This window comes from Leopardus geoffroyi, chromosome X (genome assembly GCF_018350155.1).
Source record: "Leopardus geoffroyi isolate Oge1 chromosome X, O.geoffroyi_Oge1_pat1.0, whole genome shotgun sequence".
NCBI classification, from domain to species: Eukaryota; Metazoa; Chordata; class Mammalia; order Carnivora; family Felidae; genus Leopardus; species Leopardus geoffroyi.
Genome location: NC_059343.1, coordinates 98,416,024 through 98,558,209, shown reverse-complemented (window position 1 = coordinate 98,558,209; position 142,186 = coordinate 98,416,024). Strand labels below are relative to the sequence as shown.

At 49.5% G+C, this 142,186-nt stretch overlaps 1 protein-coding gene and 1 long non-coding RNA gene across 4 annotated transcripts; one reads left to right on the top strand and one right to left on the bottom strand.

Annotated features, from left to right (window-relative positions):
* Window positions 1–22,106: 22,106 nt before the first annotated feature.
* LOC123595005 lies at window positions 22,107–27,108 on the bottom strand. Its single transcript, XR_006710977.1, has 2 exons — window positions 27,015–27,108; window positions 22,107–22,303 (listed from the first exon to the last, which is right to left on the bottom strand). It is a non-coding gene; the product is annotated as an uncharacterized LOC123595005 (long non-coding RNA).
* A 38,040-nt stretch (window positions 27,109–65,148) lies between these two features.
* KIAA1210 (KIAA1210 ortholog) lies at window positions 65,149–129,808 on the top strand. 3 transcript variants are annotated; one of them, XM_045471291.1, is made up of 12 exons: window positions 65,149–65,245; window positions 93,363–93,433; window positions 99,214–99,379; window positions 101,556–101,673; window positions 101,991–102,128; window positions 107,115–107,267; window positions 117,015–117,123; window positions 119,048–122,764; window positions 123,776–123,834; window positions 123,883–123,927; window positions 126,001–126,088; window positions 127,169–129,808. In XM_045471291.1, exons 2-12 carry the CDS (start codon window positions 93,373–93,375, stop codon window positions 127,225–127,227), a joined length of 4,713 nt encoding a protein of 1,570 aa, XP_045327247.1. In that variant the 5' UTR covers window positions 65,149–65,245; window positions 93,363–93,372; the 3' UTR covers window positions 127,228–129,808. The 3 variants fall into 3 exon arrangements, with proteins under 3 accessions (XP_045327247.1, XP_045327246.1, XP_045327245.1); XM_045471289.1 differs by lacking the exon at window positions 65,149–65,245 and adding an exon at window positions 92,747–93,058; XM_045471290.1 differs by lacking the exon at window positions 126,001–126,088 and having other exon boundaries at window positions 65,154–65,245.
* The last annotated feature ends 12,378 nt before the right edge of the window (window positions 129,809–142,186 follow it).

The following is a 142,186-nucleotide window of genomic DNA, read 5'->3' as shown; positions in this document are numbered from 1 at the left end:
CTTTTTTAAGTTCAGTTTAAAATTTTAATTCTAGTATAGTTAACATAGAGTTAACATATTAGTTTCAAGTATACACTTAGAGTGATTCAGGAGTTCTGTACATTACTCAGTGTTCAATGATCTCACCCATCCCCCCTCTCCCCCCACCTCCCCTCAGTATGTTCTCTATAGTTAAGAGTCTGTTCCTCGGTTTGCCTCTCCCTCTTTTTTTTTTTTCCTTTGCTCATTTGTCTTGTGTCTTAAATTCCACATGAGTGAAATCATATGGTATTTGTCTTTCTCTGACTGACTTATTTTGCTTAGCATTATACTCTCTACCTCCATCCATGTTGTTGCAAATGGCAAGACTTCATTCTTTTTTATGGCTGGGTAATATTCTATTTATATATATACACACATATACATATATCTGTATATATATTATATTCTATATATCTATCTATATTATATTCTCTCTCTATGTCTATATATCATATAGATAATATAATGATATATATTATAGTCTATGTATCTATATTATATTCTATATAAATGTCTATATATATCATTATATATGTGTCTATATATATCATATATATATATATATATATATATATATATATATATATATATATAACATGTCTTCCTTATCCATTTATCTGTTGATGGATACTTGGGCTGCTTCCATGATTTGGCTATTGTAAATAATGCTCCAATAAATACAGGAGGGCATGTATCCCTTTGAGTTCGTGTTTTTGTGTTTTGGGGGTAAATGCCCAGTAGTGCGATTAATGGATTGTAGGGTAGGTCTGTTTCTAACTTTTTAATTTAATTTTATTTTGTTTTTTAATTTTTTTTTTAATGTTTACTTTCTTGAGAGAGAGAGACCGAGCATGAGCAGAAGAAGGGCAGAGAGAGAGGGAGACACCGAATCTGAAGCAGGCTCCAGGCTCTGAACAGAGCCCGACGCGGGGCTCGAACTCACAGACTGCGCAATCATGACCTGAGCTGAAGTCGGACGCTTAACCGACTGGGCCACCCAGGTGCCCCTTTATTTTTTTTATTTTATCTAAAGTTTATTTACTTTGAGAGAGAGTGCGTGTTTGCACGCGCACATGGGGGACGGGCAGAGAGACAGAGGGAGAGAGAGAACCCCAGGAAGGTTCCGCACTGTCAGCACAGAGCCCGATGCGGGGCTCGAATTTATGAACTGTGAGCCAAAATCAAGAGGAACTTTTTGAGGAACTTCCATACTGTTTTCCACCGTGGCTGCACCAGTTTGCATTCCCATGAGGTACTCAGATTAAAAATTATTCCTGCGTGTGTCATGTGGGTGGGCGTCATCCAGTCCATTCAGGACGTGAATAGAACAAAAAGCAGAGGAAGGGAGGCTTCGCCACCTTCCTGCTAGCTTGCTTGAGCTGGGACATTGGTCTCTTCCTGCCCTCGCACTGGGATTTACACCATCGGTTCTCTGGGTTCTCGGGCCTTCGGGCTCAGCCTGGAGTTACACTTGTGGCTGTCCTGGGTTTCCAGCTTGCAGACGGCAGACTGTGGGACTTCAGCCTCCATTAATTGTGTGAGCCGATTCCTATAATGAATCGCCTTTTATGTATTTCTCCTACTGGTTCTGTGTCCCTGGAGACTCCTGACTAATACATTTATACTAATAAACCCAGCAATGTATGAGACTACTCGTCTCCCTGCGCCCTCCTCACCTAAACTAGGTATGATTGTCCAAGTTTTTGCGTTAAGTATGTTCCGTGCAATATTTGCATACTTGTAGCAAAAAACCATCCAGGGGCTCCTGGCTGGCTCAGTCGGTAGAGCGTGCGACTCTTGATCTCGGGGTCGTGAGTTTGAGCCCCACGTTGGGTGTAGAGATTACTTAAAAATAAAATATTAAAAAATAAAAGCATTCATTTTTTTCCCCCTGAAATTCACATTCAGCTGGGTGTCCTGTATCTTTTATGGTAACTCTTCCTGCAGTGGGTATCCAAATCCTTTTTTTTTTTTTTTCAAGATTTCAAAAAAAATTTTTAAGTAATCTCTGCACCCGACATGGGGCTCAAACTTACAACCCTGAGCTCTACCAACTGAGCCAGCCGGGCGCCCCCAAACCTTCTTTCGTGAGGCAATCCTTCGCTGTGAATCTGGAAGGCTAGGTCTCACCTCCCGCCATGAGACCCAAGGGAAGCTCATTGCCTCTTCTCACGCCCCAGGCAGTTAGGGCACCACTAGGGGACCCAGGGTCTCACCAAAGACTTTAAATCTTGAGAGATTCATGCAGAAAGTGGCGGTTTTTGGATTCATTGGTGGCACCTGCATCTAGCCGAGGCCCCAGCAGCCGATATCAGATCAGTGGGGTCCAGAGGCTGGAGTGATTTGTGATGGCAGTATCCAGAAGCAGTAGAAATCGCCTTTGCCAGTAGTGATACACCAACCAAGCCAGTCCTATGGCATGACCTTAACTCGGGCCTCCTTTTCTTCCTACCCATTTTCCCAGGCCGGCTCATCTGCCTCCCTGTTGATTCTGCGAAATTCTCAATAATCTGCCACGGTCAGTTTCTGTTGCTTGTAATCAAGAACATTGGCTGTTAGGAATACAAGACCAGGTACACGAGAGAAGAAGGTGAAATCGTCCTAAGGTAGTTCCAAAAAAATTTTTGTAGCCCTAAAAACGGTTCTTATTACTTTTGGCACGATATTCTCCCCGGGCGCCTGGCTGGTTCGGCCAGTAGAGCACGTGACTCTTGGTCTCTGGCGTCGTGAGTTTAAGCCCCACGGTGGCCACGGAGCTTAGCTAAAAAATAAAATAAAGTGTTGTCGCAAATAAAATGTATGTATATGAGGAAGCTAGTCTCCCAACCCAATGATGGTTGCGTGAAGGACAGATTTGGAATTTCCCAAAATAAGCCCTAGATGGTGCTGTGAGGTAACATATTCTTGGTTGTGGCACGTGACCGACTAACTAGGTTTAAGACTATCAGTAATATCACCACCAATGGCACCACTAGGAATAGCTAGTGGTTTTTTAAGAAACGTATTTTAAGTTTATTTATTTATTTTGAGAGAGAGAAAGAGAGAGAGAGAGGCAAGGAGGGGCAGAGAGAGAGGGAGAGAGAATCCCAGGCAGGCTCCACACCATCAGCACAGAGCCCGATGCGGGGCTCGAACTCCTGAACCCGTGAGGTCACGACCGGAGCCGACATCGAGAGTCGGACGCTCAGCTAATGTTAATCGAGTGCCTAATATGTTCCAGAAACTCTTCTGGTTTGCAGCATGAACTCATTCCTGACAACCACTAAGGCAGGTACTTTCATTACCCAGATTTTGGAGAAGAGGAAACTAAAGCATGTTCAGGTTAGATAACTTGTCTACAATCCGGAAATTAGCGATGAAAATCAGATTTGAACTCCGGAAGTCTGGCCCCAGAGCCTGTAGTCTTCTATGCTCCTCTACCTCTCATAATCATGCAATTTACCGATCGCCTGCTCCGAGTCAGATTCTGAGCCATTCTGCATCATGAGATTATTACCGCCACTTCACAGGTGAGGGGACTGAGGCTCAGAGAGGGGAAGTAACTAGTTCATGTTCCACAGACAGAGGCAAATCCCAGAGCATTTGTGAACGCACTTCCCTCACGTTAACGATAGAAGTAAGTTAAACAGAAAGAATATTTGTCGCCCGAGGGAGTCATTCCACTTTGGAGAGAGGGAAAAATAAGCTTTAAAAGGGGTCGGCATGGCAAACGATTCCTTTGCATTTCAGCTTTTAGACGAGTGTGGCCAAAATATTCTCCCTCTTATTTAGCCCTCCCTCTACGGGCTAAAGACAGCACGAAAGCTAATGGCTCAGTTTGGAACCTGGTTCGTGTGGGCTCTCGCGTTATTCTAAGGATGGGGGGCTCGAACTCACAAACCGTGAGATCATGACCTGAGCAAAAGTCGGACGCTTCACCGACTGAGCCACCCAGGCGCCCCCCAAAACCACGGCGTTTAAAACAGTGTGATAGTTCCAGCAACAAGATAAAACCTAGAGAAATGGGCTTTTTGGACTGAGATTCTCAGAAATACCCATGCTGCCTCTTGGCCCCTCTTGGCATCGGTAGGGTCAGTCCTACCCGGGGAGCTGGACCCTGGGAGTTTGGGGACAACTTGCTCAGCCATAGGGTTCTTACCCATGGGCTTGATTTTGCCCTGGGTAGTTGGGCAAAACTCCGTGCGGAGTTGTTTTCTTTTTGTGAATCGTTGAATCTTATTTAATACTGACTTTTTCTATGACAGAGGATCAGAACAGCACAGAACCTACAATAGCTGAAGGATATCGAGAAACAGGAAAGCTAGAAAGTGGGGTAAAACTGGTCACCACCGAGGCACGGAGCTCTGTGCATGGAGCTGTCTGCATCCGCGCAGCTGGGCCTGGCCTGTACCCCTCGGGGCCTGAAGCTTTCCGGGGCTCCCAGGAGGCGGCGTGGGAGAAAGATGTCCTGAGTTTAAGTGGCCTGATATCCTTGTCACAGGGAAGCCCTGTCACCTGGAAGCCAAAGGGCTGGCGTGCCCTTGTTTACTGTGTAAGCAAGAGTAGAAGCACGTCTCATGTATGGCAGAACCTTGTACAAGACAAATCCTGGTTTCGAGAAACAGAAGGGTCGTATAGTAGTGGCTCAAGAAGAGACAAGTCAGTGGGATGGAATAGACAGCCCAGAAAATAAACAAAATAAAAACATGTGTGGATGCACAGATGTATACACACATATACAGGAATTCATAAGGTAAAGGAAAGGTCACACATCAATGGGAAAGGGAAGGATTATTGAATAAACGTGGTAGAACCATTGGCAATTTGGGAAAAATAACCCCATCATACACTGAGCTAAATTCTGCGTGTGTAACAGATAAATGTTTGATTTTTTTTCATGTTTTTATTTATTTTTGAGACAGACACAGAGCACGAGCAGGGGAGGGGCAGAGAGAGAGAGAGGGACACGCAGAATCCGAAGCAGACTCCAAGCTGTCAGCACGGAGCCTGATGTGGGGCTCGAACTCACGAACTGTGAGATCGTGACCTGAGCTGAAGTCGGTCGCTTAACCGACCGAGTCACCCAGGCGCCCCAGGTAAATGTTTAATTTTTTTAATGGTTATTTATTTTTTGAGAGAAAGAGACACACACAGAGCACGAGCAGAGGAGGGGCAGAGAGAGGGAGAGAGAGAGAGAGATAGAGAGAGAGAGACGGAGGGAGGAAGGGAGACACAGAATCGGAAGCAGGCTCCAGGCTCCGAGCCGTCAGCACAGAGCCCCACGCGGGGCTTGAACTCATGAACGGAGAGATCATGACCTGAGCCGAAGTGGAACGCTGAACCAGCTGAGCCACCCAGGTGCCCCTAAAAGATACATTTTTAAAAGGAGAAAATGAGATTATCCATCTGATTCCTGGATGGGGAAGTGAGTTCTGGGCAGACATGTGATAGAAGAGATCATAAAGGAAGAAAGTGGTGTGCTTACATAAAACAGAAGCCTTCTGGACATTAAGAAACAACATAAACAGGGGCGCCTGGGTGGCGCAGTCGGTTAAGCATCCGACTTCAGCCAGGTCACGATCTCGCGGTCCGTGAGTTCGAGCCCCGCGTCGGGCTCTGGGCTGATGGCTCAGAGCCTGGAGCCTGTTTCCGATTCTGTGTCTCCCTCTCTCTCTGCCCCTCCCCCGTTCATGCTCTGTCTCTCTCTGTCCCAAAAATAAATAAACGTTGAAAAAAAAAAAAAATTAAAAAAAAAAGAAACAACATAAACAAAATTAAGGGCAAAAAACTCCCCCCTGAAAATTCTTACAATAAATATTGAAAACAATTGATAAAGAGATGATGTACTTCAATAGGCAAGACACTGGGACCCCTGGCAGCCTCAGTCGGAAGAGCGTGCGACTCTCGATCTTGGGGTCATGAGTTCGAGCCCCATGTTGGGTGTAGGGATTACTTAAATAAATACACTTTACAAAAATTGAAAACATAGGAAAAGACACTAAAAGAGCAAAAGACAAATGGGCAAAGAACTGAACAGATGAATCGCATGCAAAGAAATACAAATGTGTAATGAAATATTAACAAACTTTGACATCGCTTGAAATTTCAAACTGACAGCACGTTTCACCTACCCAGTCAGCAAAGATGTTTTAAACATCATAAGCCCCAACATTATAAAGCACTCTTAGGTACTGATGAGCAAAACGAATTGGTCTGGCCTTGTTGGATGTTAATTTGGCCCAGATGCTTCAAGAGCCGTCTTTTGTCCCGGAAATTCCATGTCTAGGAATTTATTTTAAGGAACGAGTAATACAGATAGGGATTTTTGTACAAACACATTCATTTCAGCCCTGTGATTAACCTGAGGAGAACCGTTAGGGGGATGGTTAAATAAACCGTGGGACAGCCATACAATAGAATATTGTGTAGCTATCAAAAATAATGTTTCTCAAGGACTTTTAATGATATAGGGAAATGTACAGTAATGAACCCGATAATCCAGATGAAATGGACAAATTCCCAGAAAGACACAAATTACCAAATTGACTCAAGAAGAAACCAGAAAAGTTGAGCAGGCCTATACTAAATAAAGAGGTTTGTGTTTTAAATGTTTATTTATTTATTTTGAGAGAGAGAGAGAGAGCAGGGGAGGGCAGAGAGAGAGGGGAGAGAGAATCCCAAGCCAGCCTGACGTGGGGCTTGAACTCACGAACCGCGAGATCATGACCTGAGCAGAAACCAAGAGTCCGACGCTTAACTGACCGAGCCACCCAGCTCCCCCCCCCCCCCACCACCAAATAAAGAGATTCAATCAATAATCAAAACCCTCCCCTTGTCACCCCCGGGAGGCCACTCCCACTCCCGGTCTGTATCTTTCATAAAGAAAAGTCAATTTTTAAAAAAATTTTTTTTTTAACGTTTATTTATTTTTGAGACAGAGAGAGACACAGCATGAACGGGGGAGGGTCAGAGAGAGAGGGAGACACAGAATCGGAAGCAGGCTCCAGGCTCTGAGCCATCAGCCCAGAGCCCGACGTGGGGCTCGAACTCGCGGACCGCGAGATCGTGACCTGAGCTGAAGTCGGACGCTCAACCGACTGAGCCACCCAGGCGCCCCAAGAAAAGTCAATTTTTGATGAAACAAGAACTATAAGTAGTTTGAGGTTCAGGTTCTGGACCAAGGCAACACTGGAGCTAAATAACATTTCTCTTTACCTCCTTCTTTATATGCTTTTGCATCATCACAAGGCCACTGTTTTCTCTTTCCAGCGGCCCCCTGGTACCATCCCTTTCCCCTCGAACAAGATTTTCCCTAAGGCGAAGAGCAAGGAAATGAATTAATAGTCGTAGTTGGCTGATACTGTGCTTTTCCTAGGAATATTTGCGCTTTGATAGAGGCCAAAGCCTTAGCAGACAGAATGAATCCTGGAGGGGCTTGAATTCAAGGCACCTTCTCACCTCCTCTGGCCAGCCTTCTCTCTGACTACCCCCCATGCAACCTGAGTCAGCCTTCTGACTACCCCCCATCTTCCAGCGCAAATGGATATACTGGCTGTATCCCCGGCCCCTGCTCCGAGAACCTTATATATGCTTTTCTCAGGATTTCCATTTGGAATCCTTCTTGCCTACCTACCTAGCCAACTCTCACCACATCCTTTGGGACCCCCTAAACCCCACATCCCTCCCCGAATTCTTCTTTCACGTGTTGAATAATTCAACAGTCATTTCTTGGGCACTTACTCTCTTCCTGGCACCCTTTCAGCTACAGGAGATACGTCCAGGGTGACTAAATCACACACGGGCCTGGCCTCATGGAACTCAGTATACTGTTTGTACACTAAGTACAAGTAACAAGTAAACAAATACACGTCTGATTACAAAGTGTGGTATACGCATTGAAGGAAAAGAACATAGTGAGAGAGAGTGAGAGAGAATAACGAAGTCAGAGGAAGCAGCTTCCTTGCACAGCCCAGCTGACCCTGACCTCTCCCGAACTCAAGCCTCTAAAGCTTTATTGTGTGAACCCCTTAGATGCTCACTCTCATATATATTTAGCCTCCTTTAAAAAAAATTTTTTTGGGGGGGCGCCTGGGTGTCTTGGTCGGTTAAGCGTCCGACTTCGGCTCGGGTCATGATCTCGCGGTCTGTGAGTTCGAGCCCCGCGTCGGGCTCTGGGCTGACAGCTCGGAGCCTGGAGCCTGTTTCGGATTCTGTGTCTCCCTCTCTCTGCCCCTCCCCCGTTCATGCTCTGTCTCTCTCTGTCTCAAAAATAAATAAACGTTAAAAAAAAATTAAAAAAAAAAATTTTTTTAAATTTATTTTAGAGAGAGAGGCAGAGGGAGACAGAGAGAATCTCTCAGTGTGGAGCTTGATGTGGGGCTCAATCCCCTGACCCTGGGATCACAGCCTGAGCTGAAATGAAGAGTCGGTTGCTCAACCGACGGAGCCACCCAGGCTCCCCTGTATTTGGCATCCTTTATACGCCAGGCCCTGTGCGATGATGATACTAAGTACCACTGAGCGAGCAATTATTATATGCTAAGTCCTGTGCCGTGCACTTTATATATATCCTCGCATTTAATCCCTAAAATGATTCTTAAAATGCCAGAAGTCCGAAGGTCAGTCATTCCGTTCATGACAAAGCTGGGTCTCAACCTCAAGCTGTCTGGTTCCTGAGCTGAGTCACTTAACCACAACAGTCTACTGGGCTCCGTAAGATGTGGTGTGTGTGTTTGGGGAGGGGGCTTGGTTGAAGAGATGGGCCTAGCTGGGCAGTCTCTCTGCGACACCCTAGTCCTCTCCTTGGTGCACATGGGAAAGGGAAAGGAATCTAATCTGCTAGGAGTGGGGCAGCGGGACGCGTGGGCAGTGGGGTTCGCGAGATGCCGCGACAGTATTTGAGCTGTATCTTTGCTGAATTTGGAATTTGCGTGTGGAGAAGGGGAAGAGAATGAGAAGCCTCGAGAACAGTCTGTCCAAAGGCATGGGGATGGAAAGAACATAATGTGTTTGAGGAATGAGCAGTCTGCTCTTGACCCTGTTTGGGGCCAGGGCCAGGGCGGGAGACTGGGGAGGCCGGGTGGTGTGGACTTGTCCTCTTCCTTCCATTTTTGGAAATACATGTTCTCTTTTCCCAGGGAAGGTGCCCATTTCTTCACTTGGCAAGGCCGAGTTCATTTCACAATGCAAAGCCTGGCCTTGAGGAGGCATGGAGATTGGAGGTCACATGCCACCCCTCCGCTTTCCAGAAAGTGAACCATGTTAGTTGTAGAAAGTACGAGAAAGGCTGTTAAAAGCGCATTTGACCTCTTACAAGAACAGAGACGAGCTATGGTTCTCTTTGTTCCGGGGTAGTATGAAAATGGGAAATTTGTCCCCAAGCTAAAAGATGAAAAGACCACTGGCAAAGCATCTCTGATCTTCTTCGGCTCTTGCAAATCCTTGTAGTGACTTTAGCCAGATGCCAGGGCACGTGCATCGCCCACAGTTCCCGGATGAGTGCTGGGCACAGACAAGGTGCCTCAGTTTCCCCGTATGTAGGACAGGCGTAGTGATAGCCCCTACCTGGTAGAATTTATCAGGAGGATAAAATAAGCTTTTGGATGAAGTTCTCAGCCCGGATCCCCTCCCCGCAGCACTGTAAGCCCCTCCCCCGTTTATGTTAATCTGATTGTTGAGGTCTGTTGATTGCAGGTGGACTTTTTGTTTTGTTTCGTTTTGTTTGTTTTGTTTTGTTTTGTTTTGTTTTGTTTTTGTAACAGTAAGCCGGGAAAAGAGGTATCTGGTGGTGGCAAAGGAGTCTTTCTGTTTCCAAAACTCCTAAACAGAGATAATTTATAAGGTCCATCCTCCTGGGGTTATTTTAACCATTATGAATTTTAAGAAAAGCTCCTAACCCGTCACCAAAATAACCCCCATTTCCCTTGGCTTGCTTCTTGACCCAGGGCAAACATAAATACCCTGCAAATCCCTGGCTTCTTTCTCCGTGGAAATCAGCCTACATAAACTTGAAACTGAACCAGCCACACCTTCTTGCTTCCTGCCCCCCTTTTTCTTGGCCGCTGGAAGCCTCCCCCGCTGATTCTCAATCCCAGGCTCAGCATTAACCCCCTCCGGGCTGCTCTGAGTTGGCATGCCTCGTTAGCTCTGGTTCTGTAAACCATAAAATGGCCAGGCTGGAAAGACCCTTAGATAACAAGCCGTCATGCTCCTTTCCCTCATTTTACAAAGGAAATGTACCAGAAAGGGGGGAGGGGTGTGATTTTTGCCAAGGCCTTTTGCCAAGGCCACACATCGAATTTGTGGCAGAGCATCGGTTCTTCCAGGGGCTTGGGGCAGACCCCAGTTCGCCCCGGGTATAAATTAAAATCAAGTCTTGAGAGTGGCCAGGCGTGACCAGGAACTATCCCACGGAGGCGTTTCAGGGCCCTCGGGCTGACTCAGCAGCAGAGCTAGCCTGGGACAGGAGTGAAGGTGGATTTTGGCCGGTGTTCATCACACCTTTCCCTCCTCACGGGGGTATTTTGGCGCCCAGTAAGCACTGCTCTGGACAGCGATTATGCAGCCAGGGGTGGGGGGAGCTAGCCCGGTAAGCCAGCTTGTTCTTCTTGTGCCTCGTATGGCGGGCACTCAGCAGCCGTTTGTTGAACTGAATTTCTTACAGTTCTAAGAAATATTCAGTGCAGTGTAAATGAGGATGTGCGCCGGAGGGTGCATTGCAAACCGCCTCAAGCAGCACATTCAAAATGGGGAGGTGAATCAGACGCCAGCCACGTGTTGAGGGAAGACACGTTCGTGCCTAGAATCCCAGGGAAAGGGATGTGCAGACTTCATTCCTTTTATATTTATGTATTTTGAGACAGGGGTGGGGAGGGGCAGGGAGAGAGGGAGACAGAATCCCAAGCAGGCTCTGTGCTGTCAGCGCGCAGCCCGACTCGGGGCTTGATCTCACGAACTGTGAGATCATGACCTGGGCTGAAATCAAGGAGTCGGACGCTTAACCGACTGAGCCCCCCAGGTGCCCCGAGCACGGTTCATTCTTATGTCAAGATTTCTCTGCGGTACTTCCGGAGCCGAGGGAAGCTGAGGTTACCTGAAACGTAAGCACTGATCATTTTCATGGGGTTTGTTGGGCTTTTGGTTTCGTTTTGGTGGGTTTTGCTTAGGCCTTTTTTTTCCTTTTGAAGCCAGTAGCCTCGTCATCAGAGAAAACGGCCCTCCAGCAAAGGACAATTTAGACCACGTAAACACAGTGGCTGAGTATTAATACAGTAATATCAACTCTTAGGAGCAACAGGTGAACGAGATTAAGAGGTACAGGCTTCCAATTATAATATAAGTAAGTCATGAATAGGGCGCCTGGATGGCTCGGTCGGTGAAGCGCCCGACTTCAGCTCCGGTCACGATCTCATGGTCCGTGAGTTCGAGCCCCGTGTCGGGCTCTGTGCTGACAGCTCAGAGCCTGGAGGCTGCTCTGGATTCTGGGTCTCCCTCTCTGTCTGCCCCTCCCCTGCTCGCGCTCTGTCTCTTTCTCTGAAACGTAAATAAACATTAAAAAAATTTTAAAAATATTGTGACAATGTGGTTTGGTGACAGATGGTGACCACACTTACCGTGGTGAGCACCGAGTGATGTACAGAACTGTCGGATCACTGTGTTGCACACCTGAAACGAATATAACGTTGTACGTTCACTATACTTCCGTAAGAAATTTTTTTTTCAACGTTTTTATTTATTTTTGGGACAGAGAGAGACAGAGCATGAACGGGGGAGGGGCAGAGAGAGAGGGAGACACAGAATCGGAAACAGGCTCCAGGCCCTGAGCCGTCAGCCCAGAGCCCGACGCGGGGCTCGAACTCACGGACCGCGAGATCGTGACCTGGCTGAAGTCGGACGCTTAACCGACTGCGCCACCCAGGCGCCCCCCGTAAGAAATTTTTGAAAATTGCGACCTGTCAGTGAACATGCAGCTACCTCTCAGTGTGTATACACATTTGTGGGTTTCCTATGAGACACGGAGGCAGAAACCCGCTCTACCGTTTTCTTAAATAACAGATCTAATTTATTGAGATATAATTCACATATCATAGAGTTCATTCCTTTGAAGTGTGTAATTCAGTGGCTTTCAGCACATTCACAGTTATTCGACTATCGGCACTGTCGCGTTCTGGAACATTCCGTCACGCCCGAAGGAGACCCTGTACGCCGTAGCAGCCACCCTCCATTTCCTCCTTCCCTGCCCGCCCACCCCCCACTCCCGCCCCGGCGACTACTAACCTGATTCCCATCTCTATGGATTTGACTGTTTTGGACATTTCATACAAATGGAATTGGACAGTATGTGGCCTCTCTGATTTCCATCTCGTGTCCCAGTAACGAGCCCTTTGTATTAGCCTCTGAACACTTTTGTCTACCTCGTTTTCTAGACAACAAGCACAAGCGACAGTGCCACTCGGGTCATCATGACAGGGGAGTTAGGGATGTACCCAGAGTAATGAAGACCTGGGAAGTTGTTATGGAAGGTCATCTCTCTTCCCACCACGGAGACCTGGGATGGTGGAATCCCAGGGCTGACCCCACAGCCTGCGCTTACCAGGCAGACAAGTTCCCTAATCGCAAGTTGAGCTCTAAAGCCACATTCTGCTTCTCCCTCTCTCCTTTTAGGCCGATTTTTAAAAAAGACTCTGGTTTTGAGAGACAGAGCAAGAGAGAGAGAGAGCGTGTGTGAGCACGATCGGGGGAGGGTCGGAGGGAGAGAGGGAGAGAATCCCAAGCGGGTTCCGAACCGTCAGCACAGAGCCCGAGGCGGGGCTCGATCCCACACACTGTGCGATCGTGACCCGAGCCGAAATCAAGAGTTGGATGCTTCCCTCACTGAGCCACCCAGGCGCCCCAAGGCAGACTTTTTGTGGTCGCAAACATCGGAGGATCCGAAAACCAGGGACCTGGCCCAGTGCCATCGGCCGTATCTTAGCATTCCCTAAGGATACGCAACCTTTCCAGTTGTGTTCCCTGCCTGTACAGCCCGCAGAATCAAGTGACCTACTTCAGTGGGATATTTTGCTTCCCTTTGCTGTCCCCAGGACACAGCTGGCACGTACCCTTAGTTCCCCCTCCAAATGGAGCCCCGCTTCCTTGTTCTCTTAGAGGCGGCGCTATAGCCCCCTGGCGAGAAGCCCCATGGCCACCTGGGATTCATCCTTTATTTTCTGCACCCACCAAGGCACCAGGTCTCAGAACCTGTCACCTTGCCTCAGTCCTTACTGGACTCTCTGCCTCTAGTCCTGTCTCTTTCCACATCAGCCTCCACGCTGCTCCTGTATGAATTCTAGGAACTATGACTTTTAGCGTGTCATGGTCAAGCCCACAAACTCTCAAAGCCCCTCCCCCCCCCCCTTCCCGGCCACCATTTCCCACCCCAGGGGTCAACTGGGAAGCTCAACCCCATGGATTCAGTATCAGCTTCCACACGTAGGTAAGGCTCTCTGGTCTCTCTCCCTGCTTCCTCCCTGCTCCCACTTCTTTTTTTTTTTTTTTTTTAATTTTTTTTTTAACGTTTATTTATTTTTGAGACAGAGAGAGACAGAGCATGAACGGGGGAGGGGCAGAGAGAGAGAGGGAGACACAGAATCGGAAACAGGCTCCAGGCTCTGAGCTGTCAGCACAGAGCCCGACGCGGGGCTCGAACTCACGGACCGCGAGATCATGACCTGAGCCGAAGTCGGACGCCCCACCGACTGAGCCACCCAGGCGCCCCCCTGCTCCCGCTTCTTAGAGCCCATGAACCTGTCAGTACCTTCCACCATACAGACACCTACACACGCCCCACCCCCACCCCCTACACTCACCCCCCCTCCTCACTTCCACACTCGCACACACACACAACAAGCCCTTCACACACCCCCCCACACACGCTCACTCCCCCCCCCCACGGTGAGCCCAAGTTTTATGTAGTTTCTTTTTTTTAAGGTTAAAAAAAAATTTCTTTTTAAAGGTAATCTCTACCCCCAACATGGGACTCGAACTCACAACCCCAAGATTAAGAGTCGCACGCTCCACTGACTGAGCCAGCCAGGCGCCCCTGGAGCTTCTTTTACAAAAAAGTACAACCAACCCACTTTTGAGTACCCGTTGTATGCGGGTGCCGTACCCCCATCATCTCATCTACTCCTTACAACGAACCTATGGTAGCAAAGACTTATCTTTATACCACAGGGGAAGAAACTGGGCCTCGGAGAGGTCAAGGAAATTGATCAAGCACCAGAGTTGGCATCAGAACCTCGATCTACTGACTCCAGTGACATTTAATCGCCAGGTTCCTAAAGACAGGCACTACTGAGGTCACACTTCTCCCGGCATTCAAGGCTTTCCCTAAACCCGTCCCATGAACCCCCAACGCACCCCCATCTGCTCTAGCCATTTATTTCGGGTGGGTAGTCTCGGGTCTCCAACTAACAAAGGAGTCCCCTAAGGGCAGTGACAAAGGCTTTACTCATCTTGGGGTGGCTCACAGGGCCTAGCGCAGGGTGCAAGGTATTAGTTCTTGTGGAATAGAATCGACTTGTTTGAAGCGGAATCCAAGCACTAGCAAGTTGTGTAGACGGGTGCTTTGCAAAGACTCGTTCCGTGATCTCTGATTCCGAGTGAGGAGCCAGCACCTCTGTGTTTGGGGCAACAAACTGGAAACATTGAAAAGAAAAACCAATTAAAACTTGGAGAGGAGGTAATAAAGCATGAAACTAGGTGGCAGAGGAAGGGCAGAGAAGACACAGTGCTTGCCTCCGGTGAGAGAGCCTGAGGGGGGACAGACTGGGAAGGAGGCTTTTCCCTGAATGCCTTTTGGTACCTTTTGAGCTCTGCACCATGGAAATACCCTGACAATTTCAAAAGTAAATGAAAAAGAAAACTTTTTTTTTTTTTTTTTTTAAAGAAAACACTGCAGAGGCGCCTGGGTGGCTCAGTCGGTTAAACATCTGACTCTTGATTTCGGCTCAGGTCACGGTTTCACGGGTCGTGAGATCGAGCCCCGCGTCAGCCTCTGCCCTGACAACGCAGGGCCTGCTTGGGATTCTCTCTCTCCCCTTCTCTCTCTGTGCCTCTCCCTGCTTGTGCTCTCTCTCTCTCTCTCAAGATAAATGAATAAACTTAAAAAAAAAAAAAAAAAAAAACACTGCACCGCTGAGTGACATACAGGACGGTCTGATTTTCAGCTCTTGTCCTGAGAGGTTTCATTTTTTTTTTTTTTTACTGTTTATTTGTGAGTGAGAGAGAGAGAGAGAGAGTGCAAGCAAGGGAGGAGCGGAAAGAGACAGAGACACAGAATCCGAAGCAGGCTCCAGGCTCCGAGCTGTCAGCCCAGAGCCCGATGCAGGGATCGAACTCACGAATCGCGAGATCATGACCTGAGCCGAAGTCAGACGCTTAACCGACTGAGCCACCCAGGCGCCCCGTGAGGGGTTTCATTTTACTGGACTCTGCAAACCGGAGCTCACTGTGCCTCATCTGGCTCCAGGGTCTGAGGCCAGTACCCTAGGGTGCAATGTGTCCCCGGCATTGCTTAGCATCACACTATCCCACTGCTTCCCCTGATTTGAACACCGTCTCTGGTTATCCCTCCGAGCCACTGGAGCACGGAAGTCAGCATGTGGTAGAAATACACACACATGGGCAGGAATCTGATGCAACACTCAGTGAATCCACAGGTAACTTCCAGGCCCAGGAGCTAGAGCTACGTGGGTACAACTATTTATATTTGTGCCAGAGCAGAAGCCTCGTGTTTGGGACGGCGGCTACTGAATGATCCGGGTATGTGGCAAAGGGAAGAGACCAAGGCAGGTGAGGCTCTCCATATCACTCAGCCAGTCCTTGGAATGTTCCCGACAGAAGGCTCACTGGGCCGACGGAGGAGGTGGAGCGGGAGAGCCAAGTCAACTGTCGTGTTCCTCTTGCCTGATGCAACAATCCAAGGATGATCTTGGCGGAGAAAGCCTGACATAAATCAGCGACTATAGAGTGAGTGACATCATAAAACGAGGCAAGATGCCTTTTGATCTCATTTCACTTAGCATGATGCCCTCAAGGTTCATGCTACTATGTCCTAGCGTAGTGCAGGATTTCCTTCCTTCTGAAGTCCGAATAATATTCCATTGTATGTGCACACCTCGTTTTCCTTATCCATTGACCCATCGCCGGTCACGTGGGTTGCTTCCCCGTTTTAACTCTTGTGAATAATCCTGCCGTGAACACTGGTGTGCAAATAACTCTTCAAGACCCTGCTTTCGATTCTTTTGGGTATGTACACCAGAGGTGGAAATGCTGGATCCTATGGTAGTTCTTTTTTTTCTTTATGTTTATTTATCTTTGAAAGAGAGAGACAGACAGAGTGCGAGAGGGGGAGGGGCAGAGAGAGAGAAGGAGACACAGAATCCGAAGCAGGCTCCAGGCTCCGAGCTGTCAGCACAGAGCCCGACGCGGGGCTCGAACTCACAAACGGTGAGATCACGACCTGAGCCAAAATCGGACACCTAATGGACCGAGCCACCCAGGTGTCCCGCCCCTTGCCCCTTGCCCCTTTCTGAATGGGTTTGTTGTTGTTGACTTTTAGGAGTTCTCTATATATTCTGGATAATAATCTTTTCAGATACATGATTTGCAAATATTTTCTCCCATTTTTGGTGTTTGCCGTTTTATTCTGCTGATCATGTCCTTTGATGCACGATATTTAAAAATTTTCATGAAACCCAATTTGTCTATTTTTTCTTGTTGTTCCTTGTGTCTTTGGTGTCATATCTGAGAAGTCATTGCCAAATCCAATGTCATAAAGCTTTTGTCCTATGCTTTCTTCTAAGAATTTTATTTTAGATCCTTGATCTGTTTTGAATTCGTTTTCGTATATGCTGTTAGGTAAGGGTCCACCTTCATTCTTTTGTGGGTGGATATCCAGTTTCCCAGCACCATTCGTTGAAAAGCCTGTTCTTTCCCCCATTGAATAGTTTTGGCACCCTTGCCAAAAATAATTTTCCCTTCTATGTAAGGGTTCATTTCTGCACTCTATTCTATTCCATTGGGCTCTATGTCCGTCTTAATGCCAGCACCACACTGTTTTAATTACTATAGCTTTGTAATAAGCTTTGAAATCAAAAAGTGTATCTTCCAGTTTTGTTTTTCTTTTCCAAGATTGTTTTGGCTCTTTGGGGTCCCTTAAGATTCTGCTTACCGTCTTTTGCCATTGGATATAACAACAAGAAATCTTGGCCACTCAAGATGGAGGGGATGCTTTGGGGGGACAGAGACAAAGGAGGCTTTCTGCCATCTGAAGGGAAAGAAGGACACAGAGGTTGCGACTTTCTCTAATCCAGAAGTTCTTAGGATGGGGTACAAGGAATACTCCTCAGGGGGTTGCAAACACACCAAAACTGAGGGCATAACTGTAGGCCCATCCCAAGGGCATTTCCCCCCTGGGAATAAAGTCCACAACTATTTTATCAATTTCTCAAAAGACTGTGGGACCCATTGATGGTTAGGAACCACTGCCTTTGACTGCTTTCTCTTCTGGTGTCCCTCTCCTCTTCCTGTACCTGGCCCCCTTGGGAGACCAGATCTGAGCTCCAGCCATACTTGGGGAGTATGGGAGTGGAGGGGTGGGGAAATCTGGTTAAAACGTGGGGTTCTCCATGTACCCCTCCAATTCCTTACACTTTTAGCCCCACCTCACTGGGAAAACTGCAGCAGGGGGTGTGAGGGTCGGGGCTTGTGGGGCTCAAGCTCAGACAGGAGGTGAGGGCAGCGAGGGCAGCGTGCTCCTTGAGGCTGGAGCAAAGAAACAGTAAATGCTAGGAGAAAATCGTGGCCCTTACTGGTGCTGCCCCAGGGAAGAAAGGAACGAAGGTGCTCTCTTTGGTCCTTTGGCTTTGACCTTCTGGGCTACCTGCACCCTGGAGAACTGTGCCCAGATGAGCATGGACATCGGGCTGGAAAGACCATCCCAGGGTGGAGGCCCAGGCCTGGCCAGTTGAGAAACATCAAGAGTTCCTTCATTCCCATGTGCCTAATGGGAGCCGCCATCGTCCCGAGGGCCTTCACACCAGGCTCCCACAAGCCCACCAAGCCAGGAGGTGGGCCTTAGGCAAACAATAGAATAGGTAATAGAAACAATTTCAATGGAAACTCCAGTGTAAGGCTTTCTCTTTCTCATGCCCCCTTCTCCCAATCAAAATCCTCTTGCAGACCAACCAGTCTCAACATCCCTCTCTGTGGGTGGAAAAGACTTAGACACCTAAATGTATCTTCTCCCAGGTGCTTCGTCCCAGAGAACGTGGAGCTTTAGGTCAGCGAAAACCCTCACATTCTGCATGTGCATGGGAGAGACTTAGGGTCAGGGAGTCCTTTTTTCCTGGTGCCCCTTAAATCAGGTTTTCATTTCCGTTTTAGTCCCCAGAGTGGTGGGTCTCACGTGAGGGCTGCACTTGCTTTCCCCAAATCTGGTTAAACATATGGGTGCCTGAGACAAAATCAGCAAGGGTGAAGAAGAACTCGGTAACATCGCCGACCAACTAGATCTAACGGACATTTCTAGAACACTCCGCCCACTCCAACAAAATACACATCCCCCTCCTCCACCAAGTGTACAAAGAACATTCCAAAAGGGGCCATATCCTGGGCTACAAAACGAACCTCAGTACATTTAAAAGCATTCAGGGGCACCTGGGTGGCTCGGTCAGTTGAGCCTCGTGACTCTTGATTTTGGCTCAGGTCATGATCCCAGGGTCACGGGGTCAAGACCCGCATCGGGCTCTGCACTAAGCATGGAGCCTGCTTAAGATTCTTTATCCCTCTGCCCCTTCCCCCTGCTCATGCTCTCTTTCTTTCTCTCTGAAATAAAAATAAAATAAATAAAATTTAAAAGCGTTGAAATCATATGGCGTACGTTCTCTGCCTACAATGGAATCAAGCTAGAAGTCAATAACAGAAAGTTAAGAGAAAGCATCTAAATAGTTGGAAACTCAACAACAGATTTGTAAGTAATCCATGGGTCAAAGAGGAAGATTCAAGGGAAATGAGAAAATATTTCGAACTCAATGAAAATGAAAGTACAACGTATCAAAATGCATGGGGTGCAGCTAAAGCAGTGCCGAGAGGGAAACTGATAGCACTAAACTGCTTATATAAGAGAAGAAGAAAGGTCTCAAATCAATCATCTAATTTTCTACCTCAAGAAATTACAAAAAGAACAAAATAAACCTAAGGCAGACAGAAACAAGGAAATAATAAGAGCAGAAATCAATGCAATTGAAAACAGAATAAAAAAAGAAAAAGAAAAAAGCAATAAAATCAAAAGCAGTTTCCTTGAAAAGACAAGTGAAAATGATGGACGTCTAGCAAGACTGACAAAGAAAGAGAAAGACACAAATTACTAATATCAAGAATGAAACTGGGGATATCAGCACAGACACGGTGGATATCAAAGGAATAGTAAGGGAACACTTCTAACAGCTCTGCACATAAATTTGACAATTCAGTTGAAATGTTCCAGCTCCTTGAAAATCACAAGCTTCTAAAGCTCACTCAAGAAGAACTAGATAATCCAAATAGTTCCATAATTATTAAAGAGATTAAATAAGTAATTCAGAACATTCTTCAAGAAAGCTCAGACCCAGCTGGCTTTGTTGGTGTATTCAACCAAACATTCAAAAAAAAAAAATGATAACACCATTTTTTTTTTTAATTTTTTTTCAACGTTTATTTATTTTTGGGACAGAGAGAGACAGAGCACGAACGGGGGAGGGGCAGAGAGAGAGGGAGACACAGAATCGGAAACAGGCTCCAGGCTCTGAGCCCTCAGCCCAGAGCCTGACGTGGGGCTCGAACTCCCGGACCGCGAGATCGTGACCTGGCTGAAGTCGGACGCTTAACCGACTGCGCCACCCAGGCGCCCCGATAACACCAATTTTTGTCTTTAAAAAAATAAAGGGGGAAGAAGTACTTCTCTACTTATTTTATGAGACCAACATTAGCCGGATACCAAAACCAGACAAAGATGGTCCAAAAATCAATCAATCAAACCACAGGCCATACCCCCATGAATATAGGTTCAAAAATCCTCAACGATGTATTGGAAAATAGAATTCAGTAACATATAAAGAATAATATACCACAACCAAGTGGGGTTATCCAATAATTTGATGTCAGGAAGATTCTATATTTGAAAAATCCATCAATGTAATCCACCATATTAACAGTTTAAAGAAGAAAATATAGATGCCTGGGCCTCAGGTTGAGGCCAAGCGAATCAGCGTCTCTGGGAACAGAAGTAGGAAACCTGAATTTGAACATCCTTCCCTGCTCCCCAGGGTTTCTGGGGATGTTTCAAGATCTACAACCCTTCAGGATAAAGATTGCCTTTCTTAGCTTGGCATGCAAGGCTCTTCATTAGCAGGTCCCTGCTTACCACTCTGCCCTCATTGTTTCTCTCTTCCTTTTTTTGTTTAAAAATTTTTTTTAACATTTATTTATTTTTGAGAGGCAGAGAGTCAGAGCATGAGTGGGCGAGGGGCAGAGAGAGGGAAACACAGAATCCGAGGCAGACTCCAGGCTCCGAGCTGTCAGCACAGAGTCTGACGCGGAGCTGGAACCCATGAACCTTGAGAATCGTGACCTGGGCCGAAGTCGGCTGCTTAACCGACTGAGCCACCCAGGCACCCCTCTTTCTTGCCTTTTAAAGCTGGGGAAACAGTCAACAACGTAGGGTTACCACCATCTTCCAAACACAGACCGTGCAACCCCATCCACCTGTTCCAGAGCCCTCTCTGGCCTTAGCCTAGCCCAGCCTAGCCCAGCCTAGCCTTTGGCTTGCAGATTCTCTTTTTTCACGACTTAGCTGAAATATCACCTTCTCTGGGACCCCATCCCTGACCTCCCAGGCTGGTCCCGGTGCCCTTCTTGGGGATCCCACAGTCTCCTTGGGCTTTCCTCTCTGAGACCCCTGGCCAAACTGCCCTGGGATTGTCTGTTACTTGTCTACCTTACCCGTGTCTTTCACGCACGGCCGACACAGAGTAAATAGGTGCCCAGCACTTAGCACTTAGCGGCAAGGCAAGTGTCCCTCAAACAACTGTAGGGCAAAGGGCACCAAGCAATGGACACCTCTGGAAATTCTTCCAAGGCCAAGTGGCTAGTGACAGACACCTGGAACCCCTCCTCCATAGCAGAAGGCCGAGTGGGATTTTGTTCTGAGCCTCATTCCCCCAGCTGCGCCTTACTTTTGCGTGGTCCTTTCATCCGTGCGGAGGCAGCAGTAGGCCAAGGGCAAGACCCCGGATGACGGTCTACTATCTATTTTAAGTGAGGGGGGAGGTGAGGCTAAAGGGATGACAGGTGTAAGCCATTTAGCGAAACTGCAGGCTTAGAACAGTGATTCTCAACGGGAGGATTTTACCGCCCAGGGACCTCTGCCAAAGTCTGGAGACAATTTTGATCATTTCATGGGGGTGCGGGGAGGTGTGCTACTGGCCGCTCGTGGGTAGAGGGCAGGGATACTGGTAAACATCTTCTAGTGCACAGGAGAGTCTCCCTCTGCCCCCAGGTATCTAGCCCCAATGTCAATAATTTGAAGTTGAGAAAGCCTGGATCAGAGACACGTGAGACAGGTGGCTCAGAACTGCCCCGGATGTGGAAGAGATCTTGTCTGCCAAAATGGCCTGAATGACCGGTATGGACTCATGTGCCTTGGCCCCATGAATGAATCGGATAGCCCTGAAGGTATGCAATGGGTAGCCGGTCTCACAGTTTTGGAATGATTAGCAGGTAAAGGCCCTCTACCATAGTCCCATTCACAGACTGTTTCCAAATAAGTGACTTTCAAGTAAGACAGCAACCCCAAATAGTGCCTAACGGGACGACACTAAGTATTTTTTAAAAATAATTTTCTTTTCTTTTTCTTTTTAATTTTGTGAAAGTACTCTTCACACCCATCGCGGGGCTCGAACTCACGACTCCGAGATCAAGAGTCACCCGCTCTACCGGCTGAGCCTGCTAGGTACCTACTCCCCCTTGATTTTTATGAATGAATAGATCAGGTAATCAGCATGCAAATGATGCTGCTTCTGAGCTAGATGAAGCCATTTTTATTCAGATGCTTAATTTCCATAGCTGACTCCTTTTTTTTATAGTTACGACAAGGGTAAACTTCAGCCGCCTCTCCTCCTCGTGTAGAGTGGATTATGGTTCTTGCAATTAATGAGATTTTGCTCCGCTGTTCAGACGTCCAGCCAAGGTTCCATTTTCATGTTAAGTGAAGACTTTGAAACTGAGACCAAATCGTGTAGGAAAAAAGTATATGTGTGTAAGATACATTTATATCTCCATTCATGTAATTCCAACTAGCACACGCACCACACTCGATATTTTCCAGCAGTGGGGGAACCATGGCCAGCTCAAGAAGAGGGTGTTAGAAAGTTCTTCTAGGATCTGGGCTCACGTTCTGTGATTTGGGGAGGGTTTCAGGAAGGCGGGGCTTGCTCTAGATTGGATACTATTAGGAAGCAAGGCCACTTCTATGATGGGAGATTCCAATAAATCTTATCTCGAAGGAAGGCAGACCCGAGCGAGGCTAAAATTGTACTCGGTAAAGCAGCAGCAGCCACGCAGGAAGCCAAGAGAGGGGGGTGTTTGGTCATTTCTGTGGTTTAGACAACGTTCGTGTTTTGTCCGGGCTCGGACATGATTAAGGAGCGGTCTTGTTTTTGCCTTGGTCCATTACTGTCACAGAGTGGCCTTGTCTGATGTTGCTGTTTGTGAAATTGTTTATGTTCAACAGGAGAACACCAAGGCCTAGCTGTGCGCGCAGGGCCAGTGGCTCGCCACGCCAAAGCCATCCTGGCAGGGGATGCTTTTCTCTTTCTCAATATATTCTATTGTATTCTATTATATATATTCTATGAATATGTTATAGACACATACATGTATGTTTATCCGTATTCCCATACCAGACTCAACTACTATTAACCTAGTGTTCTTTGCCCCAGTCATTTCATCAGTGCCCTGGCTTTCATTTGTTGGTTTTCATTTTCTTTTTCACGTCTATTTATTTTTGAGACAGAGAGAGCATGAGCAGGGGAGGGGCAGAGAGAGAGAGGGGGACAGAGGATCCAAAGCGGGCTCCATGCTGACAGCAGTGAACCCAGGGTGGGGCTTGAACTCATAAACTGCGAGATCATGACCTGAGCTGAAGTTGGACCCTCAACTGACTGAGCCACCCAGGCGTCCCACGTTTATTGGTTTTCTTTTTCTTTTTTTTTTTTTTTAATTTTTTTTTTCAACGTTTATTTATTTTTGGGACAGAGAGAGACAGAGCATGAACGGGGGAGGGGCAGAGAGAGAGGGAGACACAGAATCGGAAACAGGCTCCAGGCTCTGAGCCATCAGCCCAGAGCCCGACGCGGGGCTCGAACTCACGGACCGCGAGATCGTGACCTGGCTGAAGTCGGACGCTTAACCGACTGCGCCACCCAGGCGCCCCTGGTTTTCTTTGCATAAAGACCTTCAGCCTACGATTTGGTTACTTTAGAAAACACGGATCTCCCCCCGCCGGAACATGCACAAAGTTAGTACATTCACGAGCATCCTTCTTAGCTCTGCCCTCAACCCACGGTCCTTCTCCCTTCCGACCTGCCCACCTATCTGTATCTCCACGTGCGTTAGAAGATTTTCCTACTGGAGAACCACCTTGAGAACGCCACAGTCTGGGTTCTTTCCCGGGGCAGGGGTGGGGCGTGGATTGCATTTTGGCAGCTGAGGGGACCTAGCTGGTCCCTACCCCACACAGTACAAAGGAGGCCGTAAACGAAAAGAAGGACGGAAGTTGTGGCTTAGCAAATGAGGGGAGGGGCAGGCATCCTGAAATTATACCATTCAGATTTTGGGCCACCTCGGTTTCTGGTTGAGGATTGGGGGATGTCCAGGTTGATGGAGCAGGAGGCACGAAGCCGAACTTGTGACCGCGTAGGGGGCCCCAGCATCCCCTGGCTCATTAGCTGATCGCCATCTTACAGTCTGAAAAGGGGAGCTCTGTGTGAGCATATGCTGGTTTACTGTCGAGGATGGAGGGAGTGTCCGGAGAACAGTCCCGTGGACATTTCCTCTGGAAAGCCTTCCCTGACCCCTCCATTGGATGAGGTCGTCCCTATTATGGTCTCTTTCAAAGCAGTCCTTTGGGGCCAGACAAGACTTTGGCTCCTAACCTGGTTATACCATGCTTCTTGGTTTCTCTGAAGCTGTTTCTATACCTTTGTTTTAATTTTTTTTTTTGTTTTAGAGAGTGGAGAGGGGCAAAAGGAAAGAGAGAGAGAGAGAGCATCTAAAGCAGGCTCCATGCTCAGCTCAGAGCCCGACGCGGAGCTTGAACCCATGACCCTGGAATCATGACCTGAGCTGAAATCAAGAGTCGGTTGCTCAACTGTTTCTACACCTTTAAAGAGGTGCTAAAAATAGTGTCCTCTTTGTGAGATTTGTTGTGAAAGTGAGAGAAAATGGCACAGTTGTTGGCACTTAGTGGATGCCTAAAACGTGGTAGTTCCCATCATCATCCCCATCATCCCCATCATCATCATCATCAATCTGCTTGCTCTGCTGTGCTCAATTGAGCACTCAGCAATGAATAAGAAGGGTGAGGAATGTACCATGACAAGATGAGTCGTCCACAAAGGCCACTAAAAGAAGTCTTCTCTCCCTCCTTACCTAAATCCTCTGTTCCCTTCTTCCCTTAGCCAAGAGCTGGCGTGGTCTCCCCTCATTGAAAATCTACTCTTAGCTAAGATTGAGGTTGTAACAGGGAGTCTGGTTTAAGCAGAAGGAATAAATCCCTAAGGGTGAAATAAGTACCAATCAGTGGATAAGAAAGAACTGGATGGGGAAGATTCACCGCAGTGCCCTCCGAATCCCAGCCTACTCTACACACGCGAAAAAAATGAGTTTTGGTCAGAAAGAGTTATTAAAGTAACATGGTCCTAGTAGGACACGGTCATTGCCACTGACAAGCTGCCAGTGGGAGTTCCAAGCTTTCCGGCTAAGATGTCCCTGATCTTTGCTCCTAAGGCTTTCGTTAAAAAGTTACTATTCTGGGGGCGCCTGGGTGGCGCAGTCGGTTAAGCGTCCGACTTCAGCCAGGTCACGATCTCGCGGTCCGTGAGTTCGAGCCCCGCGTCGGGCTCTGGGCTGACGGCTCAGAGCCTGGAGCTTGTTTCCGATTCTGTGTCTCCCTCTCTCTCTGCCCCTCCCCCGTTCATGCTCTGTCTCTCTCTGTCCCAAAAATAAATAAACGTTGAAAAAAAAAAAAAAGCTACTATTCTGTAAACAAATTCATAAATGCAGGCTGGTGTTTCAAGGACTTTTAAGGGGACCCCTTCTGTAATCTCACCTTGTAATTCGCCCAATTTGTACTTTTGATTAAAAAAAAAAAAAAAGCCCTTAGGGGCACCCAGCTGTCTCGGTTGGTTGAGCCTCCAACTCTTGATTTCGGCTCAGGTCATGATCTCATGGTCCAGTTAATGAGTTTGAACCCTGAGTCAGCTTCTTTGCTGACAGCGCGGAGCCTGCTTGGGATTCTCTCTCCCTCTTTCTCTGTCCCTCCTGTGCGTGCACGTACATGTGCGTGATCTCTCTCTCTCTCTCTCTCTCTCTCCAAATAAATAAGGGGTGCCTGGGTGGCTCAGTCGTTTAAGCGTCCGACTTCGGCTCAGGTCACGATCTCGCAGTCCGTGCGTTCGAGCCCCGTGTCGGGCTCTGTGCTGACAGCTCGGAGCCTGGAGCCTGCTTCCGATTCTGTGTCTCCCTCTCTCTCTTCCCCTCCACCACTCATGCTCCGTCTCTAAACGTTAAGAAAATTAAAAAAAAAAATAAACATTAAGAAATTAAAAAAATAAATAAAATAAACATTAAAAACAATAAAAAACGATACAAAATTTAAAAACAATAAAAAAAAAAGCCCTTATGGATTCCTTTCACCTCTCTGTCCTCCTTCTGCCCCCTCTATTTAACACAGCCTAAGTCCCCCCAGCTCAGAATGTCACCACAGCCTCATGCCTTTTTATTTCCCTGCCACAGGGCTGACTTAGAGGGTCCTTGAAAACAGGGGGCAACCTCTGGTTTTAATAGTAGCTACGTTTCATCCGCTGCTTTCTACAAGCCACACACCATGTCTTGTCTCTTTTTCTTCGCCAACTGTAAAAATTTTTTGAAGGACAGAGTCACAGGAAGTTGTGAAGATAGCACAGAGAGTTCTTGTGTATTCTTTGCTTAGTTTGCCCCAGTGGCTAAATCTCCTATTACTATAGCACGATGTCAAAACCAGGAAACCGGCGCTGGTACAATGTGTGTGTGTGTGTGTGTGTGTGCGCGCGCGCGCGCGTAGTTCTGTGTCATTTTACCACACGTGTAACCACCACCGCGACCAAGATACCACAGGAATTCTCCCCCGAGCTACCCTTGTGTAGTCCCCCGCCCTCCATCCTTCACCCCTGGAAACTACTAATCTGTTCCCAGTCTCTATAATTTTGTCACTTCGAGAATGTTACATAAATGGAATCATACAGTATGTGGCCTTTAGAGGTTGGCTTTTCCCCCACAGCATAATGCCCTTGATGGCCATCCAAGTCATTGAGTGCATTCGTAGTTTGATTTCCTCTTTCATTTATGGGTGGTGCTTTGGTATCTAGTTGAAGAATTCCCTCAGGCCCTTGATTCTGGAGATTTTCTCTTACGAGTTCTCACCTGCCACTCTAGATAATGGGAACGAATCCTCCCTTCCCTGAAGCCCCACGGCCGGCCCACCAAAATGGCCTGTGGATTGCACTTCCCCCAAGCGTCTAGACTTTTGCGCTGCCTTCCATCTTCCCCACACCATATGGATCGAGCCTTCCAACTTTGCTTCCCACCCGAATGCCTGTAAGCAGCTTTCCAAGTGTCTCCCCACATCCACTCTTGGCTGCTCCCCCCCACCCCCCGCCAAAGCCAATGCAAACCTGATTCTGTCTGTCCCCTGTCAGGAGCCCTTCCGTGGCTCCTCAAAGTTCGAAGGCTGCAACCGAATGCTTCTCACGGCCTGTGAGGCCCTGCCTGTCTGGCCCCTCCTTGCCTATCTCCCAGAATTCACGTTGAGTCTCATTCTCCTTACTTCACCAGGCCCCGCTTTGTGTTTGGGGAAAGCACCACCCTGCGTGCCCCCGCCCCAGCCTTCACTTGTCGTGTCCCCCATAAGACAACGCTTCCTCCCTTCCCGCCTCTCAGCCCAGCCAAATCCTGCTCACCCTTTGGGTTTCACCTTTTCAGGAAAGCCTTCCCTGACCCCTGCCTTGAGTGAGGGCCTTCCCATTAGTCTCCTTCAAAGCATTTAGCGTAACTGTAGTTAATTAGTGATGCGTGAAATGAATGCATCTCTGTCGCTTCCGCTGATCGGACTGTGAGCTCCCCCAAGAGCCCATGGCCGTCTAGTTGGCCGTCGGGTCTCCAGCTGCCGGAGAAGCCGCAGCAGCTCTTTGCGGCTGCGCCACAGATTCCTGTGCAGCACGCGAACGAAGGGAGGGAGAACCAACTGGGCCTCAGTTACTGACTGTCGCTTTAAAAGACAGGGAGGAACTTCTGGAACCCCGTGGAGGGGGTGGGGGGGGGGGAGGGATTGCCTGCTCTACAGCTGGGTGTTCAGGAGGCCTCACTGCGAGCTCTCAGGCTCCTCGGTTCCCTCTTCAAAGCTTCCTTCAAGGGTGAGAGGCCCTGCGAAGGGAGAAGGTTTTTATGAGGTGCTAGGGACCCATTTTTGAGGCTTACATGTCTGCAGAATGTTGGCAGTTTCTTCAGGACACTTAGGTTTCAGGTTTGGCAGCACTAACTGGAAAGCATCTGTGGGTCTTTAAGAAGGAGGGTGCGGCCTCATGGCAATGAGAGGCCTCTTTTAACCACCCTATCTAAGGGAGCCCCCTCCAGTCCCCCTGTCCCCCTCCTCCCACTTAGGCTGGAAGCTCCAGAAGGCTCAGAGCCTGCCGGGTCGCCCAGCACATAACAGGCACCTGATAAATATTCATGAAGTGAAGGAATGGGCAGTGAGTGAAAGAAGGAATGAGCAAACAAACGAATGGTTAGGCGAGTTGCCAAAGGTTCCGAGAGTCGCCCGGAAGCCGACTGGCTGGCCTGAGCCTGTGTCCTCGTCCTCATACGTCCTGCCTGCCTTGCACCTTGCCCGGGCCCTCTGGCCCCTCATCCCAGACTGACTGGCAACCCGAGGGCGGGAGCAGTGGCCCTGAGGACACAGCGTGGGGCCAGGCACAGGGGGGCTATTCAGTAAGGGCTGGCTGCAAAGTCCTCACCGCCCACCCCCCCCACGCCCCCATTCGAACCTTCCCCAGGCCGGAGCGCTCTCTGCTTTCCTGCAAATGAAGACTCCAAGCAGCTTGTCTTCTCAGAGACTGGGTGGGGTGGCAGTGGGGAGAAGGGGCCCTTGGGGGAAAGCATCCAGCCTGGGGGGACAGGGTGGGGCCACGTAGGACTGCCATCCCCTCCTCAGCTGGGTTCTGGAAAGGCCCTGACTTGTTCTCCTCAGCCTCTGAGTGAGTTTCCAAGGACACTCTGGGCTCTCAGGGACACGTAAGAAGAACAGTGCCCGCCCTACCCCACCCTCAGCTGTCACCACCGAGGATAAGCTGGAAGAGGAGCCTAGGAAGGCCCCAGGGAGCCGCGTGGGAGAGGCACCCGGGGAGACCCAAACCCCAAACTGGTTGCTCTGTCTTTAAATAGGTCACTGAAAGCTCAAGGCCGAAAGGGAGGGAAGCCGTCTCCCAGGGCAGCACCCTGCCCGGCCTGCTGGGACAGCAGCTCCTTCAGAAAGGAAGTTGGGTGGAAAGGCCCGGCGACCTTGGCCGCAATTCCCTCAGGAGAGGCTCCAGGTCCGGGCAGGGAAGAGCTGCGTTTTCTGTGGCTTAGTTTTTCCATTTGGACACCATCCCTGCTGTGGAACATCTCCGGCTCCTGGGTCTGGGCCCGGCCGTGCCGCTGACTCACGGGCCGGGCGAACCTGGGGCAGGCCTCAGCCCTGTCTCCCTTCAGGGTTTGCCCATGGAGGACGGGGCCGCCCCCCGCTCTGCCTGCCTCAGGAGGGTGGTGGGGAGCGAAGGTGGTGACGGGTAGGGAAGTTCTTGGTCCGAGTGACGAGCTTGTCTTCTCTCCAGTCCTCCCTGGTCCCCCAACCTGGCAGCTGGTCTGTCCCATGGGCCCTGCCTCTCCGGCCCATGATGTCTCTGGTGCAACGATTCCCAGGGCAGGGACCTATTCCCAGGGGGTGCGAACAAGTATTCTTCAGAGTCTCAGCCAAAGACACAGCCAAGGCCTGTGTCCCGCTGGGGGCAGAACCCTCCTTCTTCCCCCGTTAGAGCTAACCCTTGGTTTAAACACCCTGCCATTATCAGCATTGACAAGCACTTCCTAAGCGCCTCCTGGGCAGGGACTTGGGCTAAGTCATGGGGATACAAGGAGACCTAGGGCACAGTCCCTTCCTCTAACTGGAAGGAATAAGGACAGGAAAGGAGGAAGGCAAGGAAAAAGACCTTGTTTGGGGGGCTGCTTTACAATTTACCACGTGTTTTCATTTTTTCGTTTAATCTTCAAAAATCTGTTTACAGGTGATGAAATGGAATCTCAGAGAGGCCAAGCCATTTGCCTGAGGTCACAAAGCATTTTCAGACCAGGCCCCAAGGTAACCTGATTTTAAATTCAAGGCAATTTCTTCTGTAAAGAGGTACCTTTTTGTGATTGCCAGGACCCCCCCCCCCCCGACCTCCCCGTTGAGATAGGTAGGAACTGGGGACAATATTGGTCCCTTTACTACCCATTAGCATCTCCTCATGGATTATTAGAGCAGGGCCCAAGAGAAGGGGATAAACAGAGGAAGAGAAAGGACTTTTTTTTTTTTTTTAATGTTTATTTATTTATTTTTGTGAGAACGAGCTCAAGAGGTGGAGGGACAGAGAGAGAGGGGGACTGTGGAGCCCAGCGTAGGGCTCGAACTCACGGGCTGTGAGATCACGACCTGAGCCAAGACCGAGAGTCAACACTCAACCGACTGAACCACCCAGGCGCCCCAGAAAGGTCTTTTCTTTTTCAGCTGAACCTTTTATTTTGACCTAGGTTCATGCGCAGTTGTACGAAATAGCACAGAGAGATTCCGTATACCTTTGATCCTGCTTCTCCCAACGGTAGCATCTTGCAAAACTATAGAATGCTGTCACTCCCAGGCTGTGGACATCAGCACCGTCAAGGCACAGAACGTTCCCGTCGCCACAGGGACCCCTTCTGTGCTCTTTTTATAGCCACACCCACTTCCTTGCCACCTCAAACCTCCTCAACTTTGGCGATCACTAATCTGTTCTTCATTTCAAGAATGTTCTCCGAGTAAAATCATAGAGTCCGCACCTTTCGGCTTTTTTCACTCGACAGAGTTCTCTGGAAGTTCATCCGGGCTGTTTCATGTGTCGACTCGATTCCTTGTTGGTGCTGAGTGGTTTTCCATGGTATGGATGCATCACTGGGGGCTTAACCTTCTGGGGGACACCTGGGCCCATTCTGGCTTTTGGCTTTTAGGAATAGAGATGCTACGAGCATTTGCTGACAGGTGTTTGTGTGAACGTAAGTTTTTAGTTCTCCGGGATACATGCCCAAGAGTGTCACTGCCGGATCGTCTGGTAGCTGCGTGTTTATCTTTTGAAGAAGCTGTTCAAACTGCTTTCCAGAGTGGCTGTGCCATTTTACAACCCCACCAGTAACATAGGAGTGATTCAGTTTCTCTAAATCCTCACCAGCACGTTGGGTGCTGTGGCTATTTTTTTTTAAGTAAATTCTACCCCCCATGTGGGGCTCAAACTCACGACCCCAAGATCGAGAGTCCCGTGCTCTATGGACTGAGCCAGCCGGGTGCCCCATTTTGTTGTTTGTTTTGACCTTTCTGATAGGTATTGTGGTTTTAGGTTTCATTTTCCTAATGGCTGGTGATATTGAACATTTTCTTTAAGAGTGCACAGTTTATTTCTTTAAATTCGAGTTAGTTAACGTACGGTGTAGTCTTGGTTTAAGGAGTAGAACCCAGTGATTCACCTCTTACATCTGACACCCAGTGCTCATCCCAACAAGTGCCCTCCTTAATGCCCGTCACCCATTTAGCCCATCCTCCCATCCACCTCTCTCCGTCAACACTCAGTTTGTTCTCTGTATTTAAGAGTCTGTTATGGGAGGTGCCTGGGTGGCTCAGACGGTTAAGTGTCCGACTCTTGGTCTCAGCTCAGCTCATGATCTTGAGATTCGTGGGATCGAGCCCCGCATGGGGCTCTGTGCTGAGCACGGAGCCTGCTTGGGATTCTCTCTCTCTCTCTCTCTCTCTCTCTCTCTGCCCCTCCCCCATTTGCATGCTCACTGTGTCCCTCAAAATAAAGAAACTTAATAAAAAATTTTAAAAAATTAAAACAAAGAGTCTCTTACGGTTTGCCTCCCCCTCTTTATCTTATTTTTCCTTCCCTTCCCCTATGTTCATCTGTTTTGTTTCTTAAATTCCACGTCTGAGTGAAATCATATGGTTTCTGTCTTTGACTGACTTATTTTGCTTAGCATAATGCATTCTAATTCCATCCACGTTGTTGCAAAGGGCAAGATTTCATTCTTTCTGATCACCGAGTAATATTGCATTATATATATGCAAATACATATATAATATATATAAATCATGTGCCCTTTGAGTCTGCATTTTTGTATCCTTTGGATAAATACTTAATAGTGCAAATGACTGCCAGCATTACCTTGATTCCAAAGCCAGACAAAGACCTCGCTACAAAGGAGAACTACGGGCCAATATCCCTGATGAACCTGAATGCAAAAATTCTCGACAAGATACTAGCGAATCAAATTCAACAGTACGTTACAAGAATTATTCACCGTGATCAAGCGGGATTTACTACTCCTGGGCTCCTGGCTGGTTAAATATTCGCGAATCAATCAGCGTGATACACCACATTCGTAAAAGAAAGGAGAAAAACCATGCGATCCTCTCAACGGGTGCAGAAAAAGCCTTTGACAAAATACAGCATCCTTGCTTGATAAAAACCCTCAACAAAGTAGGGATAGAAGGATCACACCTCAACACCGTAAAGACCGTGTATGAAAGACCCACAGCTAATGTCATTCTCGATGGGGAAAAACAGAGTTCCCCCCTATGGACAGGACAGGAACATGGCAGGGATGTCCACTCTCACCACTGTTGTTCGGCACAGTCCCGGGAGTGCTAGCCTCAGCAGACCGCAAAAAGAAATAAAAGGTAAACCAATCGGCAAAGACGAAGCCAAACTTTCACTGTTCACAGACGACACGATACTCCCCGTGGAAGACGCGAAAGCCTCCATCAGAAAGCTGCTAGAACTGGTCCATGAGTTCAGCAAAGTCGCAGGATAGAAAATCAGAATGCACAGAAATCGGCGGCATTTCTACACACCAATAATGAGGCAGCAGAAAGAGAAATCAAGGAATCGACCCCCTTTACAATTGCAACAAAAGCCATAAGGTACCTAGGAATAAACCTCACCAAAGAGGGAAAAGATCTGTATGCTGACCATGTTTTCAAAGTTCTTGGTGGCCATCTGTACATCCTCTTTGCTGAAATGTCTGTTCATGTTATTTGACCATTTCCTAATTGGGCTGTGTGTTTTCCTGCAGTTGGGCTTGAGGGTTCTTCGTGTGTTCTAGATACTTGTCCTGTGTTGGATATGTGGTTTGTAAATATGTTCTCCCAGCCAGTCGCTTGTCTCTTCATCCTCTTGACGGGCTCTTTCAGAGAAGGATGGGAGGAGAGGAGAAAAGTGCATCCAGTTCATCTCCCCGGAAGTAGAAGCCACCACAAGGGGGCGCCTGGGTGGCTCAGTCGCTTGAGCGGCTGACTTCAGCTCAGGTCATGATCCCTCGTTCATGAGCTCGAGCCCCGCATCTGCATCTGGCTGTGTGTTGACAGCAAGGAGCCTGGAGCCTGCTTTCAGATTCTGTTCCCTACCCCCGTTCCCCCCCCCCCCGCCCCCGTGCTCTCGGTCTCTGTTTCTCTCTCAAAAATAAATAAACATTTAAAAAAAAAAAAAAAAAGAAGCCACTGCAGGAAGGTTTTGTTTGGTAAGGGAGGCAGGAGGGAGAGGAAGAGATCTGGGATACAGATTTATAACCCCGCCTAGGTATGGCGGGCCTGCTTCTGGGCCAGGGACCATAGTGAGTCCAGTTTAAGTCATCCCGATGGTCCTGCCTGCCTGAGGTAAGAGAGTGATGCATAAAGGGGCACGTGGGAGGCCCCCAAACATGGCCTTGACCCCACATACCCAGCTGGACCATGCTGGGGCTTCAGGTGGCTTGGGGAGGCCCCCCGGCAGCCTTGGCCGGGGTTCCTGAGTGAGTCGGCCACATTCCCAGCAGCCTGTGGGCGGCACCGGGCACGAAAGAATTGGCATGTGGGCCTTCCAGGGAGCCCAGGGGCTGTGGCCATGGCTGGTTGCTTCCAAGTGTGAGCTTGGGCCCTTCAACCGGTCTTCCTTCCCCTGAGCCCACAGGGCCCCGCGGTGAGACTGAACCCCTACCTCCGAACGCAGAGATTACGTTGGACAACGCTGCTCAGAGAGCGGAAGGTTCTCACAAGGCATTCTGAACAGTGCTTAACACGGGCCTGCTGACCTGTGAGCACGGTGCGGGCCTTGGGGTCGGGCTTCTGAATGACAGTGTGGTCTGGGGTTCTCAACCGGGCCCACGCCTCAGAATCACCCGGGGTGGGGGGAGAGTTGTTAAAAATGTAGCTTCTTGGCCCTTTTCTTTCTTTCTTTCTTTCTTTCTTTCTTTCTTTCTTTCTTTCTTTCTTCCTTAAATGTTTATTTACTTATGTTGAGGGAGAGAGAGAGAGAGAGAGTGGGGGACGGCAGAGAGAGGGAGACAGAGAATCCCAAGCAGGCTCTGTGTGTCAGTGCAGAGCCTGATGCGGGGCTCCAACCAACAAACCGTGAGATCATGACGTGAGCTGAAACCAAGAGCCGAACTGAGCCACCCAGGCTCCCCTTCTTGGCCCTTCTCTAAGATCTACGGAAAATGACTGTCTAGGCCTTCTGTCCGTCTGCCCTTCTGCCCTTGAGCGAATCGAGCACTGACGCATTCAGTCAGAGTCTCTGCACTCGGTCTTCCTTCGGATATAACACCCTTCCCATGGCTGGCTCCTTCTGTTCCGTCAGGCCTCAGGCAAACGTCACCTTCTCAGAGACGCCAGCCTTGGCCATGCTCTCTAAAATCACAACCACACCCTGGCCTCTCCGTATCACATCCATGGGGTTGTACTTCCTGGCACTTGTGGGTATTTGCAGTTAGCTTCTTTCTTCCTTGCCGATCCCACCCGTCAAATTGTAAGCATCCCAGGGACGGGGGCTCTGTCTTGTTCACTGTTGGATCTCTAATGCCTACAGTAGTGCCTGGCACAGAGCACGTGTTCCCTGAATCTCAGTTGACTACCGGTTGGAGTGACTGGAGGCGACCCCGGGCCTCTACCTGTTAAACAAGTGCCCAGGCGATCCTGACGCCCATGAAAGGTTGACAGCCATGGCCAAGAACCAGAGGTAGAGAAGGAGGAGACTGGGCTGAATGGGGGTGGGCTCCAAACGTTCCCCACTTAAAAATTTTCCCCACTATCTTGTCATGTGGCTCATTTCCCTATAAGGGGTTGGGACAAGGCAGGACAAGGCTGCTGGTTATTTGAAGTTGTTGGTCAAGACGGTTTCCATTCATCGAGGTCCAGGTCTAGCAATTGAAATATTTAAAATAAATTTTTTTTTTAGGGGCGCCTGGGTGGCTCAGTCGGTTAAGCGTCCAACTTCAGCTCAGGTCACGATCTCGCAGTCCGTGGTTTCGAGCCCCGCGCATCGGGCTCTGGGCTGATGGCTCGGAGCCTGGAGCCTGCTTCCGATTCTGTGTCTCCCTCTCTCTCTGCCCCTCCCCTGTTCATGCTCTGTCTCTCTCTGTCTCAAAAATAAATAAAAGTCAAAAAAAAATTAAAAAAATAAATAAATAAAATTTTTTTTATGTTTAATTACTTTTGAGAGAGAGAGAGAGAGAGAGAGAGTGAGCGAGGGGCAGAGCGAGAGGGAGACACAGAATCCGAAGCAGGCTCCAGGGTCTGAGCTGTCAGTACAGAGCCCGACGCCGGGCTCGAACTCAAGAACTGTGAGATCGTGACCTGAGCCAAAGTCAGATGCTGAACCGACTGAGCCCCCCAGGCGCCCCAAGTATAGTTGTTTTGAAATCCACCACAGTGACGCACAGAGCGCACGAGCTGCGTGTGCCTAAGGACAAGTGGGCTTTGTCGCATCTCTCGCCCAGCTCTGTGCCCTCCCTCGTGACCCCCACGTTCATAGCTGGATCCACGTTGCCCAGAGGAACGAGCTGCTTTGCTAACACACGGGCTCCCGGTCCCACCCCACGTGATGTATCTATCGCTTTGGAACCTGGCCTCGGGCTCGGGGAGAGAGGCAGGGATATGAAAGGGGGTCTGGGGGCACTGGGCCGCGAGGCAGACAGTAGGCTGGTGGCCGAGTGGCTCCGTGGAATGACCACTCTCCTCCTGCAGCGGTCACATGGCAGAGGTGCTGAGTGTCCCTGCAGTAACACCCTCTGTGAGCAGGGCCCGGAGTGCATATGCCACGATTTCCCGTTGTGGCTTTTCACAGGCGAGCCTTACGTCAAAGACAGCCGGACCCTGCCCCTGAAAACCCGGCTCCCGGGCAGAACAAGGGGACCAGGAGAACAACGAGGCCAGTGTCACCCAGAAGGTCTATTGTTGGAGAGATGCTAATAGGGCTCCTTGGACTCCGAGCCGCACACAGTTTGTCATCTGTCAGCCCCTGCTCGCCAGGACCCCAGAGCCTGGGGCTCTTTGCAGATGTGGTGTCCAGGGTCCCAGAGGGAGGTGGCGGTGGGCAACGACAGGCAGCGGGGTTTGTTTTGTTGTGTAGCTGGCCTCGCGCCGAGCGGGGTGCTTACTCTCTCCTTATGGTTTTTGTTACAGCCACTAAAGAAGGGTGGTGTTTTGTTTTGTTTTTAACATTTATTTATTTTTGAGACAGAGAGAGACAGAGCATGAACAGGGGAGGGTCAGAGAGAGAGGGAGACACAGAATCGGAAACAGGCTCCAGGCTCTGAGCTGTCAGCCCAGAGCCCGTCGCGGGGCTCGAACTCACGGACCGCGAGATCATGACCTGAGCCGAAGTCGGACCCTCAGCTGCCTGAGCCACCCAGGCACCCCTAGAAAGAGTGTTTAAAGAGGGGCGCCTGGGTGGCTCAGTCGGTTGAGCGTCAGAATCTTGATTTCGGCTCAGGTCGTGATCCCAGGGTCATGGGATCGAGTTTCCCCCCACCCCTCCCGCCTAGCGCTCGTCCGGATGAAATGCAAGGAAAAGGTGTTTGAGTCACAGCGGCTGTCACGCCGCTCTAGCCAAGGAATGGCTGGGCCGGCCAAAGAAAACATCATGAACGAGAATTAACTAACTTCTACCCAGGGCTCACTCTGTGCTCGGGCCCTGTCCCCGGGGGCTTTCCCTAGACAGGCTCGGGGAAATTTCATGTCAACCCTCCGAGGTGGGGACCGCTGTCAGCTCTGTTTTGCGGAGAAGCTACAGAGGTGGAGGGACACGTGCTGTAAAAGAGGGAGGTGTATGAGGCCATCTCCGCAGATGGCTGCGGGTTTAGTCACTTCCCGAGCAAGGGCTACAGTGTTTGGGGGGGCGGGGGGCGCACGGGAGAAGGCCTCTTTAGGCTCCACCCCATGAAGGGAGATGAGGGGACTTTGCAGATGTCTGCCTGTAAGCACTGATGCCACTCCTCACCCCCCACCCCCACCGCCTCCTCCATGGCAAACCCGTGGGTGATTATTTCGGTGTCGGCTTGTTCGCAAAACTCGCCACCAGTTGCTAGCTTTAAGAAGCGTTCATTTTTAGGGGCGCCTGGGTGGCTCGGTCGGTTAAGCGTCCCGACTCTCGAGTTCAGCTCAGGTCGTGATCTCGCGCTCTCAAACTAAATACGCATGAAACAAGGCCTGTGCTTTTCAAAATCCATTCAAGCACCTTCTGGCTTCTTCCGGGCTTTAGTCAGCAGGGACGTAGATGTGGGATGTCTGCTACGTTTCGTGGCCTCTGGAGAGAGAGTGTGGGTTCCTGCCAGCGAAGTTGCTTTTCGTACAGTGCTCTGAATGTGGATGGTCCCGGATAGTTATCACTATTGGGCTCATCAGCAGCAGACTAATGCCTATTATTAGAGGCAGTTAGGCCTGTGGCTTGTGGTCCTTCGTATTCAACAACTGGTCTTCTCAACCCTCCAGTGAGACCTGCTTAGAGGGGTTCCCGTCACCTTAGCAAGGCCAAGACGTTGGGACTACCTGTTGCCGTGACTGCAAGCAAGAACACTCTGGAAAGGACACGATTCTCTCTTGGCCTTTAGTGTGTCCATCGGCAGGTCCCGAACAGGAGGTTAATTTAAAAAATAAACAGCTTTATTGACATGTGATTCACACAACGTGTAATTCAACCTAATCGTCTCCAGCTTTTTATTATGGACATTTAAAAACACATACAGAAGCGGAGAGAACAGTAGAGGGAACCCCCGTCTACCCCCCTCACACCTTCAACGGTGAACAATTCACGGCCAATCCTCTATCTATCCTACTGCTCCCCATGCCCCATAACCCTCCATAACTGAGAATATTTTATTATTTTTTTCATGTTTATTTATTTTGAGAGAGAGAGTGCGTCAGCAGGGGAGGGGCAGAGAGCAAGGGAGAGACAGAATCCCAAGCAGGCTCCAGCATGGTCAGTGCAGAGCCCGACGTGGGGCTCGAACTCACGAACTGTGAGATCATGACCTGAGCGGAAACCAAGGGTCAGGTGCTCAACCGACTGAGCCACCCAGGCGCCCCCGGGGAGTATTTAAAAACAAATCCCAGACAACATAGCATTTTGCCTATAACACTCTGGGGTGTATCTCTAACAGAGGGGATTAGAAAAAAAAGACCACCACGGGACCTAGTCTCTGTCCAGATTTCTAGGGCAGAAGGTTCTGTGACGTGGGCTCCTTGGGCTGATTGGGCAGGCAGTTCATAAAGGAGCCTGAGATGGTCTATGTGCTTCCTGAAAATATGCAAAGGCGTGTGTGTGTGTGTGTGTGTGTGTGTGAGCATTTTGCGAAGGGGCCACCAAGAGACCGTGGGCCTCTGCGTGTATGTTCCTTGGGAGGAGGGAGGGGAAGAACCAGAGGTCTCAAGTTCTCAGATATGAGCCCAGAGAGGCTTTGAGTCCACGGTGCAGGTGAAGGGTCCGCCTAAAATAGCCCTGACATTCAGTCACCGGTCCTGGGCAGCAGGTGTGCAGGGAAGATTGCTGAGTAGCGTGAGATCTGACACGCAGGCCTCAGCATCCCGGCCCGTGCCCTAGGCCACACTCAGGAGGCAGCACAGTGTCAACCAGGCCCCCAAGCATCCCAGTGCTCCAGGACCCCCCTCCCCCACCACACACACACCGGGGTAGTTGGTGTTAAGCGTTCCCATTCCGGGGCCCCGCCCTTCAGGATTCTGAGTCAACAGGTGTCAGGCGGGGCCTGGGAAGCTGCTCCCGCTTCGAGAAACGCAGGCACAGTGGCGTAGAGCGTGCATCTCTGGGTTCCACAGCCCTGGTTCTGAACCTTGGCGCTGCTTCGTATCAGCCGTGTGGCCTTGGGCAAGTCATTAAACCTCTCTGCGCGTGGGCCCACTTATAACACCTCTGCCCTCGGGTTGTTGTCAGAATTAGGTTAGATGGGGCCCCTGGGTGGCTGAGTCGGTTAAGCGTCCGACCCTTGATCTCAGCTCAGGTCACCATCTCACGGTGGGTGACTTCGAGCCCTGCATCGGGCTCTGCACCGAGCCTGCTTGGGATTCTCTCTCCCTCCCTCTCTCTTTGCTGTCTCTCTCGAAAATAAATAAATGAACTTAAAAAAGAATTAGGTTAGATGACATACGTAAAGGGCACGCTTAGTGCCTTACACGGAGAATAGTGTCCAGTTGGATAATAGGTCCTTATTTTGTTAAAAACAAGAAGACCTTGGAAGGGCTCCCTTTATCTCCCTCAGGATTATAAGGGTTTATTGTCATGTTCCTAACAATCGAGGAGATTTAAAAGAGTATCGGAAGGTTTATCTGATTCGTGGGTCCCCTGGGCTCTTCTGACTCCAACGGACAGGAGTAAAGCTCAGAAAACTGATGGGCTCGGGTCATATTTTCACCCTGCAGGGGTCAGGGGGACCCTGGAAAGTTTCTTTCCGTACGTCCCTCCTGGGCCTCGGTGGTCTTGTTATCGCCGTTGTTCGGAACATGGTGCCTCTGTCAGGAAACTCTCTGATAGCAAAGCCAGCCCGATTTCGCAAATATGTTTCCTTAACCCACACTGAACGCTCCATGCGAGAATGTGGCTGAATCTCACTGGTGGAGAAAGAGCCGAAAGTTCACGTCCAGCCGTCGGGGGAGCGGGGAGCGGTGACGTTCGCCTCCTCTCATGCACACTAAGGCTCACTGTAGCCCAATGACTTTCTCTAGTTTCAAAACTGTGGTGGCCCTTGGGGACCCAGAGCAGGGAGGCACCAATGCCGGGACTGGGTTTCTGTCTTTCTTTCTTTTTAAGTTTATTTATTTATTTTGTGTGTGAGAGAGGGTGTGTGAGCAGGGGAGGGGTAGAGAGAAAGAGAGGGAGAGAGAGAATCCCGAGCAGGCTCTGCACTGCCAGCATGGAGCCCCACACGGGGCTCGAACTCATGTACAGTGAGATCACGACCTGAGCCGAAACCAAGGGTCGGACATTTAACTGACTGAGCCACCCAGGCGCCCCCGGACTGGATTTCTTTAGATGAGGGAAAGACCCTGCTAGACTTCAAACTCCTTGAGGACAAAGCCCTGTTTAGACCCCACCAGAAAACTGTAGCCTCCCCCCAGGACCCCCCGGCTTTAACCCAGGATGACCGGCCCACAAACCCTGAGGCCTATGGCTATGTCTCAGCTACCCCACCGCCAGCCCTTTTCAAGGCGATTGGACGTGGTCACCTGGCTGTCATCCTTGTTTTTCGACCCTACCTCCATTCTTAGTGTCTACCTGGTCTGGCTTTTCAGGTCTTACCTCTTGTGGCCGGCTCTGCACTAGCCCTTGGAAATCAACAACTGAACGTGGCCTTCCGCTCCCCCCACCCCCTGCCCCTGCAGACCCTCTGCTCTCCCAGGAGACAGCTCATGCTTTTTGGGGGGACTTCAGGTAGTTGTCCTGCCTCAGAGCCTCCTGCTCAGAGGTGCTTACAAGGTCCCCTCCACCTCCAGAGGGGTGACAGGACAAGCTGTGGATGCAAGTGAGTGGGCTCCAGAGGGCACTTGCTGTCCAGGCCCCTGCAGATGGATGACCAGTGAGTTAAGTGAGCAGCTCGTCCTTCTTCTGGCCACCGCCCCTCCCTGTCCAACCGCGCTGAAAGATCCACGGACGGGGCAGCGGCCTCTTGGCAATGGAAGGAATTTGAGGCCAGGCTGGGGCTGGTCTTGTGTCTGATCTCTGTTGGTTGACAAGCAGGTAGGCCCCTCTTCTTCCCAGAGGCCTCTGGCTGCAAGGTCAGTGGAGCCAGTGGTGGTGGGGGTTGGGGTAGGCCTGAAGTGTCTCTGGCCTTCTTAGCAGAGGGAAACCTTGACTGGTCAGAATCTTGGGGAAGGGGCTCGGTGGGAATTTCTGGGAAACTGAGGCTCAAGGAGAAAGCGTATGTTGTCATCCTCCTTGTTGGAAGAGTTACCAAAGTGCCCGAGGTCACCTTCCTGCCTTCATGAGCTCAGCCTGTGACTGTAGTGAGCCTTTGTGTGGTCATTAAGCTTCCTGACTACCTGGGATCACTGCCCAAGCTGGGCACCCACAGAGTATAAGACTGTGACCCCCAGGGGCACCTGGGTGACTCAGTCGTTGAAGCGTCCAACTCGCGGTTTCGGCTCAGGTCATGATCTCATGGTTTGTGAGTTCAAGCCCTGCGTCGGGCTCCGCGTTGACAGCGTGGAGCCTGCTTGAGATTCTCTGTCTCCCCCTCTCTCTGCCCTTCCCCTGCTCGCACTCTCTCTCTAAAAATAAATAAACATTAAAAAAAAAAAAAGATTGTGACCCAAGTGGATGTCCAGGTTATCGTGCATTTGTGTGTGTGTGTGTGTGTGTTGGAATGTTGAGTTTCCTCCCAAAAAGAGAGTTAAGAAAAATGTTCGAGGGGGTCCAAGTAATCGAATCTTTATTTTCCTAGGAAATAGAGTCTTCCGACCCGAAACCGTTTTGGTCAGGGATGACCTGGGCACCGGCACCATCGGTCAGAAAGCAGCATTTGGGAAGTCCGGCCAAAGCCACCTCTTCCTTGGTGCCTTCAGACAGACTAACGTCAGGTTGGGCTTCTTTGTTCACTTGAGTTTGCTCGTGAGGACGCAACCCAGCGGCTAATGGCTGAAGACACCTTTATAGGGCACCGCCGTATCGGATGCCACGGGAGACACAGACAGGGAAGACGAAAGCCTTTGCCATCAAATAGCCTCTGGTGAGCCAGTCGAGGAGACACAACACAGATGTAGCATAGGACAGCCCGAGGCTTCTCAACAGATACCGTCCAGACCCTTATTCTGATGTCATGGGTCTAGGGTCGGGCCCAGGAATCTATTTGATCATACTCCCCAGGAGACTCGCCATCTACGGCAAGCGGATTCTCCTTCCAAGCCTCAGGGTCCTTGGCACTGGGAGACCGTCAGACCAGATGATCTTCCCAGGGCTCTTCCTGCTCTGACATTCTGAGATTCCCCTGGGAAAGCCAATTAAACTAACCCAACACGCTGTCAACAATGGGTACCAGACTTGTGCGGGCAAAGAGCCTTCCACGAGTTCAGAGGTGGAGAGGTCCTTTGCTGGGCAGGGGGGGCGGGGGTGGTGGTGAGAATGGTCTTTTTTCTTCATGGATTAGCTGTAAGCTAGGCCTCCTGGGATGGAGGACGGATTTGGAGAGGGAGAGGAATTCTGTGGCCAAAGGCTCAAGGCCAAGTGGTATTTCTTCTCTAGTTCTCTATGTGCTTTTTATCCGGGGTTAGGAACGGGGAAGTTGAATTGAAGATAAGGAGTTACACGGAGCACCAGCCAAGGCCTGAGCTCAAGTCTCCCAAAATTTCTTAGATCTTGTCCCCGACAAAGTCCAGTAACCCTCATTTGGCGCTGACCTATTGCTATTGTGCATACAGACTTCGTGAGGCCATTTGTTCATTTCGCAAGCCTTTATTGAATGCCTACTTTGGCCAGATCTTGTGTTCCATGCTAAAGATACAAAGATGAGTAAGATATTGACATGAGAGGCCTGTTTGAGCAGACAAGTTCAATGTGATGGGGGTGTCAAGGACTTCTATGAAACTTAATGTGCAAAAGAGGGACTGTAGTTGTGGGGAGAGGACAGGGAAGACCCTGCAGTGGAGGTAGGTTAGATTCACCAGATTGGGGGAGGAAGAGGGGAGCACTTTCTGGGCAGAGGTGGGACAGAAGGGTAAAATAGTATGACACATCAAAAATGAACTGGGGCAGTTTGTAGGCTTACGATCGGTCCCTTGAGGCCCCCAGGGGACGAGGGAGTGGTGGGTGCCATTTAGCTGGGGCCATTGCTTGTGTCTTATCAAATGTTTACACTTCACCCTGAAGGCCCAAGGGAGCTGGGGAGGTGCTTTGAAAGCAGGCATTGACTTGGGCAGATTTGAGTTTTAAGACGTTCCTTCCGGTGGTTTTGTAGATGGTGGGGACGGAACGAATGGAATAATGGCAAAAGCCCTATCGAGAAGACTGTTTCTCTGAACTAAGAAGAGCTGGTGAATTGGGGCAGCTCAATGGAGAGGGTGAGCTACGGGTGCACTGGGGAGCTCCTTAGGAGTTCCAATCTACACAGTTGATTAGCTGGCAGTGGAAAGTTGAGGGAGAAGGGGGAGCCGAGGATGACTTCCCAGTTCTTGCCTTGGAAAATCGGGTGGTGGTGGGTGGTGGGGGGGGCGGGAGGTGTAGCAGATTGTGGATTAAGGAGAGGAAATGGGTTCCGTATTGGACAAGTTGACTTGGAAGTACCCGCGGGACATCGAGGCAGAGATAGCGAGTAAGCAGCTGGATAACAAAAGAGAGGCCTAGCATAGAGGTGCTTCTGAGGAGGGATTTCTGGATCCTGTGTGGATTCTTCCCTTGGCACTTAAGAAAAAAACGAAAACCTTTTAATTCCAGCTTCAGGTGTACAATAGAGTGATTCAGCAATTCTATGCATGACTCAGGGCTCATCATGGCAAGTACTCTTAATCCCCCTCACCCACTTCAGCCATCCCCCCACCCTTCTCCCCTCTGGTAACCATCAGTCTGTTCTCTCTAGCTAAGTGTCTGTTTTTGGTTTGTCTCTTTTTTGTTTCGTTGGTTTGTTTCTTAAATTCCACATAGGAGTGAAATCATAGAGCATTTGTCTTTCTCTGACTTATTTCACTCAGTGTTATACGCTCTAGATCCATCCGTGTTGTTGCAAACGGCAAGATTTCATTCTTTTTATGACTAAGTCATATTCCATTATATATATACATACATGCATATTTATGTGTATATATATATGTATACACACACACACACACGTATATATGTATATATACCACTTCTTTACCCATTTATCTATCAGTGGTGGATACTTGGGCTGCTTCCAAAATTTGGCTATTGTAAATAATGCTACTATAGGGGCACCTGGGTGGCTCAGTCGGTGGGACGTCCGACTTTGGCTCAGGTCGTGATCTCGCAGTTCACCAGTTCGAGCCCCGCGTCGGGCCCTGTGCTGACAGCTCAGAGCCTGGAATCTGCTTCGGATTCTGTGTCTCCCTCTCTCTCTGCCCCACCTCACCTGTGCTCTCTCTCTCCTTTCTCAGGAATAAATAAACATTAAAAAATTTATTAAACACATAGTAGTGCTGTAATAAACATAGGGGTGCATTATCTTTTTGAATTAGCGTTTCTGTATTCTTTGGGCAAATACCCCATAGTGCAATTGCTGGGTCATAGGGTGATTCTATTTTTAATTTTTTGAGGAACCTCCATTCTGTTTTCCACGGTGGCTGTACCAGTTTGCATCCCCACCAACGGTGCACAAGGTTTCTTTTTTCCCCACATCCTGACACTTGTTGTTTCTTGTGTTTTAGATTTTAGGCATTCTGACAGGTGTGAGGTGATATCTCATTGCGGTTTTGAGTTGCATTTCCCTGATGAAGAGTGATGATGAGGATCATTTCATGTGTCTGTTGGCCATCTGGATGTCTTCTTTGGAGAAAGGTCTGTTCATGTCTTCTGCCGATTTTTAATTGGATTCTTTTTTGTACTGATTCGTATTGAGTTCTTCATACATTTTGGACACTAACCCTCTATCGGATATGTCATTTGCCAATATCTTCTCCCATTCCGTCGCTGTCTTTTAGTTTTGTTGACTGTTTCCATTGCTGTGCAGAAGCTTTTTATTTATAGTCTATTTTTGCCTTTGTTTCCCTTGCTTCACGAGGCGTATCTAGAAAGACATTGTTATGGCTGCTGTCAGAGAAATTACTGCTTGTGCTCTCTTCTAGGAGTCTTAACGATTTCAGGTCTCACATTTAGGTCCTGAATCAATCCATTTTGAGTTGATTTTGGCGTATGGTGAAAGAAAGTGGTCCAACTTCATTCTTTGCATGTCGCTGTCCAGTTTTCCCAACACCATTTCCTGAAGAGACTGTCTTTTTCCCATTGGATATCCTTGCCTCCTTTGTCAGAGATTAATTGACCATGTATTTATTCTGACCAGAATTTATTTCTGGGCTCTCTATTCTGTTCCATTAATCGATGTGTCCATTTTTGTTCTTTGCATCTCTAACACACTTCTAAGAACACATTTTGGTGATATCCAAGGTTGTACACTTTCTCCTTTCCAGCACCCTCATACCTGCCATTCATGAGACATCACATAGCCATTGAATTCCCCTTATTCGTAAAGACCTTTCCTCAAATCATGAGGGCGATTAGGAGGGGATTTCAGATCATTCACTTGCTGACTCCTATCACTCAAGTGTGGATATTCCAGCAGGCGAAGCGGGCAACCAGACGTTTGTTAAAGCTTCTGGAAGTCACTGTACTTTTTTTTTTTTTGGCATGGGAAGGGAGTAACAGTGGACCCAGCCTATGGACATTGTGCTGTGAGGTCTGGCCTCCTGGGATGAATTGAAATCGTCACCATCACCATCATCATCATCATCACTAAAGAACTAACAGCTTGAAGAATTTCAAGCTTGACGCTGCGCTGAGGGCCTTTCATGCATGATCTCGCTGAAACGTGGTCATAGCCCCAGGGCGGTACTATTACTGTGCTTGCTTTTATCGATGAGAAAACTGAGGCGCGGGGAGTATGAGTGAGTCGCTCAGGAACCTTAGTACTCAGGAGAGCTGGGTCTCCAAGCTGCATCTATCTGACTCCAGAATCCCCGCTCTTAACTGTATGTGGCCTGCTAAGAAAGGCTGTTCAGTTGTCATTGGCATTGCTTTTCCTTCGGAAGCCTTTCTAGCTTTCTTTCATCTTCAGTATGTGGCCACCTGAACTGGGCAGCCAGTCAATCGACATCCGGGATTGCGTACCCGTTGTTTTTTTTTAAAGATTTTTTTTTTTTTCCCAACGTTTATTTATTTTTGGGACAGAGAGAGACAGAGCATGAACGGGGGAGGGGCAGAGAGAGAGAGGGAGACACAGAATCGGAAACAGGCTCCAGGCTCCGAGCCGTCAGCCCAGAGCCCGACGCGGGGCTCGAACTCACGGACCGCGAGATCGTGACCTGGCTGAAGTCGGACGCTTAACCGACTGCGCCACCCAGGCGCCCCTACGTACCCGTTTTAAAGGAAGATGGCATACGCGTGGAGGGTGGGGCATGGGACAGAAGCACAGTTCCTGTGACCCAAGGACCTACCTGGCCAAAGACACCCGAGCGATGAGTGAGACTATGCACTCCGGGGCTGCGACAGGGTGGAATTCATAAGGCGGGGCTTCCTGGAAAAGAGGCGTACTCGCTCCTTCCGCATCTAGAAGGAAGAGACAGACAGATGGGGAGAGGCGCGCTGGATTTCTATCAGGAGAACTCAGGAGTCCTCGGAGCTTGAAGGGACCACAGAAAGCATCTGGTTAAGTAGATTCTGGCCCACCCTTCTCATTTCCTAGGTGAAGAAACATAGCAAGAGAAGAGTGGGGACCTTCTCGGGTGAGGGTTCATGGCTCCCCAGCCAGCGTTCTGTCTCTGGGGCAGGGGAGGTGGGAGACCAGTACGAGCAGAGTCCTGGGGATGCTAAGAGGTCACGGGCCGGGAAGAATCAGACCGGGAGCGGCCACAGAGCCACCTTGTTCAGAACGCCCTTCAGCAAAAGTCTGGGAAGTTCTGTTGTTTTTTTTTTTTTAATAATTTCTTTTTTTGTTTAATGTTTTTATTTATATTTGAGACAGAGAGAGACAGAGTATGAGTGGGCGAGGGGAAGAGAGAGAGGGAGCCACAGAATCGGAAGCAGGCTCCAGGCTCTGAGCTGTCAGCACAGAGCCCGACGCGGGGCTCGAACTCATGGACCGCGAGATCATGACCTGAGCCGAAGTCGGATGCTTAACCGACGGAGCCCCCCAGGCGCCCCTGGGAAGTTCTGTTTTGATGTCCACCTGCTCCGGGGGCTTCCCTCAGCTCAGGGGACGCCGTGTGGCTAGCTCTTGCCACGTGCCTCCGCAGTCCAGGCTGACAGCGAACATTTCATCGGCCTGCCCGGGCCGAAGCCACGCCGTCGGTGGCACCCGCTTACGGGTTCTATTTACCCAGCACGGAGAATTTCCGACAGGGAACCAAAGCTTCTTTCCTCCAACCACAACTGACACATTTTCAAACAAAGGAACCATAGAGTCCTCATTTATAAACTCCTGGCTGCCCTGGTCTTTGGTCAGGAAATACCAGGTTTTTTACATGGTGTCAAAAATGAATCGACTGCCCCGTCTCCTCCCACAAAAATGTTGCTCTGCAGACATCACGATGTGGGGGTTGGAATCCCAACCTGCCTGCCTCCCACGCTGCCTTGTCGCGGAGCCCTCGTAAATCAGAAGGCAACCCTTTGGGCGAGGCCCCTGCTTACCTTTGCAGATGAACCGAGGTGCCACGTTGCGGACGAAATCCTTGACTCCAGAGTGGGGGTTCTGGGTGCCTTTTGCCTCCCGCCCAGCCTTGTCCTTTAGCTCTCAGCCTCACTCTGGCTGGACGTGGGCAGAATGCACCCCTGATGTATGGGGAGGCGATACCTGTGGGCCATGGGATGGGGGTGGGGTAGTAAAGATCTGGAGGGAGGGCAGTGGATTTAGTGTCCATGAACCCGTCCCTACCTCATCAGAACACAGGCATTTTAAGAGAAAGGGTTTTGAGGAGCTTTAAGACACAGCAAAACACCCCACTGCTTTTATTTGGGATTCTTTTTTTTTTTAATTTTTTTCCCTCAACATTTATTCATTTTTTGAGAGAGAGAGAGACAGCGTGAGTGGGGGAGGGACAGAGAGAGAGGGAGACACAGAATCCGAAGCCGGCTCCTGGCTCTGAGCTGTCAGCACAGAGCCCGACGCGGGGCTCGAACTCACGGACCGCGAGATCATGACCTGAGCCGAACTTGGGCACCCAACCGACGGAGCCACCCAGGCGCCCCTATCTGGGATTCTTAAGATTAGACATCTTATAGTTTGGAAACATGACCTTCTGCTATTTTAATTTTTGTAAATGTTTCATTTTGTTCTTTCATTGCTCTCTGCTCTGGCCAGGCACCGTGCTGGCCATAGTGATGAGCAAAACCACACATGGTCCCAGCCCTCATGCAACTTATAGTCTGGTCGGCAAGCCACATATGAAGCACATAAACGCAGGAATGAACGCTAAGATGCACTTGCGAAAAGTTCTAGTAAGGGGTTCTGACCTGTCAGGAGATAAGGGAGGCCTTCCTTGAAGCAGTGAGGATTTTGCCGACACCGGAGGGATGAGTGGACTTTAACTAGGCGAAGAGTGGAGGGAGGGGTGTTTCAGGCAGAGAGAACAGTACAGATCTTCCTTGCCTTACGATGGGGTTACGTCCCAATAAACCCATCGTAAGTTGAAAATATCCTCAGTTGAAAATGCATGTAAGACACCTAACCTACAGAACATCACAGCCTCGTCTAGCCTACCTTAAATGTTCTCAGAACACCTACATTAGCCTGCAATTGGGCAAAGCCATCCAACGCAAAGCCTACTTTATAATAAAGTGTTGGATATCTCGTGTAATCTGTGGAATACTGTACTGAAAGTGAAAAACAGAATGGTCGTGTAGGTAGAGAATGAGTCCAGGAAAAAAAAATCAAAATGCAAAATTTAAAATATGGTTTCTATGGAGGGTGTATCGCTTTCACACCATCATAAAGTCAGGACATCGTAAGTTGAACCATCGTGAGTCAGAGACCATCTGTATGTGCAAAGGTCCTGTGGTGGGTCCTCAAGAAGGCCAGTCTGGTGGAGCAGAGGGAGGATCAAGGGGAAGCACGGTGGAAGCTGAAGCTGCAGTGGGCAGGCCTCCGAGGCCAAACAGTGCGGGGCCTTGAAGGCCTCGCTAAGGAATTTGATCTTTGTACTAAAAGCCACAGGAAATTCTTGGTCAAGTTCCTTTTGAAAATGTCAGGGGGGGGGGGCGCCTGGGTGGCGCAGTTGGTTAAGCGTCCGACTTCAGCCAGGTCACGATCTTGCGGTCCGTGAGTTCGAGCCCCGCGTCAGGCTCTGGGCTGATGGCTCGGAGCCTGGAGCCTGTTTCCGATTCTGTGTCTCCCTCTCTCTCTGCCCCTCCCCCGCTCATGCTCTGTCTCTCTCTGTCCCAAAAATAAATAAACGTTGAAAAAAAAATTTTTTTTAAAGAAAATGTCAGGGGAAGTTTAGTACTTAAGAAAGAAAAGTGTTGTTTTCTTACTCTGAACATATGTGGGTACCTGAATATGTAAATAAATCTCATTTCCTACCGTCTTGGGTTCCCAGGGGAAAAGTCCTCCTGAAACGGAGCAGAAATCTTTGGATTTCTAGGAATTGTGGGTCTGGCGCTGTTCCTTTAACAGCACTTTCCCAACTGGCATCTCCCTTTTGTAACCTGGCCTAGGTATCGCTCTTCCCTCCAGCCACTGCACTCATTTAAATTTTTATATTAAAAAAAATTGTGGTTAAATACACATAACATAACCTCTACCACCTTAACCATTTATTTTTTATTTAAAAAAATTTTTTTTCACATTTATTTTTGGGAGACAGAGCGAGACAGTGAGCAGGGGAGGGGCAGAGAGAGAGTGGGAGACACAGAAACCGAAGCAGGCTCCAGGCTCTGAGCTGTCAGCGCAGCTCGACGCGGGGCTCGAACTCACGGACCGCGAGATCATGACCTGAGCCGAAGTCGGACGCTTAACTGACTGAGCGACCCAGGTGCCCCAAGATTTGATTTTATTTATTTATTTTATTTATTTATTTTTTCAACGTTTATTTATTTTTGGGACAGAGAGAGACAGAGCATGAACGGGGGAGGGGCAGAGAGAGAGGGAGACACAGAATCGGAAACAGGCTCCAGGCTCTGAGCCATCAGCCCAGAGCCCGACGCGGGGCTCGAACTCACGGACCGCGAGATTGTGACCTGGCTGAAGTCGGACGCTTAACTGACTGCGCCACCCAGGCGCCCCCAAGATTTGATTTTAAAGTAATCTCTACATCCAACTTGGGGCTCGAACTTACAACCCCAAGTTCACCGACTGGTCCACCGACTCAGCCAGCCGGGCGCCCCTCCACCTTAACAATTTTTAAGGGTCGAGTTCAGTGGCATTAAGTACAGTCACGTTGTTGGGCTCCCATCATCACCACCCATCCACACAACCTTCAGTTTACAAAACTAAAACTCAGAGCCTATTAAACAACTCCCCATTCTCCCGCCCCCAGCCCCTGGCCGTGGCCATTGTACTTTCTATCAGTTTGACTGCTCTGGGTACCTCCCGTCAGCAGAATCTCATTGTCTCTTTGTGACTGGTTTATTTCACTCAGCGTAATGTCCTGAAGGGTCATCCATGTTGCAGTATGTGTCAGACTTTCCTCCCTTTTTAAGGCTAAAATTCCAGGGGCGCCTGGGTGGCGCAGTCGGTTAAGCGTCCGACTTCAGCCAGGTCACGATCTCGCGGTCCGTGAGTTCGAGCCCCGCGTCGGGCTCTGGGCTGATGGCTCAGAGCCTGGAGCCTGTTTCTGATTCTGTGTCTCCCTCTCTCTCTGCCCCTCCCCCGTTCATGCTCTGTCTCTCTCTGTCCCAAAAATAAATAAACGTTGAAAATTCCATTATATGTATAGACCACATGTTGTTTATCCATTATGTCAATGGACATTTGGGTTCTTTCCACCTGTTTCCACCTGACTGATGCAGATAATGTTACTATAAATATGGGGGTACAAATCTCCTTTCAAGTCCCTGCATGTATTTATTTATGTATTTACTTATGAGAGAGAGTGTGTGTGCGAGCAGGGGAGAGAGGCAGAGAGGGAGAGAGGGAATCCCAAGCAGGCTCCGCCCTCAGCACGGAGCTCGACGTGGGGCTTGATCCCACAACCCTGAGATCATGACCTGAGCTGAAATCAAGAGTCGACGCTCAACCGACTGAGCCACCCAGGTGCCCCTCAGGTCCCTGCTTTCAATTCTTTTGGGTATGTATCCAGAAGTGGGATTGCTGGATCATATGTTGGGTCTATTTTTGTTTTCTTTTTTTGAGGAATCTCCATATTGTTTTCCATATGGTTGCACCAGTTTACACTCCTGCCCATGGTGCACAAGGGTTTCAATTTCTCCACATCCTTACCAACATTCATTGCTTTATGTTTTTTTCTTTTAATAGTAACTATCCCAATGGGTGTCAAGTGGTATCTCATTGGATTTAAAAAAAAAAAATGTTTATTTTATTTATTTTGAGAGAGAGAGAGAGAGAGAGAGAGAGAGAGCTTGGGCAGGGGTGGGGGAGGCAGAGAGAGAGAGAGGGAGACAGAATTCCAAGCAGGCTCTGCATCATCAGTGAAGAGCCTGATGCAGGGCTCGGTCCCATAAACTATGAGATCATGAGCGGAGCAGAAATCCAGAGTCGGATGAGCCATCCAGGCACCCTTCACTGCTGTTTTCATGTGCATTTCCTTACTGATTAGTGACGTTGAGCATCCTTTTGTGTGCATGTTGTCCATTTGTGTATCTTCTTTTTAAAAAAAAATTTTTTTTTAAGTTTATTTCTTTTTGGGACAGAGAGAGACAGAGCATGAATGGGGGAGGGTCAGAGAGAGAAGGAGACACAGAATCTGAAACAGGCTCCAGGCTCCGAGCCGTCAGCACAGAGCCCGACGCGGGGCTCGAACTCACGGACCGCGAGATCGTGACCTGAGCCGAAGTCGGACGCTCAACCCACTGAGCCACCCGGGCGCCCCAGTTGTACATCTTCTTTGAAGAAATGTCTACCCAAGTCCTTTGCCCATCTTAAAAATTGAGTTGTTTCGGGACACCTGGGTGGCTCAGTCGGTGAAGCATCCAACTCTCGGTTTCGGCTCAGGTCATGATCTCACGGTTTCATGAGTTCGAGCCCCGTGTTGCCTCCGTGCTGACAGTGTGGAGCCTGGTTGGAATGATCTCTCTCCCACTCTCCCTGTTCCTCCTCCATTCTCTCTCTCAAAGTAAATAAATAAACGCAAAAAACTGGGGTTGTTTGGTTTCTGCTATTGAGTTGTAGGACTTCCTTATATAGCCCGAATGTTCATTGTGGTTCGCAAATATGTTCTTCCACTCTATGGGTGCGCTCATTTTTATAGAATGACTTTTTTCAGAACAAGAGTCCCAGTAATGGTCTTGGTGCTAGAATTGGCTTAAAAGGGATAACACACCCCGCTCGGTGCAGTGGTAACAATAACACACATTTATCAAGCACTTACTAAGCACCAGGTACTGTTCTAAGTGTTTGCACATATTAACTTAATCTTCCCACTGATGCCATGAAGTAGGTGCTACTTTATTTGCATCCTGATTTTACAAATGACAAAACTGGGTTAGGAGACTATGTGACTTGCCCGGGGCTACACAGCCAGCAGGTGCCAGAGCTGTGACGCTCCCAAGCAACCTGCTTTTACAACCCAGGCGCTCCCCCATCCCACCGGGCGACTCTCTTACTCTGCTCTCGGGAGGGGCCATGGTGTGAGGCAGGCCTGAAAACTGTTAAGGGCATGAAAAGACCAGAGATGGTTTTCATTTCTGGATAGATTCAGAGAACCGCGAGGCTCCGTTGACATGGACAAGCCACTTCTTGGCACACGAGGATCATGAGCATTCAGGGAGAGGCTTTTTCAAGGGACAGAGCCCTTGGTGTGGACAGTGGGCTCCGGAGCCCAGCCGCGAGACACAAAGAACACAAGAAGACGAGCCCTCCCTCGTCTGGCCTCTCTCTGTCACGACCCCATTGTAAATATTTGTCCCCTGAGAATACTTGCATCTGTATAACACTTAGAAGATGAAACATATTCACGCACGCATTGTTCCCTCAGAGCTTCATAGTGTTCTGGCCAGCCAGGAAGGGTGGGCTGGTATTGTTACTATTTTATGGATGGGAAAACGGAGACCCAGGAACCTTCGGTGGCTTGCTGAAAGCCCCAGTGGGTGGGCAAGTTAGACAAACAAACAAACGTCTTGGGATCTTTTCCTTCCTTCTTTAATAAATCTTCCATACACCCATCGAAGGAGCCCGTCCCTTCCCCAGCCAGTAGGCCAAGTGGGCACGAAAAACCAGGTGTGTGAACCTCGCCGCGACCTGGACCAGAGCCTGACCCCTGGTTCCCACATGAAATCTTTGCAGGTCATTACGTGTTTGCTTTCTAGCCCAGTGGTCAGCAGTGGGCGCTTGGCTGAGACCGCTGCTCTGAGGGGCGGGGACCCAGGCATTTAGAGCCGTCTCTAAGTCAACATTGTCTCCCTTCGGAGATGCAATGACTCTATGAAAGAGGTCCAGAGGACCTTATTGCCTCCACCTAAGAGATGTGGAAACTGAGGCCCAAGGAGGGTAAGTAACATGCCTGAGGTCCTATAGCTAATAATTGCTACAGTATCTGGTTTCAATATCAATATTTTTTTTTTATCACGACACCGAGCTACCAAGTTGCCCAAAAGCCCACCCCTCCCCCCCCCCCCCCCCCCCCGCCCCGGGAGGGAGAGCGACTTCACCACAAAAGTGCTGTATCACAATGTGGTCGGGGACGGTGCAGGTGTGCCCGTATAGACATTCTGGGCAGTCCTGGCGGATGGCAGGGAGCACGCTGGAATAGGCAGCCAGCTCTGTGCCATGGCATGGTGGACACAAACAAGGACTACGCCAATGAGAACCAAAAGAGGCTATTGATCCCGAGCTTTCTATACGGGAGAGTCGGCCACTGTCATTTGGCTTTGGCAGAGGCTCAGAAGCAGGCAGGGGAGTGGGAAAGCTTTACAGTGAAAGAAGGGAAGGCTTCGGGTATGACCTGACTGGAGGCCATAGGCATGGGGAAGCTAGGGGTGGGCTAACTCGAGGCGGGGTGTCCCATGTGATTGGTTGGTGACGCCCTACTTGGCTTCCTCTGGCTCTTCCTGAATTTGGAGGGGGTAGGATAGCGGCAAAAATGGGGAATCTGGAGTGATTACTGAGGCGTTGTAGCTTACTTCCCTACCGGTTGCTGTAGAGGCATGGGTCAGAGTCCTGTTGTCATCTATGGTCTGGCTATTGTCCATTTGTACGTTCACCCTCTCAACACAAGGGAGTGAAAAAATTGCCCTTGTTGAAAAATCTATTGCGGTGGTCTCAATGTCCATTGTCAGAATTAAAGAGAATGAAAACAGGGGCACCGGGGTGGCTCAGTCAGTTAAGCGTCCCAACTCTTGATTTCAGCTCGGGTCATGATCTTGCGGTTCGTGGGCTCGGGCCCCGCATCGGGCTCTGTGCTGACAGTGCGGAGCCTGCTGGAGATTCTGTCTCTCTCCCTCTCTCTCTGCCCCTCCCCCACGCTCTCTCTCTCTCTTTCATTCAAAATAAATAAATTTCAAAAAAAGAATGAAAATATTTCCTAAGGTTCTGACACCTATGTGTCATTTCCCACGGGCTTAAGGTCCTGGGATGCGAGAGATTTTTAACACCAGCCCTAACAGAGTTTGCATTATTCGACTGACTTTGATTGACCCCTCGTGCCTGTCACTGTCGTGCAACACAGAGCAGCTTCCCGTGTATGGGAGAAGAGATTTCAGATAAAAGGTGCTGTTTGGTGCTGGGGAGTGGGGGTAGTATCCGGACTCTTGGAGCTCTGCTCAGTCTAATGAGACTAGGCTGGGGTTGGAGAAGGGCACTCAGGAGTGAGCACCCCAAAATGAAGTGGGGTGGGCATGAAGGAGCCTCCAGGAAATTTTTCAGCTGGGGCCCTCTATTCAGAACACCTTTGCAGCAAATCAGTTGTTTTCACTCTCCCATGCCATGTCTCACGGTGACTTCTTTCTCTATTTACATTAATTAACTTTTGTAAAGACTTCCTTTTTTTTTTAGAGCAGTTTCAGCCTCCCAGCAAAATTCAGAGGAAGCTACAGAGATGTCCCGTATACTCCTGCCCCCACGACCGCTGATCTTTTTACGGTCTGCACGCTTTTGCCTTTTCCAGAATGTCACGTAGTTGGAGTTATACACTATATACAGCCTTTTTCAGACTGGCTACTGTCTTAGTTCTTCTGGGCTGCCGTAACAAAATGCCACACAATGAGTGACTGACCAACCACAAACATTTCTCGCAGTTCTGGAGGCTGGAACTCCAAGATTCGGGTGCCAGTACCGTCAGCTGAAGGCCCTCTTCTGGGTTCTCGGTTGCGGACGGTTGACTGCTCAGTGTGCCATCACACGGTAGGAGGAATGGGCTAGCTCTGGGGCCTCTTTTAGAGGGGCACTAATCCCCTTCGTGAGGGCTCTGCTCTCATGACCCAGTCACCTCCAAAATGCCCTACCTCCTAATACCATCACCTTGAGCATTTAGGTTGCCAACATGTGGATTTTAGGGGGATACGAACGTTCAGACCACAGCAGCTTCTTTCACTTAGTAGTATGAGTTCAAGGATCTTCCAATTCTTTTCATGTGTTGGTAGCTCAACTCTTTTTTTGTGCTGAATAATATCCCATTGTCCGGATGCACCACAGTTTATGTATCCATTCCCTTGTTGAAGGACATCTTGGTTGCTTCCGAGTTTTGGCAATTATGGATAGAGCTGCTATAAACATCCACACGTATGTTTCCGTGTGGACATACGATGTGGAACATCTTTTCAAGTTTCTTTGCCATCTGTATATATCTGTATACATTCTGATGAGTTGTCTGTGAAGGTCTTGGACCCATTTTTAAATCAGGTTGTTTTCTTACTGCTGAGTTGTCAGAGTTCTTCGTATATTTTGGATAACGGTTCTTCATCAGATGTGTCCTTTGCAAATATTTTCTCCCGGTCTGTGGCTTGTCTTCTTATTCTGTTGACATTGTCTTTCACAGAGCAGAAGTTTTTCCTTTTAACTAAGTCTAGTGGATCAATTATTTCTTTCACAGATTGTGCCTTTGGTGTTGTATCTGAAAGGTCATTGCCATACCTACGTCATACCATGATCATGTAGGTTCTTTCCTATGATATCTTCCAGGAGTTTTACAGTTTTGTGTTTTATATTTGGGTCTATGATTCACTGTGAGTTAATTTTTGTGAAGGGTGTGAAATCTATGTCTAGATTTATTTTTTCATATGTGGCGGTCCAGTTGCTCCAGTACCATTTGTTAAAAAGACCGTCTTTGCGGGGCACCTGGGTGGCGCAGTCGGTTAAGTGTCCGACTTCAGCCAGGTCACGATCTCGCGGTCCGTGAGTTCGAGCCCCGCGTCGGGCTCTGGGCTGATGGCTCAGAGCCTGGAGCCTGTTTCCGATTCTGTGTCTCCCTCTCTCTCTGACCCTCCCCCGTTCATGCTCTATCTCTCTCTGTCCCAAAAATAAATAAACGTTGAAAAAAAAATTAAAAAAAAAAAAAAAAAGACCGTCTTTGCTCCATTGTATTGCCTCTGTTCCTTTGTCAAAGATCACTTGAGTATATTTATGTGAATCTTATTTCTCGGCTTTCCATTTTGCCCCATTGATCTATGTCTGTTCTTTACAAATACCACACTGTCTTGACTACTACAGCTTTATAGTAAGTCTTAAAGTCATGTAGTATCAGTTCTTCAACTTGGTTCTTTTCCTTCAATACTGTGTTTGGCTGTTGTGGGTCTTTTGCCTCTCCATATAAACTTTAGAACCACTTTGTTAATAGCCACAAAATAACTTGCTGGGATTTTTATTGGGGTTATACTGACTCTATAGATCAAGGTGGGAGGAACTGAAATTTTGACAATATTGAGTCTTCCTATCCATGAACATGGGATATCTTTCCATTTATTTAGGTCTTTTTTGATTTTGTTCATCAGTTTTGTAATTTTCCTCTTTTAGGAAACTTGAAGATCTTATACACATTTTGTTAGATTTATAGGTAAGCATTTCATTTGTGGGGATGCTAATGTAAATGGTATTATGTTTTTAATTTCAAATTGCACTTGGTTATGGCTGACATATAGGAAAGCAATTGACATTTGTAGATTAACTTTGTATCCTGCAACCTTGCTATAATTGCTTATTAGTTTTAGTAGTCTTTTTGTTGCTTCTTTGGGATTTTCTGCATAGACAATCATGTTATCTGTGAACAGGGACAGTTTTGTTTCTTCCTTTCCAGTCTGAATACCTTTTACTTCCTTTTTTGTCTTATTGCACTCGTTACTATTTCCAGTATGATGTTGGAAAAAAGTGGTGAGAGGGGACATCCTTGCCTTGCTTCTGATCTTAGTGGGAAAGCTTCAAGTATGATGTGAATTGTAAGTTCTTTGAACATATTATCAAATTGAGGCAGTTTTTTAAGTTCCTAGTTTATTGAGAGTTTTTATCATGGATGGGTGTTGGATTTTGTTAAATGCTTTTTTCTGTATCTATTGATATGATCATGTCATTTTTCCTTTTTAGCTTTTTAATGTGATGGATTACATTAATTGATTTTTGAATGTTGAACCAGCCCTGTATACCTGGAATATCTACCATTTGTTGTGAAATAAATACCATTTGTTTATATGTTGTTGGATTCTATTTGCCAATATTTTGTTGAGGATTTAAAAAAAATTTTTAATGTTTATTTTTGAGAGAGAGAGACAGAGCACGAGTGGGGGAGGGGCAGAGAGAGAGGGAGACACAGAATCCAAAGCAGGCTCCAGGCTGTGAGCTGTCAGCACAGAGCCCAACGTGGGGCTCAAACTCACAAACCGCAAGATCATGACCTGAGCTGAAGTTGGACGCTTAACTGACTGAGCCACCCAGGCGCCCTGAGGATTTTTGCATCTATGTTCTTGAGAGATATCGGCCTGTAGTTTTCTTGTAATTTCTTTGGTTTTGGTATTAGGGTAATGCTGACCTCATTGAATGAGTTAACAAGTAGTCCCTCTGCTTTCATCTTCTGATAGAGATTGTAGAGAATTAGTATAATTTCTTACTTAAATGTTTGGTAGACTTCACCAGTGAACCCATCTGGGCCTGGTGCTTTCTGTTTTGGAAACTTATTATGTCAATAAGTAATTTAAATTGTCAATATCTATAACAGATATAGACCTATTTAAATTGTTTATTTCTGGTGTACATTTGGCAAATCGTGTCTTTCAGGAAATCGGTCCATTTCATCTAGGTTATCAAATCTGTGGGCTTAGAGTTGTCCATAGTATTCCTTTATTACCCTTTTAATGTCCATAGGATTGGTAATGATGTCCCTTCTTTCATTTCTGATATTAGTAATTTGTGTCCTTTCTTTTTTTTTCTCAGTTAGCCTGGCTAGTTTTTAACTCGCAGAGTTGGCCACACTGAACCTCCATCAACTTGTTAGTTATAGTTCAGGGTCTCCCCCGCCCAGGTACCAGTTCCCGTGGCAGTTTTCTGCTAGTGAATCTTGGCTTTGGGAAGCCATGTCTCCTTGTATTTGCTTGTCTGTCTCTCCAGTCTTGGGGGCAACAGTTTGCCTTAAGTCCTCCCCTCTCTTATAGATCCAAGAGGAGTTGTTAATTTTTCAGTCTGCTCAGCTTTGTACTTATTAGGATAGAACGGTGGCTTCTAAGCTCTTACATGCAGAACTGGAAACCAGAAGTTCTACTGTGTCATTTTTTTCCTAGCTTTATTGAGATATAATTGACATATAACATTGTGTAAGTCTAAGGTGTACAATGTGATGATTTGAGATATATACATACATACACACACACACACACACACACACACACGCACACACTTTTTTCTTTCCTGGAAGGAACCCAAGAAGTCGGGTAATGGACTTTGGGAGATGAAGAGTCGAGAGGGGTGTTCATGTTTCATTATTTTATTTATTCTTTTTAATTTTATTTTTTTAATGTTTATTCTTTTGAGAGACAGAAAGAGAAAGACAGCATGAGAGGAGAAGGGCAGAGAGAGAGGGAGACACAGAATGTGAAGCAAGCTCCAGGCTCTGAGCTGTCGGCACAGAGCCGACGTGGGGCTCGAACCCACGAACCGTGAGATCACGACCTGAGCCGAAGTCGGACGCTTAACCGACTGAGCCACCCCGGCGCCCCATGTTTCATTATTTTATACCTTTGTGTGCCATAAGAGTTTTTTTAACCATTTTTTCTTTCTTTGGGGGGAGTTCTTAGAGGCCAGCTGCCCTGGCGACATGCCTTTACTTGTCCCACTGACCAGTCACTCAACTCAGGCCTGGGAGGAAGGGCTAGCAACTCCTTCTCCAGGATGTTAGGTAATAAAGGAAGTAAAATGACAGCAGGAGGCTGTTTGGGTAGGCACCCCCCCCCCCCCCCCCCCCCCCCCCGTGAATCACTGATTCCAGACCCAGCGGGGGTCGCTTCCTTCTCAGCTGCCTGGGCAAGGAAGCCCGAACAGTTCTGTGCCCGGCTGGGTGGTAAAAACCCAATTTACTGTGCCAAGCAAGTGTCCCTCCTCCAGTGGGGTGGCGTTCCTGGCTGCTTCTTTGCTCCCTGGGCTGAAGGCTGGGTGGAAGGGGGGGCCTGTGGGCTGCCCCATAGGGGAAGCGACACTTGGCAGGGTCTCCACCACGGAGGTGGCAGCTGGGGGGCCCCAGCTGCCTCACACCTCCAGGCTCTGGGCTAAGCGAAGTGTGGGTGATACATGTGTGTGCTTTCTCTTTCCTGCTGATTTGCAGGTTGGAGATCATCAGTTTGGCCATGGCTGGAGGTGAGGGGAAAATCGGCCTCCTTCCTTAGTACTCCTGAGGGCCAGGGAGAGGGGGTGAGTGGAGGGGATCATTCCAGAGTTTTCGCATAACCCGGGGAAAGGAAGTGAATGTGTCCAGAAAGAAGCTGGCGCGGACCTTCCGCATCCTTGCACCTTTCCTCCCAACAGCATTGGCCCCCTCTGGGCTCCAGTTTCCACTCGAGAAAGGGAAAATCTGAAAACAGGCCAAGCTAGCAGGCAGGCGGATGGATGGGGCTGCGTTTAGAAACTTTCCACAATGTCTGTTTACAAACTCTTGTCTGTTCAGCCAGGCCCTGGAGCCAAGTCTGTGTGATTGGATGTATAGCCTGAGAGTAATAAAACTACATTCGAAACGTGCTACACAAGACAGACTTCCTCCAAATCTGGTTGCTCTTCTCCAGCACAGGGACAAGTCTGGAGTGTGGCAAGTGGTGGTGACTTTCCCGATTGTCCCCTCCCTTCCCCAGTCCAAGGTGTCCAGGCAGAAGGAGATCCTCAGTGAGTCTGAAAAGGACCTGATAGAGGGGGAGGGGGAGGGGGAGGGGGGAGAGGGAGGGGAAAGGGAGAGAAGGAGGGGGAGGAGGGGGAGGGAGAGGGGGGAGGGAGTGGAAGGAGAGGGGGAAGGGGAGGAGGAGGGGAAGGAGGGGGAGGAGAGGGACGAGGGGGAGGAGGGGGAGGGGGAGGAGGCAGAGCTGGGAACTGCTATTAGAAAATACCCGAGTAGGCATCACTCTGCAAGCATTCTGCCTTTTATCCCTCCAACCCCAGGGAGGTGTCTTCCCTCGCCCCAGCCCCACCAGAGGATTGTACTGGGTTCCTCCTCCCCATTCCTTACCTCCGTAGCCCTGAACGCCAATCCCAATCTACATCAGCCTCGACCTGTCTGCAAACATTGGGGGTTGGGGGAGGTCCCCGCTCCACCCAGTGTCTGTCATTTTCCCCAGGCCAACTCCCTGAGAGATGGTCCTGGCTCTGTTGGCCTTTGATTCCTGAATCCCACCGGCCCGCAGACGCCCTAGGATGTTGTGAGAGCAGATATTCCGAAGATAGGCTGAGATGTCAGGATGAATGGCTCCATAGAGGCCACGACCCAGCTCTCTAGCATATCCTCTGAAGCCTTCGGAGATGTCGCTCCATCTGGGATGCTGTGAGCAGCAGTCACGTGGATGCGGACGCGAAACTGCTTTGTCTTCGTCATCCCAAACCCTTGAACCCACTGCTTCTTTGCCAGCCTTTAGCGGGAAGGGAATTCGTTTAGTGAGCCTCGGGAGGTAGGGCTGAGGGGAGAAGGAAAGAGGAAGGAGGGGGGGCGCCTGGGTGACTCAGTCGGTTAAGCGTCCGACTTGAGTTCACGAGTTCGAGCCCCACATTGGGCTCTATGCTGACAGCGCGGAGCCCGGAGCCCGCTTCGGATTCTGTGTCTCCCTCTCTCTCTGCCCCTGCCCCAATCACAGTACGTCTCTCTCTCTCTCTCTCTCTCTCTCTCTCTCAAAAATAAATAAACATTAAAAAATTAAAAAAAAAAAAAAGGAAAGAGGAAGCAGGGAGACAGGAGCCAAAAGGAAAGGGAGGAGAGACCGGGACTGAGAGGAACCTTCTGGAATGGTATGCATCTACTCAGAAGTCAGGGAGTCTCACCGTTCTCCATTTCAGGCTCTAGGGATTACAGAGATTTTTCAAGAGCCAGATGTTTAAAAGTCCTAGCAGGGTTTTTGAAGTCAGTCCTGAAGGTTTCAGTTGAATTTACCCTGCATGTTTTCAGCTCACTGGAATCAATGGTCAGAGCCAGGAAGATCAGATTCCTTCCAGAAGCAATGGAAGCATTTCTCCAAGAACCGGCGTGGGGGGTCACCTGCAGTGTTTGTGTTCTCCCCGTTACTGGGACGGGGCATCTGTACCCTGCCACCCCTGCAAATCTGCTTTATTGGCCTGGCGTCCTAAGGATGTGCCTCAGTAGAAGTCCTCCTCATCCGGCAAGCCAAGTAACGGAATGCACGCCCTCCTGGAACATACAAAAGGTGGACGCTCGTTCCAAAAGTCTGGCTGTGCACGAAGGTATCTACCTTCAACCTGAAGAATTCCCAAAGCCTATTCCCCGAGACTTGTCTCGGGCGCCTGCTTTCTTACCCAGGGCCCACCGTGCAGTGCTAACGTTCTCTTCTACTGGTCTGTCATCGATGATGGCTGGCCCGTGGGCACGTGAGCATCTTCAGGGCAATGCTATGACCACCGATTTCACAGAACGGTAACATCGATGTCAACCCAACGAGGCCCTCAGTTCACTCGCTGTGGTTTCCGCAGTGCTGTCCCAGCTACTCTGGTAGACACTAGGAAAAGGGTAAGGGGTGCGTTTTGCCCTCTGGAGGCTCAAAATCGAAGTGAAGGGTATAGGCTATCTGCATGCGAAACACCTTGAGAGCACGCGGAGACAGTACGTCATCACGTGTTGAATGCCACTCGCATGATAACAGCAAATCCTAGCAGTTATTGAGGCCTTTGTAAGGGACAGGCACCATGTCAAGGGCATGACATTTATTATCTCAATTTCATCCCCATAAACAACCTAACAGGATAGGTTCTATTATCTCCTTTATTTATTTGTTTGTTTATTTATTTATTTTAGCAGGGGAGCGTTAGGGGCAGAGAGGGGGCAGGGGGAGAGAGAATCCCAAATAGGCTGCGCGTTCAGCATGGAGCCTGACGCGGGGGCTCGATCTGCGACCCTGCGATCATGACCTGAACCCGCTATCCAGCCAGACGCTCAACCGGCTGAGCCACCCAGGCGTCCCAATATCTCCACGTTAGAGCCAAGGGAACTCGGATTTACAAGAAGTAAATAATTTGCGGCTGACGCAGTTGATCGAGGCGGGCAGAACCAAGATGGTAGCCCCAACTTTTAATTTTGAAAACACCTTCCAGGCCGCAGGCAAGTTGAAAGAATAGTCTAAGAAGACACGCGTAGGCTCACCTACAATCGTCAACTGTCAACACCTCCCTACATTTGCTTTATCATTCTGTCTCTCTCTCTCCACACACGCGCGCACACACACACACACACACACACACGTCCCTACCCATTTGTTTTCCTGACTTACTTGGGCACAAACCGAGCCATCATTGCGCTTCGCCTCTGAGAACTTCAGCATGGACCTCCTGAGAACATTTTCTATGAAATCCCAATACGGCTATCACACATCAGAAACCTAGGCAGGATTTGAACCCAGTTCTGGCTCCAGAGCCCTGACCGCAAACGGAGCAATAGTTCAGGAGAAGGAGCCATCAGTGCGGTCTGGGAATTCCAGGATGGATTTTCTGCGGACCCTCCGCTCCTGGTGATTCATAGCAAAGCATGTCTAGTCAAAGAACAAAATTCTGGGGTTTTCGGGGCGTGGTCTATTTGGTTGGGGGGGGGGAATGCCACAGATTTGCCTTCCTACCTAGCTTCTTCTCTGGCCAGCATCAAACCTGGTCTTTCCTACAAATCACAGGAACAATGATAAAAATAATAAAATCGGTCTTTCCTAACCCTCCACGGATATTCCAACCCGGGTAGGTAGAAGTTGGTTAAACCATCATCGCAGAAAATCCACTAAGGGGGTAAGCCACCTATGAATCATGGAGCACTGACCATACATGCTTAGCTAGAAAGGCATTCTTCCGGAAATCTCAGCCACAGGTGAGGATTCAGCATGCTCCGCGTAAATCTAGTCCTTGGGCAGCTGTGCGTCCCTTTCCTCACCAAGTTAAGCAGAGAGGGGCCCATGCACCACCCTGCTCCAGAGACCCCAGTCCCCTCACCGGGTGAAATTCCAGAAGCAGGGTGTTGCCTCTTGCAGACAAGAAACAAGGCCCTCAGCTACAGACTGGCTAAGACCCCCTGAGGGGCCGGGACCTGGTTTTCTTCTTTCTCCGAGTTCAGGGAAGCCAGATTCAGAAAGACTGCCAGATTACGCCCAGTCCTGCAGGGTTTAATGATCCCTCCCCCACTGAATGCGCACACAGGAGAAGCCTTGACCTTTCAAAACCTCCATGTCTCTCCATTTAAAAAAGCCAAAAGCCTGCATCTGCATTGGCTTTGCCTTTCACACTCTCACCAGACGCTTCGAAAGTCAAAAGATTGCAAACTGTTGCCTCTGCGTGTCAGATGCCAGGGCGGGGACACCTGTTTCTTGAAGCGGGGGTGGGAAGGATGCCCTACGGGGTCTTTCGGGCAGCAGGCATTAGGTGGCATTTGCACTCTCGCTCTCATTCTTTCGGTCTGATCAGCAGTATCACCGAATCCAGGCAATGTAAATAAACCGTGTTAGCACATGTACACAATCTTTGCTGCGGACTTCTATCTGAAGGACATGGAGATTTCACAATTTTAAGGACATTCATGCTTTTTTCTTTCCTTCCTTCCTTCCTTCCTCCCTCCCTTCCTTCCTTCCCTACCTTCTTTTTTCCTTCCCTTCCCTCCTTCCCTCCCTTCTTTTTTTCTTTCTCTCTCTCTCTTTCTTTCTTTCCTTTCTTCTCTCCTTCTCTCTTTCCTCCCTTCTTCCTCCCTCTTTCTTCTTTCTTTCTTCCTTCTTTCCTCTTTTTCTTCCTTCCCTCCCTTCTTCCTCACTTTCTTCCTCTCTTTCTTTCTTTCTTTCTTTCTTCTCTCCTCTCTCTTTCCTCTCTCTCTTCCTCCCTCCTTCTTCCTTCCTTCCTTCCTTCCTTCCTTCCTTCCTTCCTTCCTTTCTTCCCTCCTTCCCTCCTTCCTTCTTTCCTCCTTGCTTAGGGTGCATAAATCATTTTCCTTAAGATTGAACAAGAACAGCTTGGACGGGTCAAAAATAGTGTTCAGACTGAGGTGGAAATGTATGCAGCCTTGCCTGCCTCTCTCTTCTCCCCTCTGTCCCTCCTGCCCCCCTTCTCCCTCCCCCGCCCCGAAGCCTGCAGATTCAAAAATGCCAGAAAGTGCTTATTTACATGGCCTTCCCAATTCTGTTGCGTGTCCCCCTCTGCCTGGGTAAAGGCCTCTGCTAAGTCCTTAGGGCTCCTCGCCCTCGTTAGCCCTGCAGGGACACAGACGGCCTAAGAGCACCTGGCGGTTTGCACGGAGGATGCTGTGGTCGCGGGAAGTCGGAGGCAGAGGAAAAAGGGGAGTTAACAGTTCCCAGCCCTGTAAGGAACAAGCCCAGCCCTTCTGGGACCTCGTTCAGAAGACAGCGAGAGAGGCCTCGGAGCAGAAACTTTATCTGGGTTAGTGCATCAGCCCGCGGGCATCAGAGCTGCCCCACCTGCCTTCCCCCTGCTGCGCGCAGCGCCGGTCCCTGAGAGGCGCCGCCGTGGCTGGGTTCTACGCCGCCCGAAGACTCCAGAGTAAGTGGCGGGCGCAGTCAGGGCTCCGACTAGGCTCCCCGGAGCCGAGGGTGGCAGAGCCCTCGGCCTCCGCCGCGGGGACCGCTCGCCGCCCACAGGACCAGCGCGGAGCGAGTCCGGGCCCGGGACGGGGCTCGAACCCGCGGCCTCGCGCCCGCCGCCTGGGGGCAGCACGCGCGGGGAGCCTGGCGCAGGTGGGCGTGGGCCCGCAGACTCCGTCCTCCCCCAACCCCCGCCCCGCCCCGCTCCGGCAGCCGCGCGCGCACCTGCCTCGCCTGAGTCCCAGGGAGCCCGGGACCGGCCAGAACGCGGGACGGTTTCTCCGAGGCTGTGGCGGTTGTGGATTCATTTCCTCGCCAAGGTGAGGAGGGGACGCTCCGAAGGGAAGATGTCGCCGAGCGGTAGGGATGCACGCGGCAATACCCTTATTCCCGGAGTCCCCTTCCCTGCGCGGGGGTGATGCCCAACCTCTCGGGGCGAGGGTCCTTTGTGGCACTCGTGCAGCCTCGCCGGCGCCAGCGCCAGCGTGTGTGACAAATGGCTCGAGGGTCTTGAGAAGGGACAGCTGCACGAGGACGATGTTTATAAACCAGGCGGGTTAGGGAGAGAGACGGGGGCAAAGCTACAGGTTGCAGCTTGCACGTGTCCAAGCGTAGCCCAAGTCGTCTTGAAATAAAGCGCCCCCACCGATCTGGATTTTACAAGGTTAATTTCCTTGACTAGTAGCCCCGTTAGAATCACCTTCGCAGTAATCATTCAGTTAAAAGAACGGGCTTCGGTTCCACGGAAGCATTTCCTTCTGGCCCTAGTCAGCAGCCAGCGGGACTGAAAAGACAGATATTGGAGGTGGGGAGAAGCAGGGGCAAAACAGGAGACAGAAGGACAGAGACGGAGACATCAGCGAAAACGGATCCGGTCCTAGGGTTCGTTAGCGGGCACGCGAGGGTACACGATTCTTTTCCATTTTCATTCGTGAAGCTGGAACCTGGAATCACGGCCAGAGATTCACCTCACTGGCTGCAGGTCTCCAACAGCTGAGGATTGCAGGGGTGCACTTGGCCCCGGCGGTGCTCTCTCCTCTCGGGAAAGGCATTTCTGTAGACCGGGACTGACAGCCCCTGACCTGCCGGCCCAAAGCACTGTTCCGTGTGATTCTTTGCGGCCCTCCATTTGGAGTGCTGAACGGAGGTGGTTCAGACACGGAGGTGTGCGTAGACTGACTGCCCCCTTTTGCTGCTGCTTCAAAACTGGCACCGGGCGCCCCCGGGTAGACGTCTACGCCTCTGTGTAATTCACCAGAGCCCCAGATGACAGAGGGGTCGGCGGGCATGGCCGGGCTCGCCTGGGAGGCCAGCGAGATAGAGCCATTGCCGTGGGAGGTGATCATGGCAATGTCATTGCTCCCAGGCGAGCGTCCAGCCCTTCTTCCCCGGGCGCTCATATTAGATTCTCCTGTTTGCGGCCGAACGACGGGCCTTCCTCAGGGTGCCTTCATCCTGATGTCTGCTTTCCGTGGAGGGGATCAGGGGGAGCCTGAGGTCGTTGGGGGTGGACAAGAGACTCTCGTGGACCAATGGCTACTCCTGTAGCCACAGTTGAAGGCCTGAGCTCATCAGAGGGCTGAAGAGATGGGAGAAGGTAACAGAAGGCATTTAAGGAGGTTAAGGAGCCACAGCCTCTGCGAGTAAGTGGCTCGGAGTCCCTCGAAGGACCTAACAGGCACAAAGGCTCCGTAGACGTTCCAAAATACTGTGTACCTGCTCCGGAGCAAGCTTTGTGCTCAACACTGGAAGAAAGTTTGCCTTTTTTTTTTTTTTTTTTCCTGGAGCCAGGCCACAAGCATGTGTTGAAGGCATGCTCTCGACTGAACCGGGACACCCTTGAGAAGCTTTTGCAAGAGGTGGGGTGGGAGGTATGAGCTCAGGAGGAGGGAATGTAAGGGAAGACCGGAGCAGATGGAGGAACCCGGGCCAGAAATGGGAGAGCCGAGAGGAAGGAGGAAGGGACGGAAAGAGAGCGCGGGATTTGGATGAGTGGAGAAACCGCGTTACATTTCCCCGAGTCGCCTTCGTTTTCCGAATATGTTGCACGCTGGACAGGATTCGGCCTCCCAGCTGGTGGAGTTTTCCCAGGACTCCCTCCCTCCCTTCTTCCTCCCTTTCTTTCTTTCCTTGGCTGCCCCCTCCCCCCACCGTAAGCTTCGTGTCTCTCCCACCTCTTCCGTCCCCCAACGGCCCCAACAAGGGGGCGTCCTAGAATCACAGCTTGGCCATATCGGGAGGGTTTGTAGCCTTTCGAGGGGCCCCGGTAGGCAGGCTTTGGAAGTTGAAACGCAGGGTGGAAACACAGGCTTGGCTCAGTTTCCTGTCCAGATCACGCCTGGGGTCGCGATGTTCCCCGTAGGTGGGTACCTTTATTTTATGAGTCGGAGGTGTTCGAGGTGTTTGGCCACTGGTGGAAATGGCTGTGTTCGGAGCCACCCATATGCTTCCAGGCCTCCCACCAGCCTCACTGATACCTTGCTCTACTCCACTTGCGAGGGTACCCATTTTGGTGTTTAAATTCTGAGCTGGTTATTGCAGATACAGCGGTTGCTTAAGGTAGCTAGGTATTAAGTCCTGCTCTAATTTTTTTTTAAGTTTTATTCACTTACTTTGAGAGAGAGAGAGAGAGTGCACAAAGCAGGGGAGGGGACGGAGAGAGAGAGAGAGAGAGAGAGGGAGAGAGAGAATCCCAAGCAGGCTCTGCACTGTCAGCACGGAGCCCGATGTGGGTGGGACTTGAACTCACGAACCGTGAGACCACGACTGGAGCCGAAACCTAGAGTCGGACACTTAACCAGCTGAGCCCCCCACCCCCACTCCCGGCGCCCCTAAGTCCCGTTACTTTTATACACATGGTATGACAGCCGGTGACAGCAGGAATTTATCAAGGGATCAGTGAAAATGCTTGCTGGTAGAAGGGAGAAAATACTAGTAGTCTTGCCATAACTATGTGCCCGTGAAGGAGGAGACGGAGGAAAAGCAAAAGAACTTGCCAGAAAAGATCCCGTAATGGTGGCACGGGTGAAAATGCCTTTATTTTAAGGGTGAAGAAGTTGGACCCCAAAGATGTTAAGTGATTCCCCTAGACCAGCACACTGCCACCCTGGGCTCCAGGGCCTGTCTCCCGGTCAGACTGATAGGCGATGATGGATTATTCCCGACAGCGCGCGTGTCCATGGGACTTCAGTGCTTTTGCGTCACTCTGGTGCTTGGTGGTCATCTCGGGGAGCGTGCCGGGCCGGTGGGCCCCTCCCATCGTACTAGTGGGCTTCTCCTCATCTAAGAACAGGAGCCGGCAAGGTGAGGCTTAGCGCGTCGGCGGGAGGGCACCTGACCGACCAGGGCCCCTGGCACCCAGTGCTAGAAGAGGCCTGACCCCGCAGATCCTTCCAGTAGCTGAGTCTCCCACTGTCTCCCCGTTCCACCTGCCTCCTGTGCTCCTGAACGCAGAGCCTGGCCCTGCATGAGCTTCTAGCTGGGGAGGCCAAACGTGAGCCGGCAGAAAGCACCAGAAATGTGTATCCACAGCCCCCCAGCTTAGACCCGACTTCCACTCCTCGCTGGAGTTGTGTAATGTGGTCATTAGAGACCCCGGAGGCACTCTGCTTCCTTCCCTTCTTTCAGGTTTTTGTTTGTTTGTTTGTTTTCCTTCTAGTTTTAGAAGAAAGGCTGATAACTCCAGTTCTCTGGCAAGGGGCCCGGACTGGCTATTGCATTTTGCTAACCTGCATTCACTTTGTGGCATCTGTCTGACACGCTTTCCATTCGTGAGAGCCATAGGGGAGCCCTCAAGGCCCTGTCCCAGCCCCCGCCCCCCCCACCAACCCCCCCCCCCCCCGCCTCTTCAGCCGGGAAAGTTCTTTTTGTTCTTTTAAGTTTATTTATTTTGACACAGAGAGAGAGAGAGAGAGAGGGAGAAAGAATTCCAAGCAGGTTCCACACTGTCAGCCCCGAGCCAGACTTGGGGCTCGAACTCACAAACCAGGAGATCATGACCTGAGCTGAAATCAGAGTTGACGCTTAACCGACTGAACCATCCAGGCCCCCCGGAATTCATTATTTTATTTATTTACTCATTCATTCATTCATTCATGTATATATTTTTAAAACTTACGTATTTATATTGAGAGACAGTGAGCACAGGGGAGGGACAGAGAGAGAGAGAGGGAGAGAGAGAGAATCCCAGGCAGGCCCACATAGTCAGCACGGAGCCCGATGCGGGGTTCAAACTCACCAACTGTGAGATCATGACCTGAGCCGGAGTCGGATGCTTAACCGACTGAGCCACCCAGGGGCCGCTAAAATTTTTAACTCTGTAAAAAGTCATTAGGAGGAAATGGTTTTAAAAGCTTTTTTTTTTTTTTTTTTTTTAAATTTTAAAAAAGCTTTTGGAGATTTCTCAGAAGATGTCGTTGGCAGGTTTAATTTGGTCTTTAGCAGCATTCTGAGGGTTCCATTTGCTGCAGGGAGGTTTCGTTTCCTTGGGAATATATTTGAAATGTGGAAAAGTGTATTATTTCATCAGTAGCCAATTTCAGCATTTTCTTTTTTTTTTTTTCTTTTTTTTATTTTTGGGACAGAGAGAGACAGAGCATGAACGGGGGAGGGGCAGAGAGAGAGGGAGACACAGAATCGGAAACAGGCTCCAGGCTCTGAGCCATCAGCCCAGAGCCCGACGCGGGGCTCGAACTCACGGACCGCGAGATCGTGACCTGGCTGAAGTCGGACGCTTAACCGACTGCGCCACCCAGGCGCCCCAATTTCAGCATTTTCTATGAGAATGCTTAATCCTCTGCAAGCCTTTCTGTTGGGCCCGCTTGGGCGTTTGGGGGATTCTTTCACTAATTTCTCAAGTGGCACAAGTTTTGGTTGTTTGTTGTTTCCGGAAATCAGTAGCCAAAATGTAGTATTCAGCTGCTTCTGTCATTTCCTAATTGATTTTTTTGCTCTAACGTTCTTCTAGGTTTATAAACCAATCCATTTTTTTTTTTTTAATTTTTTTTTTTCAACGTTTATTTATTTTTGGGACAGAGAGAGACAGAGGATGAACGGGGGAGGGGCAGAGAGAGAGGGTGACACAGAATCGGAAACAGGCTCCAGGCTCCGAGCCATCAGCCCAGAGCCCGACGCGGGGCTCGAACTCACGGACCGCGAGATCGTGACCTGGCTGAAGTCGGACGCTTAACCGACTGCGCCACCCAGGCGCCCCTTTTTTTTTTTTTTTTTTTTTTTTTGGAGCGAGAGAGCACGAGCGAGGGAGAGGGGGCAGAGAGAGAGGCAGAGAGAATCCCTGGGATCATGACCTGAGCGGAAATCAAGAGTCGGACGCTCAACTGACTGAATCCCAGACCAATCTGTTTTTTCAATCTTTCCTTTCCAAATTCATAGTTATGGTCGGCGGCTAGGAAGTTCGAGGAGCTGATCGTACAGAACATTATAGTAATCCCCGGTTGGCATCTCCACTCGGGTTCTGCTTTAAATGGCTTTACTCTTTTCATGAAATCTCCAATAGCTAGGAAAACCACCCACTCAATGCAAATTGCTGTAAGTCACGATTCAGTAGGAGAAGCGAGGTTGGGTGAAGTAGCTTGTTTTCAGAAGGCCAAGTTAAGGTCCGAAAGAGTTGCCGTTCGTTCGTTCGTTCGTATACCTTACTAACCTTAACCCACAGGCTCCCAGCAGGGACACGGGGAGTGATTTTGCCCCCCTCCCCACCAGGGACCTTTGGCCCCGTCTGGAGACACTTTCAGTTGTCACAACGAGGGGGAAGGCGTGCTACTGACATCTAGTGGGTAGAGGCTAGGGATGCCTCTGAACATCCTGACGTGCTTAGGAAGAGGTCCCCCCCACCGCCCCTCCCACAACAAAGAATTTTCCAGCCCCCAGTGTCAGTCGTGTCAACCTTGAGAAGCCCCGCCTTAAAATAATAACACGTGACCAAAGTGGTGGTCTGAAGAGGAACACCCTAAGTGTTTATTTAGACCAGCAACATCCAATAGAAGTTTCTGTGGTGTTCTCTGTCTGTTCTGTCCGGTAATGAGAAGCACTAGCCACCTGTGGCTACTGAGCATTTGCAGTGTGGCTAGTGTGACTGAGGAACTGAGTTTTGATTTTATTTCATTTATTTTTTTAAATGTTTATTTATTAATTTTTGAGACAGAGAGAGAGAGAGAGAGAGAGAGGACAAGTGTAGGAGGGACAGAGAGATTGGGAGACACAGAATGTGAAGCGGGCTCCAGGCTCCGAGCTGTCAGCACAGAGCCCGACACGGGGCTCGAACCCACCGACCGTGAGGTCAGGACCTGAGCCAAAGTTGGACACTTCACCGACTGAGCCACCCAGGCGCCCCGTGGACTTGAAGTTAAATAGCCCCATGGGCTGAGTGCTTCCATATTAGACTCAATTTCAGCGGACTACCACTTTCTAGCTTTATGGTCTTGAGTCATCGAAGCCTTCCGAGCCTCAGTTTCCTCATCTGTAAAATAGGGGTAATAATGGGACCCTCACGGCATTACCACAGGCATGCCTCTTTGGGCCTTGGTTTTCTCATCTGCCAAATGGGAATAATAAAAATGATCATCACAATAATGCTACTTCCCTAACTGTCTATGTCAGAGAATTGCTGGGAGGGTCAAATGGCTATGGAAGTGGGTTTTTTTTTTAAGTTTATTTTTTTATTTTGAGAGAGAGAGAGAGAGAACAGGGGAGGGGCAGAGAGAGAGAGGGAGAGGGAGAGATAGCATCTCAAGCAGGCTCTGTGCTGACAGTGCAGAGCCAACGTGGGGCTCGAACTCATGAACTGTGAAATCATGACCTGAGCTGCAACCAACCAGGAGTTGGATGCTTAACCAACGGAGCCACCCAGGCGCCCGGAAGTGGTCTGAATAGCACAAAGCCCTCTGTAAGTGTCAGATTTATGGTATGAGTCCGCACACAAGAGTGCTCTTTTTTTAGACGGCACAAAATTCCTGCCTCCGTAGAGTCGCCTTAATATTGCAGATGACGTGGGGAGGTTGTGTCGGAGAGCAGACGGAAGCCGGGAGCTCTTCACGACGTCGGGTCCTCCTCCCTCTGTCACCCAGCCAAGCGTGTGGCAGGAGAGTCCAGGAGCCACTCTAAGTGCGCACAGAAGCTTGGCATTTGGAGTTGGGGGGAGAGACACAAAATCCGAAGCAAGCTCCAGGCTCCAAGCTCTGAGCTCCAGGCTCCGAGCTGTCAGCACAGAGCCCAATGCGGGGCTTGAACTCAAGAGCTACAAGATCATGACCTGAACTGAAGTCAGATACTTAACCGACTGAGCCACCCAGGTGTCCCTGTTTAGTCCTTTCTTGAGAGAAGGAAAGAGGGAAAGGATTCTCTCTGCTGGGCCACTGTCATGTCCGGAAGAGCAGGCTGAACTGTTCAGGGACAGGTGAGGACAAAGGACAGAGCACCAGGCTCTGAGGTGGTCACAAGTATAGTGTTAATGAGGGACGTGAGCAGCCTCACCTGAGCCTGGGGGTTCCCTGAAAGAAGCCATCGTGCTCGGTGTGCTCAGAGAGAGGCTTTCTGGGGACAGTGGGTTTCCTAGGCATCTGGAATTTATTTCATTAAAAAAATTTTTTTAATGTTTATTTGAGAGAGAGACAGAGTGTGAGCAGGGGAGGGGCAGAGAGAGAGGGAGACACAGAATCCGAAGCAGGCCGCAGGCTCTGAGTTGGCCGCACAGAGCCCGACTCAGGGCTCGAACCCACAAACTGGGAGATCATGATCTGAGCCAAAGTCCGGGGCGCCTGGGTGGCTCGGTGGGCATCTGGAATTCAAACTCAAGCCGTATCTGTGGCCGGTGGACCCGGTGGCTAATAACGGGCAAAAGGCAGGGGTTGGAGCCAGCTGGCTTTGTGCTCACGCAGCCCTGGGCCGTAGCCCTCGGTGCCGGTGCCGATGGTCACTTTACAAAGCGGGCCACCAGGGGGGTCCTGGAGAGTGTGGATAACTGCAGGAAGTCTTATCCCGTGCTTTCGGGACGCTGACGAAGAACAGGGGCCATAGGTCATGAATACGTTGGGAGAGTAGTCATGAGAATGGCTTACATGTACTGAGTGTTTACTGTACGTTACGCCCATGCCCAGAGCCTTCCGTGAGTTAGTTCACCAAGTCCCCTGTGAGAGCAGGACCCTTCTCTTCTTTTTTTGCGCCCTGTTCTGATCTCTTCTTAGCACATAGCAGGTGCTCAACCAACAGTTCTTAAACGGATGAGTCCTCACAGGTAGCCTATGATGAAGGCACTGCTCTTAGCCCCAGTTGACAGAGAAGGGGGTTTAGATTTTGAGTAGCTCAGTGACTTGTCCAGGAAGCATAACACCTACTCCCTCCGTCTCCCAAATTCTGTTCGCAGACAGATTCATTACATGGCTGAGGAAACTGAGGCATGAAGAAATGAGATGACTTGTTCTAGGCCACACAGCTTGTGTGAAGATCTTCGTTGTTTGAGGTTCTGTCCTTAAAACCCTCAGAGCCTTCTAGGGAGAGGAAGAGTTTCATCTACTGGGGCCCAGGCTAAATGGGAAAAAAATTAACAAAGGGCTCCATATTGTTAAGGCAACTTGAAATTTTTTTTTTTTTTGAAAGGAGAAACCGAACATTTTACTCCTCAAATTTGAACATTCGAAGCTGTTTTCCTTGTCGCAAACACAACAAGATTATAACAATATTGGTCAGTTATCTGCCATAGCATACGAGGGAGGCGTTCAAAATAAAGAACAGAAACAAGAAAGGACAGAAAGACGTGATACAGGCGTGGGAACACCTAGATAGGGATAAGGAAAGAGCAACAAACGGTAGGCACTGTATTTCAGAAAAGATTGCCACCGAAGACTGATAAAGTCCTGTTGCGTTTTTACATCAACCAGGTCCTGATCTCTTATTTTCTGTCCTGTGGGCCCCAGGGGCCAAGGCCCGGCCCTTACAAGCTGTGGGTCGTGTCACCTCCCCACCCTCCTTCAGATCTTGCTGCATCAAATCTTCCTTCGCCCTAAACCCAAATGTTCCGGGGGAAATGGACAGAGAAGTAAGTCAGAGGGAGACTCTCCTGACGTCCATGGGGGGTGGGGGGGGGTTGGGGAGAGGAAACGGTCCTGGGAGCACGCCTGCCTACCCACATGTTAAGCAGAGCCTAGTAGAGAAGGCGGGGAACGTCTGCTCCCGTGAGTCTACGTCAAGCATAGGGACGAGGCCTCTGTGTTAGTTCACTGTTCATTTGCGATACTTGGGGAGTCCCCACTCCTCCTCCATCACTTGTTGTTGAAGAAGATCATTTTACTGTGACAGGTGATGAATGTTTGTTTCTCCTGTGCCCGTGGCTCCAGAAGTCAGTTGTCAAAGATCCTTATTTCGTGCAGAAATGGCCTGCGTTTGCTTATTCCAACTTGGAGGAAGCAGGGAGCTCTCTGATAGGGATGGATTCCTGATTTGAAAAGATTTTTTTTAGGGGCGCCTGGGTGGCGCAGTCGGTTGAGCGTCCGACTTTAGCTCAGGTCACGATCTCGCGGTCCGTGAGTTCGAGCCCCGCGTCGGGCTCTGGGCTGATGGCTCAGAGCCTGGAGCCTGTTTCCGATTCTGTGTCTCCCTCTCTCTCTGCCCCTCCCCCGTTCATGCTCTGTCTCTCTCTGTCCCCCAAAAAATAAATAAACGTTGAAAAAAAAAAATGAAAAGATTTTTTTGAAATATTTGTTTTGGGGGGAGGGGTGTGCCTGGGTGGCTCAGTCAGCTGAGCGTCTGACTCTTGGTTTCGGCTCAGGTCATGATCTCCTGGCTTCGTGGGTTCGAGCCCCGCGCCGGGCTCTGTGCTGACAGGGCGGAGCCCGCTTGGGATTCTCTCTCCCCCTCTCTCTCTGCCCCTCCCTCGCACTCGCGCGGTCTTTGTCTCTCTCAAAATAAATAAATAAACTTAAAAAAAAATAAATGAATAAAAATATATTTTTTGAAAGGGAAGGAACAACGAGTGGGCAGGTTTAAGTCAAATCTCCTGCAACCCTGTGCTTTTTATTTTTGCTCTTTTTTAAAAATTGAAGTGTAATTAACATACAGTGTTATATTAGCTTCTGGTGTACAATGTAGTGACTCAACAATTCTATACGTTACTCAGTGCTCATCGTGGTTAAGTGTGCCCTTAGTCCCCTTCATCTGTTTCCCTCCCCACCCCCTACCTGGCAGCCACCAGTTTGTTGTCCGTCTTTAAGAGCCTGATTTTTGTTTGTCTCTTTTGTTTCTTTGTTTATTCTTTTGCTCTGTTCCTTAAGTTCCACATATGAGGCGAGTCAAATCATACGGTATTTGTTTTTCTCTGGCTGACTTCTTTCACTTAGCATAATGCCCTCTACGTCCATCCATGTTATGGCAAATGGCAAGATTTCAGTTTTTATGGCTGAGTAATATTCCAGTGTGTGTGTGTGTGTGTGTGTGTGTGTGTGTGTGTGTATCACGTCTTCTTTACCCATTCATCTCTCAATGGACACTTGGATGGCTTCCCTATCTCGGCTATTGTAAATAATGCCGCCATAATTATAGGGGTGCGTATATCTTCTTGAATTAGTGTTTTCATTTTCTTTGGGTAAATACCCAGTAGTGGAATTACTGAATCGTATGGTGATCCTATTTTTATGTTTTAAAGGAAACCCCATATTATTTTCCACGGCCTGTGCATTTTTAAAATGGCAAGAATAGCTTAGGTTTCTAAACAATCTGAAAGTAGGAGAGTTTTCTGAAAATACTCACAGGCTTCTGAAGGGTCTGCTCTGTAGGCTGGTCCCCTGTTGGCCAGCTCAGGCGGGGTTTAGAGTGGGCCTCGACAGAATCTGGCCTCTCTGGGGATGAACTGGGGATTTTGATCGATTGTCTATCTCAATGAATCAGAAAATCCTAGAATGCCTGGGATAAAAGGAATCCTAGACTCCAAGTTTAATTGCATTCCTTAGCTCTTCGGTGAGGAAACAGGCCCAGGGGAGGGACTTGGCGGGCCAAGGCCTCACGGCTAATTAACAGCAAAGCTGGAATGTCACATCTCCAAAAGTTGCTATGGGCCCCGCTGGGGGCTCACGTGTTAGAGATGTTTATTAGAAAAACAAAATACCTTCCTTTGTGATCACAGTTCTTTCGAGATATCATTCAAGTTGCTTTTTCTTCACTACCCTTGCCCTGCCATCCATTTCTGGGACATGGCTGCCCCAGTCGTGATTCACAACAGGGTTTCCTTAAAGCGGGGTGCCTGGGACCCTCTCCCTCAGACCCGCCTGGGAGCTTATAGAACAAGCACATCTCTGGGCCCGCCGCCAATGGGGAATCAGAATCCCTGGGGCTGAGGGCCCACGAATCCATGTTTGTTATACGGGATGTCGACTTCCGCCTTGAACTCATTTCCCACACCCGTGTCCCTATCTGTTGCAGTTTTTAGAAAAACCCTACTATTTAGTGAGCACTTACTTTGTACCGGGGCACTATGCTCTTTTTCACGGACTATCTCATTTATTCCTCGGATGCTGGCTGTGTGCTTCCAAGTGGAAATCACCCTCAAGTGGACAACAGAGCGGTGTCCGTCGGGGTTGGGGGGGTGGGGGGAGGGGGGCCGGCCGTCTCCCACCCCCATTTAAGCCCTGCTCCAGGGCACTAGAACCAGACTCCGGGGCGCTCCTTTTTCCAATCAGCTGCTGTCTAATGTCCCCAGTCCTAGAGCCTCCTTCCTGTGGCCCGTCAGGAGCGCTCCAGGAGCTTCTGGCTTCTTTTCCAGGCACTGGACCAAAGAGGTCTGAGAGTCAGGTATGAGAGCAGACTTGACCCCGAGGCAGAGGGGATGTAAGGGAGGCAGGTGCCGCCCGTAACTCACTGCTCCAAGCACATCGTTGTGGGCCAGAGTTTCCAGGCTCTTCCCGGTCACCCGGGGTCCGTGGCTGTCATTTGCCCTCGCTGCCCCCACCCTAACTCACCCACGCTGACTTTCCAGTAAGTTCCTCAGGGCTTAAGCTGTGAACAAATTTTCTTCCCGGCAGAGGGCCCATCTTAAGGTGGGTCTCCTCTATCAGGCCTCTCATGATTACCCCAGCCTTACACGGATAGGTCCCTTGTAGTCCCTTTTGCCGCTTTATTTAAGAAAAAAATTTTTTTTTTATGTTTTATTTAGTTTTGAGACAGAGAGAGAGCATGAGCAGGGGGAGGGGCAGAGAGAGAGGGAGACACAGAATCCAAAGCAGGCTCCGAGCGGTCAGCACAGAGCCCGACACGGGGCTCAAACCCACAAACCGTGAGATTATGATCTGAGCCGAGGTTGGGCGTTTAACCAACTGAGGCACCCAGGCGCCCCCCCCCTTTTGCTGCTATAAATGGAGCCACCCACAAAAGCAGCCTTTAGAACTTCCCATGGCTGCACGAGTTCGATTCCCTGATTCTTTTGCCTGCTCTTTCCCCTTCACTCTCGCCTTCCCTTGTTCTCTTACGTCTCGATCTTAGTTCTCTGGCTTGGCTTTGCCGGTTCCCGCTGGACTTGGCTTTGCAACGTGTTTCGGACACGCTTCTCCGGCCTCACCTTGGCCCCCTGTACCGCACATCCAAGCAACGCACATTCCGGCTTCCTGGTCCCAGACCCTCGGGGCTCCAGACCCCTCCGCCGTGTAGTCACTACCCTAGAGTCTAGCCTTTGGGTCCTTGTCATAGGATGTCATAAGAGAACACGTGATAGGTTTTGGTTCACCTCCTCACGTTACACATGGGGGAACTGAGGCCCAGTGAGGAGGCATCACTGTGCGGCAAGGCCACAAAGAGAAACTGTTGGAAGGGGAGAGTCAGGCCCCAGGCCTCCCGATTCCTAATCAAACACCGTTCTCGCGTTCCTCACGTGTCCTGGTCCATTGTCACCAGGGAGTGCGTCATTTTATGCAGCGCTCTTGGGCCCTCGGCCACTTCGGCTCAAATCCTGCCTTCCCCACGTACTCGCGTGGGACCCTGGGCAGCTACTCAGCCTTTCAGTCTCCCTCATCCGCAGAATAGGGAGGATCATTGCAGGTCTGTATAAGGACTTCGGGGTGGTAAGGAGAAGTGGGGGGGTCCTGGGAGAGACCGTTCTGACTTTGGTTCGGAGGGAATGATTGCAATGGTGGGTATTTGGGGCCGTGTGGCAAGGGACGGCAATGTCACGGCTGGGGGAAAGGGAGAGATTTCGGGGTCGGGGAACCTTTGGGTAAGGCTTCCTGTGACTCCAAGGCGGCAGCTGCCTCCCGCTGCCTGGCTGCAGGGCTGTCTGTGGGGCTCAGGGCTAAGAAAATCTGACGCCTTAGGCTGTCAGGTATCACCTTGACCGAGAACGACCAGGGCTCTCGGATTCTCGGATGCGTTTTCATTTCAGGAGGCGTGTGCCTCTTGCGGACGGCGGCGTCCCCTGTTCTTCTCCCTTCTCCTCCCTCCACCCCTGTTAAGGCACAGGGCGCTCTGAGACCCCTGTCTCTTGCCCTTTAGAGCCGGGAGGTGAAAGGCTAGTTACGGTACCTAGGAGGTGAAGCTGAGATGACCTCCCCCCGCCCCCACCCCGTGAGCTTAAAGGGCCTTGATGAAACCAAAAAGCTACAAGGTACCTTCATAGAAGGCGGATAGCGCGGCTTGTCGTGGGGGCACCTTCCTGTGGCCTGGTTTTCTTCCTCCTTTTTATTTCTCCTGGTTCCCCCTCCTCTCCTCCATGCCTTTTGAATTCAAAGGCCAGGAAGCCTCTGTGTCGTAGCGCACAGAATCCCCGCGGCCCCAGCGCCGCCACCCCCTTTTCGCCCTTTGCCTTTCTCCCCCTCGTTGGAGATTTTTTCACACACACACACACACACACACCCAAAACAGATGGATCATTGAATGCTAGGAGCTGTAATCACAGAAACCACAACAAATACGTCATAAAATTAAGTCACTCTGCTGGGGAAGGACTTGAGCAGCGAAATCCATCCTCGGGGGCCCTTGACTCAATTCTGGCTCTACCCTGAGTCCCCCAGGGTCCTCATGCTTCCTGCTTCCCTTGTGGGTGCCCTACTTCAGCCTGGCCACCCAAGGGGCCCATGCTGTAGACCTGTCCCCTGTAATACTGTGTGACGCCTCCACCATAAGTGTGTCCGGGGACCCCGTTTTGCGCAGGACTCTTCATTGTTAACATGGCCGATGAATCTTTGCAAAAGATGTTAGGGGCTGATAGTGACCTGGCTAGTTGTCCGATTTTCAGGTCCTAGCATAGGCCAGGACGTGAGATTCTTTGCAGGCAGGAGCAGATTTGGCCAAGTTACGAAGAGGAAGAGTACGGTGGCTGAGTCCTGGGCTCTGAAATCCTCCGGAACCGGATTTGAGTCCTAGCTCTTCTAGGACTTACTGCTTGTGCGACCTCGCACGGGTGACCTCGGGTGACCTCGTTTCAGCGAGACTCCGTTTCCTCCTCTGGGAAACGGGGATGAAAGTAGCAATGCCCACCTCATAGGGCTTTGTGAGGATTCAGTCAACACTGCACGTGAGACCAGTTTTCACAGCGCTTGCCCGGCACCGAGTAAGGACTCGGCAGTTTTGTTCATTGTATTCACTGTAATGTTCACTGTAAGACCGGAGCCCTCCCTTAATCGTAGGATGGGTGGACTGACAGGACAGAAGGGGGCTCCGCATCAGCTAGGCTTTGAGGCCACTAGACAGATGGCAGAAAGAACGTTGTAGGCCAGGTTCTTTGCATTGGCAGCCCCCCGGAGGATCTAAAGTGTTGGGGGTGGCGTCAGGTGGCTCTTTCTGAGCCTCTACTGGTTTGCCCTGGGTGGGGGGGGGGGCGTGAGGAGCGATGGAGGGAAAGAAAAGGCAGAACTGGAGGCATGCTAAGTATCTTTTTTTTTTTAATTTTTTTTTAAACATTTATTTATTTTTGAGACAGAGAGAGACAGAGCATGAACAGGGGAGGGGCAGAGAGAGAGGGAGACACAGAATCGGAAACAGGCTCCAGGCTCTGAGCCGTCAGCCCAGAGCCCGACGCGGGGCTCGAACTCACGGACCGCGAGATCATGACCTGAGCCGAAGTCGGCCACTTAACTGACTGAGCCACCCAGGCGCCCCCTTTTTGTTTATTCTTAAAAAATGGTTATTTATTTTTGAGAGAGAGTGCGAGCGGCGGAGGGGTGCAGAGAGAGAGAGAGAGAGGGAGACAGAATCCAAAGCGGGCTCTCTGCTGAGCAGCAGAGATCCCCACACGGGGCTCAGACCCACAAACCCTGACATCATGACTTGAATCAAAGTCGGACGCTCAAGCGACTGGGCCGCCCAGGCGCCCCCTTAAAATGGAAGCACTGGAAAAGGAGAAGACACCAAGAAGGAAAAAGAAGGAAGAAGAAGGGGAGGAGGAAGAGAAGAGGCTCTCTTCTAGTGGCGGGACGGATCTCCACAGAAATTTCCAGCAGTCTTCCCGCCAGGACACCTATTCTTTTTTTTTTTTTTTTTTTTTTAATTTTTTTTTCAACGTTTATTTATTTTTGGGACAGAGAGAGACAGAGCATGAACGGGGGAGGGGCAGAGAGAGAGGGAGACACAGAATCGGAAACAGGCTCCAGGCTCTGAGCCATCAGCCCAGAGCCCGACGCGGGGCTCGAACTCACGGACCGCGAGATCGTGACCTGGCTGAAGTCGGACGCTTAACCGACTGCACCACCCAGGCGCCCCATCTTTTGAGGCTGCCTCCAGTCTCCGGGACAGAGACATGCTCCTTGGCTGACGATCAGGGAGGGAAGAGGTATTCCTGAAATGGGCTTCCCTGTGGCGGGGAAGCGGAGAGCGGCGGGCTTTCATTTGTCTCTGGCCTCCTAGAGCGGGAGAAAGTCCCTGGTGACAATTTCTCTAGAGCAGGTGTCTGAAGCGGGAGTCCCCGAGAGCGTGATTAGGCATCTCCTTCATGGTTCCGGTGGTCAAAGGCCCATAGGCGTGAGTGTGGAGCGTAGAGAGGTGACCCTGTATCCCTCGTACGTCTTCCTGCTGACACCCGTGGGCTTGCGGAAGTCCCTGAAGGTGTCCTATGACATCACGTGCCACCAAAGGCCACGCGGCAGTTTCCGCGTTGGGCACATATCCACCCAAGGACTCTCCGAGCCAGGATAAATGACCATCAAGATTGTTTCCCTCAGGGCGCCTGGGTGGCCCAGTCGGTCAAGCATTCGCATCTTGGTTTCCGCTCAGGTCGTGATCTCACAGGACATGAGTTCAAGCCCCGCATCGGGCTCCGAGCTGACAGCGCGGAGCCTGCTTGGGATTCTCTGTCTCCCTTTCTCTCTCTGCCCCTCCCCTGCTCACGCTGTCCCTCTCTCAAAATAAATAACAAACGTTAAAAAATATATATTGTTTTCCTCTACCCAGGATACCGTGAGGGCACTCACATCTGCTCCTAGGAGCATGAGGAAGCTAAGCGGGCTGGGGGACGAGAGCAGAGGATCCCCTCAAGGACTGCTTACCGAGTTCTGTGTTTCATCTTAGGTCCTTACCCCGCGTCTGCCTTCTTCCCCAACCGGAGCTGAGGCCTGTGGGACTTGTATTTGTTTTCTCTTACCGTGTAACAAATGACAAGCATGTTCGTGTCTTACGCAATGCAAATATATTACCTCTCAGTCTGCGAGAGTCGAGAGCCCAGGCATGGTGTAGCTGCGTCCTCTGCTCAGGGGGTCGTCAGGCTGCAATTGGTGTATCAGCCATGGCTGGGGGCGCCTCTGAGGTTCAAGGGTTTCTTCCAGACTGACTGGTTGTTGGGAGAATTCAGGTTTTGGAGCCCGTAGGGCTGAGGTCCTCACTTTCTGACTGGCTGTCGGCCAAGGGTTGGCCTCAGTTACTGGAGGCCACCTGCCCTTCCCTGCCACGGGGTCCTCAGCACGACATAGGTGTTTGTTCCTTCCAGGCCAAAAGGAGAGTGTCTGCCGTGGCTTCAAATCTCTCTGACTTCTCTGACCTCTGGACACGCTTTTCAGAAGAGCTTACCTGATTAGGCTAGGCCCACCCACACTCAAGGGGAGGCGATTTATGGGGATGCACACTACGGGGGGAGCAGCAATCTTCGGGGCCATATTAGAATTCTGCCCACCAAGGGCTCTATGTAAAAAAAAAAAAAAAAACAAAAACATTTCAGCCCTTCCAGATTATTTAAAAAAAAAAAAAAAGAGGCCAGCTGCTTTCCATTAGCATTCCCCACTCTGGGAAAGGGGACAAAGCTATCAGGCAAAATCTTCTGAATCTTTGAACCTGAACTGGGCTATGGTTAAAAAATGTCAACAACCTTGGAAGACAGGCCTTATCCCTTTTTGTCTTTTTTTTTTTTTTAACCCCCTAGAGCCCTTGTTCAGCCCTCAAGTCAGACAGTCTGAGAAGCGAAAGTCAGCTCCGAGACCTCAGCATCTAGGGTCGGCCGAGAGAGAGCGAGCAAGCATTTAAATGATGACCCATAACGAAACTCCATGTCTCTGCGGGGCCAGGCTTCCCAGTGACCATTATTTTTTTTTTTTCAATATATGAAATTTATTGTCAAATTGGTTTCCATACAACACCCAGTGCTCATCCCAAAAGGTGCCCTCCTCAATACCCATCACCCACCCTCCCCTCCCTCCCACCCCCCATCAACCCTCAGTTTGTTCTCAGTTTTTAACAGTCTCTTATGCTTTGGCTCTCTCCCACTCTAACCTCTTTTTTTTTTTCTTTTCCTTCCCAGTGACCATTATTACATGACTTTATGTTCCTTGGAAGTGGCTCTGGATAAAAACTTACATTATCTCCTCTTTCCTTACTCAGCTGGCCAGCTTTTACATGGGTTTCGCGCACAGGGGATTTTTACCGAAAGTGTGAATCGTCTTGCCCCCGTCTGTTTGAAAAGGTCGCCACTGTTGCCACCGATTTCCCATTCGTCACCACAGCCACCCCCCACTCCCTGCTCCCGGGTCCATCCAGAAGAACATGCAGTGGGCACCTTCGATGTGCCTGGTGTCGCTCTAGGTGTTGGGGATCTCCAGATGAGCAAAATGCGGTCCCGGTCTTCAAGGGGATGTCAACTATGACAGAGGCGTGTGCAAAGGACCGAGAGCATGGGGCATGCGTGGGTGGCGACCTTTGAGGAACGCGTAGGATTTCAAGGCGCTGGGGATTAGGGCATTGGTATTCTAGGCCAAGCAGCCTGTGGAGAGCCCAGAGTGTGGGAGGACGTGGCGTGTTTGGGGAATGACTGGCGATTCTGGACATGAGGATGTGAGCGGGGGTGGACTTCTGGGACAATGGAAGGGGGCAGGGGACACCAGATGGCAGAGGGCCTTGAGCATCAAGAACTTGGCTTTCATGCTGAGGGCGGCAGGAAGTTGATGAACTCGTGGAAGCAGGGGAGGCTTGTGGTCAGAGTGTTATCTGAGAGCAAACATTGTGACTTTTTTTGAGATATCAGTGAGGTGACAGTTTTTGCTAAAAGTCATAAATAAATAAAAGTATAGACCAGAGGCCACTCATATATATATATATAAATGTTTATTTTATTTTGGGGGGGAGGGGCAGAGAGAGAGGGAGACACAGAATCCGAAACAGGCTCCAGGCTCTGAGCTGTCGGCACAGAGCCCGACGCGGGGCTCGAACTCACGAACAGAGAGATCATGACCTGAGCCGGAGTCGGACGCTTAACCCACTGAGCCACCCAGGCGCCCCCAAAAGGTCACTCTTGACGAGTCCTGGTCTAACTAAGGAACACATTCACTTCAGATTTATATTAGCCTTCATGGGACACGTGAAAGAAACACAAGGATGCTTCTCGGAGGAGATGTTCGGAAGGCCAAGCGCTGGTTAAGAAAGCCTGAGGGCAAAGGGAAAGAGGGTTGCTGGTGGTGGAGGCTATAAGTAGAAGGAGGCAGCATATCTGCTCCTGAAGCTTCCTCCGTGAGGATCTGGGCCCAGCCCAGCTGAGTGGGGCTCCACACCCAGGGTTCTGGAACTGGGAGACGAGGAGCTTCCTCCCCCAGGACAAATGTTCCTCTGCCTCCTACAGATGCCTCTACTTGTAAGAAATTTCTGGCCGCAGGGGTGCCTGGGTGGCTCTGCCAGTTAAGCGCCCCACCTCGGCTCCGGTCATGATCTCACGGTTTGTGAGTTCCAGCCCCGCATAGGCTCTCTGCTGTCAGCAAGGAGCCCGCTTCGGATCCTCTTTCCTCCCCTCTCTCTGCTCCCCACCCCCCCCCCCCCCGCTTGCATGCACTCTCTCTCTCTCTCAAAAATAAATAAACATTAAAAAAAAAAAAAGAAATTTCTGACCACAAAGACGGCTTTTGCATTCCTTCCCCTTCCTTTATTGAATGTAGGCATTCATTCAACAAACCTTTCTTGGGTGCCTGCTACGTCTACGTACCGTTCTAGGGGCCGGGAGACTCAGTGAGGAACAAAATTGACAATGCCCCTGACCTTAGGGAATTTAAGTTCCAGGAGAGAAGACAGACAAGAAACAAGTAATACAGAATATAATTTCAGGTGGCCCTGAGTGCTATAAAGATGTTCATAAAGGGTCATGTGACAGAGAGAGACAGGAGGCTCTAACTAAGATGGTCACGGAGGTCTTCTCCGGGAGGTGATGGTTGAGCTAGCCTAAATGCTACAAAGGAGTCAACCATGCAACTACGGGGGGACAGAGCCCTCCAGGCAAAGGGCGCAGCAGGTGCAAAGATCCTGAGACTGAAAGTGTGTTGTTGATTGTGTGTTGGAGTGTGTTGGAGATTAGTGAGCAGGCCAGTGAGGCCGCAGCAGAGGGACGGAGGAGGAGGGTAGCAGAATTGACAGTCAGGGGGCGTGGGGGTGGGGCCACATCTCATAGGGCCCAGGATGAGGAGCTGGGCTTTTGCTCTGAGCGCGATGGCAAGCCACTGGGGTGGGGGGAGGTTGAGCAGGGGACTGACGTGACCGATGTGGCCACTGTGTGGACAATAAGAAGGCAAAAAGGGAAGGAGGGAGACCAGTGGGGTCATTGCGGTAATGCAGCAACAAGCTAATGGCGGTTCAGCCGAGGCAAGAAATGGTTGGATTACAGAAATACGTAGAAGGAAGGACTCACAGGATTCCCTGTCGGGTTAGCTGTGGCATACGGCGAAAAGAGAGGCATCAGGAGCTCCTAGAATTCAGTCTGAGCATTCGGTTAGTGGCATTTTCTGAGCTTGGGAAAACTGGGGTGGGAGAGGAGTGAGTACGAGTGAAAGCAAGAGTTCCATGCGCTGTCGGTTGGAGTGTAATGCCCGAAGTTTCTAAACCTCCCACAAAAGACCACCAGAGTCGTGAGTCAAAGCCAAGCGGCAAGGGGCGTTTATTGCAGGTTCGAACCTGGACCTCTGCGCACTCGTTACCGGTGACGCTAAGAGGCCTCGATCAGGGTTGGTATAGCATTTTTATAGACAGGGATAAACAACATAGGTGAGGTTTCAAATCAAGGACATTTGTTGTTTTCTGACTGGGCATCCTTTATCTGTCCTTCGGCGGGAAGGCTCTGTGTCCTTCGGCGGGAAGGCTCTGTGTCTGTCCTTCGGCGGGAGAGGGAAGGGGGAAGGGGAGGAATGTGTTAAGCAAGCAAGATTACAGAAGCGAAGGACGCCAGTTAGTTTATGTACAATTACTACAATTACCCATTCTACTACACGGCGAGTTACATCCAGGAAAGGTCTCACAATGCTCATAGCAAACAGCAAGCAAAACAGACTTTTCAGCAATTGTATTTCTTGTCAAAGATCCATAATACGGGAAGAGAGAACTTAGCTTTAAACTATTTGGATTGTTCTTTTCATTCCCCCCTTTTTCTTGTGCCTAGAGAGCCAATCTTGGATCTTCAGTTTTCTATTTGTAATGTCTCAAGCGGTTGGTACTGAGTTCGTAAGACCATTAATTGTACAGCATTGAACCTGTTTTGGACAAAATTAATAATTTTGTTTATGATGCAGGGGCCGAATGTGAGAGCGAGAAGTAGGATGGCCAGAGGCCCGAGTAAGGCGGAGAGCAGGGTAGTTAACCATGGGGACGCACTGAACCAGGATTCAAACCATCCAGCCTCTTGTTCTCTTTCCTTTTTTCGTTTATTTAGCCCTTCTCGGACCTTGGCCATAGAATCTCTTACTATTCCTGTGTGGTCAGCATAGAAACAACATTCTTCTCCTAGTGCTGCACAGAGACCACCCTGCTGTAGGAACAGCAGGTCTAATCCTCTCCTGTTTTGTAAAACTACTTCCGAGAGGGAGGTTAGGGACTTTTCAAGCGAAGTGATGGCAGTTTCTATTCTTTCTATATCTTTGTCAACCGCTTCTCTCAGTATACTAAATCCCTTGTTTTGTATAGTTAAGGCCGAGATCCCTGTCCCGGTTCCGATGGCCCCGAGTCCAAATATGGTTGCCAGAGTTAGAGCCCCTGCAGTAATGAGTTCTCTTTTAGTCACTTTTTTAGGTGCTGTCCACATCTGGTCTACATACTCAGCTGTGTGGTATATGATTTTTGGGAACACAATTACCATTACACAGAATTCTGACTGATTGAACATGTCCTTATAGAGGCAAGGGGTTAATCCCGCATGAGAACAGAGCCACCATGAGTTATTTGGTGGAATAATCCAGTTTTCTGAAGTATTGAATATATTCCTGTTACTTATGCATAAGTGGCTATATTTTGTTGGCACTGTTCCTATGCATGTCCCATTTCCCGTAAGTACTGGTAGTGTGAGGCCGGGTTTTCTCTGTCCCCAACTGCAAGCGTCTGAGTTGTTTGCAGTGCTATAATTTCCTATTATTGCTACTGACTCGTAAAATGGAGGTTTTATGGAATAACACAGCCAACAAGCTTCTGTTTCATTGGGTTTAGTATGGTTTAAGGCCTTATAAGTGGTATTTATCATTACCCATAAGGGGTCATCTTTGAATGGGATTTGAATTTTTCGAGTTTTTTTCAGGGTCACCTGAGTGGTCGAAGAACCAGTACCCTTGCCCGTAGTGTCAGGAGGCTCACTAGTGGGCCCTGGAGTAGTAGTAGGCTCACTTGTGGCCCCTATTACTGGATTTGGTCCTACTAACACTGGTGGAACCTTGGGTTGTACCTTTAGTTTTATCTGAATAATAGTTGCATAGTTGGGTGGTCTCTGATATAAATAGATTCCCCAAGTAAGCCCCTTGGTCCATCTAGTTTCTTTTTTTCCATCTTCTAGAAATTTGATACGGACAAGGTTACAATTTTCTGAGTAATATCCTCGGCCGGAAAAGCCTAAGTTACCCCACATGTTACAGGGCCTGATAAATGACATGTCGATGTAAAGAGGTGTTACCTTCCATTTTGATTTACCATCATTGGCGGTGACACAGCTCCAGGACTTACAGTAGTGGCTGAGAATTCCCCCACATATGGAGTGAGCTTTCTGTCCAAACCCAGGGCATGCATAAAATCCTATTTCGCTTAAGTAAATTCTTGCTTCTTTTTCCCTCCCGTGGACTAGTCCGACTGACTTAGCCACCTGTTCTAAATTAAAATAGAGATCTGGCCACCAGGTATTTAAGGGAACATCTGTCTTTGTGGTAGTATTATAGACTTCATGGGTTTCTAAATTAGAAACCTCCCAAGTTAAAGTATAGGGTATATGGGGGTTGCTTGCAATACTTATCAGTCCGTAGGAGGTGAGCAAGAGTTCGCTTATGAGTGCTCCTCCGATCATTGTGGGTCCGGTGCTGCAGCAACAGTCCTGGTATGGGACACCCAGGCCTTTGGTCTTAGCTGGTTTTCGGGGTCAGGTTTTCGACACAGGGTCAATTTTAAAGGATGGGTCTTACTCTGGTCAATCGTCCAGGCGGTGTTGGCTTCTGGCACGAAGTCTTTTTGAACTGCAAAGGGATCAGCTGGTCGGGCGTGGATGTAATGGATCCAGGTAGCAATCCCGTCGACTTTGAGAGCAGTGGGTGTGGTTAGGATCACAATATAGGGTCCCTTCCACCGTGGTTGGAGGGTCTCTTGCTGGTGTCTCCGCACGTATACCCAATCTCCGGGTCGGTAGTGATGCGGCTCAGGAGGGGACCCGTTTTCATAAATGGCTCTCAATCTGGGCCAAACTTCCTGGTGGGTGTGCTGGAGTTCCCTCAGGGAAATAAGAAGTTCATGGTCATCAAATTCAGTTAACACATTAGACTGTAGGTTGGGAATTATAGGGGGGGGGGCACTCCATACATGATTTCAAAGGGGGTTAATCCAAGTTTATAAAGGGAGTTCCGCACCCTGAACAGAGCGTAGGGGAGTAAGACTACCCAGTTAGCACCAGTCTCCATGGTCAATTTGGTTAGGGTCTCTTTTAGGGTTCTATTCATTCTTTCTACCTGTCCTGAACTTTGGGGTCTATATGCACAATGTAGTTTCCAATCGGCCCCAATAAACTGCGCTATCCCTTGTATTACCTTTGAAATGAATGCTGGTCCGTTGTCTGATCCTATTAGGGTAGGGAATCCGTACCTGGGCATGATGTCTTCCAACATTTTCTTTGCTACTACCTGCGCAGTCTCATGCTTGGTGGGGAAGGCCTCTATCCATCCTGAAAAGGTATCTATAAACACTAGCAAATATTTGTATCCATATTTTCCAGGCTTTACCTCGGTGAAGTCTACTTCCCAATAGGCTCCCGGCCTGGTTCCGCGAGTTCTGGAGCCAGGGTTTTTCCCGTGGTTGGTGGCGTTGGTTAGTTGACAAGCTTTACAGCTAGTAACTATCTGTTCAATTTTTGTCCTAGAGTTTTTAATGGTGATCCTAGCATGTCTTATTAAGTCTTGCATTTTTTTTTTTTTGTGCCCATATGAGTGGCCCGGTGCATTTTGGATAAGACTTTATTTCCCATTTCCTCTGGGAGGATTATGCTGCAGTCCGCTGCTCTCCACCATCCGTTAAGGCACTGAGTCATAGGCAACTTTTGGATCCAGTCTAGGTCTGTTTTAGTGTAGGTGGGACTTTCTGGTAAACTAGCTGGACCGGGGTCTGGTAGGGTGGTCATTAAAGCACAGTCCACCTGTAAGGCCACCTCTCGGGCCACCTGGTCAGCCAGATTATTTCCTCTGGCCACCGGTGTGATCGGTTTTTGGTGGCCTGGGCAATGTATGATGGCTAGTCGTTTAGGCAGCCAGAGTGCCTTTAAAAGAGCCAATATTTCTTCTTTGTTTTTGATGGTTTTCCCCTCTGCAGTTAACAGTCCCCTCTCTCTGTATATTGCTCCATGTATGTGGGCCGTAGCAAAAGCATATCTGCTATCGGTGTATACGTTTAGTCTCTTGTCTTTTCCCAAAGTCAGTGCCTTGGTTAAGGCCACAAGTTCAGCCCGTTGGGCAGAGGTGCCAGCTGGCAAAGGCTCTGCCCAAACAGTCTCAGTTTCAGTTGTGACTGCTGCCCCCGCGTACCTTTGACCGTGATGTATAAAGCTGCTGCCGTCAGTGAACCAGGTAACTTCGGCGTCTGGCAGCGGATGATCTTGTAAATCTTCCCGAGCTCCATGAACCTGTGCCAATATCTCAGCGCAGTCATGGAGAGGGGTATCCAAGTCCGGGTCTGGTAACAGGGAGGCAGGGTTTAGTGCTCGGGTGGGAGCATAAATGATTCTGAGGGGATTTAATAATAGTCCCTGGTAGTGAACCAGTCTGGCGTTACTAATCCATCGGTCAGGAGGTTGTTTGAGGACTCCCTCGATGGCATGAGGGGTTGTGATATGTAACTCTTGTCCCATAGTTAACTTATCAGCATCTTTTACCATTAGAGCTGTAGCAGCGATCATACGGAGGCAAGGGGGCCAGCCAGCCGCTACTGGGTCCAGTCTTTTTGAAAGATAGGCAATGGGCCTGGGCCATGGGCCAAGGAGTTGCGTCAGCACTGCTTTAGCTACCCCTTTATTTTCATCTACGAAGAGATGAAAGGGTTTGGAGACATTGGGGAGCCCTAAGGCTGGTGCCGACAACAGGGCGAGTTTAATTTGTTGGAAAGCCTGCTCAGTTTCCTCTGTCCACTCAAAGGGCACCTGCTCTCGGGTGACCAAGTAAAGAGGCTTAGCCATCTCGGCGAACCGAGGTATCCACAAGCGGCAGAACCCGGCCGATCCTAGGAACTCTCTTACCTGTCTTTGGGTCGTGGGTCGGGGGATGCGAAGAACGGTTTCCTTCCGTGCATCAGTGAGCCATCGCTGGCCTCCCCTTAACAGATACCCAAGTAGGTTACCTCGGATCTGCAAATTTGGGCTTTCTTTGCTGAAGCCCGGTACCCTAGGGCACCAAGTGTCCGGAGGAGATTTTTGGTGCCTTGCAAGCAAGCTTCGGCAGTCTCAGTGGCGATTAAAAGATCGTCAACGTACTGCAAGAGAGTTACTTCGGGGTTTTGATTCCGGTACTCACCCAGATCTTCGTGGAGTGCCTCATCGAACAAGGTGGGTGAGTTTTTAAATCCTTGGGGAAGCCGGGTCCAGGTAAGTTGCCCATTTATGCCTCTCTCAGGGTCGGACCACTCGAAGGCGAAGAGCTCCTGGCTTTTGGGGGCCAGAGGCAGGCTGAAAAAAGCATCTTTTAAATCAAGGACCGTATACCATTGTTTTTCTGGGCTGAGGGCACTTAGGAGGGTATAGGGGTTGGGTACTGTTGGGTGTATGTCCATGACTCGGCGGTTAACTTCTCTCAGGTCTTGTACCGGACGGTAGTCTGCACTGTTAGGTTTTCGTATGGGCAGCAGGGGGGTGTTCCAGGCTGAATGGCAGGGACGCAAGATGCCTAAGTCTAGGAGGCGACGGATATGTGGTGTGATGCCCTTTTTGGCCTCCATTGACATCGGGTATTGTCGGACCTGAACTGGATCTGCCCCTGGTTTCAGCTCTATGAATAGAGCTGGGCGATGTTTAGCCAATCCCATACCCCCGGTTTCGGCCCATGCTTCTGGAAACTGCTGGAGCCAGGGCTCTATGTTGTGACTTTGTGAGGGTGGCCCTTGATGGAGTCGATATTCATCTTCTAATCTCAGAGTAAGTATGGTAATGGGTTGGTTGTGAGGGCCAGTCACTTGGGGGCCCCCTGGCGTAAAATGAATCTGGGCCCCCATTTTAGTGAGTAAGTCTCTTCCCAATAAGGGGCACGGGCTGTCAGGGATGACTAGGAAGGAATGGGTAACCTTCCCATTTCCTAGGTCCACAGTTCTTTGGGTGGTCCAGGGATATTTTTTTTTTTTTTTTTTTTTTTAGCACTCTGGAGGTTCATAAAAAAATGAAAGTATTTAGTTCGCAGGCGCGTTGGGCGTAAGCAGCCCACAGAAAAGAATCCTGATGGGCCAAAAAGCCCCCCGATGGGCCAAACAGGCCCCCAGATGGACCAAACAGGTCCCCAGATGGGCCAAACAGGCCCCCAGATGTCAGTGGACGTCTCCAACTGACCCCGGCTGGGTGCCCTATAGCGCGTCCGCCAGGGTCACACCAGCTTCCAGACAGAACCGGTTCTCCAGAGAAGAAGCACAGATCAGAGAGAAAAGGAAGAACGTTAGAGCTGGCTTACTTACCGATCGGAGTCAGATACGACCCATTGACCAGAAGTCTGGTGGGCTCGGGGGAGATCTCGGTGGGACCTCCAAATGTAATGCCCGAAGTTTCTAAACCTCCCACAAAAGACCACCAGAGTCGTGAGTCAAAGCCAAGCGGCAAGGGGCGTTTATTGCAGGTTCGAACCTGGACCTCTGCGCACTCGTTACCGGTGACGCTAAGAGGCCTCGATCAGGGTTGGTATAGCATTTTTATAGACAGGGATAAACAGCATAGGTGAGGTTTCAAATCAAGGACATTTGTTGTTTTCTGACTGGGCATCCTTTATCTGTCCTTCGGCGGGAAGGCTCTGTGTCCTTCGGCGGGAAGGCTCTGTGTCTGTCCTTCGGCGGGAGAGGGAAGGGGGAAGGGGAGGAATGTGTTAAGCAAGCAAGATTACAGAAGCGAAGGACGCCAGTTAGTTTATGTACAATTACTACAATTACCCATTCTACTACACGGCGAGTTACATCCAGGAAAGGTCTCACAATGCTCATAGCAAACAGCAAGCAAAACAGACTTTTCAGCAATTGTATTTCTTGTCAAAGATCCATAATACGGGAAGAGAGAACTTAGCTTTAAACTATTTGGATTGTTCTTTTCAGGAGATGTTGGCTGGGCAGTTGGTTATAAGAATATGGAGTTCAGGGAAGACATCCAGTCGAGAGGGAGAAACTTTGGAGTCCAGTGTATAGAGGGTATTTCAACTCTGAACGAGATCATTTAGGGGATGGTAGCCAGTAGTCACATGGGACCCTTGAGCACTTGAAATTGGCCAGCTCGAATTGAGATGTGCTGTGCACGTCAAATGCAAACCACATTTCAGACTTAGCATGAAAAAAAAGAATGTAAAATATCCCATTGACATTAGTTTTAGAATGATTACACGCGGAGCTGCTAATATTTGGTCTCTGTTGAGTTAAATAAAATATGATAATGTGTTGGTTCTATTGAGCTAAAACTTCAGTGTGGCTCCTGGAAATTTAAAAATTACAGACGTAGTGGGGGCACCTGGGTGGCTCAGTCAGTTGAGCCTCCTACGTCGGCTCAGGTCATGATTTCACGGTTCATGCGTTTGAGCCCCACATCGGGCTGTCTGCTGTCAGCACAGAGCCCGCTTCGAACCCTCTGTCCCCCTCTCTCTGCCCCTCCCTGCTCGAGCTCTCCCCAAAATAAATATTTTTAAAAATTCCATACATGGCTTGCAATTGTGGCTCATGTTAATGTTTCTATTTAATGGCACTGGTCTAGGAAATTATTGTAGAATAAAGAGGGCCAAGGGCAGAGCTTTTAGGTGCAACAATGTTTCATATCTGGGGAGAGGAGAAAGATTCAGCAAAGGAGATTGAGGACAGCCAATGAGGTAGGAGGAAAATTCAGGGAGTGTGATGTTCAGAAAGGCAAAGCGATAACATTATACAAAAAGGGGGAGTGTCCAGTGGTGCAGGGAAGTCCAGGAACTGATGGTTGCATTTAGCCAGAGCAGTTTTTGATAGAGTGGTTTAGAAGTAGGTTGGGTTGGAAGCCTGAATAGAGAGAACCCAGGAGAACAAGAAGTGAAGACATAAGCCTAGTAAGTATAGATGAGGTAACTCTTTAACGTTTTGCTTTAAAGAGATGCAGAGAAATGGGCGGTGATGGGAAGAGAATTTCTCTAAAAAAATTTGTGCTCCTGGCCCAAGGAATTCTCCTGTCTTCCCCTGGGATTTCTGAGGGGCTTCTGAATTTCTTCACTCCGTTGCTTCTCCCGTATCTCCAGGTGGAACTCTGTGTGTGTGTGTGTGTGTGTGTGTGTGTGAATGGATACACATCCAAGTACAAAATGAGTGGATAGCAGATGATGATCTTTTGCTTTTTCACTCAATATTTTACTGTAGTGATCCTACTATGGCTGAATCCCTGAGGGAAGCTTCTGGAAGCCTGGAAGTTCTAGAGGCCGGTGATGAGGGTAAGTAGCCCAGTAAAATGTTGCTAACTAGACCTAGCTTTCTTTACTGTGTTGAACCCCTAGGGAAAAAAATCAAGTCACAGGCAAACGAGTTCATATCAAATTTCTAATAATACTAGACCCAGTGCACATTTGCTTTGCAGTCTTTTCACCTCTTCTCTTTTGTGTCCAACTCTGGTATCAGAAGGCTTGTCTGAGGCCCTGCAGTCCTCTGTGGGGATGGTTACCGGGTTCTACTTGCTAAGGCAGGAGAAGTATTTCTGCTTAATCAGAAAAAAAAAAAAATCGGAGCCTATCATGATCCAAGAGATTTGACTGAAGTTATACTATAGATAGTAGTCCAGATTTAACCAACAGATAAGTTTGTAGTTTAAGGAGTAAAGGGGGGGGGAGTACAGATAAAAAATGCTACCACAAGCTTCTGTTAAATACGACTCAATTTACAAAACTGCTTTTTGTAAAACTTACTCGGATGTGAATCCATTCCGTAAACTGTGGGGCCACCTACGAGTGATGCGTGGCCATGGATAGAGTATCATGTAAGGGAGGCAAAGGTCACTAAATGATGAACTTCACTGACACCCCACCCCCCCAAAAAAGGAACCATCAGATATAAAATAAGACATTGAATCTAAAGACAGAACTAAATGGAACAGTTCACTGGGTGGTTTTTCAAGTTTCGTTGAGCGTTCTTTAGCAGTTGTATGATGTGGAAGACTTGGTCTGGAAGAATAGACTGGAACTCTGTTGTGGCTTTCCAGGGGCATGATTTCAGTGATGATGGAGGGCGGGGGATGCTGAACTTGGTGCATGGATCCTTAAGAACAGAGCTTGGGTCTTCATTTCTGTGTCACTAATGTTCAGTAGCGGGTCTCAGAGAGAGTAATTAGACACCCCAAATATTCGATCGATGAATGAATAAATAAATGAACGGTAGGCCTCTCCACCAAGGCAGCTCCAACAACCAAACCAACTGACCTCTTTGGATATGGGTTAGATGCCTACAAAAGAAGGTGGCAATGCGGTTCATCTTGATGAAGAGTGGAGGTAAGGAAATGCCTTTTCTCTGTTCCCAAGATTTTGTTTTCAAACGACCAAACACTTGGGTATGTTTTTAGAACTGGTCAGTGCTAACCAGAGAATGACATGGCTGTGTGGGGGTTGACGGAAAGAAAGGCCAGTTAGAAATGTTTTCTTTCTAACCAGCGATGCAAGAGAACAAAGTCAACCATTATGCGATGCATTTTTACAGCCCATTAAGTTCAACCCAGATGGGCTGCCTGTGTACGTGGTGGATAAGGAAATCTACAAGCCGGAAGCAATGATTTCTTCCTTGGAGTTAATGGTGTTTTCCTCTCTGGGGGGCAAAACTGCTTTCCGTGGGCTGTTTTCTGGCCCGTGACAGGCCCTCATTGGATGAGGATGTTGAAAGCTGCTGACTGTTTGGGAATACACAGTCCTTGGACTTGGACAGGGAAATCGATGGCTTTGTTATAGGAGAAGTGCAGACAGCTGTCAGCCGGCAGCTCTCTGACCACCACTGCTGTACCCTGTAGGGGCACGAGTTACCCAGTGTAGAGGTGACCTACGTAAACATTGCTGGATACAAATGTGGGTTTTGACCTCTACCTGCTGCCTAGGTCCACCTACCCTTTGCACTTAAGCAGCTTTTGAAAACGAGCCTGTGCAGGGCTCAAAAGGCCAGCTCGTGCACTTGGATATATGGCCACTGTGTCAGATTTCATTAGGGTTGCAAAAAAAAAAAAAAAAAAAAAAAAAAAAAAAAAGTAGCATGTGGACAATTCCCAGATTTGTATCTATTTCCCAAGGCTCATCTCCATACACGGGATCTGATGCGGTTGAGGGTGGGGAGCTTTCCTAAGCCAAAACAGCTTCCGCCATCCCCTGCGAGACCAAGTCTTGGCTTCCAGGTCCACTGCCCTGGGTCAGTGAGCCACCAACCTGCCACGTGTGGTGGTTAGCATGTCTTGGTGCCCCACCCCCCTCCCCCCAGCTCCACCAACAAAGCTCTTACCACCACCATACTCAGAGCTACCCCACAGGGACGAATGGAAACATAAGTTTCTTTCTAGTGCCCATGGTTGAAAACAGACATGCATTACTTAAGGGATTTTGGACCCTCGTGGGGAAACAAGTTGTTGTTGCCTGGCAGGAATGGAAAATTGGGGGGAGATTGAAATACAGGCAGAATTAAATTCTTAGCACCGGTTATGGTTCTAAAGTCACTAGACACGTTGCTAATTTAGGGGCATAAAAATGTGTGAGTGCATTGTTTTGTCCGCCCATACAACGACTGTGCTTGGTACGTTCAGTTGTGTAGCCTGAAGAGTTTATAGAAGTGTTTTTATTCAATTATTAAGCGTTTCTAGATTGTGTCACAAGTGGAGCCACCGGCCGCCGATGCTCTCCTGCCTTCTATTCTGGGATTTTGAAGCGAGAGGGGCAAAACTCGCCGCGTTTCTAAATACTCTTGAGCATCCATCAGGTTGTTCCTCTTCCAGAAGGCCAGAAGGGGACTGCCGGGCAACAACCAATAAATCTTATTCCTTCTGGGTGATAAACGGCAGTGTCTGCAGAGGCTAAAATGATAATGGTGTGCTCGTTCCCACTTGTGAGGGGACGCTGGCCAGTCGGTCCTTACTGGGCAGCAATTATTTAGCCAATTGGGGCTGGCTCACTCTGGTTTGGGAGACGGTGCACATCTGTTCCCAAATGGCATGTGGTAGCTTGCCCTTGACCGAGGTGCGAGTATTTATACCAGAGCAATGGGCAGATGCCACAGATAAGGGCATTCCCCGCCCCTCCCCCCCCCCCAAGGTCCAGTTGGTAAACCTTTTCCGGCAAAGAACTGGTTATAACAGTTGGTATAATGTAGTAATGAGGATTTTTCATAAAAATCTCACTATTGAATCAATTTTAGAAATCATTCGGGGACGGGGAGATCAAGAGAGGAGGCCAGAGGACAAAATACTGGTCATTTTCGAGCCAGCCTCCACTGTATAGCATGTTCCTCAGCACCTTCGCACTGAATGTTCAATGAGGCCACGCATCATTGAAAATAACTTATTATTTAATGATTATTAAGTAATTTATCATAGAAATTAGTTTCATTATTTCCTGAAACAATTACAGAAGCAAGCTTGGAAAAATTACGTTTCCTGCTATATCTTCATGTTTTATCCTCTCTGTCTGTAGGTAGATTTGCCAAGGTGGTCCCAACCGTGACCCTGTTTAGGTACATCCTATTAGATGAGAAATTGCCTGAGCCATCACAAACGGAAATTACTGAAGCATTGATGATCAAGCAAACAGTCCTATAGTCTTCTTGCCCCACCCCATGCTGGCTTCTGCTTCTAATCATGCGTATCGTACGGTTCACTATTGAGTGATCGATACGATATTAACCGTAGATAGATAGAATTGATAGATCAGTTCTACAGATAGAATTGAATCTGGCCTTAATAAACAAGTAATTATTGGGGCGCCTGGTTGGCTCAGGCAGTAGAGCATACAACTCTTGATCTCAGGGTCACGAGTTCGAGCCCCACACTGAGCTTAGAGCTTACGTTAAAAAAAGTTTTTAGAAAAGAAACAAGTAATCATTGATTCCCTAGCGCTAGGCCACATTTATTAGCACTTGCAACATGCCAGATCCTATGTTAAGCTCTTTACGTACATTATTTACAATTTATATCAACTCCGGCAAGGGCCAGTGTTTAAATTATAGGATGCTTAAGGATGACTGTGCTCAGTGATCTCAATTTAAGGGAAGTGACAAGCTGTGTTGGTATTCTGCACCCTTCAAAGGACTCAGTTGTCCCTTGGGTGCTACTGTGTGCCTTGTGCTGTGCTGGATGCTAAAGAAGATGCCGACAAGGGCCAGCCTACAGCCTTGATGTCGGGGACAGTAGCTAAGACACAGAACTATATCTCATTCCTTTCTCATTGATACCCAAAGCATAGTGAATGCTTGGTCTTAAATATTTGTTGGATGGATGGATGGATGGACGGATGGATGGATAGATGGATGGATGAGTAGATGAGAGAGCATTCAGATGTAAAACTTGGAGGGCCAACAGTCAAGCTTTAGGTGTGCAGAGAGAAGGGTTCGTTGTCGTGATTGGTGGCACACTGGACTTACGGCAGGCCTTGAAGTTTAGAAACCTTTCTAATAGGCGGGTTTGGGAGTAATCAGTATGCAAATAGGCCATAGAGTTTCAGAGCTAGAAGGAACCCACGTTCAGCCAGTGTGTTTTGCCAGACATTCTGCTTCTTTGCACTTGGGAGACAACGCTGTTGCTCAGTATCTTAGAGCTTCACCGTACACGTGGGCATCTTGAAGTTCCAGAAAAGTCTTGTTGGAAAGCAGAGCTCTTAACTTCGTCTAATCCAGCGTTTTCCAGAACGACCAGACCACAGATCCCTTTCTCATGCAATAGACATAACGTACGACAGCCCTCTGAACACACTTTGGGAGATGCTGATTAGTGTGATCCCTTCTTTTCCCTGTAGAGTTCCAGAGAGGTTGAGTCACTTATCCAAAGTCACAGAGCTAACCGATAGCAGGGCCAAACCGAGGATTCCAGAGTGTTCTGGCTCTTGGGTGGTACTTTCCATTACATCACTAAGCCTTTCTAGTGGCAGCCCCATCGACCAGCCCCCTCTCCCCCCACCCCCTTGTCCAGACCCTTCCCTGCCAGCCCAGCGTTGCTATGCTGGCAATAGGCCTTCCAGACACCAGATTGTTAGGAATTGGGATGAGACAGCTACGCTGGTGAACGATTGCACGCAAAAGCAGTAAGAGCTGATTTCTCCCCCTGAAGGCTGCAGCTCGGACTCCCCTGTCCTTGCCCGTCTCCTGCTGAGCCCCGATAAAGGCACATGTGCTTGTTAGGAGACTAACAAAAGCCCAAACCGCCTTAGGAGCATCGACAGCTCCCATTCCGCGCTGCTGCCCTGGTAGTTATTGTAGATCGAGCAAACTTCCAGTTATTTGCATGTGCAGAGGGCAGGAGCCCTGTCTATAATCCAAACCCACTGGCAGTAATTGACGAACGCACACAGTCCACTTAACACACGCACGCCCACACGCTTGTACGCACGCACACACGCACCCCTTGCAAAACCCTTTGGTGTCTGATTCTGTCATGCTTCGGGCACAAGCAGCTTCTCTCCCTGGCGGCCCTTTCTTCCCAATCCCCAGCCCTCTCCCTACCTCATAACCCGCCTCCTTGAGGATGGCCCGACAGCGCTCACCCCGTGGGGCTGCACCCTTTCACACACAAGCTAGGGCAAAACCAGCCCCCGCCAGGGACTCCGGGGGTCCTCAACTGGGTTGCCATGATTCCGGCCACCAGGGCGAAGTCAGGGGGATGCCCGGTGTTTCTTCTTATTATCATTATTGGCTTAATAACTGCTGCATATGAATGAACGTCTTAGGTCAGCGAAGAGGTGTGGGCTGGTGGGGGAGATAGAGAGGCGGGCTGATGCCCAGTGAGTTGTGCCAGCTTAGAGGCCGGCCCAAAGGCCGTGAGCTGGGGCCTGAGCTTCCGGGCTCCCCAGAGACTCAGCTGCTTCGTTAATCCTGAGCCGTGAACAAGAGAACAGGCCAAATGAATGGTACCGGGGGGTGGGCGAAGGCCGAGATCTGCGGGGCACCAGGGACCCCAGTCCTCGTTCCTGTCACAAAGGCCCTGTTTCCTCCCCTGTCCCTCCCTTCCACCGTCACACCCTGCCTTGTTTGCCTTCCTACCCTCCAGGAAAGAAGAAATCCAAGTTTAAAGTCTTCAAGAGCTTCTTTGGCAAGAAGAAGAAAAAAGAGCCCGAGGATACCTGGGGAGGGAGGAAGCTAAAACCAAGCCTGTCCAGCGACAACATCAACATCTTTGCTCTGAAGCCGGTTCATGAAGATCAGACTGAGCCTCGGTAAGCTCAGGGGGGCTGTGGCCACCACCAAGGCAGCCAAGGCCCCGGGGGCAGGGGGGGTGGCGGCAGTTTTCTCCGCGCTCAGGTGTATGCCTGAGCCGCTGGGTGGCTCAGTTGGTTAAGCGTCTGGCTCTTGAATGCGGCTTCGGTCGTGTTCTCACGGTTCATGGGTTCGAGCCCCCACCTCAGGCTCTGCACCGGCAGCGCAGAGCCTGCTTGGGATTCTCTCTCTCTCTCCCCCTCCCTCTCTGGCCCCCGACCCCCACTCCTGTGCTCTGTCTCTTTCAAAACAAATAAACTTAAAAAAAAAACAAAAAACGTGGGGGAGATGGTTATGGGCAGACGGACGTGTTTCAGAGTTCACAAATCATACCACTATTGAGTGATCGACAGGATATTGACTGTAGATAGAACTGATAGATCAGTTCTACTGCTAAATAAATAAATAAACAGACAAACTTTAACAATAACAACAACCACAAAAAAGAAGTGGCAAGAGCAGACATCCTTGTCTTCTTCCTGATCTGAGGGAGAAAGTATTCAGCCTTTCATCATCATATCTACTTGGTAATAGTGTATCATTCTTTATGTTGTTGGATTCAGTTTTTTTTAATGTTTATTTTTGAGAGAGAGAGAGAGAGAGACAGAGACAGAGTGCAAGCAGGGGAGGGGCAGAGAGAGAGGGGAACACAGAATCCGAAGCAGGCTCCAGGCTCTGAGCTCCGAGCTGCCAGCACAGAGCCCGATGTGGGGCTTGAAGTCATGAACTGTGAGATCATGACCTGGGCTGAAGTCGGATGCTTACCTGACCGAGCCACCCAGGTGCCCCCAGCTGTTGGGTTCGGATTACTAGTATTTTATTGAAGAGTTTTACATCTATATTCATAAGCGATATTAGTCTGTAGTTTTCTTGTGATGTCTTTGGTTGAAATTTTAATAAATTCCCACATTCCAAAAGGAGCCTTTTGTGCCTTCATCCTTCCATTTCTAACTTCTATGATTTGTCTTAGCACTTAATTGTCATCAACCTGGCTTAATTCCCAGTCAGAAGGTATTTCCTTCCGGGTTTAGCAATCTGGGGGTGACAGTGGGGTGGGACGTGTGCATAAGATGACTTAGAGGATAGGACACATGTATCACAGAACCCTTGTGTGAAAGAGGAAAAGATCTGGTGAATGAGAGTCTCCAGTATCTGGGCAGATAGTTGATATTTTAAATCAAAACCAAAACACTAGAGAGAAATTTGGGTGTGAAAGATCTTGTATAACTCTCACCTTAATAACAGCAAGACTCGGGCGCCTGGGTGGCTCAGTCGGTTGAGTATCTGACTCTTGATTTTGGCCCAGGTCACGATCTCATGGCTCAAGGATCGAGCCCCACGTCGTTGGGCTCCACACTCAGAGTGGGGCCTGCTTGGGATTCTCTCCCCCCCCCCAAATAAATAAATAAACATCTTTAAAAAGATAACAGCAAGACTCAGGGTCTTTTCCCCCATGCCACAGGGCTGCCACTATTGAATTGTACACATTAAATGCATGAATTGTATGGTACGTAAACCACATCTCAAAACTATTATATAAAAAAGATGTGTGTCGGTAATTTAAAAACTCACAATTATAGAGACGTACATAAAGTAGGAAATTAAAATCCCCCTCTTGTCCTCAGTGCCATTTCTCAGAGGGAACTACCACTAATTATTTCGTGGATATCCTCGCAGACTTTTTTCTATGATCATGAACTATGTATGTATGTAATATAGGCATATGTATTAAATGGGACCATACGATCCTTTATTTTTTCACTTACTGTCTCGTGGAACACTTTCTTTAAAAAAAAATTTTATTTATTTTTGAGAGAGAGAGACAGAGTGTGAGCTGGGGAGGGGCAGAGACAGAGGGAGACACAGAATCTGAAGCAGGCTCCGGGTTCCGAGCCGTCAGCACAGAGCCCGACGCGGGGCTTGAACTCACGGACCGTGAGATCGTGACCTGAGCCGAAGTCGGACGCTTAACCAACTGAGCCACCCAGGCACCCCTCGTGGAACACTTTCTATGGCAGCACATGTGCCCTCTTTCTGACGTGTCTATGGTGTACGTGTCATTCTATGCATATACACGTATCTTCACTTCCTGTGGCCCTTGGGCTGCTTTCACAAGACCCTTTTCTTCCCGTTCAGGGCCAAGAGCAACATGGGGAGCAAAGCCCTGTCCTATGACAGCATCTTCATGATGGATCCTGAGCCTGCATATAAAATCTACCCCTCTCCAGAGCTCCAGAGAGGCAGATCTCTGCAGGTAATCGTGAACTCAAGCCTCAGTGCCTAATTCGGCTGCTCCTCTTCTGTTCCCTAGTCCTGCTCTGCCAAAAAACAAGCACGGGGGGACTTTGGGCTTGCTTCTCGGCTGATTCTACCCCGCAGGGCTATTGTAAAGAATGGAGAGCGTGTAAATGCATGATGTGCTTCCCTAGTGCCCAGCACGCAGTGTGGCCTGGCATTACCACGTTCACTTCTCCGGACACACCCCAAGAATGCTTCGAGTATATTAGGGTCGCATCCCACTGTCAATGTGCAGGCATTCCGACCGCTGTGTTTTTTTTCTTTCTTCTACAGAGACCTTATGTTTCCAAAACTCTGCCTAGAACCGGGACTGGTAGTCTGCATCGAGCTGTTTCTGGAGTTACGTTTGGACGTATGCTCCCATATGTACCCAGAAGTGCACTTTGGGCCGGGGGATCCGACATCACTGAGGTAATGGAGTGGGATTGTTCCGACTACGGTTGGCTGAGTCAGACAGACTGCTGCTTACCGGCTCCATGATCTTGGGCTGATCGCCTGACCAGAACGAATCATGCTCACAAAGCAAGGTTTTACTCTATCCATGACCAAGTGCTACATGGTTAGCTCTCCAGTTCAGAAAGAGGAGCCCTGATTCCTAGAGGCCTCTTCTCTTAGTCCCAGCAACAGAGAGACTCTTATGGCAGAGATGGGGGGGGGGTGGGGGTTGGGGATTAAAGGTAAGGCTTCTAGAGGCATTTCCTCTCACAATGAAGCCGGGAGGGAAAGCTGCAATAGCTCAAAGGCAAGCTTGCCGGAATGGCTGGTTTGGGCCCCCTCCTCACATCTTTGGCCTAGTCCCTTAGTCCTTCTTCTGGGAAACAGGGCTGAAGACAGGGTAGCGTATTAACAGAACCCGAACCATCAACCGCCAGTTTGACCTCCGCACGGGAGACTTCCCTTAGGCGCCAAGGTGACAACCCTACATGACAGGGTGGTTGACAGCATTCGGTTGAGGGTCCTGACACCCAATGCTGCATAGAAGCAATGCAACTACAGAATTGGCCAATGGCTGGGTCCCTTGAAGGGACAGGATTCGTCATGGATTAAGTGGCATTCAGATCACCTGGGAGATTGTGGGAGATGAACTCCCAGTATACAGTTCTGTCAGAAATACCAAGACTGGGGCGCCGGGGTGGCTCGGTCGGTTAAGCGACCGACCTCGGCTCAGGTCATGATCCCACGGTGTGTGAGTTCGAGCCCCGCGTCGGACTCTGGGCTGACAGCTCAGAGCCTGGAGCCTGTTTCGGATTCTGTGTCTCCCTCTCTCTGACCCTCCCCCGTTCATGCTCTGTCTCTCTCTGTCTCAAAATTAAATAAACGTTAAAAAAAAATAAAAAAAAAATTAAACTCCCTGCACTTGAGTATGGGACATCCCTTTCCTGCCCGTAATAGTTAGGAGACAGGAGTCCACAGGGGGTTAAGAACATGGGCTGTAAAGGCAAGCAGGCCTTTCAAATGCCTGCTGTGCCGCCACGAGAATTAGGGCCAGTCATATCCTCTCTCAGACCTGCTTTTCCCCATCTGTAAAATGGGGACCACGAGAGCAGATGCCTCAAGGAATTGTTGCAAGGTTCAAATGAAATCCACCTCTGGAGAGCACTTCCTCCCTGTCCGGGAGAAAGAGCTCAAATCAATAACCTAACTCGCCACCCGAAGGAACTGGGAAGAGAAGAACAGACTAAACCCAAAGCTAGCAAAAGGAAGGAATAATGGAGACGAAAGCAGCATAGAGGCCTCCATAAAAGTTAGTTGTCATTGTAGTTATTATTATTAGAATTGGGCTCAGGGATGGTGAATCTCTTGAGATTTCATCTCAGGAGCTCCCAGTAGGGCCTGGTAGGAAGGAGGGGTCACCTTAGACACTGGCCAGGAGTACCCCAGGGGCAGAACGTTGGAAAAATCCTCATCGGGGCCCCCTTTCTTTGGCTTTGAGAGTTTGAAGTCCATCTGTCCTGAACAGCAGCAGAGCCTATGACAGAAAGAAGCACGTCTGCTCCATGACAGCAAAACTTTTGTTTTGTTCATTGTTATGGGCCCAATGCTCAGATCGGGGCACGGCACGCTGTGGATGCTTAGCCAGTATTAAAGATAAAACCGGGGATTCTGATTCACGTCAAAATGACCGTGGCGGGGACCAGTGCCTCAGATTCAAGTGTACCATGAGCTTCAAGTTAGAATCAACTCAATGAGTCTGCTGAAGCCCAAGGAAAACTCAAATGACCAATTTTATTCCCTTGGGAAAACTAGTAAAGCTGTTCTGCTCGGGGCTGGTTCTGCAGATTTTCTAATAACTCTAGAAAAATCAGTCTTGACAGGATTCAGATAAACAATCGACACAGCCAAGGTCTGATCCAGACAATTCCCGGAATGATAGGAGCAAGGCTCGTAGTTTGGATGCCAAGCCTAGGTCCTAACCCCCAAACTCACCTCCGCAAGAACTGGACTTCCAAAGATAGAGCCAAAATCAAAACAAAGATGGGACTCAAAGAAGATTTATAGTTAGCATCAGTAGAGAGAGAACACCATAATTCTGGGTGGGTTTGTGGTTTTTTTTTTTAGTAAAACAGGATGCAATATTTTATAATGATTAAAGTTAAGAACCAGCCAAGATTCTTTGAATGGGGAATTTTACAAGCTAGATGACCTGAAATATGTCAAAATGTTACAGTGCCTGCAGGATTGGATTGTTTTTTCCCTTTACATTTTAGTCGTTTCCAGACCTTCGTTAATAATCATGCATTGTTGGGGCACCTGGGTGGCTCAGTGGGTTAAGTGGCTGACCCTTTTTGGGGGGGGGTGGGGGAGTAGAATTTAGTGATTCATCACTTACATAGGACACCCAGGGCTCATCCCAACAAGTGTCCTCCTTGATGCCCATCACCCATTGAGCCCATCCCCCCACCCACCTAGCCTCCAGTAACCCCCAGTTTGTTCTCTATATTTAAGAGTGTCTTATGGTTTGCTCTCTCTCTCTCTTTTGGTCTTATTTGTCCTTTCTTTCCCCTATGTTCATCTGTTTTGTTTCATAAATTTCACATATGAGGGAAATCATATCGTATTTGTTTTTCTCTGACTGACTTATTTCGCTTAGCATCATACACTCTGGTTCCATCCACGTTGTTGCAAATGGCAAGATTTCATTCTTTTTGATCGAGTGATATTCCGTTGTGTATATATATACCACATATTCGTTATCTGTTTGTCAGTAGGTAGATATTTGGGCTCTTTCCATAATTTGGCTATTGTTGATAGCGCTGCTATAAACATTGGGGTGCGTGTACCCCTTTGAATCAGCACTTTTTGATAAATACCTAATAGTGGAATTGCTGGGTTGTAGGGTAGTTCTAGTTTTAATTTTTTGAGGAACCTCCATAACTGTTTTCCAGAGTGGCCGCACCAGTTTGCATCCCCACCAGCAGTACAACAGCATCCCCCTTTCTCTACATCCTCGCCAACATCTATTGTTTCTTGAGTTTTTAGTGTTAGCCATTATGACACGTGACAGGTGGTACCTCGCTGTGGTCTTGATTTGTATTTCCCTGATGATGAGTGATGTGGAGCATCTTTTCATGTGTCTCTTTGCCATCTGGAAGTCTTCTTTGGACAAGTGTCTGTTCATGTCTTTTGCCCATTTCTTCACTGGATTATTTGTTTTTTGGATGTTGAGTTTGATAAGTTCTTTATAGATTTTGGATACTAGCCAAACCCTTTATCAAATATGTCATTTGCAAATATCTTCTCCCATTCTGGCGGTTGCCTTTTAGTTTTGTGGATTGTTTCCTTCGCTGTGCAGAAGCTCTTTATCTTGATGAGGTCCCAATAGTTCATTTTTGCTTTTGTTTCCCTCGCCTCCCCAGACACGTCTAGTAAGAAGTTGCTGTGGCTGAGGTGAAAGAAGTTGTTGCCTGTTTTCTCCTGTAGGATTTTGATGGCTTCCTGTCTCACGTTTAGGTCTTTCATCCATTTTGAATTTATTTTGTGGATAGTGTAAGAAAGTGGTCCAGGTTCATTCTTCTGCATGTAGCTGTCCAGTTTTCCCAACACCATTTGCTGAAGAGACTGTCTTTTTTCCATTGGATATTCTTTCCTGCTTTGTCAAAGATTAGTTGGCCATGTGTTTGTGGGTCCATTTCTGGGTTCCCTATTCTGTTCCATTGATCTGTGTGTGCCAGCACCATACTGTCTTGATGATTATGGCTTTGTAATACAGCCTGAGGTCCGGAATTGTGATGCCTTCAGCTTTGGTTTCTTCTGAAACATTACTGTGGCTATTCAGGGTCTTTTCTAGTTCCATATAAATTTTAGAATTGTTTGTTCTCTCTCTGTGAAGAATTCTGGCATTATTTTGATAAGGATTGCATTGAATATGTGGATTGCTTTGGGTAGTTATCGACATTTTAACAATATTTGTTCTTCCAATCCATGAGCATGGAATGTTTTTCCATTTTTTGTGTCTTCTCTAATTTCTTTCATAAGCTTTCTGTGGTTTTCAGTGTATGGATCTTTTGCTCTTTGGTTAAGTTTATTCCTAGGTATTTTGTGGTTTTTGGTGCAATTGTAAATGGGCTTGATTCCTTGATTTCTTTTTCTGCTGCTTCATTATTGGTGTCTAGAAATGCCACAGGTTTCTGTACATTGATTTTATATCCTGCGACTTTACTGAATTCACGTATCAGCTCTAGCAGTTTTTTGGTGGAGTCTTTTGGGTTTTCCACATAGAGTATCATGTCGTCTGTGCAGAGTGAAAGTATGACTTCTTCCTTGCTGATTTGAATGCCTTTTATTTCTTTTTGTTGTCTGATTGCTTTCAACACTATGTTGAACAGCAGTGCTGAGAGTGGACATCCCTGTCTTGTTCCTGACCTTCGGGGGAAAGTTGTCAGTTTTTCCCCATTGAAGATTATATTAACAGTGGGTCGTTCAAATATGGCTTTTATGATCTCGAGGTAGGATCCTTCTATCCCTACTTTCTTGAGGGTTTTTATCAAGAAAGGATGCCGTATTTTGTCAAATGCTTTCTCTGCATCTCTTGAGAGAATCATGTGGTTCTTATCCTTTCTTTTATTAATGTGACGTATCATGTTGATTGATTTGCGGATATGGAACCAGCCCTGCAGCCCAGAATTTTCATTTTGATCAAACAAGCAATTTGACGTTTCTGTCTTTGTTTGGGGATTGGCAGAAGTGTGCAGCAACCCAGAGGGCAAACCAAAACTCTCGGGCTTCGGCTTGCATAGGTATAAGAACTGAAGACAGGGAGGTGGGAGATTTCTTTTCTTGGCTTGTTTTCTCACTTTGGGTTCTTAGCCCTTCCGCCATCAAGCAACAAGAGGACATCAGTAATTTGGAAGAAAGCGCACAGGTTTTAACTTTTCCTTCTATTCTCCTCTTTAACAGAGCCCATCACTGCTGCCACGCCAACGAAGCATCAGCCCACCTCTTACCCGTTCTGACACAATCTCTAAGGACTTGGAGGAAATCTCTGTTGATGAGGAGTCACCTGAGAGCTCACCAAAGGACGTTTCAGAGCAGATCTTGACAATGAAGAAGGTGAGCGTTAGCCCCCTCCTAGGGCTTGGTTTGGTTGTGGGGCACAGGTCGGAGGCATGATCTCTGCTTGCACTCTCTTCCGCTGGAGTTGAGCACTAGGGGGACGTTTGGGGAAGGAGCGGCCATTTTTTACTTTTGACTTGCATGGTGGTTTTCTGCCCAGTCTACAAACCAAATCATCAGCACTTTAGTTGATGAGCAACAGAAGACAGTATTTCAGAAAACAAGAATAGTTTGCCGAGGTTTTCAGTTATTTCGGGAAGAAAACAATGGAGATTTTTATGGGAGTAAAGGCTCTGTGTTTTCGAATGGCAGAATCTCAAGGGTTAGGGCATGTAGTATTGTTTGGTAGACGCACACCCATGTGAAAAATCATTTGACACATGAGAAATCATGTATGTGCATTTTGTGCATCTGGGTTTGTCAATGAAGTCATATCCATCAACAGCTGGGAAATTAGTAGATTGTACCCATATCAATACTTCTGTTCTCAAACTAATGAGTGGTTAATTTAATTGGTTGTTAGTGAACTTGAAAGGACTTTTAAATATACATATACATATATATATGTATATGTATATTTAATGTTTATTTATTTATTTTGAGAGAGAGAGAACACTAGCAGGGGAGGGGCAGAAAGAGAGGGAGAGAGAGAATCCCATTCAGGTTCCACACTGTCAGTGCAGAGCCCAAGGTGGGACTCGAGCCCATGAACCATGAGATCATAAGCTGAGCCGAAATCAAGTCGGGTGCTTAACCCACTGAGCCACCCAGGTGCCCTAGGACTTTTAAAGCGAAGTAGCATTTAGAACAATTAACGTTGGGAACTAAAAAGTAAACAGGAAGGTAGTTTATAATGAAGATAATTGACCAGTCAGCACAAAACTGTTTTGATGTTAAAAGATCCAATGGAGGGAAGCAGCCTTCAGTTAAATATGTCAACAACAACAATAACAACAACAAAACCCCAGTCAAGTTAGGAACAAAATTAAAGCATAGGCAAATGGTAGGTGGATATGGTTCCTCACCAGCCAATGGATTTAGACTATGACTATAAGTATTTTCAGCAGAATACTGCTACATCAGATAAATTAGTCTGAATTGGTGGAAGGATTGAATTAGATAACTTTTATTGTGATAAAATGCACACAACATAAAATTTATCATGTTAGGGGCGCCTGGGTGGCTCAGTCAGTTAAGCGTCTGGCTCTTGGTTTTGGCTCAGATCATGACCTCATGGTTCGTGGGTTCCAGGCCCACGACAGGCTCTGTGCTGACAGCGCAGTCTTTCTCTCCCTTTCTCTCTGCTCCTTCCGTGCCCCCCCCCCGCTCAAAATAAATAAATAAACTTCAAAAAAATGTATCACGTTAAAGCATACACTTCAGTGCCATTAATTCACAACCATCACTCCTATCTAGGTCCCGAATGGTTTTGATTCCCCCATACTTATTAAGCAGTCATTCATCATTCCTCTTTCCTCTCAGCCCCTGGCAACCACCAGTCTGATTTCTGCCTCTGGATTTGCCTATCATATGAGTGTAATCACACAATATATGGCCTTTTGTATATGGCCTCTTTCACTTAGTACCATGCTTTTGAGATTCATCCATGTTATAGTATTCCAGTTGTTTCTATGGCTGAATAATACTCCATTGTATGGATATACCACATTTTGTTGAGCTCTTCATCCACTGATGGATATTTGGGTCCTATGTACCTATTGGCTATCATGAATAGTGCTGCTATGAACGTTCATAGACAAGTTTGTGTTTGAGCATATGTTTTCAGCTCTTTCGGGTGTATACCTAGCAGTGAAATTGCTGGATCGTATGCTAATTCTGTATTTAACCTTTTGAGGAGGCGCCGAACTGTTTTTCTCAGCAGCTACACCACTTTACATTCCCACCAGCTATGTTTAAGGGTTCCGGTATCTTCACATGCCGGTCAACATTTGTCATTTTCCAGTTTTTAAAAATAGTCATTCTAGTGGCTGTGAAGTGTCTGTATCTCATTGTGGTTTTGATTTGTATTTCACTAGTGACTAATGATGTTAACCATCTTTTCTTGTGCTTATTGGCCATTTGTATACCTTCTTTGGAGACAGGTCTATTTAAGACCTTTGCCCATTTTTTATTTAATGCGTTGTTTTTTTGTTGTTGAGTTACGAATTCTTTATATATTCTGGATACTAGACCCTCTTCAGATCTATGGTTTGCAAACGTTCCCCCCCTATTCTGTGAGTTGTCTTCTAATTCTATCAAAAGAATAAAATTTTTAAAAAATTTAATTTTGACGAAGTCAAATTTGTTGATATTTTTTCTTTTGATACTTGTGTTTTTGGTGTCATATCTAAGAAGCCATTGCCCAACTTACAATCATGAAGATTTACCCCTATGTTTTCTTCGAAGAGTTTTAGCTCTTATATTTAGGTCTTTGATCTGTTTTTAGTTCATATTTATATATGGGGTGAGATAAGGTCTAACTTCATTTTTTTTTTAATTCAAGTTAGTTAACGTACAGTGTTGTCATGGCTTGCATGTGACCATCCAGTTGTCCCAGCACTGTTTGTTGAAAAAACTATTATTTCTTCCATTTAATGTTCTTGGCGCCCTTGTTGGAAATCAGTTAACTGCAGATGAATGGAGACATATATATATGTATATGTATATATATGTCTCCATTCATATGTATATGTATATATATATATCTGTAGATACATGATTTTCTATATATAAGATCATGCCATTTATAAACGGAAATAGTTTTACTTCTTCCTTTCCAGTTTGCATGCGTTTTGTTTCTCTTCCTTGCCTAATTGGCTAGAACTTCCAGTAGAACAAATAAAAGTGGCAAAAGCAAACATCCTTTTCTTATTCCTGATCTTAGGGGGAAAGATTTCAGTTTTTCACCATTGAGTATGATCTCAGCTATGGATTTTTCATATAAGCTTTCTATCCCTAGTTTGTTAGGTGTTTTTAGTATGAACAAGTATTGGATTTTGTCAAATGCTTTTCTTTCTTTTTTTTTTAAATGTTTATTCATTTTTGAGAGAGAGAGACAGAGTGCAAGGGAGGGGTGGGGGGGGGGCAGATGATCTGAAGCAAACTCTGTGCTGACAGCAGAGAGCCTGATATGGGGCTCAAACTCACAAACTATGAGATCATGACCTGAGCCAAAGTCAGATGCTTAACCCACTGAGCCACCCCGGGCACGCCTGTTAACAGTGCTTTTCTACATCAATTGAAATGATCGTGTAGTTCTTTTTCCTTCATTCTATTAATATGGTATATTATTACATTGAGTGATTTTCATATGAAACCTCCTTGCAATTGATTGCCGTGCTATACAATTGCCTTAATATGCTGTTGGACCTTGTTTGCTAGTATTTTTGCGTGTGTATTTACGAGGGACATAGGTCTAAAGTATTCTTTTCTCATGATACCTTTATTTGGCTTTGGAATCATGACAGTGGTGGCCTCGTAGAATCAGGAAGTGTTTCCTCTTCAATTTTTTTTTTGAAATATTTGTTAAGGATTGGTGTTAACTATTTAAAAGTTTGGTAAAATTTATCGGTGAGGCCATCTGGTCCTGGTCTTTTTTGTTATTGTTGGGAAGTTTTGATTACTGATTCAGTATCTTTACTCGTTATCAGTCAAGTCAGATTTTCTATTTCTTCTTGAGTCAATTTTGATACTTTGGATGTGTCTAGGAATTTATCTCTTTCATCTAGGTAATCTAATTTGTTGACATACAATTATGTGTAGTATTGTCTTATAATTCCTTTTATTTCTGTAAAGTCCATAGTAATTTTCCCTTTTCATTTCTACTTCTAGGGATTTGTGTCTTCTGTCTTTTTGTCTTAGTAAATCTTCCTAAAGATTCGTCGATTTTGTTTTACTCTTCAAAGAACCAACTTTTGGTTTCATTGACTTTGTTGTTTTTTCTATTCCCCATTTCACTGTCTCTGCCTTAATCTTTATTATTTACTTCCTTTTGCTAGCTTTGACATTTTAAGATACAGAGTTTTCTCTTGCTGTGAATTTGAGTAGGCTAACTATGCATTTTATAGGCTAATGAACAGAGTGAAATTATTTATAGTCAACATTTCCAAGCACCAGTCTAAACATTCGTCCTCCTGGAGTGTCATGAACTTCCTATTAGTAAATTCAAGAATTCAGTCAGGTTGCTTGCAGTACGTTAAGCGTTGGGCTGGCAGACAGAAAGTCTAATCTTTGGTGGTCTAGTCAACCTCTTATCACCCCCAGGCATGAGAGTTTCTTGGCTGTTTCTGCCATGCTTCTTGGTTCATTAGTTCACTGTGGTGAACACAAGGGGGACAGGTGGTGGCAACCGCGTCATCCCAAGAAATCGCTGGAATCACCATCCCAACCAGATATGCTGGCCCGGAGGCTTCTCTAAGCTTCCCATAAATTATGACCCCCAAGCAGTCTATCCCTGGAGGCCTCCCCACCAACCCAACTCCTACCGCCTTCTCACTGAGGATCCACTAAGGAGCTCGGCGCAAAACCGAATCCTCCAAATAGGAAAGGCAGACGAAAAGAGGACTCCATCTCCAAGGAGTCTTTCCAAGTTCAAGTTCGCTGTTTTATTTTCTTCTCCAAGCTGCTGCCTCCTACTGGTACCAGGGGGGAAACACATTACCCTTCAAGGACACCAGGACTCATAATTAAAATGGCAAAAAGTAATGATAAAGAGAGGTTTTTCAAAGGACACCGCCGACCTTTTACTCCAGGCTCACTTTTTCCTTCCACCCCACCCCCTCCCGGGGGCAGAACAGGAAGGATTGCCTGAAGCCTTGCTGCCTCAGCCTGTGTCTTCCACGGTTCCTTGGGGGAAGAGTTGAGCGCTTTGCCCCTTTCAGTTGTGGTTAGCGAAACTCCCGAGTGATCTGCCTCTTTCGGCCTCACAGCCCTCTGTCCTGGTTCAGTGGCTTGTGTCCTTTGAGTAGAGGCGAGACTGGCAATGGGGATGAACAGATATCTTTGCAGAGCGCAGGCGACACAGTGACATAGTGAGCCGTGGTGACTCTGTGTGACGTCGGCTCTTACCACACAGACAGACACAAGCCCAGACGGTCTGACCTAACAGGGCCTGACTCATCCACCCCACCGGCCATCTTTAGCCCCCACCTTGGACCAGAGGATTTTCCTGCTTAGCACTTCCCTGACCCCCACCACTTTCCCAACCTGGCTCATGTTCATCTGTATTCCCTGATGAGCCCATAGAAGATCTTTCTTCTTCAATATTGCTTTTCAGGGGGAAAAATAAGTGTGTGAAAGAGAAGCCATGCATACACAACCCAATCGCTTTTCGCTCTTGGGAAAGGGGTGTATCAAGTACTTAGGTGCTTATAGTCCGAGCTGATCAAGCACCTGGGCTTTAGCTCCACTGCAGGGTGAATGTTGCTATTGAACGTGGTGGGGGTTAAGCCGCTGCCAGTCCTAACATCGTATAGGCTAATGAAGAGTTAATTTAGAGTCCGGCAGGACTGCCTCCTTACTGCGTCTTTTGCTTTACCCCTGATGGCCTATTCCATAATTCACCATTAGTATTTATAGATAGGTTTTTGAAGCCCAGTGATATATTTTTTTAAATCCCCTGACACATCAAAGGAGGGCATAATGCCCCCAGCCCTGCCGCTGTTGCATGGAAATTTGTAGCTTACAAAGTGATTTTGCATATATAGGTGCATTTGATTGTCTCAGTAACTCAGTAAGGTAGATAGGGAAGGTACTATTATTCCCGTTTTAGGTGGAAACAAACAAACCAACCCAGAGAGGTTCAGAGAGGTGAAATGACTTGGCCAAGGCTACAGAGCCAACCGAAGCTGATTCAAACGCGGGATTCCTGCCTAAATCCACACCACTTTTTCACCAAACCGTGTGGACTCTAGCAGCTCTCTAAATTTATACAACCAGCGCCCCAAACAGCAACAGCTGCTCACACGTATGGAGACTTTCTGTTTTTAACGTTTAGTTATTTTTCAGAGGGGGGGGGAGGGGCAGAGAGAGAGGGAGACGCAGAATGGGAAGCAGGCTCCAGGCTCCGAGCTGTCAGCACAGAGCCCGACGCGGGGCTCGAACCCACGAACCGGGAGATCATGACCTGAGCCGAAGTCGGATGCTTAAACGACTGAACCCCCCGGGGCGGCTAAAATTTTAAATAGGTTAGCCAGGGAAGGTGTCTGTCACTGAGAAGGTGGCTTTTGTATCAAGACCTAAAGGAAGTGGGGCGCCTGGGTGGCGCAGTCGGTTAAGCGTCCGACTTCAGCCAGGTCACGATCTCGCGGTCCGTGAATTCGAGCCCCGCATCGGGCTCTGGGCTGACGGCTCAGAGCCTGGAGCCTGTTTCCGATTCTGTGTCTCCCTCGCTCTCTGCCCCTCCCCCGTTCATGTTCTGTCTCTCTCTGTCCCAAAAATAAATAAATAAACGTTGAAAAAAAAATTAAAAAAAAGACCTAAAGGAAGTGAGAGAGGCAAGCCACCGGAACGTGCAGGAACAGCGTGCCCAGCAATAACACGTGTTGTTCCTGTAGATAACACAGGCAAATATACACCACCAGGAAGAGGTGTCCCATGAATTCACGAATAAAGAACTTAAGAAAGGCCCGGGACCCCTCCTAATCTTGCGCGATCGACCCTCCAAAAGCTAGCGTTCCTTTCGCCTTGCCTAGAACCGGAAACGGAATAGTGACCTGGGCAGAGCGTTGGCCCGACCCGTTAGCACTGTGTTATGTCCCCAGGCACTGGGGTCACAGGCCATACGAGGACCGTATCTGGAGCCCCGTAGGGTATCACCGGACCAACACACAGCAGAGGTGGGGACATGTGAAGAGATGTGAAAGCCGCAGATACCAGAGGGGCCCTGGGTGCGGTGACAAGCCAGGTTGGAAAGAGCCAGCGAGTCCACAGAAATGGAAATTCCGTCCGCCCGCGGAACCCGATCGCCTGCCACTGGTGTCCAGGGAAGAGATGGCTCATCACCTGGCCTTCGGAGGGGCTCTCCTAAACACAGATATTTGGAGTTTCCCAGGAGCGGGAGGTGCTCTGGGCTGTGCCTTTGAGGTGTAGCAAAGGCGACGGCAGGAAGCCCAGAGAAGGCTATTTTGAAACCTCTACAGAGGAGCTCGACTGGGAGCCCCAGGCCCGGATGGTTTGGCAATAGGGGGAAGCCAGCCATAACGAGGCAAAGGTGACAGGATCCATCCCACCTCATCGCGGGTGAGGACGCTCAGTTCCTCAGGGTCCTGCTTCCTCATTCTGGAACAGTAAATGTCAATCAAGGCAGCGTGTTGTTTAGGCAAAAGACAAGCCCTTTTTCCACCCTGATTTTCTCCCCTCCGCGCCCTCCCCCCCTTCCTATGGAGAAACCCCAGAACCCTATTGGGTTTTTTTGACACAGACTGGGCCTCTCACCCCAGTCAGCCCCTCCTGCTACGAAACGGGGGGTAGGGGATGAGAGAAAATACAAATCCTCTGACCTTGTAAGCTCCATGAAGTGGCTGAGTTCCTCTCTGAGGGCAGAGGGGAGCCCCCGCATCCTTTCTAAGCAGGGGAGCCCCCTGAACTTCAGGTTTCTTGCCCTCCCCTACGAGGGAAGCAGCAGAAGTGAGCCCGTTGACCAGAAGCGTGAATATTGCTGGAGGGAAAGGGACAAGTAAAGAAATCGGGAGAGATTTCTTCTTTGGGAAGTCATCAGCCGGAACAATTTCCAGCACGCGGAGCTGCCTCATTTCTTTTCTCCCACTCTCTCCAGAGCTCCTTTGAGCCCTCACCTGGACCCGTCCACTCACAGTCCTTGACCACATTTACCATGATAACCTCTCCCAGCAGCGCTCAGCTGCCCATTGGTTTTAGCACCCCAGCCTCCCCGAAGGCCTGTTGGGATTCTTCAGCTGCTTGACACAAGATGGCTTTAAATCCCCGGAAGCAAAAGCAGAAGAAGAAGGACATTCAAACGACTGTGAGTCCTTCAAGAGGCCTGGGACAAAAACCCTCATATCATAAAAGAATGGGTTCCAACCTTCACAAACTGCTCTTGGGAGAGCGGTATGATGTGGGGGATCCACGCCCCGAGGAGGGATGGTAAAGTCAAGGGCACTGTCCCAAACTCGACACCCCGCCCCACCCCCGAGAGGGGAGCGAACCCGCGTGCGGAACTTCCATAAGAGGGACTGAATAAAGCAGACACAGTGACCTAAACCCCAGAAACTGCTGGGAATTCACTCAGCCTTTCTTTGTAGAGGGCATGCAACCGTAGCCCAGATCAGGTTTCTTTCAATTATCATTTTTGCAACGTTTCTTTAGTTTTGAGAGAGCACAAGTGGGGGAGGGGTAGAGAGAGAGCTCAGCTTGGACACCTCAATTTAGCTTCAGAAAGAGAACAAACTGTGGGTTGAAAGAAGAGGTGGCAGGACAGCAGGTCCGGGGGGCCCTCTGGTGGCCCTGAGAGGATCTCCTTGGTTGTCGAGCAGAAGGGGACTCATCCCTGTGCACTAAACCCTATTTATGTGCATTGTCGCCTGGACACCTCACCACAAACCTAGGAGATGGGTGGGGGGGGGGGGGTGGTGGCCAAGGGAGAGTTAGCATGAACCTCTGACTCCCTTCCTTCTGCATGACCTAATTAAGAAAACGCCTGGGCATCAGTCTCTAAGAAGGTCAGCCCGTCTTCTTCCGTGCGACTCTCCCTGACTCGTGGGCGAATACGAAAGGGTCCGGGATCATTTATGACACAGAGGCTGCTGCCACCTGCCCCTTGCTCTGGAATCTCTTGGCTTTTCTCCTCACCCCCTGGCTTATAGATGTGGGTGTAGAGATTTAGACATAGACGTGGACAGAGATTTCAAGAATAACTGGCCGAGGTCACACGGTGAGTAAATAACGGAGCAGAGACTTGAGCCCAGGTCTACCTCACCTCATTCACTCACCAATAGATTACTTTGACCTGAGTCTGTCTGCACAGGCACTTCGAGTGAGGGCGTCAGCGGTAACACACTTGCTACATCAGATCAGTATCAGTATCAGTAATAGATCAGAGGTATGTCCGTAAAGGCTCGCACGGAGCAAATTTCGGTCACCGCTCGGCACGCTGCTCCTCTGACATTTCCAAAGCTGCGCTGTAATCATCTGTAAACCCGGTCTATTGTTAAACCAAGCCCAACCCTTTCAGCATAAGGGCTGAACCCTTCGTCGTGTTCTCTCTTCTTTCCCAGCAAACCTCCGATCCTCTTTGCTTCCTTGGAGCTGGAGAGGCCTGATTCGTGCTTTCACTAAATTCCCTGAAAAGAAGCCAAACGGGCTTTGACTTTGGCTCCCAGGTCAGGTGCGACGCATTTGGGAATGCCAGCGTCGCCAAGAAGCTGGTTGCCGTCCGGCCCAACAACCACGGCTGCAGACTGACGGCCTGGTAGCGTGGTTCGGCGGTTTCCGGGGTTAGTTTTAGAAGGTTCCCTGCAGCACATCGCTCAGGGGTCAGAAACTTCGAATTCGCGTGACTCGCTTCCAATAGGTAAAATGATCACTTCCAACAGGGAAGAGGATCAGCGGAGGATGAGTGCCATTGGACATGATTTCTGTGGTTAATGGTGTCGTTATGCTCCCAGCTGAGCCATTTGGATATCAAGGACGTTTTTCTTCCCCCTGATGTTACTTTCTTTGGCAACCACGCAAGGGTGGGTGGGAAACCCTTCAGTCGGGTTCAAGCGCTTTCTTTCCCTCTTTTAGGTGGAGCCAAAACAGGGGAAGCCAGGCGTTCCACTGGTGTCTCAAGAAGAGAAGAGTACAACGACATCCCAAGAAGCTGTCCAAAAGAAGCCGAAAAACGACAGTGCAGGTTGGCACATCCTTACCCTCATTCAGAAACGCGTATTAGGAGCTTTATGGCACAGGGCTAGGTGATAGGAGCTGTGGAGTGAGATTCAGCTAGGCCTGCTGCCTCTGGTCCTCGGAGAGCTTTCAAGTTCAGGTGCACACCAACGGGGTCCAGGTCCCTCCATTGAAACTGCCCGGCTAATACAATTGCCCCTTGTGGGGGATTAAGGTAAAAGATTATACCCGGATCTGTATTTTATCTAAATGCGTTTCCAGCCAGAGATCTGGGCAGCTGTGGATAGGTGTCCTTGACAGCCGGCACCTACCAAATCCCCCAAATAACAAACACCACTGGGGTGAAAATCTGTGTGTGTGTGTGGGTGGGTGGGTGGGTGGGTGGATGGGGACGTTGGTTGCTGCCGATGGCAGCCTAATTTCAAGCAATACTCGATACAACAAAATTCTAGCTCCACAATTAAGTTGAACAGGTATATTTTTGCCACGAAGGATTTCCCTGTGTGGGTTCAAAGACAGGAGATCCCTAGACACATTTCCCCATGAAAATTCACAAAACTCATCTGCAGGAAGAAGGAGGAGGAGGAGGAGAAGGAGGAGGAGGAGGGAAGAGGAGGAGAAGGAGAAAATGCGATGAAAATTAAATTTACTTCTTTCTTAATCTTTTTCTCATATTTCTTATTGCTTAAGTTTTTTAACGTTTAAAATTTTTTTAATGTTTATTTATTTTGGAGAGAGAGAGAGAGAGAGAGAAACAGAGAGCGACAGAGCACGAGTGGGGGAGGGGCAGAGAGAGGGAGACACAGAATCTCAAGCCGCCGAAGTTGGACGCTTAACCGACTGAGCCACCCGGGCGCCCCTCATGTTTATTTTTAATAGTTGTCCCTTTTATACATGGAGGCTAGACCTGCTTCTGTGTCCATGGGGGCAGACACTTTGGTTTTCCGTATAATTTGGAGTGCAGCCAGCTATGCCCAGTGCTGCATGCGGGGCCTGAGACAACTAGACAGAGTTCGGGGCATGTGGCAGATGATGAGCGGGAGAAGGCGGTGAGGGCCCTCCCACCTGGGGACCGAACGGTTCCTAGTAAATTACGAGGGAGGCGTGGGGCCATCTGTGTAATTGCTCTCTTGTGCTTGACCCGAAGCCTGTATGTAACTGGTCAGGCTTTCCAAGAATTGCTTTGCATGTGCGTGACATCAGATTGATTTAATACAAGAGAGTAAAAAGCAAAAGAAAAGGGGGCCTCAATCCTACCTTCCAGATGACCCCCTGTTGGCACCTTGCTAAAAATTAAAGCGACATCTGCACATGATATGGAAATTAGAATTAAGTAAAAAATCTAAATACTAATCAGAAAGTGAAATTCCCCTTTGCCCGGCCCCAGTCAGTTTCCTAAAGGGTAATGCTTGTTACGGTCTCAAACCCGGGTGGCTCAGTCAGTTAAGCGTCTAGCTCTTGACTTCGGGCTCAGATCGTGATCTCACGGTTTCTGGGTTTGAGTCCCCACATCGGGCTCTCTGCTGTCAGCGTTGAGGCTGCTTCGGGTCCTCTGTCCCCAGCCTCCCTCATCTCTGCCCCTCCCCCCCTTGCACGCCCTCTCTCAAAAATAAATCGGTTTTTTAAAATCTTACCAAAAACATTGCCTTTTATTGTGTCTCACGCCTCCTGGTGGAGCAGACTACTGATTTGATGTTGACGAGCCAACGTGGTAACCAGTTCGCAAAACTGGGATTTCACTTTGATGTCAAAATTTCCAGCTGCAGAGGCTGACGGTGACCAAGGGGCTCCCTTTCTTCTGAATAGCTTCGTCTTTTAGCCTGAGGAATTCGGTGGTACATAGGTACCCATGGGGCCGGGGCAGAATAGTCTTATTTTAGGAAGTCAAAGGCCCATATGGTTTTCTTTTCCTTGTGTCCTCTTTGGCACAGGTGCCTCAAGCCTGGAGCAGAGCAAGAAAACCGAAACTCCGGATAAGAAGACAGCAGAGCAGACCGCAAACCCAGATGCTGCTGGCACTCAGGGCTACCTGTCGACGACGGCGTTTGGAAGACAGTGTGCAAGGAGAGGTCCCGGTGCTATAGGAATGAGTGAGTGTGGGCTCAGAGGAAGAACCTTCAAACAGAGTTCTGTCTTCTCTGCGGACCTCTCTCTGGAGCAGTCCACAACTCCACCGGCCAAAAGCGTGACTCCTCAGGAGGGACTTTCGGATAAAGATGGCCTGGGAAAGAGAAATACTGGGATGGATTTTAAAGCTGGAACCACAGCAGGAGCCCAATCTGTACTTGAAGACGTGGAAGGGTCCACGGTTGGTGACCCATCAACATGCCGTGAGGACGGGGCCCCGGGAGCCAGCAGGCCAGAAGCCATAGCTTCTCTCTTGTCAGCGGCAACCGAGGCCGAAGCGTTTAAGGATCCTTCTCGCACCCAGTCGGAGACGGAAGAAGCCTGCAGCTCCGATTTGCAAGGTATCCAGCTGAAAATGGAGTCAGCTCAAGATATTCCAACTGTCTGCAGAGAAAAGCCCCCTGGAAAGTGTCTCCCGGCCTTCACAGCAGGTATTTCAGCTCCGCCAAGCGATTTGGCAAAGAGAGGCGTTTCTGTGGGGACGCCGCCTCTCAGGAGCCTTTCCCTGGCCGTGGTGAAGTTCCAAGCCGAAGAAGAGTCCCCTGATTCCGAGAGTTCTTCAGAGGCGGGGGGTGGTTCTGAGCAGGTGCCTCCCAGGCCTGCTTCCCAGCAGGAGAAGCCCAAAGATGACCAAAAAGTCTTCCCCCAACCAGGAAGTTCAGCCGTGGAACCGAGCCGGCCCGGTTCCCCTTCCTGGGCCGTGGCGCGGCCCGAAGCTAAAGAGGCCTCCTTGGATTCCGAGAGCGTTCCAGAGGACGAAGACACCTCGGAGCAGCAGGTGCGTCCCGGGCACTCTCTCCAGTCGGCCGGGAAGCCCGACCGTGGCCAGGAAGTCTTCACGGAGCCCAAGAGCTCCGCTCCCAAGGTCTTGGGGGAGCCCAAAGTGTCCACCGAGTGGCACAGTTACGCTGACAAGTACAAGAGTGCTGACCCTTCCCGGGCCTGGAAGGAGAAGCCCAAGGACCAAGGAGGAACCCCCTCAGCTTCGAAGAGCGTACTTAAGGAGTGGGATGTTTCCATGCAGCGGCTCGCTCTCCAACAGCTTCCTCAGTCCTTCGCGAAGCCGGCTGTTCAGCAAGTGTCGTCCGGCCCGGTGAGGGCTTTGGCACAGCGGAGCGGCTCTGCGGAGCACCTGCTGCCCCAGTCCGGGACGGGCGCCAAGGCCAAGCAGCAAGCCTCGGCATGTCTGGAGAGCACTGCCAGGGACTGGAGCCTCTCCCTGGAGCCGCTGCCTCCCAGGACCTCTTCGAAGCACCTGATGAGGCGTAAAGTTGGGCAACCGGTCTCCAAAAGTCCAGAAATTGCTATGACCCCAGGGGTCGATTCCGCGGCCCTCAAATGTCATTCTAAGCCTCCCCCGAAACCCACGGCGGGGAATGCATTCCCTCCAGGTCCAGAGCACGTGTCTGTTTCGAAGCAAGTGCTGCCGCCCAAGGGTCGTTTCTGGGCCCTGCTGAGATCGGTAGTTGAGAAACAGGTCCCCCCCCGTGCGGAAAGTGCTGTGGTTGAGAAGGACGCTTCTATGCAGCCGCTGGTCCCCAAACATCAGTCCCCGAGGCAACCTCTGGTCCAGCAACAAGTCTCTGCGAGTCCGGAGAGCGCTGCAGCTGAGGGGGGCGCTTCTGGGGGGCCACTGCTCCCCAAACATTCTGCTCGGCCCCTGGTGAATCCTCAAAGCCAGCAGATCTCAGAGAATGCTGCGGTCAAGAAGGGCACATCTGCCGAACTGCCTCGCAGAGGCCCTGTCCAGCCTTCGGGGAGGCCCAGACTCCAGGCACAGACCCTCCCCGCCGACTCGGTGAGTGCTTCTGAGGGCAGCGGTCCTGAGGAGAAGATGCCTCCCCCACACACCTCCCGGGCCTGGGTGAGCCCCAGAGTTGAGCAAGAAGCCTCCTCGGGTTCAGCGAGTGCTCCCTCAGCACGGAGCACTCCGGTGGAGTCAAAGCCTCCCAAAAGCGCTCTGCAGGCCTGGGGCAACCGTAAATCCAAGCAAGCGGCTTCCACGGGCCTGGAGGGCGCTGTGGCCGAGAAGGGTGGGTCCAAGGCGCAGCCCCCCCCCAGAATGTCTTCTCAGTCCCCGATGAAACCCGTGGGGAAACAAGCAGTCTCTGCAGGGCCGGAGAGCGTGGCCGCCAAGAAGGAGGCTTCTGCAGAACCACTGCCTCCCAGGCAGTTTTCCAGGTCCCTTGCGGTACACAAAGTCCAGCAAATATCTTCAAATTTTGAGAGCAGTGCTGCGGAGGGCGCCGTCTCCGGGAAGCCACTGCCTCCCAAGAATCCTATCCAGATCTGGGTCAGGTTTAAAGTCCGGGAAATGTCCTTGCGTCTAGAGAACAAGGCCCTTGAAGGAAACACGTCTAAGAAGTCACTGATTCCTAGATATCCTTCCCGGTCATTTGTGAAGTACATGGCAGAACGAGTCTTTTCAGAGAGCCCCGTGGCCGAGCGGGGATTTCACACGAATCCCCCATCTACAAATCCACCTTCCAAACCTTCGATGAGGCCCGAGGCCCAGTGCCAAGTCTTCTCAGGTCAGGAGAACGCCAACATGGGGGGAGGCATTTCCTCACAGCTGCTGCCTTGGAAAGGCCCTTTACAGTCCTCAGGGAGGCCCGAAGACCCCAAAGAAGTCTCCTCGCATTCGGAGAGCGCTCCTGCGAAGTCGAGTGGTTCAAAAAAGCAGCCGCCTCCCAGATACCTTTCCCAGGCACTGGGGAAGCTTGAGTACCAGCAATATGGCTCCCTGGTCTCTGTGAGCGCTCTTGGAGACAGGAAGAGTTTTGAAGACAAGCTGCCTTCTGGAGGCCCTTCCCAAGCCAAGAAGGGGCGTGAATCACAACCACATGTTTCCTCAACAGGCTCAGCGAGTGCGCCTGTGGGGTGGAGTTGTTCTGAGAAGCCCCTGCCTCGCAGATCCTCCTTCTGGGCTTTTGCAGACCCTGAACATCAGCAACAGGTTCCTTCCGGTTCCGGGGGCGCTGCTGCTGAGGGAGCCATTTCTGGGCGCAATCCTAGCAGCCGGTCCGTACCCAAAGGCCCGGCTTCTCCACACGGAACCAAGAAGCGTAGCCACAGCTCTGAAGACCTCATTAAGAATATCCTGGCTTCTTCTGCGAAACCCGTGAAGTTCACTTTTGCTCCCGCCAGCCAAACATCCACTTCCGGGGTCACTTACCCTAAGGAGGAAGTTGTCAAGAGCAGTGATCCAAATAACAGCCACTCAGACGTGTCCACCACCGAGGCTGGTATTGAAAACGTCTTTGGAATTCGACTGAGAAAAATCCCTACCTCGGACAAGTTCAAGGATGAGACACAAGATGACCGGACCAAGCTTTCTTCACTCTCCCTGGGCCCAAAGTCATTTCCTGTATGTAAAGGGAAGCGAATCAGAAGAAGCACTTCCCATAGGTTCCTGGGCACCGCAGAGCACCTCATCCCAGGATATGAGTTTGCAGAGAAGCAACAGGACAGGCCCAAATCTGAAATCATAGCTGGGAATCAACCCGCTTACAAGGTCCCAGGTGAGACTTTCTTTTTCCAGAGGGCAAGTACCGAGTGGAGGGAAGCACGAGAAATCAAAGCCTTGAACGGGAGGAAGTCTGTTCTAGCCTGGCCGGCTGAGCTGATGCTCCGTTGGGCTGTCTTGGTGCATTTTCTGAGCAGGGTGGTGCCCCATTCTAGATGAATGGACGTGGAGATGGTCAGTTGTGAATCTCTTCCCGTTCCCGAGGAGATCCAGCCATCTGGACAGCTGTCCACGTTCTGTGATGGACACACGACCACCTCCTTATTCCTTCTCCCCTGACCCTCTGTACACCTTACCCTGAGGTGGAATTGTATACTTTTCTCCAAATACTTTCACACGTCCTAGGCTCCGCCCACAACACCGTGGGGATTTTCAAAGCCAACTCATTAGTAGAGCGCTATGGGCAGCCTCTCAGCCCGAAATCTTAATTCACTGGGAATGTTCATAGTTCCTTAGCTTCTTCACACCCCTGACATGCCTAAGAATCCTGAGCTAGGTGGTCTTTGGGGCACTGGTCTCTCTCAAAGCCTTTGTACCTTCAGACTGGCCACCACATACTCTTTGAGTAGGCCCGTAACCCCACCCGTGGAACCACACACTTGGGTGAGGGACCATAAGGCTATGAGGTATCCCTTGGGGTTACAGGAATGACATCAATAGCCTGAGCCCCTGGCCTCCGGGGAGTTTTCGCAGCCCACCTGGCAACCACTGTCCTCCCCTGACTTGGGGACAGGAAGAGGGATGGACAAGGGAGGGAAAGGGACCGGTGAGAGGACAGTGTGCAAACATGGAGGTACAGCCTCTTATCTTCACAAGGAGCTCCTGCCTTTGCCAAGTTGTGGGGATGGCACAGAAGAAGGGGGTCTTTTCTGTGTGATAGCTGGTTTATTTTCATCTGGCAATTAATGAGGATCCCACGTGGTTACGTTATCGTGGGTCGGCCCCAGCCTGGCCCGAGACGCTGCCTGCCTCACTTCGGTTGTAACTCCTTTCTTTCCTTTCTCAGGAAAGGCTCCTGGTCGACAGGAATATTATAGCATCTCGGAGCCAACTTGGATAACCGAGGTAAAGGAGAAGCAGAAGAGTTCTCAGGCCCTCCTTCCTAGGAAAGAGCTGAGAACCAAGAACAGAGCCGCGATCAAAGAGCCTTTACGTGCGGTAGGACATGCGGCCGCCCACAGAACACTCCCGAAGGGTGTTAGAACTGGTTGACTAAGCTTGCATTGGGAATTTGGTCAAGCGTGCAGCTTCCCACCTCTGTCGGTGCATTCATCAAGGCCGGGAGGCTCTTCAGGGGGAAAGGTCTTGCCTTGGACTCATACAATAACGTGTCCTGCTGGGGCGCCTGGGTGGTTCGGTCGGTTGAGCGTCTGACTTCGGCTCAGGTCATGATCTCACGTTTCGTGAGTTCGAGCCCCGTGTCGAGCTTTCAGCTGGAGCCTGCTTCAGATCCTCTGTCTCCCTCTCTCTCTGCCCTTCCCATGCTCTCTCTCTCTGTCTCTGTCTCTGTCTCTCTCTCTGTCTCAAAAATGAATAAACAAAAAAATGACGTGCCCTGCTTTATGGTCTTAAAGGGCTCATGAAAAGTAATTAATACAAAAAGGTTCTGTAAATCCAATCCTGTCCTAAATATTATAGAGCAGTATTCCACGAAGTCGGTTGAGAAGTGAGGAATAAATCATAGAAAAAGCTATAAATGGACTCAAACTAGCCATATTTTTTTTCCATGTAACATTTCACTTCTGGACACCTTTCCATATCATACATAGCAGTTTACCTTACAAAGGCAATGTTTGCTATTTGGGGTTTCACATCTTGCTTTGGTTTGGTGTGGCACCTCCTTACAGGTTAGAAGAAAAGTTACGTGATGAGCTAGACTAATGGTCCCACATGCGGATGGGGGGTGATGGGATGGTGTCTTGCTTTCAGTGTCCCATTTGCAATGTCTTTGGAGGTGTTGGAATGAGAAACCCTCTTGTCGAAACTGTCAAGAAAACAAATCAAATTTACATATCAAGAGATATATCTACGGGGGCCCCTGGGTGACTCAGTGGGTTAAGCTTGTGAGTTTGGCTCAGGTCATGATCTCTTGGTCTGTGAGTTCGAGCTCTGCATCGGGCTCTGTGCTGACAGTTCAAGGAGCCTGGAGCCTGCTTCAGATTCTGTCTCTGTCTCTCTCTCTCTCTCTGCCCCTCCTCCACTTGTTCTCTCTCTCTCTCTGTCTGTCTCTCAAAAATAAACATTAAAATGGGGCACCTGGGTGGCTCAGTCGGTTGAGCGTCCGACTTCGGCTCAGGTCATGATCTCACGGTTGGTGAGTTTGAGCCCCGTGTCGGGCTCTGTGCTAACAGCTCGGATCCGAGCCTGCTTTGGATTCTGTGTCTCCCTTCCCTACTCGTGCTCTGTCTCTGTCTCTCAAAAATGAATAAACGTTAAAAAAAAATTTTTTTTTTAAAAGAAACATTAAAAAAAGAGATATGTCTAAGGTCTTGTACTTGTAAGTGCTTCCTGTATTTGTTGACGGATCACGTTCAGATCTGTTGAACTCTGCTTTAAAGAGCTTTTTTTCACCTTCCATCATTAGGACCTTTGTGGGAACAGGACCATAGAGGGGCCAAGTCCACGTTAGTTAAAGCTGTTGTCAGGGGGAAATGCAGTAGGGTGTATAAACCCATTCATTAAACCAGTTGTGCAGAGGTTCGTTTGAAAAGCTTCAACTGTATAACTCTGAAAAGACTCATGGCTACACCTCTTTCTAATGCGAAGAGTGCAAGGCAGATGTCAACAGTTTGGCTAAGTGAGATCCTATGGAACTCCCTTCCATTCGCTGACAAGACTCATTTGTAACCGCCACATTCCGTCAGCTTGCTGTTAAGTGCCGGTGATGTGCTTGGGAAAAGGTTGTTCTCAGGTTGAATAATCATGTTATTTTAAGCATACTTAAACCATTTGTGGGATTAGAACAGCCTTTTTCTTCCAGATCTTGAAGGTGGTAAACTTGACCCAGCTAGGGTTTTGTGAACCTAAATTCTGAACCAAGGTCTCCCAGTGCTATTTCCTTCCTTCTCTCTCTCTCTCCCTCTCTCTGTCTCCCTCTCTCTCTTTCCTTTTGACTAATGTTGAACTCATACCCGGGACGAGGCTTTGCCTCTTGTGGTTTTCTGAATAAGTGATTGGCTCTTTTCCACGTCAGGACTTACAAGCCTTTCATTGTCGTTTTTTGTATTAAAGGGAGATATCTTAGAAGATGAAAACCAACCGGCAAGTAGTGTTACTTTCAACGTCAATAAGCAGGAGCTACTTCAGCCTACCAAAGGAGGTAAAAACACACACCCTCCCCCGAAAAAGGACCCTGGCAACAATCCACGGCTTCCTTTTCTCACCCCTCCCCCCCTTGCCCCGAATCAGCTTCATGATTCTCCTGGCTCTTCCATTAGGTACGGATATTAGCTTGTTTTAGGCAAATCCAGTTATTACAACCACTCTAAGTCCACTGTGAAACTTCCAGAGGCTCTTCCGGTCTCCTACCTCATCGAGGACGCTGTTAGAGGCACAAAATTGTGATCGCTCACGAAAATGTTCCTGTGGCTGGTATTCAGGAGGCAAGAAGCAAAAGCTACTTTCCAGTCCTTGGGAAAACAGTATTTTCTTGCCTCCTACAGCCCCAGTGGCACTTTAATCCACTGTGAAGGCCCAGTGGTATTGAATTGTTCCTTTTAACTATTTATTTTTTTTTTTGATGTTTATTTATTTTTGAGAGAGAGAGAATGCAAGCAGGGGAGGGGTTCGGGGGGGGGGGGGGACTGAGGATCCAAAGTGGGCTCCGCGCTGACAGCGGAGAGCCCGATGTGGGGCTCGAACCCATGAACCGCGAGACCGTGGCCCGAGCCCAAGTTGGATGCTTAACCGACTGAGCCACCCAAGCGCTCCTCCTTTTAACTATTTAAAACGCCTGTTTCTCTACCTTCTGAACAAGATGTGAGAAGTGGGGCGATGTCAAAAGCTGAGAGAGCGCTGGGCTGGGATAGAATAGAATGCGGTCTCATCGGGACGCCTGGGTGGCTCCGCCGGTTAAGGATCTGACTCTCGATCTCGGCTCAGGTCACGGATTCACTATTCGTGAGTTCGAACCCTGTGTCAGGCTCGGTGCTGGCTGCACGGAGCCAGCTTGGGATTCTCTTTCATTGTCTCTCTGCCCCTATCCCACTCGCGCTCGCTCGCGTTCTCTCTCTCTCTCTCTCTCTCCCTCACAATAAATAAATAAAATTAAGAAACAATGTGGTCTCATCCGTAGAGTTGTGTGCCAGGGGGATTTTCTTTTCAGCAGGAGCCCGGGGGGGGGGGGGGGGAGGGAGGGGTGAATGGATTTGTATTGAATCATCTTTGTCCTCTCCCTTAGTCCCTTTCGTGAAGAATTTGACGAGGAATTTAGGAAACCAGGGTCGGGCCACGAAATAGTAGGACCCAACATTAACACCAGTCCGGTTTCTACTCAAATCTGTGTCTCCCGAAGCAACCAAATGTCTGATTGCTTAAAAGAAAGAAAGAAAGAAGAAAGAAAGAAAGAAAAGCCCTTGGCGATTCTAATGTGTAACCCGCCTTGAGAACCACGGGTTGAGTCTAAGCCACTAAGTCAGCCGTAAAGCGGAATGAAGAGATAACATAACTATCTGCTTCCTCTCCGGTCTCAATTCAGAAGTGCAAGGCCATCCGGGAACAACAATCGGCCAAAGATTGGCAGTTACAGCTGTAGGTGTCTTCTCTCAGGCCTTCCCATGCCCAGGCCCCTGTGGCCATAGCCATGTAGATTTTGTCCCTTCGACATCCCACCCGGGGCAGTGCACATGCGCTGACTTTTAGAAGCCAGAGGAAAGCTGAAAGGAGGAAGAACTGGACCGCTCTCCCATCGACGTAGCTCCGCGTCTCTTGCCGCGTGTGTGTCATTTGCTGTGGTTCTTGTAGGATTTGAAGATGAGGGGACGTTTCAAGAGCTCGCCGTGGGAGAAGGAATCCAGTGCTCTTCCACTCCCCCAGCCATGCTCCCAGAGCCGGTACAGCCGGAGGAGCCAGTCTGGTTCTCCGTGGCCAAGAAGAAAGCCAAAGCTTGGAGCCAGGAGCCATATAACAGAAATCGTGCATTGAGTAGTTCCTGGGTGGAGAGTCAACATTTCAAATGATAATCGCCAAGCGCTATGTTAAGGCCAAGTCGTGACGGACTGACTTTTAACCATTTTTCTTCATTAAGCAAAAGAGCCTTAAGATGGTAAGTCAAGCTAATAACCGTTAGAATGCAGCCAATGCCGTGAATGCCTAACCTTCAGTACAGTCACCGCCAACATCTGAAAACCCAGCATTTCCTCTATAAAAACGATGTAAAAATGTTTGCAACTGCCATAGGGTGGGGAAATCTTGAACGTCGGACAATGTGCCTTAGGAGACGGAAAGCAAAAAACATTTTGTTAGGGCAACTAAGACGCGGTCATTTCCCTTGATTAAATAAATTAATTCGAATGGAAATGGCCAGATGGCTTGGCCCAAGGATTGGCTTTTAGGTTTTATGAGCCTGGTTGAATGTTTCAGTTCTTTGGTTCCTGCTCCAAGCTTTGCAAAGGCCCCTAGAGGAGATGGTGGAACATGAATCTCCGAGGAAAATTTTGCCCAGCCTGTCCTCCAATTAGCCATTGCCCTTTGAAGCACCGCCCTTGTATCCCTGGGGCTCCCCAGTGCCTGCAGCTTAGAGCTCCCTCTGTGCACATGTCCCCATGTCACAGGTCTGGTAGCCGTGAACACCTCCCACTGAGACAGAGGATTTCTTGGGGATCATCGTCCTCCCTTAGATGGTTAGTTCATCAGTGTTTGACCTCTTGCCCCCATGCCGCTGTGACTCTTCAGTTGCCGAGAGATGTGCTGAATGCCATATAGCTCTTGTTTTTGAAGCACTTAAGACCCAATCCAAAATCGTACAGACGCCAAAAACTGTACTTTCTATCAGGCAGATGGGAAGCCTTCCTGGAGGAAGTCTGGGGCCCCTGGCGAGCTGTCTTCTCTCTGGCTCTAGTTTTAAGGTGGAAAGCTCCACGTAGCCCAGTTTCCAGGCTCTTCTCCTCGGCAGCCTCTGTTTCACGAGATTTTAGCCCAAAGCAGGACCACAACCCCAAAGCCATAGAACAGTTCACTTTCTGCCAACTGGAAGCCTTAAGTAATTCCATCCGCCTAGCCTCTCCCTGTCCTCGTTCCTGGAGGCACACACCTCAAAAGTCACTCGGCTAGACAGCCCCCACCTCCCCCCAGTGAACCACTCACCCCAGATCCCTTCCTTCCATTCCACCCCCCAAACACACCGAACACTAAGGGAGAGCTGCTTTTGGGTGCCTGGGCCGTACCTAGCTCATTTTCTTAGGAGACCCAGAAGTGTCTTCTCGGTATGCCTTTTACTGTGTCTGCCTCTGTCATCACGGGGCTGCTTTGCTTCAACAGAAATGTAAGCCTAGACATCTAACTGTGCCTTTAAATTCAGAGCGGGGCACTGCCTCGTGCAAAAACAAAATTCAGAGAGGCAGTGAGGTGCCAAAGTGAATTTAAACCCTCGATGCTTGGTTTTGCTGGTGATGGCATGACGTGACCTTGTACAATCATATGCTGGATTTTGCATTTTCTTTATAAGGCAACGATTTTTCCCGATACTGTATCTTTGCCGTTCTGATAATGCTAGGTTTTTGATTGGTCGGGTTTGATTTCCTTTATATTTCCATAGTGAGCCGTTTATTTAGGTGGATGTGCTTTACCCAGTGACCCTGGTACTTCGCTGTTACACCTCCTTACCCCCCTTCCCTCAGCGTAGACCACTATTAGCTCGTTCTCACTCTGAGAGCTCTCCATTAATCACTTCTTTTCCACGGTTAACCAAACTCTGTTTTTAAGTTAAGAGGTTAAGGTTTTTTTTAATGCATAGATGCGCGTTCTGAGAAGTTTTCAGCTTCTTTCAGCATTCTTGACTTTTATTATATACGTGCAAAGCAAATAAATTCAATAAAGCCTATTCGGTAGTCTGTCTTTGTCACGTGGGGAGGGAAGTCGAATAATGTTATTGATAACTCAGAGCTGAGAGCTGTCCGAGAAGCAAAATGTTCTTAAGAGGTTGTGCAGAGCACAGAGGGCCTCCCCGCAGATGTGCCCAACCAAGCTGATGGCTTCCAGGTGGGGGTTTGTATGGGGAAGAAATGGTTTCGAAGTTTTGCGTATAAATACCTGCTGTTGGGGGTGACGACAGGGGGAAAGATGGTTGGTGGATGTACTCCAGCCAAGACTAGGGACTAGATCTCCGTCTTGGAGCAAGATGGGCTATTAGAACAAGTGTTTTCAGAAGCGAGGGGCCCCGTCGTGCACAGGTAATGAAGTGTAACATGGACCGTAGAAGGGAAAGGGGTGATGGACGAGGATATTTACCCTGGACCTCCTGTAGCATTTATGGCATTTGCAGTTGTCAGAAAAAAAGCTCAGGGGGGGAGCCACATACCATATATTTATAGACTTAAATCAGCACGTTTTATTGAATGGTTTCTCTCCTTCCATGACAAATGTACCTTCGTAATGACCTGAAAGGGCCAGTTGGGATTTGGAATTCTCAGACCCCTCTTAAGTTCTGCTCCGATGGTGTAGGTCTTCCTGCCCCACCCCCACCCCCGCCATCTCCTGTTCCAGGCACACGACCCCCTGTCCCCTCGGGCCTGCGAGCACATCCCCCAGCTGTGCAGTCAGCAGCACCCCCCCCCCCCCCACAGGACAGCTCCAAGAGGAGCGCGCAGGCCCTGGCAGCAGGCTTGGGACTGTTCCGGCTGCCCGGGGCCTGGAGCATGGGCAGTAGGGCGTACCTCTTGTCCCCGTGGACTCAGGTAATGATGACAAGGCATCTGTGCCTCTGTCTCACCCCCATGCGGTTCTAGCCATAAGGAATACACGATAACGCATTTTAAAAGCTCCTTTAAAAAAAAAAGGATGGTGGGGGCGCCTGGGTGGCGCAGTCGGTTAAGCGTCTGACTTCAGCCAGGTCACGATCTCGCGGTCCGTGAGTTCGAGCCCCGCGTCGGGCTCTGGGCTGATGGCTCAGAGCCTGGAGCTTGTTTCCGATTCTGTGTCTCCCTCTCTTTCTGCCCCTCCCCCGTTCATGCTGTGTCTCTCTCTGTCCCAAAAATAAATAAACGTTGAAAAAAAAAATTAAAAAAAAAAAAAAAAAAGGATGGTGAAAGTGTTCAGTTTACTTCACTTCAACAGGCGTTTGGTGGAGTATCCACTAAGTGAAAAACTCGGTGCCTAGGGCTTTGGGGGGAAAAAGATAAAAACCTTTTAAGGTCCCAATAATTCAGAAGTTCACTGGCCAGGGGGTGGGGAGGTGGGGGGAGGGGGTAGATGCACATATGTGTAAGTAACGCACAAACACTTGAACAGGAATGCTCATAGCAACACTATTCACAATAGCCAAATGGTGGAAAACAATGTAAATGTCTAGCAACAGAAGAATGGATAAAGAGATTGTGGCCTATACGTACAGTAAAATATTCTTTGGGGCGCCTGGGTGGCTCAGCCGGTTAAGCGGCGGGCTTTGGCTCAGGTCATGTGATCACGGTTCCTGAGTTCGAGTCCCGCGTCGGGCTCTGTGCCGACAGCTCGGAGCCTGGAGCCCGCTTCGGATTCCGGGTCCCCCTCTCGCTCTGCCCCTCCCCTGCTCGCGCTCAGTCTCTCTCTCAAAAATAAATAAACGTTAAAAAAAAAAATGAAAAAGAAAACATTATTCAGTCAAAAGAAGGAACGGAGTGCGGCTGCCTGCTGCACCGTGGATGCCTCCGAAGAGCTTAAGGCTAAGTGAAAGAAGCCGGGGTCGAAAGTTCACATGTTGTATGCTTTCATTTATATGTAATGTCTAGAATAAGGAAATTCTTAGAGATGGAAAACACGCTAGTGGTTGCCTGGGGCTGGGACAGGGCAGGATGGGGCGGGACTACTTAAAGAGTACAGAGTTTGAGGGTGATCAAAGTGTTTTGGAACTAAAGAAGTGATAGTTGCCCAAAATTGTGAACGTCACTGAATTGTTCAATTGTAGATGGTCAATTTTATTTAAAAAAAAAAATTTTTTTAACATTTTATTTATTTTTGAGACAGGGAGAGACAGAGCATGAACGGGGGAGGGTCCGAGAGAGAGGGAGACACAGAATCGGAAACAGGCTCCGGGTTCTGAGCAGTCAGCACAGAGCCCGACGTGGGGCTCGAACTCATGGACAGTCATGGACAGTCCTGGACAGTGAGATCGTGACCTGAGCCAAAGTCGTCGGACGCTTAACCGACTGAGCCACCCAGGCGCCCCTGCAGATGGTCAATTTTAAGTGAATTTCACCTCAATGAAAAAATAATGCTAATATAAATTAGCATATGAAATGAGCTACCACAGAATGCGGGAGAAGCTATCTCATGCCTCCAAGGTGGCACCTGGGAAACCTTAACTAAATGCAGAAATCAGGCCCCCTCCTCTCAAACCCCCGGGCCCTTCCCCTTCTCTGATCCTCTGGTCAGGTTCGCCTGTACCTTTCTGCCCCCTTAAGTGGAGTCTAGAGATTAAGTTTATTCTCTCCTCCTTTTGTTTTTTTTTTTCATTTTTTATTAGGAAATATTTCAGATCTATACAAAATTAGAGAGAATACTCTATCAACGTCTATGTACCCACCACCCAGCTTAAGAAATGCAACATTGCAGGGGCGCCTGGGTGGCGCAGTTGGATAAGCATCCAACTCTGGATCTCTGATGGCGCGGAGCCTGCTCGGGATTCTGTCTCTCCTCTCTGCCCCTCCCCTGCTTGTGCTCGCTCCAGTGTGGGCAGGAGCACTCTCTCTCTCAAAATAAATAAACTTATATAAACAAAGAAATGTAACATTGGAAATACAGTCGAAGCCACTGTGGAGCCCTCCCCAGTAGGATTCTCCTCCCTTCGTTTCCCCAAGAGGTAGTCCCCACCCTAAATGAGTTATTTACCTTTCCCACCCACACATGCTACATTTGCAGGCATCTCTCCTATGCATGCTTTTTCCTCTAGATATTTGTATCCACGATCAGTACACGGTGAGCATTTTGCATGTGCTGTAAGACTTTATATACATGGTGTCATGTTTGTATCCTTCTGGAATCAGGTTTTTTATTTCTGCAGTTTTCTGCCATCACCCAATGTGAGCCCTCCTGTGTCTCAGCCCCTGTGGGTTCTGGCCCCCTCCCCAGTCCAGCCCTTGCCATCCTGTTCAGTTGACCTGCAAGTCCCAAGCCAGTGAATGAAGGCTGGTTCTACCATAGGTGAGTCTCATCTTCCCCTGTGCCTCTGAAGCAGTGCTTCTGAAACCGTAGCTGCATCAGAATCCCCTGAAGAGCTTGTGAAAGCACCCATTTTGGGGCCTGCCCTCGGAGGTTCCGATTCAGCAGGTCTTGGGTGGAACCTAAGAATTCCTGGCTGGTGCTGATGAGGCTGTCGTGGGGCCCAAACTTTGAGAACCACCCTCTAAATCAGTGTCTGGGTCGAGGCCCAGCAGCACCATGTGGCCTGCAGACCAGCTGGGCCATCCACCAGGTTTCCTTCCAAACCACACTCTAGAGCAGTGCTAATAGACATTACGATGCAACTCACGTGTGTCACTTTTTCTAGTAGCCGCGCTAAGAAGTAAAAAGAAGTGGGCACAATTCATTTCAGTAGTACATCTTAACTCAATTTGGTATCGTTTCGATATATAATCAGCATAAAATTATCAGTGAGTTGTGTCCTTTTTATGCCTAACAGCGTGTCTCAAATGAGACCGGGCGGGTTTCAGTAGCCACATGCGACTAGTTCCTGACACAGTGAGCCGCATAGCTCTAAAGACCTGACCTCCGTCTCCCTCTTTACAAAAGTTGTTTTCACCTTGACATTTTAATTTATTTGGGGCCATAATAAAATAATTTAAAACAGGCTCGTCAAATGGTAGGCAGTGATACCTTTTAATGAAGGCATGGTGCGTCAAAACAAAGAGGTAAAAGACTGGAGTTAAAATGATTTCTCTACATAAAATCTGTCTTCCTTCCAGTTTATTCCTTTAAAACAAACTTATTTTTGATGAGAACACATGCTGTCAAACGTATCTGTCAAGTGTAACAGAAAAGGCAGATTTCATTGGATGTCACTCTTTGGGGGATGCGGTTTGGAATGACGTCAGTGTTAATAAAATTCCCATGCGCTTCTAGAAAATGAGAAACCAGAAACAATGAACAGATTCTTTCTTTTCTTCATCTCGTTTTGTTCCTCCCAGCTGCAGGATGAAATGAGAGAAAATTAGCAATCATAGAGCCGTAACCACCAACGGTGACTTTCCAAACCTATGAAAACAGCCCTATATATACCTGCTACGTCCGTGGGCTATTTCTCAACAAGGAGAGAACACAGTTTCCTCTTGTAACCTGCACCCTTGTGCCTGGGGTGCTCGTGCGGCCCATGGCTTCGATCACGTGCTCCTACCAACCTGGCCTCCCTCTTGCCTAATACCATCAATGCTTTTTTCTTTCCCTCGAGAGGATTCTGGGATTTAAGAAAATCTCTTCACCTTAAAAGCCTATGCTGATTCCACAAACGATACTCCCTTACCTTCCCAGACCCTTGATTCTCCGTATCTACCATACGAGAAACAGGCTGTTATTGTAAAATACACAGCTTTGAAAATGCAAAAAAAAAAAAAAAAAAAAAAAATCAAATGTTAATCATTTAAATATATTCATAGACAAGATATACTTCAAGACTTAATTACCAATTCAGTGATAAGTAATAGCCATACTATGACTAAGTTTCTTTGGACTGTCACCTAAAATACAAAAGTCCACACTTAGGTATTAATCATTAAATGCAGTCCTACTTGAAATTCTGAACTTTTTGCCATTTGCATGTAATCACATTCGAAAGGGTATAGTCTCCTAGTTGGTACAAGGGGGTACATTTCCATGGCCAAGTAATGAATGCCCCAGCAGGAAACAGCCCAGCCACTTTAGCTGCTGCTTCGGCTGTTTTCTAAACAAAGACTGGTCTCAGTTACTGATACGTTTACCATTTGTTAGTAGTCTTATAGGTAGAGGACAAAAGAGCTCACAAGAACGAATGAGGAGCCACGAAATAGATTTCAAAATATACTGTGATTTCTATTACTAGGTACCTGAGTGTTGTGTTAACATTCTAAGTAGGTAAAACTGAATGTCTGAATTCATTTTAAACAAACTTCTTAATTTATTGGGAGAATTAAGGAAAAAAAAAAAAAAAAAAACCCGGTCAGTAACAGGTAAATGTCAGGAATGGTTGGGTGATAGGTGGAGCTATACGGATACCTGGATTTTTTGGGCCTGTTCTGTGGTGGGTCCAAATGCTTTTCAGTGAGATCCTTCTTGGTGTTTGTTAAACGTCTCTTCTTCCCCGCTCTCCGAGACTTGCGCCTCCTTATCAGGGTTTTCCTGCTGATAGTTTGTTGTTCCTTTGGTGAAGAATAATACAGACTTTGGAGCAGACATTCACAGGAAGAACTATCGTGATGCATAAGGAAGAGTGACATCTAGTAGAGTACCCGCAGGAGAAGCGGGAGGATAGAAGGAACTAAGAGAAGAGCTGGGGCCCTTCCTCCTGGTTGATACAGCCCTTCCATGGCCCTCACCCTTCTGCTGCTTGGTCACTTTCACAGTGACATTCTTTCTTTCCAGTCAAGCTGCCACCCTGTGCTGCTATTATAACTGACCCTCCGGAGAAGAAGGGATCAGAATCATCAGTGTCTGCTGCATTGTGTGTGTTCTTGTCAGAGATTTCTTGCAACCATGTTTGGCCTCAACTCCAAATTCTCCCATGAAGCTCATTAGTCCCTCAATGCCTGAATATTTCAGTTTTCCCAAGTGCTCCCCCGTCAGTTCATAATGATTGGGGGATGAACGTTCTAAAACTTGGCATTTTTAACAGCCGTGGACAAAAATGAGGTGTGCCCCTGGCTCGCTCTGTTCCTTCTGGGTCCACCCCTGTCTCGCCCTCCTGCGCCTTGTACGCCGCTGAACTGCAGACCCCTCCCGCCCCCTGCACCCCCACCTGCGCTGACCCGCACAGCCCCTCCCGCCCTCCTGCACATCCTCCCACCCTCCTGCACCTACCCCGTGCAGACCTCCACCTACCCCGCGGCCTTCGGCTGTCTTAGCCGCGGCTGCCAGAAGGCGGCACGTTTCCTTCTCAAAGCCACTGGTAGCTACGGCACGGGGCTCCCACCCGGGCCCTCGGCCTTCAGTCTGGGGGCGCCCCCAACCTCGGCTTCTGTGCCCAGGCGCCCGCAACCGCCCACAGCCCCGGCCCCTGGGACGCGCGGGTCCCCCTCACCCTCTGTGGCCACGGGCTCCTCCTCGTCAGGCTCCTCCGCGGTCTCCCAGGTAGCCTCCTCCTCCGAGGACGACGACGACGTGCCCTGGGCCTCGTGGGCCGCAGTCGCCGCTGGGGGCGCAGGGGGAATGTTGAGCTGCAGAGGCCGGGGCCGCACGAGGATGTGGTTGTTGTAGTGGACGAGGTGTAGCAGTGAATGCACCAGCTCCAGGAACGTAAAGCGGAATCCCACCATTGGGAAATGGTGGGCGTCCACAATTACGTCCCCAGCGGCCTCGGGCTCTTCCGCCCCGTCCTCGTCTGCCGGCCCGAAGTCCGAGTCCTCGCCAGCCTCGAAGGCATTCCCGCCCTCGGGGCCCACCGCCTCCTCCCCGAGGCCTTCCGCAGGCGCGGCCGAAACGGCAGCCTCGGCAGGGTGGGGCCCGGAGTCCCCGGCCGCTCCGTCTCCGCCATCGGCCGCTCCGTCTCCAGCCACTCCGTCTCCGCCATCGGCCGCTCTGTCTCCGCCACCGGCTGCTCCGTCTCCTCCATCGGCCGCTCCGTCTCCACCACCAGCCACTCCGTCTCCAGCCACTCCGTCTCCGCCATCGGCGGCTCTGTCTCCGCCACCGGCCGCTCCGTCTCCGCCACCGGCTGCTCCTTCTCCTCCATCGGCCGCTCCGTCTCCACCACCGGCCACTCCGTTTCCAGCCACTCGGTCTCCGCCATCGGCCGCTCCGTCTCCTCCATCGGCCGCTCCGTCTCCGCCGCCGGCCGCTCTGTCGCCCATGGCCATCATGTCTCCACCACCGACCACTCCGTCTCCAGCCACTCCATCTCCGCCTCCGGCCACTCCGCCTCCGGCCACTCTGTTGCCCATGGCCACCACGTCTTCGCCTCCGGCCCCTCCGTCTCCGTCTCCGCCTCCGGCCCCTCCGTCTCCGTCTCCGCCTCCGCCTCCGGCCACTCCGTCTCCACCTCTGGCCACCTCGTCTCCACCGGCCACTCCTGCTCCGACCACCCAGTCTCCGCCGGCCGCTTCGTTTCCGGCCACCCCGTCTCCGCCGGCCTCTCCATCTCCGGCCCCCCAGTTTCCGCCGGGCACTCCGTCTCCACCTCCGGCCGCCCAGTCTCCGCCGGCCACTCCACCCCCACCCACCCAATCCCCGCCGGCCACTCTGTCTTCGTCTTCGGCCTCCCAGTCTCCATCTCCGGGCACCCATTCTCCGCCGGCCACTCCACCTCCGCCCACCCGATCTCCGCCGGCCACTCTGTCCTCGTCTCCGGCCTCCCAGTCTCCATTTCCGGCCACTGCCTCTCCGTCTCCAGCCACCCGTTCTCTGTCTCCGGCCACCCCGTCGCCACCGACCGCTTCGTCTCCGGCCATCCCATCGCCACCAGCCACTCCGTCTCCAGCGGCCACCGCATCGCCCCTGGCTACTCCATCACTGCCGGCCCCCGCCTCGCCGCCGGCCACCTCGTTGCCCCCTCCGGCCGCCGGGGCCCCCGCCTCATCCATGGGGTTCTCCTGGCCACCCGGGGCCTGGCCTCCATCTCCGGAGGCGGACATGGCACCAGGGAGTACCTCACCGGGGAGGCGACAGACAGGGCTGCGGCGACGCTGGAGGCGAAGGTGGCGGCCACCTAGCCCTCTGCCGCCGACGGGAGGCCGAGGGCAACGGGGCCCGGCGTGAGGTGGCCGCCGAGGGGGACAGCAGTCGGTGGCGGTGCCCGAGGAGGCCCCGGACGGGAAGGGCAGGGGACGGTTGTGGGGAGCGGCCCACCCAGGCCTTCCCTCGGGCGACACTGGCCACGGCCAGTGAGAGTCCACCCGCCGGAGGACGGTGGGCGGGGCCAGAGGCGTCAACAATGGGCCGCGTGCCCTCCTCTTGAGCTCCACCCTCATTCGTCCAGACGCAAAGAGTGACGTGCTTGGCGTCCAATGAATGACCGAGGCCCCTAGGGGTTGCTCCCACTTACCTCCCTGCTTGTTCTTTGAGGCCTTAGGGTCTTGCCATTACTTTCGGGTCTGCGCAACTCCCGTCCTTTAAGTTTTACCATTGTCTGAAAAACTATAGTGGTCCAATGTGGACCACCTAGGTTGGGGAAACTCCTTCTGTAAAGGGCAGAGAGGAAACATTTGGGTTTGGGGAAGCTCACAGGTGAAATCAGGACCATTATGTAGGTACTTCCATAACAAGACAAAAAAACACATTTCCACAAATATTTGATTGTTGAAATTAAAAATATAATAGTAACTGGGGTGCCTGGGTGGCTCAGTGGGTTAAGCGGGTGACTCTTGATCACAGTTGAGGTCATGACCTCACAATTGGTGAGATCAAGCCCCAGGTCTGGCTCTGCTCAGAGCCTGCCTGGGATTCTCTCCCTCTCTCCCTTTCTCTCTGACCCTCCCCTGTTTGTGCACTCTCTCTCTCAAATAAATAAGCTTAAAAAAATATAATAACAAATTGCATACAGTTTTTTTTTTTTTTTATCATAAAGGCCTATTAATGAGAAGAATGGAGTTCTTTTGGGAGAATAACGTTTTGTTTAATCGGGGTTCACAGTTAGTGTTGTAGAGTTACACTAGCGAGTCCCCATTCACAGATGCCTAGGACTCACGGTCTAGAGAGGCAACAGACACTTGGACACCGATGACACAGGTGACAAGTGCTAAACCAGGGATAAACACAAAGTGCTATGGCAATACGGGAGAAAGAATGCTTAAGTGGCGAAGGCGAGGGGAAGAGATTGGGGCCTGAGAAAGTGCTCAACAGGAAGCATTTCACCTGGATTCTGAAAGATCCTTAGATTACCTAGTAAGGAAGGATAGCAAGGAAGGGATAAGGAGGGAGGTCACTGTAGGTAAAGGAAACAGCATCAATAGTACAAGAGATGTGTGTGGGCACGTGTGTGTGTGTGTGCGTGTGTGTGTGCGTGTGTGTACCTGTCTAGGGAATGAAATGGCTCCAGCATGGGCAGAGTGGCAGAACACTGACACTGGGAGGGCCTGGCTTCCAGAGGTCTGGCTTCCGGAGGCCCTCTGTGGGCCACCCCGTCCCCTCTCACCTAGCACAGTGCCTCCCGGCCTCCTCACCTCCTACCCAAACTGATCAGCTGGATTCATTAAATCATGCTTTTACACATCGATGTATTGGGTACCTTCCAATGTTCCAGGGCTGTGTCTCACTGGAACTCTCATTTGTACCTGTTCTGGTTTGACACATGAGACACAAAGACGGCGGACCTGTCCATGGTCCCCATCCCAGAGCCTCGCATCACTCCTGCGCCCCTCTAGGGGGTTTGGCTAAGACCTCTGGAAGCCAGGCCCTCCCAGTGTCGGTGTTCTGATATCTTTGCCAAGACTCTGTTTATACTCAGTCATATCCTCTATGGTTGGCTCCTTTACTCATCAGCGCGGTCGAAACATGAGACGATGAGCTACCATTGATCGTGAAGTCTCCGGTGAAGAAGTGGGCACCTGGAACCTCTTCTCTGCCCAGAGCAGAGGACCAGGGCACTCGCGATGCCATAGGGTGGGCTGCTGTTAATAAAAACCTAGGGCTGTGAAATGACAGGAGTGAGGAGGACCGTGGAAGAGACAGCCCTTTTACGGTGGCAACAAACCATCCCCCAGGTGGTTGGGGTTGGCTCCGAGTCTGCGAGGGGTGGTGGTGGGGAGAATAATTAACGCCAGCAAACAATGGAGACAGGAAAAAGCTGGGCAGATGTGCGTTCAGCAAATACCCGAAGCAAAGCTGGGGGAGAGTGTCCTCCCAGCTCTGACATTGAGGCTCTCTTCATGACAAGTATGTGGCCCAAGAAGTCCTTGGGACAGTCTAGGGCCTCAGTCATCTTCCTGAGGCTTCCCAGGGGGTGCAAACCCATCTAGGGGGTCAGAATCCCTATCTCTGACCCCTGTAGCTGGTGCCTGACCTCCATCTCTAGCCATCCACCCATGATGTCTGATCTTCTCCAAGCCAGGAAATTAGCACAACCCAGGATTTCAGATTTCCTTGGGGAAAGGGATCCTTTTTGCCCACTCAACTCCCCCTGTCGATCAACAGAAGTGGCCAAGTCCTCTCCATTGGCAGACCTGTCACCAGGGTCAGGGTGGGACAGGGGGAAGGCCCCAAGGCCCCAACAGCTTGAAGGAGTCTCTATTTAATGTCAGGCATGGCAAGGGACACTCCCCGAAGACCAATCCAGAGGTTTCCTTTACAGCCTGGTCCAAAACTCATCGCCTCCAGGCGGCCTTCTTTTCTGTGTCTGCTCCCCGCCCCGCCCCCACCCCCACAGCCTCTCCTGCATTACAGTGCCCCGTGTAGACACTGTTTAGCTCCCCTATGAAAGCACAGGCCGTTGAGGGGGAACGTCCGGACCTTCAAGATTGTAACAGCCTTGGTGTCTTTGCACAGGCAGGTGTCTCACAAACGTTTGTTGACTGAATCCCAAGAGCTTTGTAGTCACTGCCACCATCAATGGCATCTCTCCGAGGGCTGGGCTGTCTGCAGAGGGCCTTACCCCCTCTTCCTTTCTCTGGATCCTCTCCCCCCCATGGCCTCCCGTGAGGTTTCTGCCCTTGTGGCCGGTGTGGGGCCCGTAGGGCCATGATGCTGGGTACAGTGAGGGGTTACGGCCCCCAGGACAGACCCTGCCCGCGCCCCACACAGGGAACGACTCCGCCTGTCACCGGCGTCCTCGTCCACCGTGTCACAGCCAGACTGGGCTGTGGGTGCTCGCCAAAGAGAAGCACCCGCACGGGAGTGCCGTCTCCCGACGGGAGCCTGAAGCCCTCAGGTGAAGGTGCTCCAGGCCAGCACCCGCTCTGTTCACAGAAGCCCTGGGAGGGGCAGGGGACCTCCAGGAGCGCCGGCCTCTGGGGACTTGACCTCGCCTCCCCCGTCCCAACGGGATCCCTGCACAGGCCTGTGACCTGGAGCCCAGCCCCTGGGAGAGGGCTGGGATGTGGGGGCTCCTCCCTTCCCGTCAAGCAGGAACCGCTGCCCTGCCGGGCCCTGGTCCTGGGCGAGCTGACACGGCCGGAGGCTCTTCTCCACTCGAAGGCTCGCCTGGCTTGTGGGGTTTATGTCTCACCCTCCCAGACTCAGTTGTCCTCCCTAAACTGAAGCTCATTCATCGTCCTTGGTGATCCTAACATCCACATGGGCCACTTACTCTTCACCCTGGACTTTCACCTCCATGACTTCCTTATCTGGACTTTTCTACAACCTTACGTCACACATTCATCTCCGTGATACGATCCTACGCTAGCCTGTTTGTTTGTTTTTATCACCGGAAACTGCCATTTAAATGACTTCTACTCTAGTTCTAGTTCTTCAGTCGCGTCAGATACTTCTCCAGTCCGTTTTCCATCCCAGTCTCTCCCTCTTCGTGTGCCTACCGTTTTCTCCATTTGCCCCCTTACCCAGCTTAGCGTCCACCCACTGGCTTTTGTTATAATCGCTCTTTGGTAGGCAGAATGTTGGCCCCTGCAAACACGTCCACACCCTAATCCCTGGCAGCCTGGGACTATGCTAGATGACATGGCAAAGGGGAGCTAAGGTTGCAGAAGTAATCAAGGTCACTAGTATTGGAGGGCTCAGCGTGCTCCCTCCAGTAGATCCTGTGCACAGCAACCAGCGTGATTTTAAAATATATAAGGGGTGCCCGGCTGGCTCAGTCAGTTAAGCATCTGACTTCAGCTCAGGTCACGATCTGGCAGGTCGTGAGTTCGAGCCCCAGACTCTGTGCTGTCAGCGCGGAGCCTGCTTCGGATCCTCTGTCCCCCTTCTCGCTCTGCCTCTCTCCTGGTTGTGCACTCTCTCTCTCTCAAAAGTAAATAAACATTAATAAAATTATATGTGTGTGTGTGTTTGTGTGTGTGTGTGTGTATTTCCCAGATTCTTTCACTCCTGCTTAACTACCTTCACTGGCCTCTCGTGGATTAAATGAGATACTAACCCCTTATTCTTCCCCATAAGGCCCTGTGTGATCTGGCCTCTGCCTGCCACTGGTGTCATGGTTTCTAGAACACACGAA

Excerpts from the sequence above, each read along its gene's own strand:
- KIAA1210 (XM_045471291.1), top strand. The coding sequence starts at position 93,373 with ATGGCTGAATCCCTGAGGGAAGCTTCTGGAAGCCTGGAAGTTCTAGAG. Across the intron at positions 123,928-126,000 it reads TCAAAGAGCCTTTACGTGCG|GGAGATATCTTAGAAGATGA; the intron begins GTAGGACATGCG and ends TTTGTATTAAAG. Across the intron at positions 126,089-127,168 it reads ACTTCAGCCTACCAAAGGAG|TCCCTTTCGTGAAGAATTTG; the intron begins GTAAAAACACAC and ends CCTCTCCCTTAG.